At 36.7% G+C, this 144,179-nt stretch overlaps 4 protein-coding genes, 1 non-coding gene and 4 pseudogenes across 10 annotated transcripts; 6 read left to right on the top strand and 3 right to left on the bottom strand.

Annotated features, from left to right (window-relative positions):
* Nucleotides 1-24,490: 24,490 nt before the first annotated feature.
* LOC107639021 (putative hexosyltransferase MUCI70) lies at nt 24,491-30,770 on the bottom strand. Of its 6 annotated transcripts, none has more exons than XM_088485411.1 (9): nt 30,320-30,770; nt 29,283-29,781; nt 27,453-27,596; nt 27,108-27,290; nt 26,288-26,356; nt 25,999-26,198; nt 25,465-25,880; nt 25,178-25,362; nt 24,491-24,958 (listed from the first exon to the last, which is right to left on the bottom strand). In XM_088485411.1, exons 3-9 carry the CDS (start codon nt 27,532-27,534, stop codon nt 24,591-24,593), a joined length of 1,503 nt encoding a protein of 500 aa, XP_088341537.1. In that variant the 5' UTR covers nt 27,535-27,596; nt 29,283-29,781; nt 30,320-30,770; the 3' UTR covers nt 24,491-24,590. The 6 variants fall into 6 exon arrangements, with proteins under 6 accessions (XP_088341537.1, XP_088341538.1, XP_016197917.1 ...); XM_088485412.1 differs by having other exon boundaries at nt 29,283-29,454; nt 30,320-30,757; XM_016342431.3 differs by having other exon boundaries at nt 29,283-29,368; nt 30,320-30,747.
* A 14,924-nt stretch (nt 30,771-45,694) lies between these two features.
* Nucleotides 45,695-45,802, top strand: LOC148566784 (small nucleolar RNA R71). Its single transcript, XR_015881880.1, has one exon. It is a non-coding gene; the product is annotated as a small nucleolar RNA R71 (small nucleolar RNA).
* A 9,067-nt stretch (nt 45,803-54,869) lies between these two features.
* Nucleotides 54,870-56,029, top strand: LOC107637626 (uncharacterized; annotated as a pseudogene).
* A 1,619-nt stretch (nt 56,030-57,648) lies between these two features.
* LOC107637625 (putative polygalacturonase) lies at nt 57,649-60,205 on the bottom strand (annotated as a pseudogene).
* Nucleotides 60,206-89,988: 29,783 nt separating this feature from the next.
* On the top strand, nt 89,989-103,903 carry LOC110271438 (putative polygalacturonase; annotated as a pseudogene).
* A 1,606-nt stretch (nt 103,904-105,509) lies between these two features.
* LOC110271437 (uncharacterized) lies at nt 105,510-106,700 on the bottom strand (annotated as a pseudogene).
* A 16,336-nt stretch (nt 106,701-123,036) lies between these two features.
* On the top strand, nt 123,037-123,990 carry LOC148566783 (uncharacterized). Its single transcript, XM_088483711.1, has 2 exons — nt 123,037-123,138; nt 123,574-123,990. Exons 1-2 carry the CDS (start codon nt 123,037-123,039, stop codon nt 123,988-123,990), a joined length of 519 nt encoding a protein of 172 aa, XP_088339837.1.
* Nucleotides 123,991-126,336: 2,346 nt separating this feature from the next.
* On the top strand, nt 126,337-127,519 carry LOC107639020 (anthocyanidin 3-O-glucosyltransferase 5-like). Its single transcript, XM_016342429.3, has one exon. The coding sequence runs from the start codon at nt 126,661-126,663 to the stop codon at nt 127,414-127,416; it is 756 nt and encodes a 251-aa protein (XP_016197915.1). The 5' UTR covers nt 126,337-126,660; the 3' UTR covers nt 127,417-127,519.
* A 967-nt stretch (nt 127,520-128,486) lies between these two features.
* On the top strand, nt 128,487-132,881 carry LOC107636147 (protein FAR1-RELATED SEQUENCE 5-like). Its single transcript, XM_021120874.2, has 3 exons — nt 128,487-128,715; nt 130,286-130,451; nt 130,571-132,881. Exon 3 carries the CDS (start codon nt 130,829-130,831, stop codon nt 132,794-132,796), a length of 1,968 nt encoding a protein of 655 aa, XP_020976533.1. The 5' UTR covers nt 128,487-128,715; nt 130,286-130,451; nt 130,571-130,828; the 3' UTR covers nt 132,797-132,881.
* Nucleotides 132,882-144,179: the final 11,298 nt, after the last annotated feature.

Genomic DNA, 144,179 nt, shown 5'->3' with positions numbered 1-144,179 from the left:
CAGTTTTCGGTTGAAAGTTCGAACTCATATCCTTTTGTTGCAGTCCAACCATGTATGCCACCAGGCTGTTTTATTCCTTTACTATTTTATGTGTTGATTATATATTGCAGTCCAACCATGTATGCCACCCGGTTGTTTTATTCCTTTACTATTTTATGTGTTAATTATTATATATATTAGAAAAGAGTCCTGCTAGGGAGCCAATGGAATATTTGTACAATGTGTACAATGGGCTATATGAGTTACAAAATGAACATCACCCATAATATCAGAATAACCATCCAGGTACTAGGAATAATAAACATCTCATATCATAAAACTACTCATCCCAAAAGTTCGGATCTAGAACTCTGATACCATGTCATAATACCACTCATCCTAGAAGCTTATGCTGATGGGAAAAGGCAACACTAATGGTTATATCTCTAATACTCCCTAAACCTCCATTGTACACATTGTACAAATATGCCATTGACTCCCTATACTTTCCCATTAGAAAAATATTCAGATGACGATATTTTCATATGAAGATGATATTGTGAATCTTTAGATAGTTAATATTAAATATATTTAATTAAATATATTAATTTATCTAGTAGTCTACAATATTATTTTTATGTGAAGTATTATCATGAGAATATCCATCTCTATATTATAACATATATAATTGACTTATTTTATATTTATTTAATTTAATTTTAGTTTTATATTCATTTTTTTAATTTATAATTTTTTAATATTTATACAATTATTAAAATAAGTATTAAATATTTTAATAGTTACATTTACATATTAAAATGTTAATGAAGATATTTATTTTAAATCTTTTAGAGTATTGAGTTACGTAGTAGGTCTTCGAGAATTTTGACTTAGGACTTATTAATAGGGACATATAAGCATTATCATAAAATTTCATATGATAAATTGATAGAGAGACATAACATGTCCACTGTTTACTATCGTAGAAGACCAAATTGATACTTTATTTTTTCAATGGCTAATTAATTCGAAGTCGAAAACTTCAAAGACCTAATTGTCACTTTACTCAATTTTTTTACTATTTTATATTTTTTATTTACGTAGGACCGATTCTACTGGTACAACCAGTGATTTATCGGTTGAACCAGTAAACCAATAAACTAATAATTTGATCGATTCGTTTACCGGTTCGGTTCTGACAACTATGATGAAAGGAGCAGTGCTATTGTTTGGTTTTATTTTTAATACTTTTTTTGTTTAGAGAAAAAAACACTAATGTATTAAAATTTTATTTTTTTCATTTTGCTCTTTTATAAAATATATTTTCATAAAATACTAAAATTGAAAACAAATATATTCTTATTAGAGTTAGGATTTTCATTTTTCACCATGAAATTTTTTTTCTTCCTTTGAGTTGTTATTAATCAATAACTTAGTATTCAATGCTAAAAATTTTAATCACAAACATAGTAGGTTTTGATTTAATGCTTACCCTTTATTGATTTTAATTTTAATAATATTTTTGGTTTAAAAAATAAATAAATGAAAAGGAACAAATGAATTGGTTTTATTTTAAAATTTAAATTAACCATATATTTAGATCTTGATTGAATTTATATCCTTTCATTTCTCATATAAAAATTATATAGATATATGATTTATGTTCATATCCTGGCCCATAATTTAACTAGATCTAAAATGATTAAAAATTTAATTTATAGAGTAAGAGTTTAGATAACACTCTAGGACCTATCTGATCTCACAAAGGCCGGCCCATGCGGCATTGACTTGGTCCGACTTATTCAAATAAAATAAATCTCAACTAACTCCTACAATCTCTTATATTCATCTAGAAATGAGATCTCAACAACCTCTCTAACAAAAGGGAGTAACAAACCCACCATCAAAGACGGAACTACTCCAAAGGTGGTTATTGACTCTACATTTACACTTATAAATACACTGACACCCTCAAGTATTCTTCAAACCCAATTTACTAAAAACCTGTCTAAATCCCTTTCTCTTAAGCATCAAAGTCCCTTCTAAGTACCACCTCCCACCTTTGCAAAGACGTCGGACGGCGGCATCTCTGCAATGGAAAGACATTGGACAAATCACTCTAAGGCGTTTGGACCTTACGTCCAAGCCCAAAAGCAACCTAGTTTCAGGTAACGCTCAAAACATTGGCGCCATTGCCGGAGATCTAGAGCTTGGTGCACGAATTGTGAATCACACTTTTCACAACGCGTACCACTAACCAGCAAGTGCACTGGGTCGTCCAAGTAATACCTTACGTGAGTAAGGGTCGAATCCCACGGAGATTGTTGGTTTGAAGCAATCTATGGTTATCTTGTAAATCTTAGTCAGGAAGTCAATTATGTTTGTCAATTGAATTGTGAGTAACCAGTAGAGCATAAATTAAAAGTTACTTGTTGTGCAGTAATGGAGAATATGTTGGAGTTTTGGAGATGCTTTGTCTTCTGAATCTCTGCTTTCCTCTGTCTTCTTGTTCACGCACGCACGTCCCCCTATGGCAAGCTGTGTGTTGGTGGATCACCGTTGTCAATGGCTACCTTCCGTCCTCCCAGTGAAAACTACGCTCACGCGCTCTGTCACAGCACGGCTAATCACCGGTTGGTTCTCGATCCGGTTGGACTAGGATTTACTATCCTTTTGCGTCTGTCACTAACGCCCAGCCTTCAAGAGTCTGAAGCTCGTCACAGTCATTCAATCCTTGAATCCTACTCGGAATACCACAGACAAGGTTTAGACTTTCCGGATTCTTATGAATGCTGCCATCAGTTCTAGCTTATACCACGGAGATTCTGATTAAGGAATCTAAGAGATACTCATTCAATCGTATATAGAACGGAGGTGGTTGTCAGGCACACGTTCATGATTTGAGGAAGGTGATGAGTGTCACAGCTCATCACCTCCATCACAGTTAAGCGCGAATGAACATCTTAGATAGGAACAAGCGTGTTTGAATGGAAAACAGAAATACTTGCATTAATTCATCGAGACACAGCAGAGCTCCTCACCCCCAACAATGGGGTTTAGAGACTCATGCCGTCAGAGAATACAAAGTTTAGATCTGAAATATCATGAGATACAAAATAAGTCTCTAAAAGTTGTTTAAATACTAAACTAGTAGCCTAGGTTTACAAAAATTGGATAAACTATGATGGATGATGCAGAGATCCACTTCTGGGGCCCACTTGGTGTGTGCTGGGGCCCACTTGGTGTGTGCTGGGGCTGAGACTTAAGCAATTCACGTGCAGAGGCCATTTGTGGAGTTGAACGCCAGTTTTTATGCCAGTTTGGGCGTTCAACTCCAGCTTTTGATCCTTTTCTGGCGCTGGACGCCAGAATTGGGCAGAGGACTGGCGTTGAACGCCAGTTTACGTCGTCTATTCTTGTGCAAAGTATGGACTATTATATATTGCTGGAAAGCCCTGGATGTCTACTTTCCAACGCAATTAGAAGCACGCCATTTCGAGTTCTGTAGCTCCAGAAAATCCACTTTAAGTGCAGGGAGGTCAGAATCCAACAGCATCAGTAGTCCTTTTTCAGCCTGAATCAGATTTTTGCTCAGCTCCTTCAATTTCAGCCAGAAAAATACCTGAAATTACAGAAAAACACACAACTCATAGTAAAATCCAGAAACATGAATTTTTCCTAGAAACTAATAGAAATAGACTAAAAACTAACTAAAACATACTCAAAACTATATGAAATTATCCCCAAAAAGCGTATAAAATATCCGCTCATCAGAGCTCAACCCTTGAAATGGAAAATCATCAACATCAATATGAACGAACAACGTCCAACTCCGAATAAAAAAATGGAGACCACGACGATCAAACACTACAGTAAAGAGATGGTCAGACAACCACTTAGAATGAACAGGATGCAAGCAAATTAAAATCAGCGGTGCAATTATCCTCTACTAAAACTCTATTCCCAATCATTTTCGGCCCGATTTCTCCGACGACAACCAACCTGACCCTGAACCCATCAATGTTACTATAGGCAACAAAAAACCATAGAAAGAGAGGCTGAAATATAGTTTCTATGGATACCGAAAACCCCATAAAAAGTTCTTCCCATGGGCAAACGATCAAATCTACGGTTAAATTGGATTAAATATACCAAACGGCAGAGATGAGGATGACGAACCCGCAGCAGCTAACACACCATCCCCACCGACATGGTGGATTACACCATGTCCAAGAAAAGAAGAGGGAACGATAAAGTGTCATAACTCGTGAGTTCTCTACCATCTCTGCTATCGTAGACACTATTGATGATCCCAAGCTCCTCTTCCGCCTCTCCCTTCGCGTCGCCATTTCGAGTTCTGTAGCTCCAGAAAATCCACTTTAAGTGCAGGGAGGTCAGAATCCAACAGCATCAGCAGTCCTTTTTCAGCCTGAATCAGATTTTTGCTCAGCTCCTTCAATTTCAGCCAGAAAAATACCTGAAATTACAGAAAAACACACAACTCATAGTAAAATCCAGAAACATGAATTTTTCCTAGAAACTAATAGAAATAGACTAAAAACTAACTAAAACATACTCAAAACTATATGAAATTATCCCCAAAAAGCGTATAAAATATCCACTCATCACAACACCAAACTTAAACTGTTGCTTGTCCTCAAGCAACTAGACAAATAAAATAGAAGACTAATAGGTTGAGAAGCAATAATATCTCAGAGTTTTTGATTGAAGCTCAGATCCTAATTAGATGAGCGGGACTAGTAGCTTTTTGCTTCTGAACAGTTTTGGCATCTCACTTTATCCATTGAAGCTCAGAGTGATTGGCATCTATAGGAACTCAGAATTCAGATAGTGTTATTGATTCTCTTAGTTCAGTGTGATGATTCTTGAACACAGCTTCTTAATGAGTCTTGGCCGTGGCCCTAAGCACTTTGTTTTCCAGTATTACTACCGGATACATAAATGCCACAGACACATAACTGGGTGAACCTTTTCAGATTGTGACTCAGCTTTGCTAAAGTCCCCAGTTAGAGGTGTCCAGAGTTCTTAAGCACACTCTTCGTTTCGCTTGAACCTTGACTTTAACCGCTCAGTCTCAAGTTTTCACTTGACACCTTTACGCCACAAGCACATGGTTAGGGACAGCTTGGTTTAGCCGCTTAGACCAGGATTTTATTCCTTTAGGCCCTCCTATCCACTGATGCTCAAAGCCTTGGGATCCCTTTTATTTGCCCTTGCCTTTTGGTTTTAAGGGTTATTGGCTTTTTCTGCTTGCTTTTTCTTTTTTCTCTTTTTTTTTTTCTGCAAGCTTTGTTCTTTGCTGCTTTTTCTTGCTTCAAGAATCATTTTTATGATTTTTCAGATTATCAATAACATGTCTCATGTTCATCATTCTTTCAAGAGCCAACATATTTAACAGTCTTAAACAACAAATTCAAAAGACATATGCACTGTTCAAGCATTCATTCAGAAGACAGAAAGCGTTGCCACCACATTTAACTAATTAGAATTTCTCTTATTAAACTCGAAATTTTATTGCCTCTTATTCAAAAGATCTACTATTTTATTCATGTTTGCTGATGATGAGAAAAATAGACTATAACTTAATTGGGGATAAAATCAAACTAGACACTAATTACTACTAATGATCATGTAATGAAGACACAGACATAGATAAGCACTTATCATAGAGAAAACGAAAAACAGAGAAAGTAAGAACAAGGAATGAGTCCACCTTAGTGATGATGGCATTTCCTTCTTGAGGCACCAATGATGTTCTTGAGCTCTGTTATGTCTCTTCCTTGCCTTTGTGGCTTGATTCCTAGTAATTTTTGGTATTTCTATCCTCAGTTGCTTCCAATAATTATGTGGAGGGAAGTGCATCCCCTGAGATATCTCTTGATTTGCAGCCACATGTTCTACCACTGAGCTATAGATCCTTTACATAATTTTTTTACCACACCAAACTTAGAATGTTGCTCGCCCTCGAGCAAAAGAAGAGGGAATTGCACACAACTCTGGGCGTTCAGCGCCAGGTTGGTGCCCATTTTGGGCGTTCAACGCCCATTTACTAGCCATTTCTGGCGTTGAACGCCAGAACCATGCTCTGTTCTGGCGTTGAACGCCAGACAGGTGCTTCCTCCAGGGTGTGATTTTTCTTCTGCTGTTTTTGATTCCGTTTTCAATTTTTAATATTTATTTTGTGACTCCACATGATCATGAACCTAATAAAACATGAAAAATCATGAGAATAAATAAAAATTGGGTTGCCTCCCAACAAGCGCTTCTTTACTGTCCTTAGCTGGACTTTGCTGAGCTTTTAATCTAGCTTCAGCCTTGAGCATTCTTGCTCAGTGTTGCCTTCAAGATAATGCTTGATTCTCTGTCCATTGACAATGAACTTCTTATCAGAATCAATATCTTGAAGCTCCACATAACCATATGGTGATACACTTGTAATCACGTATGGTCCCCTCCACCGGGATTTCAGTTTCCCGGGGAATAGCCTGAGTCTAGAGTTAAACAACAGAACCTTCTGTCCTGGTTCAAAGATTCTAGATGACAGCTTTCTGTCATGCCACTTTTTTTATTTTTCTTTATATAGCTTGGCATTTTCGAAAGCTGTGAATCTGAACTCCTCTAGCTCATTTAGCTGGAGCAATCTTTTTTCTCCTGCTAATTTGGCATCAAAGTTTAGGAATCTGGTTGCCCAGTAGGCCTTATGTTACAGTTCCACGGGCAGGTGACATGCCTTACCATACACCAGTTGGTATGGAGAGGTCCCTATAGGGGTCTTGAATGCTGTTCTGTAAGCCCATAGAGCATCATCCAAGCTCCTTGCCCAATCCTTTCTACGGGTATTTACTGTCCGTTCCAGGATTCTCTTTAATTCTCTGTTAGAGACTTCAGCTTGCCCATTGGTTTGTGGATGATATGGTGTGGCCACTTTGTGGCGAATTCCATACCGAACCATGGCAGAGTAAAGCTGTTTATTGCAGAAGTGAGTGCCCCCATCACTGATTAACACTCTAGGGACACCAAACCTGCTAAAGATATGTTTCTGGAGGAACTTCAGCACTGTTTTAGTATCATTGGTGGGTGTGGCAATAGCCTCAACCCATTTTGATACATAGTCAACTGCCACCAGAATATAAGTGTTTGAATATGATGGTGGAAAAGGTCCCATGAAGTCAATTCCCCATACGTCAAACAACTCAATTTCCAAGATTCCTTGTTGAGGCATGGCGTAACCATGAGGCAGATTACCAGCTCTTTGGCAACTGTCACAATTACGTACAAACTCTCGGGAATCTTTATAAAGTGTGGGCCAATAGAATCCACATTGGAGGACCTTGGTGGCTGTTCGCTCACCTCCGAAATGGCCTCCATATTGAGATCCGTGGCAATGCCATAGGATTCTCTGTGCTTCCTCTCTGGGGACACACCTACGGATAATTCCGTCTGCACATCTCTTAAAGAGATAAGGTTCATCCCACAAGTAGTACTTTGCATCAGTGACTAATTTCTTCTTTTGTATCCTGTTGTACTCCTTGGGTATGAACCTTGCAGCTTTATAGTTTGCAATATCGGCAAACCATGGTGCTTCCTGAATGGCGAATAAATGCTCATCAGGAAACGTCTCAGAGATCTCAAAAGAAGGGAGGGACGTCCCTTCCACTGGCTCTATCCGGGACAGATGATCAGCCACTTGGTTCTCTGTCCCTTTTCTGTCTCTTATTTCTATATCAAACTCTTGCAGAAGCAATACCCATCTGATGAGCCTGGGTTTTGAATCCTGCTTTGTGAGTAGATATTTAAGAGCAGCATGATCAGTATACACAATCACTTTTGATCCTACTAAGTATGATCTGAACTTGTCAATGGCGTAGACCACTGCAAGTAATTCTTTTTCTGTGGTTGTGTAATTTTTTTGGGCATCATTTAGAACGCGACTGGCATAATAAATGACATGCAGAAGCTTGTCATGCCTCTGTCCCAATACTGCACCAATGGCATGATCACTGGCATCACACATTAACTCAAATGGTAATGTCCAGTCTGGTGCAGAAATGACTGGTGCTGTGACTAGCTTAGCCTTCAGCGTTTCAAACGCCTGCAGGCACTTCGTGTCAAACACAAATGGCGTGTCAGCAGCTAGCAGATTGCTTAGAGGTTTTGCGATTTTTGAAAAATCCTTTATAAACCTCCTATGGAATCCTGCATGCCCCAGAAAGCTTCTAATTGCCTTAACATTGGCAAGTGGTGGTAATTTTTCAATTACCTCTATTTTTGCTTGATCCACCTCTATTCCCTTGTTTGAGATTTTATGCCCAAGAACAATTCCTTCAGTCACCATGAAGTGACACTTTTCCCAGTTTAAAACTAGGTTGGTTTCTTGGCATCTTTTCAGAACAAGTTTCAGGTGATCAAGACAGGAGCTGAATGAGTCTCCATATACTGAGAAGTCATCCATGAAGACTTCCAGAAATTTTTCCACCATGTCAGAGAAAATAGAGAGCATGCATCTCTGGAAGGTTGCAGGCGCATTACATAGCCCAAATGGCATCCTTCTATAAGCAAACACTCCAGATGGACATGTGAATGCTGTTTTCTCTTGATCCTGGGGATCCACTGCAATCTGGTTATAGCCTGAATAGCCATCCAAAAAGCAGTAATAATCATGACCTGCTAGTCTCTCTAGCATCTGGTCTATGAATGGTAAAGGAAAATGATCCTTTCTGGTGGCTGTATTGAGCCTTCTGTAGTCAATACACATGCGCCACCCTGTAACTGTTCTTGTAGGAACCAGTTCATTTTTTTCATTATGAATCACTATCATGCCTCCCTTTTTGGGACGACTTGAACAGGGCTCACCCAGGGGCTATCAGAAATGGGATAAATAATCCCAGCCTCTAGTAATTTGGTGACCTCTTTCTGCACCACTTCCTTCATGGCTGGATTTAGCCGCCTCTGTGGTTGAACCACTGGTTTGGCATTATCCTCCAATAGGATTTTGTGCATGCATCTAGCTGGGCTTATGCCCTTAAGGTCACCTATGGACCACCCAAGAGCTGTCTTGTGTGTCCTTAGCACTTGAATAAGTGCTTCCTCTTCCTGTGAATTTAAAGCAGAGCTTATGATCACTGGAAAAGTGTCACCTTCTCCCAGAAATGCATATTTCAAGGATGGTGGTAGTGGCTTGAGCTCGGGTTTAGGAGATTTTTCCTCTTTCAGAAGAAAGTTCAGAGGCTCTTTCATGTCCTCTGAATCCTCCAAATCAGGCTGAACATCTTTAAAGATGTCTTCCAACTCTGATTCGAGACTCTCAGCCATGTTGATATCTTCTACCAAAGAGTCAATGAGATCAACTTTCATGCAGTCTGTTGATGTGTCTGGATGCTGCATGGCTTTGACAGCGTTCAACTTAAACTCATCATCATTGACTCTCAGGGTTATTTCCCCCTGTTGGACATCAATGAGGGATCGTCCAGTTGCTAGGAAGGGTCTTCCTAGAATGAGAGTAGCACTCTTGTGCTCCTCCATTTCCAACACAACAAAGTCAGTGGGAAAGGCGAATGGCCCAACTCTGACAATCATGTCCTCAATCACGCCTGATGGGTATTTAGTGGAACCATCAGCAAGTTGGAGACATATCCGGGTTGGTTTAACTTCTTCAGTTAAGCCAAGCTTCCTGATAGTGGATGCAGGTATTAGGTTGATGCTTGCCCCAAGATCGCATAAGGCTGTCTTGGTGCAATCACCTTCCAATATGCATGGTATCAGAAAACTCCCAGGGTCTTTAAGCTTTTCAGGAAAGCTTTTCAGAATGACTGCACTGCATTCTTCAGTGAGGAGAACTCTTTCTGTTTCTCTCCACTCCTTTTTATGACTCAAGATCTTTTTCATGAACTTGGCATAAGAAGGTATTTGCTCAAGTGCCTCTGCAAAAGGAATCTTTATTTCAAGAGTCCTTAGATAATCTGCAAAGCGAGCAAATTACTTATCCTGCTCCTCTTTCCGGAGTTTTTGAGGATAAGGTATCTTGGCTTTATATTCCTCAACCTTAGTGGTTAAAGAAGCCTTTTTAGAGGAGTTGTTATCAGCACTTGTGTGTGTCTGATCCCTCACTGGCAATTGAGTACCAGAGTCAGAAGCTGGAGTGACGTTAGACGCCAACTCACTGTCTGTTCCTGGCGCCTGAACGCCAGAAATGTGCCCATGTTGGGCGTTCAACGCTGGATTATGCCCCCTTTGGGCGTTCAACGCCAGATTCTTGCCCATTTCTGGCGTTGAACGCCAATCCTGCCTTGTTTCTGGCGCTGAACGCCAGTTTTGGGCATGGTCTGGGCGTTCAGCGCCAGCCTTCCACCCATTTTCTGGCGTTTTAGTGCCAGAATTATTTTTCCCTGGGCTCTTACTGTCCTCAGGGGAATCTTTGGTGGGTCGCTCATTTCTTGAATTTTTGATGCCTTGAGGTGGGGTATTTAATGTTTTCCCACTTCTTAATTGAACTGCTTGGCATTCTTCTGCTATTTGCTTTGATAGCTGCTGCTTTGTTTGCTTAAACTGTTCGTCCATATGTATATTAGCTATCCTTGTCTCCTGTAACCTGTCTTTGAATTCAGCTAGCTGTTTTGTTAGAAAATCTAATTGCTGATTGAATTCAGCAGCTTGTTTTACAGTACTGAATTCAGCAGTTACTGTTTTAACCTCTTCATTCATGGAAGGGTTGCTGTTTAGATACAGATGTTGATTCCTGGCAACTTTATCAATGAGCTCTTGAGCTTCTTCAATTGTCTTTCTTATATGGATAGATCCACCAGCTGAGTAATCTAGAGACATCTGAGCTCCTTCTGCAAGCCCATAGTAGAAGATGTCTAACTGAACCCACTCTGAAAACATTTCAGAGGGGCATTTTCGTAGCATCTCTCTGTATCTCTCCCAGGCATCATAAAGAGATTCATTATCTCCTTGTTTAAAGCCTTGGATGTCCAGCCTTAGCTGTGTCATCCTTTTTGGAGGGAAATATTGATTCAGGAATTTTTTTGTCAGCTGTTTCCATGTTCTTATGCTGGCCTTAGGTTGGTTATTTAACCACCTCTTAGCTTGATCTTTTACAGCAAATGGAAACAGTAATAGTCTGTAGACATCCTGATCTATTTCCTTATCATGTACTATGTCAGTAATTTGTAAAAATTGTGCCAGAAACTCTGTAGGTTCTTCCTGTGGAAGACCGGAATACTGGCAACTTTGCTGCACCATGATAATGAGCTGAGGATTCAACTCAAAGCTACTGACTCCAATGGAGGGTATGCAGATGCTACTCCCATATGAAGCAGTAGAGGGGTTATAATATGACCCCAGAGTCCTCCTAGACTGTTCATTTCCACTTATATCCATGATGGATCTATGGATATAACTTGGACTGATTTACCTTTTTATTTATTTTATTTTATAAGAAGTAAATACTTAAATAAAATAAAATAACTAAAAAGAATTTGAATTTTGAAGTTAAATATATATTTTTTTTTCGTAAAAGAAAATAAAAATTAATTAGTTAAAAAAAATTTTTTTTTTTGAAAAAGAGGGAAGATATTTTCGAAAATTAGAGAGAGAGAGAGTTAGTTAGGTAGTTTTGAAAAAGTTAAGAAACAAACAAAAAGTTAGTTGGTTAGTTGAAACAAATTTTGAAAAGATAAGAAGTTAGGAAGTTAGAAGAGATATTTTGAAAAGATATTTTTTTTTTGAATTTAGTGAGGAGAGAGAAAAACAATAAGATAGTACAAGATTTAAAATTTTTAGATCTAATGCTCCTTGTTTTCGAAAAATTTGGAGGGAAAACACCAAGGAACACCAAACTTAAAAATTTTAAGATCAAGACACAAGGAAAACTCAAGAACACTTTGAAGACTCACAAGAACACAAGAACATGAAGAAAGAACACCAAACTTAAAATTTTTAGAAAACCAAACCAAAATTTTCGAAAACCAAAGGAAAATCAACAAGAAAACACCAAACTTTAAGTTTGGCACAAAATTTAATAGAGAAAATATTATTTATGAAAAAGAAGGTTTTGAAAAGAATATAAAAGACTCTAACCCAATTACCAAGAACACAGATTAACGCTCTAGCCAAATGAGTTATGGGACTTTCAAAAATTTTAAGAAAGATTATTTTTGAAAACACCAAACTTAAAGTTTGGCACAGGATTTAATAGAAAAATTACTTTTTGAAAAAGGTTTTTTTAAAAAATATGATAGCCAATTATCATGAACATAAACACCACGTTCTAAATAACTGAGCTATAAATTTAAAGTGTTTTAACAAGGGATAAATAATAAAAGACTCTAAACCAAAAAAAGAAAGATTTTTCCTAATCTAAGCAACAAAATAATCCGTCAGTTGTTCAAACACGAACAATCCCCGGCAACGGCGCCAAAAACTTGGTGCACGAATTGTGAATCACACTTTTCACAACGCGTACCACTAACCAGCAAGTGCACTGGGTCGTCCAAGTAATACCTTACGTGAGTAAGGGTCGAATCCCACGGAGATTGTTGGTTTGAAGCAATCTATGGTTATCTTGTAAATCTTAGTCAGGAAGTCAATTATGTTTGTCAATTGAATTGTGAGTAACCAGTAGAGCATAAATTAAAAGTTACTTGTTGTGTAGTAATGGAGAATATGTTGGAGTTTTGGAGATGCTTTGTCTTCTGAATCTCTGCTTTCCTCTGTCTTCTTGTTCACGCACGCACGTCCCCCTATGGCAAGCTGTGTGTTGGTGGATCACCGTTGTCAATGGCTACCTTCCGTCCTCCCAGTGAAAACTACGCTCACGCGCTCTGTCACAGCACGGCTAATCACCGGTTGGTTCTCGATCCGGTTGGACTAGGATTTACTATCCTTTTGCGTCTGTCACTAACGCCCAGCCTTCAAGAGTCTGAAGCTCGTCACAATCATTCAATCCTTGAATCCTACTCGGAATACCACAGACAAGGTTTAGACTTTCCGGATTCTTATGAATGCTGCCATCAGTTCTAGCTTATACCACGGAGATTCTGATTAAGGAATCTAAGAGATACTCATTCAATCGTATATAGAACGGAGGTGGTTGTCAGGCACACGTTCATGATTTGAGGAAGGTGATGAGTGTCACAGCTCATCACCTCCATCACAGTTAAGCGCGAATGAACATCTTAGATAGGAACAAGCGTGTTTGAATGGAAAACAGAAATACTTGCATTAATTCATCGAGACACAGCAGAGCTCCTCACCCCCAACAATGGGGTTTAGAGACTCATGCCGTCAGAGAATACAAAGTTTAGATCTGAAATGTCATGAGATACAAAATAAGTCTCTAAAAGTTGTTTAAATACTAAACTAGTAGCCTAGGTTTACAAAAATTGGATAAACTATGATGGATGATGCAGAGATCCACTTCTGGGGCCCACTTGGTGTGTGCTGGGGCCCACTTGGTGTGTGCTGGGGCTGAGACTTAAGCAATTCACGTGCAGAGGCCATTTATGGAGTTGAACGCCAGTTTTTATGCCAGTTTGGGCGTTCAACTCCAGCTTTTGATCCTTTTCTGGCGCTGGACGCCAGAATTGGGCAGAGGACTGGCGTTGAACGCCAGTTTACGTCGTCTATTCTTGTGCAAAGTATAGACTATTATATATTGCTGGAAAGCCCTGGATGTCTACTTTTTAACGCAATTAGAAGCACGCCATTTCGAGTTCTGTAGCTCCAGAAAATCCACTTTAAGTGCAGGGAGGTCAGAATCCAACAGCATCAGCAGTCCTTTTTCAGCCTGAATCAGATTTTTGCTAAGCTCCTTCAATTTCAGCCAGAAAAATACCTGAAATTACAGAAAAACACACAACTCATAGTAAAATCCAGAAACATGAATTTTTCCTAGAAACTAATAGAAATAGACTAAAAACTAACTAAAACATACTCAAAACTATATGAAATTATCCCCAAAAAGCGTATAAAATATCCGCTCATCAGAGCTCAACCCTTGAAATGGAAAATCATCAACATCAATATGAACGAACAACGTCCAACTCCGAATAAAAAAATGGAGACCACGACGATCAAACACTACAGTAAAGAGATGGTCAGACAACCACTTAGAATGAACAGGATGCAAGCAAATTAAAATCAGCGGTGCAATTATCCTCTACTAAAACTCAATTCCCGATCATTTTCGGCCCGATTTCTCCGACGACAACCAACCTGACCCTGAACCCATCAATGTTACTATAGGCAACAAAAAACCATAGAAAGAGAGGCTGAAATATAGTTTCTATGGATACCGAAAACCCCATAAAAAGTTCTTCCCATGGGCAAACGATCAAATCTACGGTTAAATTGGATTAAATATACCAAACGGTAGAGATGAGGATGACGAACCCGCAGCAGCTAACACACCATCCCCACCGACATGGTGGATTACACCATGTCCAAGAAAAGAAGAGGGAACGATAAAGTGTCATAACTCGTGAGTTCTCTACCATCTCTGCTATCGTAGACACTATTGATGATCCCAAGCTCCTCTTCCGCCTCTCCCTTCGCGTCGCCATTAACGAGCTCTCCAAGCTCACGAAGCACCCTCAAAGCTTCGTGAATATACAAAGAATGACTCGTGGCTCCAAAACCGATGTGTGTGAAACCGTGTTTGATGATACTCTAGAACGAGTGATAGAGTCACGATGTAGAACTTGGTTTTCTTCTCAAACTCGGAATCCGTCATTACTATGCTGACGTTACAACCTCGGAAAGAATCATGGTACTGAATCTCTACTTACACGATGCAGGCTCCACTTTGAAGATTCCTACTTGCACTATACAGTGTTGATTTACTGACAAGGCAGGAAAGTCAATCGCAGATACCCACTCATGGTAATGGAGCATTTGCATGTCCTAAATACATAGGTTTTATGAAGAAAAATAAATAAATAAATAAAATGTCTCATATTGGTCAGTAACTAAAAGAAGAATGGAAAATATTGTTCGTAAAAACAATGAAACTTTTCTTCCCAACTTATGTTCGTGCCAAAGAATGCAGCATCGGCCAATTTGAATGCAACCCAATCAGAAGATACTCTGGGCACATCAATTTTCGAGAATGAAAAAAAAATGGTCATATAGAATTTGATGCTGTTTGCACTCCACTAAAGGTGGACGCCCTCCAGGAAAATAAATGAGAAGAAAGCACCGTCCCAAGGTCATTGCAGAAAGCAAACCAAAATAAAATCGAAAGCCAATTGACAAAAAGAATGTTCAACTAAAAGATGACTCAATTGGCAAGAGAAAATATATGAGAAGAAAAAGAGTAAACAAGACCTCTACTACTCCAGCAGAAGAAACAACTGGTCTGATTAAAGACTTAATGGCAGAATCTACCAAAAGGTCTTCTAAAAGGACTTCGTTTGATGGATTTGCTGGCACAAAAATTAATATCGCACAACCAAACAAGTACAGTGAAAATTAGAGACAATATAAATGTAAATCTTCCTTATGGTATAGTCACCTCTATGAAGGAGGCATCCAAGTCATTATTAGAAGAGATATAAGTCCGAAGGTAACGAGGAAAACCAAAAGAAGACAAGAACTCTGACCGAACCTGAAGGTAACACTCCTACACTCCATTTTGTATTTCTCTAGTGAGTATATACGAAAAAATATGCCACAAAAAGATACCTCCTCCTTTACCAATCCAAAGCAATAATAAAGAAAGTCGGATAGATTACTATGAGTACCATTAAGTCTATGATCACTTTGCTAATGAATACTATGATTTGAGAAATGTGATTGAAAAATTGGCTAGAGAAGACCGGTTGGACACATACGTTGCTACAAAGACGCTGGACCGCAAAAGAAGATGGGAGTGCGAAGACAGAGAAATATCACCAAAATTCTATAAGCACCCTGGATCGGAGTGTCCACATTATCACAAGACGGACATCCTCACAATCTAAGGATGGATGACTCCAAACGTTGAATATATCAAGTTCAACATCCTTCCTCAAGAGTAAAGGGAGACAAGGAGATTAATGAAAGAAGCCCAGTACTACACCTTAGTTTGTAATATTCTCTATAAAAAGGGATCTCAAAACCTCTATCAAAATGCATCTCAACTTCGAATACAAGAGATTCTAGATAAAACCCACAATGAAATCTGTGGAATTCATCTGGGAACAGGTCACCAGTAAAAAGGTGTTGTGAGCTGGCTTCTACTGACCAACTCTTTAGAGCTCACATAAATGTTATAAGCATATGGAACGACTCAAACTACCATTGAAGAATATCCTTTCGACATGCATATGGCACATAAGCCATGATTCTCATCGACATAAATAAAGAAAAACCAAAAGCAATATTTTACAATAAAGTCGGAGCACAAAAGAAGAATTTGATCTTCTTCCAAAAATCTGAGAGCAAACTCAGATAAGAGAAGAACTTTTGAGAAATTCTACAACGAAGTTGGTAACATTCAAGCTCAAAAAAAAGAATTCGACCTCCTTTAGAAATGCAATAGCAAACTTAGATAAGAAAAAAGGTTTTGAGACAAAGGATGGGTACGAACAAGATTTGCCACAAAAGACCCAATCCTGATAAGAAATAATATAGGGCTACAGAGGTCGGACGAAGGAAAGCTGACAGCAAACTGAAAAGGACTTTACAATATAATTGAAGTTTTAGGAAAGGGTTACTATAAAGTGTCTGACCTCAAGGTGATGAACTGGCCAGGTCACGACACACCTCCAACATAAACAGATACTACAATTTTTTTATGGAAATTGATTTAATATCATCAAATGTGCGAATCGGATCGGACTCAAGCGTAAAAATTGCGGATAGTAAATTTGATCCGATCCGATAATTTTAGTGCGAATCGGATCGAGATTTTGGAAGATTGCTAGACATCATCTACGATGGAGTGACCAATGATAGGCAATAAGGCTTTAAATAATGCGGTCTCTGGAACAATTTATTTGGTGATTATCATTTAATTTAGTTCCTTCAAGGAAATCTTTTGCATTTTTTCTTGTTTAGTTTTCTAAGAGAATTATGTCCCTAATAAATACCATCTCCCATAGAAAAATATAACCGGTCTTTGTTGTGATAAACATGATGATGTGGATGCCCATTAATATTTGAGCAGCTAACTTTTCCAAGTGAAAAGTTCACATTATCAAAGGAAGACTAAAATTAAACTTTAACTTTTGTACACCTATAAATAGAGAGTTTGATATGAAGAATAATACACACAGCAAAAACAATTCTCTTTCTTTCTTTATATTGCAACTATTCTAAATTCTCTTCTCTCACTCTTTATATATAATATTAGTAAATATATTAATTATCTCTATTATATTGAGATAGTAATTGTGGTGAATATTACTATTAGAGTTATCTAATTATACTTCTTTATTTTATATCTATTACCTCTTCCTTATTTATTTATTTATTTTACAACACGTTATCAGTACGAGACTCTGATCAAATTTTAGAAAGACTCAGGTAACAAATTTTCATTATGTCAAAGCTCTCTCATCTTGAATTTAATGCTCTTGATATATCTGAAAACAACTATTTATCATAGATACTAGATGCTGAAATCCATCTTGATTCAATGGAACTTGGAGATACCATTAAGACTGAAAATAATGTATCCCAGAAGGATAAAGCCAAAGCCATGATCTTCCTTCATCGTCATCTTGACGAAGGATTAATAAATAAATATCTCACATTAAAAGATTCTGCAGATCAGTGGAAAGACCTTGAAGAAAGGTATAATCATCAAAAGACGGTGATACTTCCTCAAACCCGATATGAATAGACGCACTTGTGTTTACAGGATTTTAAATCCATAAATGAATATAATTCAACAATGTTTCGAATCACCTCACGAATGAAATTATGTGGAAAAAAGATAACTGATAATGATATGTTAGAGAAAACTTTCTCGACCTTCCATGCCTCAAATGTGCTCCTACAGCAGCAGTATCAAGAAAAAGGATTTAAAAAATATTCTAAGCTAATTTCTTGCCTTCTTATTGCTAAACGTAACAATGAGTTGCTCTTAAAAAATCATGAAGCGTGCCCAGCTAGTATCGCCCCATTTCCTAAAGCAAATACGGAAAATCATTACTCCAGAAGAGGTAAATGGCAAGGTGTTAGTAACAAGAAAAATTATGGAAGGAAGGAGAATTATGTTCACAAGAAAGGATCTCATCAGAAGTGGGATAAAGAAAGAAACAATGGGTAAAATAAATCAACAGAGGATAAATATTTCCGTTGTGGTGAAAAGGGCCATTGGTCGCGTACTTGTCGTACACTAAGGCATCTAGTCGATCTTTATCAAGCATCTTTAAAAAAGGACGATAAAGAAAAGGAAACAAATTTTGTTTCAAATGATGTTGCTGAAAATTCCACCACTCATTATGATGTATCTGATTTCTTTGAGGATCCTGAAGGAAATATTGGTCATTTGATCAATGATAGAATAGTTTAATATGTGAGATTGTTAAGTACTCTTGTAAATAAATATTGCAAGAAACTTTTTGTTAAGTTTTATTTTCTGTGCATCTGAATTTCAAGTATGATGTATATAAATAATATTTAATAAAATATTTATGAATTTTAAAATTACTGAAAGTACCAAGATAATAATAATAAAATTTTTAGTATATGCTATACTTCTTAGAAAATATTTTCAATCAAGAAATAATTTTATTGCGCAAATATTTCTACTCATTTTATTATTATTTGTCTTTGAAGAAAATGGTAAGGACATATAGTGAAGATGTATGCCTTGCGGATAGTGTAAGTTCGCACACCATTCTCAAAAGTAATATATACTTTACCCATTTTCTGCCAAAAGAAGGATATGTTAATACTATTATTGGCTCAGACAATGTGATAGAAGGCTCCAGAAGAGCTATAATTTTGTTTCTCAGAGGAACAAAATTCATAATAAATAATGCACTATTGATACCAAGTCTCTAAGAAACTTGTTGAGTTTTAAAGATATTCGCTGAAATGGATATCATATTGAAACAATGAATGAGGAAAATCATGAGTACTTATGTATCACAACTCATGATTCAAATAAAAAAATTATATTAGAAAAGTTACCCTCACTTTCATCTGGGTTATATTATACCAAAATTAGTGCAATTGAATCACATGCCATTGTAAACCAGAAGTTTACTAGCCCAAATGAATTCATAACTTGACATGATCGATTGGGTCATCCGGGAACAACCATGATGCGGAGAATTATTAAAAACTCCCATAGACATTCACTAAAGAACTAGAAGATTCTTAAATCTAGTGAATTTTGTTGTGCTGCATGTTCTCAGGAAAAGTTAATTTTAAGGCCATCACCAATAAAGATTGGATTTGAGTCCCTGAATTCCTAGAAAGGATTCAAGGCGATATATGTGGACCTATTCATCCAACATGTGGATCTTTTAGATATTTTATGGTTCTAATAGACGCATCTTCGAGATGGTCACATGTGTGCTTATTGTGTTCTCGCAACCTGGAGTTTGCGAGATTACTTACTCAAATTATTTGATTAAAAGCACAGTTTCCAGAAAATCCAATCAAAGCAATTTGTCTTGATAATGTTGGTGAATTTACTTCACAAGCAATATGGTAAATGGAATAAGCGTTGAACATCCAGTAACTCATGTTCACACATAAAATGGGTTAGCAAAATCACTTATTAAACGCCTCCAATTGGTTCATAGACCTTTACTTATGAGAAAAAATTTCCCAACTTCGGTTTGGGGCATGCTATTTTACATGCCGCAGCATTATTCGTTTGAGGCCAACAAGTTACCATCAGTTCTCTCCTATGCAATTAGCTTTTGGCCACCAGCCAAATGTTTCCCATTTAAGAATATTCGGGTGTGCGATATATGTTCCCATTGCACCACCTTCTCGCACAGAAATGGGACCCCAAAGAAAATTGGGGATATATGTTGGATATGATTCTCCCTCTATAGTGAGGTATCTTGAGATACAAACTGGAGATGTATTCAAAGACCGATTTGCGGATTATCATTTTGATGAATCAAAAGTTCCAATATTAGCGGGAGAGAATAAGCTTCTTGAAAAGAAACTTAATTGGAATGCATTTAGATCCTCGATCAGAGCAATGTGAACTAGAAGTTCAAAAGATTATACATTTGCAAAGAATAGCAAATGAATTGCCTGATACATTTTTCGATACAAAGAGGATAACCAAATCTTATATACCAGCGGAAAATGTCCTAATTCAAATTGATGTCCCAGTCGGACAAATTGCCACCGAAGCAAATTCACGTCAAAAGCGTGGTAGGCCTATCGGTTCTAAACACAAAAATATTCGAAAAAAAAAGAGGTAAATACTATTCCTGTTGAAAAAGACATAGTAAAGACACTTGCAATTGTCCAAAATTCTGATATAGTTTTTAACGGCAAAAGACGTTCAGGTACCTAAAAATTGTGAACATGACGAGATCTCGATAAATGATGTCTTTACAGGAGAAAAATGGGACCAAAATAAGATAATTGTCGATGAAATATTTGCATATAATGTGGCATTAAATATCATGCATGAAAGTAAGGATCTTGAGTCAAGAACAGTTGAAGAATGTCGACAAAGGAATGATTGGCCAAAATGGAAAGAAACCATGAAGGCTGAGTTAGACTCACTTGCAAAACATGAAGTCTTTGGACTTGTAGTCCGTACACCAGAAGATGTAAAACCTGTTGGATACAGATGGGTATTTGTGAGAAAACGAAATGAGAAAAATGAAGTTGTATGCTACAAAGCTCGACTTGTGGCATAAGGATTTTCACAAAGGCCCGGTATAAATTATGAAGAAACATATTTCCCTGTAGTGGATGCAATAACATTGCGTTATTTGGTCAGTTTATCCGCATACCATAAACTACATATGCATTTAATGGATGTAGTAACAGCCTATTTATACGGATAATTAGATCGTGATATCTATATGAAAGTCCCTGAAGGACTAAAGATATCTAAACCACCCAATGAATATTCACAAGGGTTATACTCAGTCAAATTGCAAAGATCTTTATATGGTCTAAAGTAATCTGGACGAATGTGGTATAATCGTCTTACTAAGTATCTGGCCAAAAATGGATTCAAGAATGATGATGTTTTCATAAAGAAATCTGCATCTGGATTCATTATAGTTGCTGTGTACGTTGATGATCTAAATATCATTGGAACCCCTGAAAAGATTCCAACAATTATAAAAACTCTAAAAGAAGAGTTTGAGATGAAAGATATTGGAAAGACTAAATTTTGTCTCGGCCTGCAGATCGAGCATACAAAAAATGGGATCTTTATTCATTAAACAACATATACAGAAAAGATCTTGAAGAGATTTTATATGGATAAGTCACATCCATTAAGTACCCCAATGATCGTAAGGTCTTTGGATGTGGAAAAGGATCAATTCCATCCTAAAGAAGAAAATGAAGATATCCTTGGTCCTGAAGTACTATATCTTAGTGCTATTGGAGCGCTAATATATCTTGCTAAAAATACACGACCCGATATATCATTTGCTGTGAATTTACTAGCAAGGTATAGTTCCTCTCCGACCAGAAGACATTGAAATGGAATCAAACAAATCTTTTGATATCTTCATGGAATGGTTGATATGGATTGTTTTATCCCTATGGATCCAAGTCACAACTAGTTGGGTATGCAGATGCAGGATACTTGTCTGATCCACATAAAGGGAGATCTCAAACAGGATACCTGTTCACATATGGTGGTACATGATGCGTGAGCATCTTTTCTATCTTTTCCTAGTGAATTTGCATTTAAATTGTTGAGTTTAATCAAGAATTAATCATCTTCTAGCCACTATGAATGCTACTTTGAGTTGTGTGCAATTCTGTTTATTTCAGGTAGCATTCAGATGGATTTGACGGAATTTTGTAGCAGAAAAGGGAGAAAGTGAATGATGCTGTCAACCCTGACCTTCTTGCACTCCACCAAGAATAACTTGAGCTACAGAGGTCCAATTGGCGCGGTTCCAATGGCATTAGAAAGATAACTTTCAGAACTTTCCAACTATATATAATAATCTACACTTTTCAGATGGAATTACTGCCTTGGTGGTGCCAAACTTAGGAAATCCCAAATTTAGCGCCATGATCATCACAACGCTTTCCTTGCTTGCTGCATTGGTGGTGCCAAACTTGAGAAACTCCAAGTTTGGCGCCAGCTTTGGTGTCTGCAGTGGTCCTCTTCTCGCTAATGAGCCAGCATGTGATTCCTTAATTATTTTGATTAAACTTTATTTTAATTACAAATAGGAAAATATATTATTTAGTTTTAGAAAATATATTTTACATTAATTAGGATTAGATATAAAAGGAAAAAGAATTAGCCATTCGGAAATCTCTTCTCTTCTACCTCATTCCACAATTTACAGTTTTTCTGAATCCTAGTTTTCTCTCTGAATCATGAGTAGCTAAACCTCCACTGTTAAGGTTAAGAGCTCTGTCTATTGTATGGATTGATATTATTAATTTTCTATTTTAATTCATGTACTGATTTCAATTTCAAGAATTGTTTTCGTTCTTTATCTTATGAATTTGGGTGGAATGGAAGTATGACCCTTGTTCTAATTGAGTTCTTGTATAACTTGAAAAAGCTCTATACTTGAACAACAGCTTGAAAATAATTTCTCATAAGTTTCTAATTATTTGGACTTAACGGGATACGTGACATATAATCCTCTTATATTTGGGTAATTAGGATTTCTGTGGCATATAAACTAGAATTAAACTTCACCCTCTGATTGGAATTAAGTGACCAAAGAATTGGCGGTTGATGAAGGTTAGAGGAGACTAAAAAGGTCTAAGGAATTAGGGTTTAGTCACGTATAGTTTGCCATGAATTGAATCTTGCATGATTAAAATAGTTAATAAGAAAAGTCAATCCGGAAAATAGATATCTCTGAAATCTTAACTGTTTTCTCCATATACATTTCACCTCAATTTACTGCTTGTTTTCTGATTCTCTGAATTACTGTTTGATGCATTTGAACTCTCAACACTCTTTTCTGTTTGTCTAACTAAGTGAATCACTTGACTATTGTTGCTTAATCCATCAATTCTCGTGGGATCGACCCTCATTCACTTGAGGTACTACTTGGTACGACCCGGTGCATTTGCCGGTTAGTTTGTGGTTATAAAATCCGCACCAGTACAGCTATATCATGGAGGTCCACAAAACAGACAATTGCAGCAACATCCTCTAATCATGCTAAAATACTAGCGATACATAAAGCAAGTCGCGAGTGTTTTTTGCTCAGGAGTCTGATCCAATATATTCTGTCATCATGTGGACTGATTGATTAGAAGATAGCTCCAACTGTTCTGTTTGAAGACAATACAGCATGCATTGCACAACTTAAAGTTGGATACATCAAATGTGATAGAACAAAACATATTTCTCCAATTCTTCTTCACTCATAATCTTCAAAATTAAGGGACAATTAATGTTCAACAGATCCGCTCAAGCGATAATCTGACAGATTTATTTACAAAGTCACTTCCAAAATCCTCCTTTGAAAAATTGGCACATCAGATCGGAATGCACCGATTTCGAGACATTAAATGATGTCGAAAAGAGAGGGAGATTGTACTATTTTTTCCTTGGTCAGGTTTTTTTTCCATTGGATTTTTTTTGACAAAGTTTTTAATGAGGCAGTCCCCATCAAAGGATATTGTACTCTTTTTCCTTCAGTAAAATTTTTTTTACCCATTGAATTTTTCTTTAGTAAGGTTTTAACGAGGCATAATCCTAAACGGTCATCCAAGAGAGAGTGTTGTGATAAACATGATGATGTGGATATCCATTAATGTTTGGGCGGCTAACTTTTCCAAGTGAAAAGTTCATATTATCAAAGGAAGACTAAAGTTAAACTTTAACTTTTGTACGCCTATAAATAGAGTTTGATATGAAGAATAATACACACAACAAAAACAATTCTCTCTCTTTTTTATGTTGAAACTATTCTAAATTCTCTTCTCTCACTCTTTATATATATTAGTAAATATATTAATTATCTCTATTATATTAATATATAATATTTATAGTAAATATTACTATTAGAATTATCTAATTATATTTCTTTATTTTATATCTATTACATCTTCCTTATTTATTTATTTACTTATTTTACAACAGTCTTGATGATTTTGCAATTTTGGCAATTTTCTAAATCCAAAATATCTTTGTTGATCGTTGTTCCTCTCCCTTTTTTCTGACTCGATTAGAGTACTCAAGTTAAAGGAATGGTAACAAATCATGTGAGTAATTTCTGTATACTGTAAATTTTCAATTGTATTTTTTTAGTCGTCTATTTTCAATCTCAATTAATCAGCTGTAGTTTATGCACAACCGAGGAGAAAATGGGAAAATAAAATTGATTTTAGCGTTCATAAAAGATGGATAATGTTAAACAAAAATATATCTTTTTCTCATTCATTAAGTAAATTAACAATAAATCTCGAGGGAAAAAATACATAAGAGATAGATAATGTTATTAAACAAAAATTCAGCCTGCTTTAGATGTTCTTGTTACATTTGGCAAAACAACATATTTAAGATTCCCTGGATAAGGGGTGAATAAACCTAATCCTCCTCTAGTTTCTCTTAAGTTGCTATTCTTGAGTTCATCCAACCGTTTAACCCATTCAATGGGAGAAGAGTGCTCTCTTGTGTGAGGGTGCAACACAAACAGTGAATTATATTCACAGTTTGGAAACATGAAGAAGTTGAATGACTCCCCTAATCTGTAAGCAACATATCCAAAACTAAGTTGATCTCTTGGTGTGAAGAGATGAACCTCATTGAACCACAAGCAGCTAAACAAGTCGGTCATCGCAGTGTGTTCTCGGAGTATGATTGCTCCCTCTGGCACATCTGAAATATTCAACTTACTGTCAGAAATAACACAATACTAGAATTGATGAGCAGAATTTTGAAACATTCGCCATGCTTTAAAAAAATAGAGGATTTACTATTGTGATTCAAGAGCTAAAACCTGAGGAGGATTGATTTGGAATATCAGAAGTGAGAGTGAGAGTACAAAAATCGTTGTTGAAATCAAACTCTAAAAAAGGGCTCAGTTTCCTCTCTTACCACTGGCAGTCCTTTTCTTTGGATTCCATTCCTTCATTCCCTCATAATAGTAGATTTTCATGTGGAGATCAATGAGGGGTCGTGCATATCGCTTTCGCCTTTTGTTTGCATCTGCCTCTTCGTATATACTGCGGTGATGCTTATGTTGAGCAATGGCAAATGAATGCTTCCCACGCCATAGATATCTGCACGGCAAACACCGTTTTCAAGGTTACACACATCACTATCTTTTAAATATTCATATCATCTTTAAGACCAGGCAAAATTATAATGACGGATATAAGTACCTCTCAAGCATTAGCAATGGATCAACTATCAGCTCCATTTTACCATCTATCCATATGCTATATTGTGCTTCAGGGAACATTCTGTGAGTTAAAATCTTGGGAACCTTCCCATTCCTTCTTGGTTCATCATAAGGTGGATGCTTAAGAAGAATAAGACGCCAAATTCCTACCCATTTTCCACCATCATTGTCTACTTTGACAGTAGCATTTTCCCTAATGAATTTCAGAGATACTTCATCCACCGCCATAAGAAAGCAAAAGAGCTTCTTGGAGCGGTCACTTATATTTGATGGCTGATGAGGTAGATCATAGCCGTCAAAAATGCCAGATGCAACAACAAATTTACATTTCTTGACATATTTGATGTCTACAGGATCCATGTTAGCACCACCGCCTTGGATAAATCCACAGTGCACCTGATCATGGAGCCCACAGGAAAACAAGATTCAGCAATGGCAGATAACACATAAACTTATGAAACTGTGAAGCAGTTGCAATCAGAATTAACTATATCAAACATCACAATAAATTTACCTTCATATTTGATTTTAGTTTGAAACTTTCCTCCCTCTGCTTCCAACTTATATGGCCTCCAAATAGAGGAGATGATTGAGAACCATTATGTGAAATTTCATCTTCCATAACATATGATAACTTTTTAACAATTTTATCAGAAGTTCTTCCATTTGGGATAATAATTTTATCAGGGTTGTTGGCAACAGGAATAGGGCACCCTAATGAATAGAAGAAGTAAATCAACCATCTGTTATTATTTGGTATAGTCTAAGATGAATGGTTGGAGGCCAAACTGCAAAAATCTTACTGTGAGGTTTTGATACAAGTCCCATAGTGTCTAACATGTAGTAAACCTTGCTTTCTTTGTTACACATAACTGCAGGTCAAGTAGAAACCACATAATTTCAGATATTATGATTTATGACACTTCATGGACTATCTTGGTGAAGAAAATTGAAGACAAATTTGGTGAAGCATAAAATTAAAATCAGAATGTCCCCATCATTTTGCAATCATACTCATAGCAAATGTGCATATAAATACACCAATAACAATGTAGACATATGCATTTGCACAGTTATGCTTCAGAAACAAAATGCATATTAATTATTATGCAGTCCTATTTCCCTTCAGCGAAACCTCTGAATCATCAAAGAGTTAAGGGCAAAGTAACTAGAATAACAGGATATAGAGGAGGAATAATTTCTTATACACCAATAAATCATTAAATTCATGTTTCAGTACCAAATCTACTAGTTCAAGCTTTAATAAAAATCCGAGTTACTTCCTGAATCTACAGTGAAGGGAAAAAGAAAAACGGCACCCCCCGGGGGGGACTATTTTTAGGTATAAACAAGAGAGAGACAGAATCTCCAAATTATATTGCTCAAAGACAAATATCTATGGATTTAGGGTTTAGGGAGTTCGCTTTCTAATACTGGGCAACGGAATACAGCCACAAAAACTAAAATCTAACATTGATGTTATCTATTCCTTTCTGCCTAATTCCCAATAGATCAAGTGAAGGATAAAAGTATGATGAAATGCTTATGTGATCATAATCAAGGACAGCTAATGATAATGGATGAACTTGAGAAGGCACACAAGTAGTAGCGGAATGTGCTAACCTGATAAAAAGGAGACAGTAGATTGACAAGACCATATATGGAACAACAATGCAACAAGAATTAATAGCATCCACAGGATCCCCGCAACAAGAACCAATCGAATAAACCCCTTCCTCCAAACAATCTTAACCGGGTAACCATCTTGGGAGGCCCAACCTGAAGAAAGGAAACCTGCTTCTGAATCTGCATTGCCAACCCCAAAAAAAGGTTACAAATTTTGTACATCAGCCAAAGCCAAACTAGTTGTTTACTTTCCCAGCATGCCATTTAGTAAAGAAAAAAGAAAAAGACAAGCTTTTTCAACAAATTAAGAACCAAACATACTTGATGGCATTCCTCCATTACCTTTATCAGATGCGGTTTGATTATTTCGGTCTCCTCTACGATTGGGGCGCAAAGACAAAGACTTCTGAAGATCGCCTTCCATATTTGATTCTTTCTTCAGCTTGTCATTACTGGAATCGCATATGAACAAAGATACACACAGATCTGGGTGTGTGTGGTTCAAGGATTAATTTTTATGCCTAGGAATATCATTACTAGGAATATGATTCCTTGGAATAATATTACCAAGTATATAGTATTCCTATCAAGGTTCAGAAAACCGGACCGGTCATCAAACCGCTCTAGTCACTGGTTTACTGGTCTAACCGGATAAACCGTTTTAGAATAGAATAATAAATAAATTATAAGGTGCTTTATACAAGTAAGCTTATTAGAAATATGCAAAACTCTAAAAACATGAGAAAGTACCAATTGAAAGCTTCCAATTACAATTGTTATTATATATGTCCTTTATGTATAAGGTTAAATTTGAATGGAAAAGCATCTTATGTGCAATACATCATAGAGGTCACATTCAATAATTTTATTGACTTGAAGCTCATTAAAAAAACAAATAAAAATTAAAACTCCTTGATTCTTTGGCAACCAAATGATTGAAAAGATAAGTGAACATAGACCAAATATGCAGGGTTGAGCACTAACATTTCAGAAATTAGCAATACTCAACATCTAAAACAGAGAGAACAATTGTACAAAAATAGATATTAACAGTTTATAATTTGTAGAAGCATTGACATTTGCTTATGCTATTGCTGTGAAACATGATCATTAATAAACTTCAATACATGGAATTCATGTAAGTTGTGTTGTTTATGCTACTGGTTATTAACAGTCTATATATTTTGCATAACTCATGACATTTGCTTATGTTTTTTGTGGGAATTAACTTAATATTCTATAGTTTCTTTCTTCTCCTTTTAGTTTCTTTTTTTCAATGGAAACAAGATCTAACAACAAAAATTCAATAATAAAAATTCCATCATTTATTTTAATCAGTTCAAAACAAGATACAACTTAGCGAAATTTAACTAAAAAATTTAATAAATAAATTCAGTTCAATACAACAGAGAAGACTTAATCATTCAGATAAAAGGTCATGCTTTAGTATCATTTTAACAAAGTGATTACATTGAACAAATAAAAGCTCACACCTCACCATAATTTTAACAAAGATTAGTAACATTTTCACCAGACAGCAGATTGATCAAAATTTTAACATAAATTAACAAAGAATTATCAAAGTTTAAGCATAATTTTTTTCAATACAGCATAAAAAAACAATCAAACAGAGTACAGCCCAGCAGTAGCAGCAGAGTTAATCATTCAACAATAGCATTAACCATGTCCTTAACCTAGAGCAGGAGTCAAACACAATGAAAATTAACAGCATGTTCTTAACCACAACACAAGACCATATCAGCAATTCTGCCTACAGCATTCAGCCATTCAACAATATTGCAAAACAGAGTAAGTTTCCACTTTCCAGCATTAACAACACAGAGGAACAAATTAACAATTACAAAATAACAAATTAAAACAGAGTAACAAATTAACAATTACAAAGCAGCAAAAGTGCAAAACACTAAAACAGCAATAAATTGAACAAAAATCGCGTAACGGGTAAACTAAGAACGTCTTCATGTTTCTGTATCAAACTATCAACTGAGGAAAAAAAACTCCTAGGGTGAAGAACATTGAAGACCGAAGAGGACCGAAGAGGCGAAGAATGAAGAACACAGACCCAAGACCCAAGATGAATTGAAGAATTAATATTATGGAACAAAAATTGAAGAGGAAGTTCAGAGAAGACGAAGACGACGAGTCACTCACCTGGGTTCGAGAGGCCAGCGAAGACGATGGAGGGCTACTGGGCTGGGAATGCTTCAGACTTCAAAGTGCTAGGGTTCACTGTGAGACTGAGATCATAGTTATCAGAACCGAACCGGTAATCAACCCGGTCATATGACCGGGTCACTGGGTTACTGGTTCAACCGGTGGGTCACTGATTCACCCGGTTAACCCGGTCATAATTAAAAAAAATATAAAATTATATAAATAAAATTAAAATAATGTCCTAAAACTTAAAATGCAAGTCTTTACAAACATTAATAATCTAATATCAAGTCTTAAACATAACTAATAATCTAAAAAAAAGATAATAAACTAGTTTTTAGTACAAAATATGTTCTCAATTTAAATCAAGAGCAAGTGAAAGATAACACAATCATTAAATTAAGTCCAAGGGTGAGCTCAAAGTCGGCATCAACTTCTTCATAGGACAAATTTAGAGCTTGATCTACATTTTCCTCATTTTGATTTGCATCCATACCTTCCATAGCATTATTATAAACTCTTTTAGTGGTAAGATCAGGAGTAAGAGTTGCTAATGATCAATGATGCTTGTTCTTGAGTCAGTTTTTAAACAACACAACAACCACCACCATTCCCCCAAAGTTCACTGACTTTGTAATTCAACAAAGTGAACAAACAGCAACTCTAAAAAAATCTAGCAACAAACAACAACAGCTCTAAAAGACACAGCAACTCTACAACACAGCAACTCTAAAACACGGCAACCAGCAACAAACAACAACACCAAAAAACTAAATGCAACATCAACAGCCACCAAATTCAAGTTCAACAATAATTATAACTAAAGTAATAACCACCAGATTCAATAACAACTCTAAAAAATCAAATACAATAGTAATAACCATCAGATTCAATAATAATACTAACTAAAATATGCTCAGCTTCAACAACTCTAAAATTCAATTACAACAGTCAACAACAACCACCAGGTTCAGTATTCAACAATTCTAGATTTCTGGTGAAAGACCAGGGTCAAAAACTTGAAGGGAGCTCACCTGGATAACTGGTTCCCAGACCGCGACCAAGAAGACGACCACCACCACCCGACTGACCCGAGGGAGCAGATGCAGAGATGCTGCTTGATTTCTGTCTTCTGTGAGCTTTCTGCCGCCAACGAAGTGAACGCAGGGCAGGATTACGGGACCGCGACGACGACGACGAGGTGAGAGACTGAAAGAGCGACGAGGTGAGGCCGTGACCGTGAGAGACCGAGAGTGACGAGGTGAGCGGAGAGGCGACGAAGTAACGAGGTGAAGGGAGAGACGTTGGAGTGACGAGGTGAGGGCGAGGGTGAGCGACTGCCGAGTGCCGACAACGAAGGAGCAGAGAGATCGGAGACGAGCGCTGGAGGGTTCCACACTTCCACTGGAATCAGACTGATTTGATTTCTCAGATTAGGGGAAATGGGGAGGGGGGAATAGCCATTGGGGTTCGTCGAAAGGGGAGGGGGGATCTAAAGCCAAATGACGCTGTTTCTATTTTTTTTTTTTAAAAAAAAAAAGGAAAAGCACGACCCGGACCGGGTTGAATTAACCGGCCGGGTCACCGGTTTTAACGTAAATTCGTCGGGTTAAATCGGATTTCACCGGGTTCCATGCATAACCGGTTCGACGAGTGGCTCGATTCGGTCAGGTGACCGAGTGACCGGATTTTCGGTCGAACCGGCCGAATCGAGCCGGGTTTGATAACGTCGGGGGAAGAAAGGGGGGTGTTTCCACGACTGGGTCGGGTCAAGTGATCGGGTTTTATTTTTTAAAACAATTAAAAACGGCGTCGTTTAGAAGAACAGGCCGGTCACTAGTCCGGTCCAACCAGCCGATTTTCGATCGGTTCATCGGTTTTTCAACGGTTCTCTCACAAGCGGTTATTGAAGGAGGACCGGACCACTTGCATCGTTGGTTCGCAGTTAAACTGGTTGAACCGGTCGGTCCGGTCCGGTTTTCAGAACCTTGATTCCTATGTTTGGTTTGTAAAAATAAAATCTATGAAATATTAATAATATGCCTAGGAATGTTTTAGTTTTTGTTTGGTTCATATTTAATATATTTGGGAATTGTAAATACTTTGTCCAAAATATCCTTATAATTTTTAGTTAGAATATTAATGATTAAATTTTGTAAATATATATAATAAAATATAAATATAATAAAATAAAATATTTTTAATTAAATTTTTTAGACTCTAATTTTTTAAATGAATATAAATATAGTAAAATATTATTTTTATTTTATTTTTAAATTCACTAAAATACTCCTAATATCAAATATCTTTAATTAAAATTATTATTGATTCTAATTTTTTTTTTAATTTACTAAAATATCCCTAATAACAAATATCTTTAGTTAAATTATTATTGACTCTAAATTTTGTTAAATTTACTAAAATACTCCTAATATCAAATATCTTTAATTAAAATTATTAATTCTAAATTTTTTAAATTTACTAAAATACCCCTAATATCAAATATCTTTAATTAAAATTATTATTGATTTTAAATTTTTTTAAATTTACTAAAATATCTCTAATCACAAATATCTTTAGTTAAATTATTATTGACTCTAAATTTTTTTAAATTTACTAAAATACCCCTAATATCAAATATCTTTAATTAAAATTATTATTGATTTTAAATTTTTTTTAAATTTACTAAAATATCTCTAATAACAAATATCTTTAGTTAAATTATTATTTACTCTATATTTTTTAAAATTTACTAAAATACCCCTAATAACAAATATCTTTAGTTAAATTATTATTGACTCTAAATTTTTTTAAACTTACTAAAATACCCCTAATATCAAATATCTTTAGTAAATTTAAAAAATTAAATATAAAACTAATCGAAAAGCCAAGAGCAACAAGAATCCAAAAGCCACCATCAATTTTCAACAAACATTTTTTGGAATCAAGCCATCACCAGTTGCTGCACATTATAGTTCAAGAGGAACCTTACCTAGTTTTCCATGGATCTTAAAACCTGATATAATGGCACCAGGAACTAGGGTTTTAGCTGCTTATATTCCTCACAAAACAATTGGCACAAATGTCTTCCTATCAAGTCACTATAATATTCAATAAAAATTCAAAAATAGCAATATTTAAAGCAATTTCTTCAAAAATGGCAAAAGTTCCTCCAGTTGAAGTTGGAACACCATGTCGATCAGACTATTGTCCCTTAGAATGCTAAGACCAGCCTTCATTCTATCATCACCGCTCAAACCAGGAACATCTCTCAACAGTGCCATTAGCTTCATTCTGCGCTCAACTCCTTCTTTCTCATGCTTAAAACAAGAAACCATATCAACTAAAACAGCAGTGTGTTCTTGATAAGCACCTTTCATATCTCTCATTGATTCTACTACTATGTCAATCACCTCCTCATTTTTGTTCCCTCTTTTTCTTTTATTCCTTTCTATATATGAAGCACTAGGAGCAGCAGAAGCACTAGGAGCAGCAGAAGAACTAGGAGCAGAAGCACCGGGAGCAGCAGGAACACCAGGAGTTGGAGGCTCCTAAAAATTGAAAGCAACACCAGCAGGAACACCAGAAGATTATTCAATATTGATAGAAATGAAGAACAAGTAGCCTAATTGATTATACATGCTCTACACTTGTATATACAAGCATTATCTCTGCCTTGGCCAACAAGACTAACAACATTAACTAACTAAACAGAACGTAATAGAATATTAACTACCCTAATTCTAATTCTGTTTGCATAATTACATTCATATCCTTTTTTTCTTTGTTATTATACTCCACAGAAATAAAGATCAGTATTTCTATCTAAATGCTCAACATGATGGGAATAGTTAAGGCTAGTCACAGGCACAGGTTAAAGTAAATGAACTAATGAAGAATCACTCCAAAATCCAAGAAAATACACAGCAGCAGGATCAACAATAAGTGAATTTATGTACATGAATTAGAATCAATTGCTTACGTACTTGAGAATCAGCTTCATATTCCATTTCGGTCTCTTCCAAATTACTTGGGTGTTTTCATTCACTTGCCGATCACTCAAGGTTGCTTCGCACTCTGCCTCTATTGTAGCAACTGCTTGAGTTACATTTTCTGCATTGCCTCCTTGAGCCCTATCTCTACCAAATGCTATTCCCAACTCTTCAAAATGTGAAAATGGTTTATTATAGAGGCCATTAGCATTAGGATGGGACTGAAATTAAAAGAAAATAAATAAGCAATTAATATTAAAAAGCTAAGATAAATAAACTTGTATTAAGAAAGTTATTTAGAATTTATACTCTTCCATTCATTGAAAATTTGTCGCTCCACTACAATCATTTTATCTTTGTCGTTCCAACCAAATCCACTCTCAGCCGTGCCCATCATCTCAACTATTGCAAAATATTATCTTTTTAGCAATTTTACCCTTGATTCAATGTGTGGATTAGCCTAAACATAGCAAAACAATTTAGAATTATTACTACTCTGTATATGACACCACAATTCATCCAAGCATAACTAAATATAGTGAATGTATGGAGCAGTAATAATCATTCAATTTTTGAATAACCAACTTATTATGAATAAGGTAAACTATACAATTATAACACAAATATAGAATTATAAACAAAGAAAACAAGTATTATGTAAAAAAATTGTACCTTAAGATCACATCTAGGGATCTTTTCATGCATCATTTTTTCCAAATGTTTTTCCATAACCGGATTTAAACGTGCCATTGTCACACTTTCAAGAAGTAGTTGCAAGCTCTACCAAACACTCAACTAATTTTGCATCTTCGTGTGGCGTCCATTGACGCTTAGATTGCTTTGAATTAGGTCGAGTATTCTCTTCTATTTTCTATAGAAGCAGAAAATAACACAAGACAATTTTTCATCATCTTGAAGCAAGGAATCACACAAGTATGAAAAGAACAATAATTAAAGGCCAATCACAGAATCACTGCAATCCCATTTTCATCATCTTGAAGCAAGGAATCACATAAGTATGAAAAGAACAGTAATTATAAAATAAAATAAAACAAAGATGTACTAGGTGGTCTTGTTTGTAGTATATAGATTACATTTAAAGTGAAAATTATAATATTCTACAATATCTTATAACAAGCATACAATAAATATGAAATGAATGAAGGGAAAAAGGAGGAGGAGGAGGAGTTATGTTGATAATTAATGATGCAGAGTATTGGCATAGGATGAATATATAAAAGGAGGAAAAGGTGCACTCCATCAATGTGCAAAATGTAAATCAGAAAGAGGCCATTGTCAGCAATCACTCATGTGGGCCTTTTCATCTCCTAAGTTCAGGAAAATTATAATATTAACTTTTAAAAATGATTTTTTTTCTCACTTGTTTTAAAAACAGCAGGAAGGAGATAGGAGCAATGGCTGTTAACAAATTGTGATACTAAAAAGGAGCTAAAATTCTGAAATTGTTTTGTGGAAACCCAGTTATGCAAAAATGTGTACTAAAATAAAGATGCATCAGCAAAAATAAATCAAGCAGAAAAACTATCATCCAAAATTGAAGCATATACAAACAGTGAAAACTTTCCTGAGTATACAATGTCATAATTGAAGTAATTACTCATTAGTGCTTTCCTGTTCCAAATGATGTCCCCAACTCATCATGGTGAAACAGTTTCCGTTATCATTATTGGTTATTGCCATTTGATTAATTAGACACCCCTCCTAATTTCGTTGTGAGTGTTATTACTACTATATTTTCGGGAATAAAGCAAATGTGCAAACTTTCAACCGGAAGAATTCTAGTGCCAAACTTCACAAAGCTTAATCTGTTTAATCCTAGCTTTCCCTTGAAACCAACCGACTAATTGACAGCTGCCGAGACCACTTCTAAACTTTATTTTAGGAATTGGAAACCATTCTTCTTCCTCGTAGGCTACAATTCTTTCTAACCATAGACAAGTGATAAACCACTATTTTATGATTTATCTTGTGCTCAATAGAGTGGTTTTTATTAAGTCTTTGCACACTTATTCATACTAATTGCATGGTTTTACATTTTCCTTCCTAATTCTGTGCTATGATTGAAAACATGCTTCTTTGGCCTTAAATCTGCTATGTTTAATCCCCTCTTATTACCATTCGATGCCTTGATATGTGTGTTAAGTGATTTCAAGGTTTATAGGGCAGGAATGGCTTAGAGGATGGAAAGGAAGCATGCAATAGTGGAAGGAATACAAGAAATTGAAGGAATTGCTAAGCTGTCCAACCTGACCTCTTTGCACTTAACTGACCATAACTTGAGCTACAGAGGTCCAAAAGAGGCGGTTTTCATTGCGTTGGAAAGCTAACATATGGGGCTTTGAAATGATATATAATTTACCATAGTTGCCTTAAAGATAGGTGACGCGCACGCGTGCATCGCATATGCGAAATTTCAGCATTTTTGAATTCGTCCCAAGCAATTTCTGGGCTGTTTTTGGCCCAGTTTTCGGCCTAGAAAATACAGATTAGAGGTTGCAGAGTGAAGGAATGAGGGACAACTTCTCATTATTCACAATTTAGTTTTTAGATGTAGTTTCGAGAGAGAGAGAGGCTCTCTCTCCTCTCTCTAGGTTTTAGGATTCCTAGTTTTATGCTTTTGAGTTGGATATTACAGAGTTACTACCTCCGTGAAGTCTTTATCATTCTAGTTTGTTTTCTTTTTCCCTTACTCTTTCATATCCTTAATCTTTGTTCAGAGTTACAATTGGATTGTTTTTTAGAATTTATTAATGCAAGAAGTATTTTTCTATTTAAATTTTATTATTTGTTTAATTGCTTCCAATTGATTTTAATTACTATGTTCCCTTTTTACTTCTCTTATAAAACAACGAAGATGGTATTCATGTTGACAGAGTAGACTCCCAACTTGACTTGGGAGTTGATTAAAATGAGACCCTTGAGTTGGAATGCTCAAGTGATTAGTTAAATTGGAAGTTGTTGGCTAATTCTCTATTTACTAATGTTAGTCCTTCCCAAGGGAGAGGATTAGGATTTGCAAATAAGAGTTAGCTCAATCACTTGACTTTCCTTTATTTAGTAAGGGTTAACTAAGTGAAAATAACAACCTTTTGATACTACACTTGAGAAAATCCAACAAGGATAGAACTTTCAATTAATCATTCTCCCGGTCAAGGCTTTTTATTCTGAATATATAAATCTCTTTTAATTTACGTTTCTTCAATTTATAATCATTTATTTTTCCACTCTCCAACTCCCAAAATTTCTCAGAAAATCTCATAACCAATAATAAACATACTTCCCTGCAATTCCTTGAGAGACGACCCGAGGTTTAAATACTTCGATTATTACTTTTTAGGGGTTTTGTTACTTGTGACAACCAAACTTTTGTGCGAAAGGATTCTTTGTTGGTTTAGAAACTATACTTACAACGGGAATTTAATTGTGAAATTCTTTACTGACAGAAAATCCGTTCGTCAAAATAGTACCATTGCCGGGGAATTGTAAACGTGTGCCTTATTATTGGTTATTGTAAATATTTGCTTTTTGCTTATTTGCTAGTTTTTGTTAATTTTAGGACTTTGTTGCTTATTTTTATTAGTTCTTGTTTTTATTTTCTTTAGCTACTATGAACTCTCACCCCTTTGGCTATGAGTTTGGTTGCAATTATGTTGCAGGAAGAGGAGATTACAATGAGAATATGCATCAAGGATGGGAGAATCAAAGATGAGAGAAGCCACAAGGATTTGATCAACCCTCTGGGCAACAACCTCCACCAACATACTATGATCAAGAGCCATTCCAAGAAGCATACCAAGATAATGGCTATGGTGAGCACTCTTTTGATTATCAACAACCACCACCATATGCCTATGAACCCCTTCCCCCACATATTTTTGAACCACCATACTCACAAGCACCTTGCCACCAAACACCCCCATATGACCCTAATCCTTACCCCCACCATACCAAGAGCCTTATGAACCATACATAGAACCACCCCAATTCCAACACAATTGCCCCCTTCCTCTTCTACTGATGAGATGTTTCGTTCTGTTGCACAAGGACATCAAGACATGCATAATACACTTAATTCTACCTTAAACGGTCTGACCTCTGCTGTACATGCTCTCGTCGCCCAGATTGGATCACTGAATACCCCCAACAATCAACCCTCAAACTCCAGTGCACTTCCTTTTCAACCACATAATGATCTCCCCATCCCATCACCACCCTCCATGGAAGAGCACCCACATCCATCAATCCAAAAGCAACACGATCCCAATTATGTTACTGACATAGAACAAGAGAGAAGGGATCGTCCTAGGGACGCAATGGATCGATTACACGCGGCTTTATTTCCAGAGGAGCAAGAGGAGGCCCAAAATGTGGAGGTAGGAGAGACCCTTGAAGATAAAGGAGTAGTTGAAGAGAGTTGTCATGGAAAGGAAATCATCAAAGAGGAGTACGATTTTATACTAAAATAACTGGACAAAGCAGCAATTATTGAAGAGGAAGAAGTGGTTGCAGACTTAGGAGATGCTGAACCTCCATGGGAAAGTCCAGTCATAGAGCCCCCTTCCAAGATGTTTGATGTTGATGTTGAGGACGGTGAACAACCTCCAAGGCATATCCTGGTTGAAGACTTTGAGGAGGTTGATCAAGAGATGGATTCAATCATTGATGAATCCTTATCTGCAATTGAATCCTCTCTCATTGGACTTGACATGGAGATTAAAGAAGAAAAAGCACAACTTCCCATGCCCTTGGTGAGCAATGAAGAAGAGATTGAATTGGAAGGAAGCTACCAAGAGGAAGCGGTTGAACTTGAAGAAGCTTGCAAAGAGGTGGAAGTTGTCAAGGAAGAGCACAAGGGAGTGGAGCTTGAAATCACCTTGCCAAAGTTGTTGGAGACCTCTCCCCCTAAGTCACCATCATCCTTCACAACATTCAAGTGGGTAAAATTCATATCTCTTAGCTTTCTCATTCCACTTGAATACGGTTTACTTGAGACAGATGGTCAACTTCGAGCTCTTTGTGGCTTTACGAGTAAGAGGGAGATGGCTAGTGGTAGGAGTTGTCATGCAAGATTCAATATGGTGGAAAGCTCAAAGTTTAAATGCAAAGGTTGGTGTAAAGCTCAATTGAATGGGTCTAGGAAGTTGTTTGGCTGCTTTAGTGAGAATTCAGATTGCTTGCCACCCGGTTGGAACAATAATGATCAACGAGAAGACGGGTGCAAAAGCAAGGTGTGGGATCCCGGAATTCATTCTACCAATCAACACTCCTGGGGCCTTGTCACTTGCTTTAACTTGCTTGAAGGCTTTATGTGCCTAGTTTAGGATCCTGGAGGCTATTGGAATTGCAAAAATTGGTGGGGATTCCTGGATGAGTTCAAGCACAAGCCTCCATGACAAGGAGCTCACCAAATGTCCAACTTAAGGACTTTAACTAAAAGTTCTAGGTGGGAGACAACCCACCATGGTATGATCGTTCTTTTTCAATCTTAATTTTATTTTATTTCGTTTTATTCTTAGTTTTATTTTATTCTATTTTTTTAGTGTTCATTCATAATATTTGCATCCGCATCTGCATTTTGCATTCTGCACTTTGTATTAAAAAAAAGAGGGGAATCGACGCGCAAGCGTCCACGATGCGCGCGCGTCGTTTGTGTATGCGCCAATGAACAGAGAGTTACACGAGAGACGCGTGGGAGGGGTGCGTGGCGCACAAGCCACACCACGCGTATGCGTACCGCATGCGTACGTGTCCCCTGTAGAAAGTTCAACCCACGCGTCAGCGTCAGCGATGCGTACACGTGGGCATGAAAATCGGCGTAAAAGCGTGCTGACCCGAGAGTTGTGTTGCCCTTGCAATGGAACTGTGCTAGAGGCACAAAATTACCCACGCGTACTGGTGCACGAAATTGTGATCATCAACAATGGTGCCAAAGACTTGGAGCTCTCAAACGTGAATTACACTTTGTCATAATTCCGCACAACTAACCAGCAAGTGCACTGGGTCGTCCAAGTAATACCTTACGTGAGTAAGGGTCGATCCCACGGAGACTGTCGGCTTGAAGCAAGCTATGGTCATCTTGTAAATCTCAGTCAGGCGGATTCAAATAGTTATGGAGGATTTATAATTAAAAGATAAATAAAACATAAAGTAAAGATAGAGATACTTATGTAATTCATTGGTAGAAATTTTAGATAAGCATATGAAGATGCTTTGTTCCTCTTGAACCTCTGCTTTCCTATTGCCTTCTTCCAATCATTCATACTCCTTTCCATGGAAAGCTTTATGTTGGGCATCACCGTTGTCAATGGCTACTTTCCGTCCTCTCAGTGAAAATGTTCTACGCACGCTGTCACCGCACGGCTAATCATCTGTCGGTTCTCGATCATGTTGGAATAGGATCCATTGATCCTTTTGCATCTGTCACACGCCCAACAATCGCGAGTTTGAAGCTCGTCACAGTCATCCCTTCCCAGATCCTACTCAGAATACCACAGACAAGGTTTAGACGTTCCGGATCTCAGGAATGGCTGCCAATAATTCTAGCCTATACCACGAAGGTTCCAATCTTAGATTAGAAATCCAAGAGATACACATTCAAGCTTGTTTGCATGTAGAACGGAAGTGGTTGTCACTCACGCGTTCATAGGTGAGAATGGTGATGAGTGTCACATAATCATCACATTCATCTTGTTCTTGGGTGCGAATGAATATCTTGGAGAAGAAATAGACTTGAGTTGAATAAAAAAACAATAGTAATTGTATTAATTCATGAAGAACAACAGAGCTCCACACCTTAATCTATGGTGTGTAGAAACTCCACCGTTGAAAATACATAAGAACAAAAGGTCTAGGCATGGCCGAATGGCCAGCCTCCCAAAGAGGGTTCAATCATCAAAACATGATTCCAAGATGATCAAAAGATTTGAAATACAATAGCAAAAGGTCCTATTTATAGAAAACTAGTAGCCTAGGGTTTACAGAAATAAGTAATTAATGCAGAAATCTTCTTCCGGACCCACTTGGTATGTGCTTGGGCTGAGAATTGAAGCTTTCATGTGTAGAGACTTTTCTTGGAGTTAAACGCCAGCTTTCGTGCCAGTTTGGGCGTTTAACTCCAGCTTTTGTGCCAGTTCTGGCGTTAAACGCCAGAATTCTTGAGCTGACTTGGAACGCCTATTTGGGCCATCAAATCTTAGGCAAAGTATGGACTATTATATATTTCTAGAAATCCCAGGATGTCTACTTTCCAACGCAATTGAGAGCGTGCCAATTGGGCTTCTGTAGCTCCAGAAAATCCACTCCGAGTGCAGGGAGGTCAGAATCCAACAGCATCTACAGTCCTTTTTCAGCCTCTGAATCATATTTTTGCTCAGGTCCCTCAATTTCAACCAGAAAATACCTGAAATCACAGAAAAACACACAAACTTATAGTAAAGTCCAGAAATGTGATTTTTATTTAAAAACTAATAAAAACATAATAAAAACTAACTAAAATATACTAAAAACATTCTAAAAACAATGCCAAAAAGCGTATAAATTATCCGCTCATCACAACACCAAACTTAAATTGTTGCTTGTCCCCAAGCAACTAAAAATCAAATAGGATAAAAAGAAGAGAATATACAATGAATTCCAAAAACATCTATGAAGATCAGTATTAATTAGATGAGCGGGGCTTTTAGCTTTTTGCCTCTGAACAGTTTTGGCATCTCACTTTATCCTTTGGAGTTCAGAATGATTGGCTTCTATAGGAACTCAGAATCCAGATAGTGTTATTGATTCTCCTAGTTAAGTATGTTGATTCTTGAACACAGCTACTTTATGAGTCTTGGCCGTGACCCTAAGCATTTTGTTTTCCAGTATTACCACCAGATACATAAATGCCACAGACACATAACTGGGTGAACCTTTTCAGATTGTGACTCAGCTTTGCTAGAGTCCCCAATTAGAGGTGTCCAGAGCTCTTAAGCACACTCTTTTTACTTTGGACCACGACTTTAACCGCTCAGTTTCAAGTTTTCACTTGACACCTTCACGCCACAAGCACATGGTTAGGGACAGCTTGGTTTAGCCGCTTAGGCAAGGAATTTATTCCTGTGGGCCCTCCTATCCACTGATGCTCAAAGCCTTTGATCCTTTTTATCACCCTTGCCTTTTGGTTTAAAGGGGTATTGGCTTTTTCTGCTTGCTTTTCTTTCTTTTTCTCTTCTCCCCCCTTTTTTTCGCATATATGTATTTTTTTTTCTGCAAGCTTTTCATTGCTTTTTCTTGCTTCAAGAATTAATTTTATGATTTTTCAGATTATCAAATAACATTTTTCCTTTTCCATCATTCTTTCAAGAGCCAACAATTTTAACATTCATGAATCAACAATATCAAAAATATGCACTGTTCAAGCATTCATTCAGAAAAACAATAGTATTGCCACCACATCAAAATAACTAAACTGTTTTAAAATTTGAAATTCATGCACTTCTTTTTCTTTTTCAATTAAAAACATTTTTCATTTAAGAAAGGTGATGGATTCATTTTCATAGCTTTAAGGCATAGACACTTAGACACTAATGATCATGTAATAAAGACACAAATATAAATAAACATAAAGCATAATAATTTGAAAAGCAGAAAATAAAGAACAAGGAAATTAAAGAACGGGTCCACCTTAGTGATGGCGGCTTGTTCTTCCTCTTGAAGATCTAATGGAGTGCTTGAGCTCCTCAATGTCTCTTCCTTGTCTTTGTTGCTCCTCTCTCATGACTCTTTGGTCTTCTCTAATTTCATGGAGGAGGATGGAATGCTCTTGGTGCTCCACCCTTAGTTGTCCCATGTTGGAACTTAATTCTCCTATGGAGGTGTTGATTTGCTCCCAATAGTTTTGTGGAGGAAAATGCATCACTTGAGGCATCTCAGGGATTTCATGATGAGGAAATTCCTCATGCTCTTGGTGAGGTTCTCTTATTTGCTCCATCCTTTTCTTAGTGATAGGCTTGTCCTCATCAATAAAAATGTCTCCCTCTATGTCAATTCCAGCTGAATTGCAGAGGTGACAAATGAGATGAGGGAAGGCTAACCTTGCCAGGGTAGAGGACTTGTCCGCCACCTTGTAGAGTTCTTAGGATATAACCTCATGAACTTCTACTTCCTCTCCAATCATGATGCTATGGATCATGATAGCCCGGTCTATAGTAACTTCAGACCGGTTGCTAGTGGGAATGATTGAGCGTTGGATGAACTCCAAACATCCCCTAGCCACGGGCTTGAGGTCATGCCTTCTTAGTTGAACCGGCTCCCCTCTTGAATCTCTCTTCCATTGAGCGCCCTCTTCACAGATGTCTATGAGGACTTGGTCCAACCTTTGATCAAAGTTGACCCTTCTAGTATAGGGGTGTGCATCTCCTTGCATCATGGGCAAGTTGATTGCGAACCTTATATTCTCCGGACTAAAATCTAAGCATTTCTCCCGAACCATTGTAAGCCAATTATTTGGGTCTGGGTTCACACTTTGATCATGGTTCTTGGTGATCCATGCATTGGCATAGAACTCTTGAACCATTAAGATCCCGACTTGTTGAATGGGGTTGGTGAGAATTTCCCAACCTCTTCTTCGGATCTCATGTCAGATCTCCGGATACTCATTCTTTTTTAGCTTAAAAGGGACCTCGGGGATCACCTTCTTCTTGGCCACAACTTCATAGAAGTGGTCTTGATGCACCCTTGAGATGAATCTCTCCATCTCCCATGACTCGAAGGTGGAAGCTTTTGCCTTCCCTTTCCTCTTTCTAGAGGTTTCTCCGGCCTTTGGTGCCATTGATGGTTATGGAAGAGCAAAAAGGCTTTAGCTTTTACCACAGCAAACTTAAAAGGTTTGCTCATCCTCGAGCAAAAGAAGGAAGAAGAGAGTAGAAGAAGAAGAAATAGAGGAGATGGATGGGGCTTTGTGTTTCGGCCAAGGGGGAGAAGTAGTGTTTAGGTTGTGTGAAAATGAAGGAGTGAAGATGGGTTTATATAGGAGTGAAGAGGGGGGTATGGTTCGGCCATTATGGGTGGGTTTAGGTGGAAAAGTGGTTTGAATTTGAATGGTGAGGTATGTGGGGTTTTATGAAGGATGGATGTGAGTGGTGAAGATAATGGTGGGATTTGATAGGTGAGGGGTTTTTGGGGAAGAGGTATTGAGGTGATTGGTGAATGGGTGAAGAAGAGAGAAAGAGGTGGGATAGGTGGGGATCCTGTGGGGTCCACAGATCCTGAGGTGTCAATGATATCTCATCCCTGCACCAAGTGGCGTGCAAAAATGCCCCTTTTTGCCAATCCTGGCATTAAACGCCAGGCTGCTGCCTATTTCTGGCGTTTAACACCAGCTTTTTGCCCATTCCTGGCGTTAAACGCCAGTTTGGTGCCCATTTCTGGCGTTAAACGCTCAGAATGGTGCCAGACTGGGCGTTTAACGCCCATTCTGCTACCCTTACTGGCGTTTAAATGCCAGTAAGTTTTTCCTCCAGGGTGTTCTGTTTTTAATTCTATTTTTCATTCTGTTTTTGCTTTTTCAATTGTTTTTGTGACTTCACATGATCATCAACCTACAGAAAACATAAAATAACTAAATAAAATAGAAATTTAACATAGATAAGTAAAAATTGGGTTGCCTCCCACAAGCGCTTCTTTAATGTCAATAGCTTGACAGTGGGCTCTCATGGAGCCTCACAGATATTCAGAGCAATGTTGGAACCTCCCAACACCAAACTTAGAATTTGAATGTGGGGGTTCAACACCAAACTTAAAGTTTGGTTGTGGCCTCCCAACACCAAACTTAGAGTTTGACTGTGGGGGCTCTGTTTGACTCTGTATTGAGAGAAGCTCTTCATGCTTCCTCTCCATGGTTACAGTGGGATATCCTTGAGCTTTAAACACAAGGGAGTCTTCATTCACTTGAATGATCAATTCTCCTCTGTCAACATCAATCACAGCTTTTGCTGTGGCTAGGAAGGGTCTGCCAAGGATGATGGATTCATCCATACACTTCCCAGTCTCTAGGATTATAAAGTCAGCAGGGATGTAGTGGCCTTCAACCTTTACCAAGACATCCTCTACAAGTCCATAAGCCTGTTTTTTTGAATTGTCTGCCATTTCTAGTGAGATTCTAGCAGCTTGTACCTCAATGATCCCTAGCTTCTCCATTACAGAGAGAGGCATAAGGTTTATACTTGACCCCAGGTTACACAGAGCCTTCTCAAAGGTCATGGTGCCTATGGTACAAGGGATTGAGAATTTTCCAGGGTCTTGTCTCTTCATAGGTAATTTCTGCCTAGTCAAGTCATCCAGTTCTTTGATGAGCAATGGAGGTTCATCCTCCCAAGTCTCATTACCAAACAACTTGGCATTTAGCTTCATGATTGCTCCAAGGTACTTAGCAACTTGCTCTTCAGTAACATCTTCATCCTCTTCAGAAGAAGAATACTCATCAGAGCTCATGAATGGCAGAAGTAAATTCAATGGAATCTCTATGGTCTCTGTGTGAGCCTCAGATTCCCATGGTTCCTCATCAGGGGACTCCATGGAGGCCAGTGGACGTCCATTGAGGTCTTCCTCAGTGGAGATCACTGCCTCTTCCTCCTCTCCAGGTTCGGCCGTGTGGGTTGTGGTTATGGCCTTGCACTCTCTTTTTGGATTCTCTTCTGTATTGCTTGGGAGAGTACTAGGAGGGAGTTCAGTAATTTTCTTACTCAGCTGACCCATTTGTGCCTCCAAATTTCTAATGGAGGACCTTGTTTCAGTCATGAAACTTTGAGTGGTTTTGATTAGATCAGAGACAATGGTTACTAAGTCAGAGTGGCTCTGCTTAAAATTCTCTGTCTGTTACTGAGAAGATGATGGAAAAGGCTTGCTATTGCTAAACCTGTTTCTTCCACCATTATTGTTGTTGAAACCTTATTGAGGTCTCTGTTGATCCTTCCATGAGAAATTTGGATGATTTCTCCATGAAGGATTATAGGTGTTTCCATAGGATTCTCCCATGTAATTCACCTCTTCCATTGCTAGGTTCTCAGGGTCATAAGCTTCTTCTTCAGAGGAAGCTTCCTTAGTATTGCCTGTTGCTGCTTGCATTCCAGACAGACTCTAAGAAATCATATTGACTTGTTGGGTCAATATTTTATTCTGAGCCAATATGGCATTCAGGGTATCAATCTCAAGAACTCCTTTCTTCTGAGTTGTCCCATTATTCACAGGATTCCTTTCAAAATTGTACATGAATTGGTTATTTGCAACCATTTTAATGAGTTCCTGAGCTTTTGCAGGCGTCTTCTTTAGATGAAGAGATCCTCCAGCAGAGCTGTCCAATGACATTTTGGACAGTTCAGACAGACCATCATAGAAGATACCTATGATGCTCCATTCAGAAAGCATGTCAGAAGGACACCTTCTGATCAATTTCTTGTATCTTTCCCAAGCTTCATAGAGGGATTCACCTTCCTTCTGTCTGAAGGTTTGGACTTCCACTCTAAGCTTACTCAATTTTTGAGGTGGAAAGAACTTTTCCAAGAAGGCATTGACTAGCTTTTCCCAAGAGTTCAGGCTTTCCTTAGGTTGTGAGTCCAACCATGTCCTAGCTCTGTGTCTTACAGCAAAAGGGAAGAGCATAAGTCTGTAGACTTCAGGGTCAACCCCATTGGTCTTGACAGTGTCACAGATTTGCAAGAATTCAGCTAAGAACTGATGAGGATCTTCCAATGGAAGTCCATGAAACTTGTAATTCTGTTGCATTAGAGAAACTAATTGAGGCTTAAGCTCAAAGTTGTTTGCTCCAATGGCAGGGATTGAGATGCTTCTCCCATAAAAGTCGGGAGTAGGTGCAGTAAAGTCACCAAGCACCTTCCTTGCATTGTTGGCATTGTTGTTTTCAGCTGCCATTGTTTCTTCTTCTTTGAAAAGCTCTGTTAGGCCCTTTAGAGAGAATTGTGCTTTAGCTTCTCTTAGATTTCTCTTCAAGGTCCTTTTAGGTTCAGGATCAGCTTGAACAAGTATGCCTTTATCTTTGCTCCTGCTCATATGAAAGAGAAGAGAACAAGAAAGTAGGGAATCCTCTATGTCACAGTATAGAGATTCCTTGAGGTGTCAGAGGAAAAGAAGAATAGAAGGAGGAGGTAGATAGAAGAGAATTCGAACTTATCAAGAGGGATAGAGTTCGAATTGCACCTTAAGGAGGAGTGTTAGTCCCTTAAATAGAAGGATGTGAGAAGAGGGGAAAAATTTCGAAATTAAAGTAAAAGATTTTGAAATAATTAAAAGAAATTTTGAAAATTTGGTAAAGGATTTTCGAAAATTAAGATTGGGAAAGAAATTAAGTGATTTTTGAAAAAGATTTTGAAATTAGAAATAAAAAAGATATGATTGAAAATTAATTTTGAAAAAGATGTGATTGAAAAGATATGATTGAGAAGATATGATTGAAAATCAATTTTTAAAAAGAAGGTTTTAAAATTAAAGTTGATTACTTGACTAACAAGAAATTAGAAGATATGATTCTAGAATTTAAAATTTGATCCTTCCTTAATAGGCAAGTAACAACTTGAAAATTTTGAATTAAATTACTAATTGTAGCAAGGATTTTCGAAAATAGTAAAAAAAAAATAGAAAGAAATTGATTTTGAAGAGATATGATTGAAAAGATATGATTTGAAAAAGATTTGATTTTGAAAAATTATGAAGATTTGAAAAAAAAATTTGGATTAAAAACAAAATCTTCCCTCTAGTGTCCTCCTGGCGTTAAACGCCCAGAATGGTATCCATTCTGGCGTTTAACGCCCAAAATGCTACCTTTTTGGGTGTTAAATGCCCAGCCAGGTACCCTGACTGGCGTTTAAACGCCAGTTTTCCTTCTTCACTGGGCGTTTTGAACGCCCAGCTTTTTCTGTTTGATTCCTCTGCTGAATGTTCTGTCTCTTCAATTCTCTATATTATTGACTTAAAAAGACATAGTTTTGAAAATTTTTTTGAATTTTTCAATGATGAGAAACAATAAAAAATGCAACTAAGATCAAATAAACAATGCATGCAAGACACCAAACTTAAAAATTGACACTAAGATACATAAAATATTTTTTATTTTTATGATTTTATAAATTTTTTTGTGATTTTTCGAAAATCATATGGAAAAGAGAATAAAGAGATTCAAAACTTTTAATAAGAATTCCAGGAATCATGCAATGTTAGTCTAAAGCTTCAGTCTAAAAAGATTAGACATGGTTAGCCAAGCTTCAGCAGGACATTACATTCAGCAGCTAAATTGATGAGAATCAATCAGCTTTTGTGATGATAAGAATATCACCTTGAAACTCTAGAATTCATTCTTAAAAATTCTAAAAAAATAAAAAGAAAAGTACCTAATCTAAGCAACAAGATGAACCGTCAGTTGTCCAAACTCGAACAATCCCCGGCAACGGCGCCAAAAACTTGGTGCACGAAATTGTGATCATCAACAATGGCGCCAAAGACTTGGAGCTCTCAAACGTGAATCACACTTTGTCACAATTCCGCACAACTAACCAACAAGTGCACTGGGTCGTCCAAGTAATACCTTACGTGAGTAAGGGTCGATCCCATGGAGACTGTCGGCTTAAAGCAAGCTATGGTCATCTTGTAAATCTCAGTCAGGCGGATTCAAATGGTTATGGAGGATTTATAATTAAAAGATAAATAAAACATAAAGTAAAGATAGAGATACTTATGTAATTCATTGGTAGGAATTTCAGATAAGCGTATGAAGATGCTTTGTTCCTCTTGAACCTCTGCTTTCCTATTGCCTTCTTCCAATCATTCATACTCCTTTCCATGGCAAGCTTTATGTTGGGCATCACCGTTGTCAATGGCTACTTCACGTCCTCTCAGTGAAAATGTTCTACGCATGCTGTCACCGCACGGCTAATCATCTGTCGGTTCTCGATCATGTTGGAATAGGATCCATTGATCCTTTTGCGTCTGTCACACGCCCAACAATCGCGAATTTGAAGCTCGTCACAGTCATCCCTTCCCAGATCCTACTCAGAATACCACAGACAAGGTTTAGACATTCCGGATCTCAGGAATGGCCGCCAATAATTCTAGCCTATACCACGAAGGTTCCAATCTTAGATTAGAAACCTAAGAGATACACATTCAAGCTTGTTTGCATGTAGAACGGAAGTGATTGTCAGTCACGCGTTCATAGGTGAGAATGGTTATGAGTGTCACATAATCATCACATTCATCATGTTCTTAGGTGCGAATGAATATCTTGGAGAAGAAATAGACTTGAGTTGAATAGAAAAACAATAGTAATTGTATTAATTCATGAAGAACAGCAGAGCTCCACACCTTAATCTATGGTGTGTAGAAACTCCACCGTTGAAAATACATAAGAACAAAAGGTCTAGGCATGGCCGAATGGCCAGCCTCCCAAAGAGGGTTCAATCATCAAAACATGATTCCAAGATGATCAAAAGATTTGAAATACAATAGCAAAAGGTCCTATTTATAGAAAACTAGTAGCCTAGGGTTTACAGAAATAAGTAATTAATGCAGAAATCTTCTTCCGGACCCACTTGGTATGTGCTTGGGCTGAGAATTGAAGCTTTCATGTGTAGAGACTTTTCTTGGAGTTAAACGGCAGCTTTCGTGCCAGTTTGGGCGTTTAACTCCAGCTTTTGTGCCAGTTCTGGCGTTAAACGCCAGAATTCTTGAGCTGACTTGGAACGCCTGTTTGGGCCATCAAATCTCGGAAAAAATATGAACTATTATATATTGCTAGAAAGCCCAGGATGTCTACTTTCCAACGCAATTGAGATCGTGCCAATTGAGCTTCTGTAGCTCCAGAAAATCCACTCCGAGTGCAGGGAGGTCAGAATCCAACAGTATCTGCAGTCCTTTTTCAGCCTCTGAATCAGATTTTTGCTCAGATCCCTCAATTTCAGCCAGAAAATACCTGAAATCACAGAAAAATACACAAACTCATAGTAAAGTCTAGAAATGTGATTTTTATTTAAAAACTAATAAAAACATAATAAAAACTAACTAAAATATACTAAAAACATACTAAAAACAATGTCAAAAAGCGTATAAATTATCCGCTCATCACGTACGGGTCCCTGATGCGTGCGCGTCATTTCGCTTTCAGACCTCCCACGCGTACGCGTGGGCGACGCTTACGCGTCGAACGGCCAACTCAGTTTTCACGCGTACGCGTGCATCTAAATTCTTACATCTTTCTTCTCTCCTTTCTACTTCTTTCTTCCTTCTTTCTTACTTTCTTCTTCTTCATTCATTTAACCTCTCATCCTTATTCTCTTTCATTCTAGTTTTACTTAACTTATTTGCATACTTTCTTTCATTGCATTTTAATCTTATGCATGTTTTTTTTTCTTTTCTAGGTTTATTATTTTACCATTGATGTTACTTGTTCCTATTCAACTGTTGTATCTTTTCTGGTATTATTTTGGTGCTTAGTGACTTGTTTTACACTGTTGGGTGATATTTTTTATCTGTCACTACCAATCTTTTATGATACCTGTATTCCTTTTGCATTGACATAAATTTATATTGTCTTTTATTACCTACTATCTCTTCCCCATTGTTGCAATTTTTGCACTATTGATATGCCATTTGCTTCTACTATTTTCTCACTTGCACGTTGTAGCTACCTTGTAATTGAGACCCTCATTATTTGGCATTAACCCAACTATATTTTATTTGTTTTCTATCTTTATTTTTGGGTTACTTTTCTTCCCTTTTCCTCTTCTTTCAGGATGGTCACCAAGAAGGGAGAGGAAAAGCTTCTTAATGGGGAGACAAACAAGTCCATCTGCACAATCCTTGGAAAAAAGCGTCAGTTGTAGCCACCCGCCCACTTGAACATCTTAGCATGTACCGAGGACGGTGCAATCTTTAAGTGTGGGGAGGTTGATACCGATCTCCATGGGTTAGTTACTCTCTTATCTCTACACCAATGGTTTATTTTCCTTGTTAGTTGTTGTATTTGCATGTTTGATCCTTATGTTTCCTTAATTTTGTGCATATTTTACCACTGCTTGTTTGAAGTAATATTTTATTTTTTAAGACCCTTTTTATAGTATTTCACTAATTTAAATTGAAAATTTGTGTTAAACTTGTTTGAAGACTATAAATTGGAACATGAATTGTAGCTAAGAACACACAACCCGTGAGATTTGAGCTTAATTACATGGTTACACTATTTAACCATAACATTTTATTATTGTGTGTTTTCTTCTCTATGATTGTAATCTATATTTTGTTCCATTCTATATGTCCATTGTTTAGTGTATTTACATGCTTGCATATGATTGAAGCCATCATTTGTTATTAGCTCATTTATCCCAAATAGCCTACCATTCCATTTACCTTTGTTAGCCACTTTGAGCCTTTTAATCCCCATTTGTTCTATATTTTGCCACATCACTAGCCTTAAGCAGAAAAACAAATTAATTACCCCCAAATTGAATCTTTAGTTAGCTTAAGATAGAGATTATGTATCAACTAAGTGTGGGAAAACTGTGAGAACATGAGTTAATAGGGAATGTGTTATGTTTCTACTTTGATAAAATATTAGAAATTTGGGTACCTACTCATATGAGACCAGAAAAAATTAAAAATCCATATGCATTGATATGTTATGTTTACTTTTATATTTTTAATTAAAAAAAAACCCCAAAAATATTTAATTAAATAAATAAATAAATAAGGAGACAAAATTACCCCAATGTTAAGTTAAGATCAATGCATATGTGATACAAATTAAAAGAAAAGTTGATACATGAGTATGAGATGAAAAAGTGGGAATTTTGGGTAGCTAGGCATAATTTTAGAAGTTACATAGAGTGTGTGTGTGTATAGGTGAGAGCTTAGGTTAGTCAAGGATTCAATTTATAGCTCACTTAGCCATACATATATCCTCACCTTTGCTTTAGCCCCATTACAACCTTGAAAAGACCTCATGATGTTTGCATTGGTATACTAAATATTTGTTGATTGGTTAGATGAAGAATAAAGTTTTAGAAAGCATGACTAGAGAAGAATAGAGTGATTAACCCTAGACACTTGAGCAATTAGAGTGCATAGACACTTCCTGTGAGGGTTCAATGCTTGATTCTATGTTCCCTGCTTTCATGAGCTATCTTCTTACAAGTTTACTTGTCTTTTATTATGTGATTTGAATTAGTGGAATCTGATTTATGTTTGTCTTTGAGAATTTGTTTACTTTTAACCAAGTAGGTAGAAGTATTTTTGCATTAGTTGCATTCATATAGATAGGTTGCATTTCATAAGTTTTACCATTCCTCTTCACTCCTTTATAGCTTCTCTTGAGCTTAGCATGAGGACATGCTAATGTTTAAGTGTGAGAGATTGATAAACCACTATTTTATGGTTTATCTTGTACTCAATAGAGTGGTTTTTATTAAGTCTTTGCACACTTATTCATACTAATTGCATGGTTTTACATTTTCCTTCCTAATTCTGTGCTATGATTGAAAACATGCTTCTTTGGCTTTAAATCTGCTATGTTTAATCCCCTCTTATTACCATTCGATGCCTTGATATATGTGTTAAGTGATTTCAAGGTTTATAGGGCAGGAATGGCTTAGAGGATGGAAAGGAAGCATGCAAAAGTGAAAGGAATACAAGAAATTGAAGGAATTGCTAAGCTGTCCAACCTGACCTCTTTGCACTTAACTGACCATAACTTGAGCTACAGAGGTCCAAAAGAGGCGGTTTCCATTGCGTTGGAAAGCTAACATCTGGGGCTTCGAAATAATATATAATTTACCATAGTTTCCCTAAAGATAGGTGACGCACACGCAATTTACCATAGTCTACTCTTTTAATTTACGTTGCTTCAATTTATAATCATTTACTTTTCCACTCTCCAACTCCCAAAATTTCTCAGAAAATCTCATAACCAATAATAAACACACTTCCCTGCAATTCCTTGAGAGACGACCCGAGGTTTAAATACTTCGGTTATTACTTTTTAGGGGTTTTATTATTTGTGACAACCAAACTTTTGTATGAAAGGATTCTTTGTTGGTTTAGAAACTATACTTACAACGGAAATTTAATTGTGAAATTCTTTACTGACAGAAAATCCGTTCGTCAACAGGCTCATGACCTAAAGATTTGACTTTTCAAAAGTGGCTTATTTAGTTTTTCCAAAATTGTAACAGCTATATTTGGTAAATAAAAATGATAGTGACTTTCAATAAGCATAAGCTACAAAAATTGTGTTTGGAAAAATTGTTGTTAATATTTAAAATGAATTTAGTAGGTATAAATGTAACAAAGATAAAAATTAAATGTTCAATAATTTATAAGGCTATATTAGATATTTTAACTTTGAAAAACACAAGCTATTTTTGAAAAGTATATTTTTATAGGTGCTTTCAAAAACATTCCTAGCTTTTCAATGCTAAACAAATATGCACATAATGTAGCAACTGTTGTCTGAGACCAGAATAATGCTTCAATTTATCACTTGGTGACCAATGTATTTAGAATACTAGAACTAATATCTAATGTTCGGCTACCGAGGTAAATTCGAATTGCAGTTTTCTACCAGATGATGGGGAAAAAGAAAGAAACAAGCTATGAATAAAGCAGAAGGCAAGCTCACATTTCATGGCCATAAAGAAAAACAAGAACCTACTTTACCATACACTCAAGTCAAATAGCATATGGAAGGTTCAGATTGTCCAACCTTTTCGATTTCCTCTAAAATGTGTGTGTTCTCCTTCAAGTACTGTATTGCTTTCTCCCTTCCCTGTCCCAATCTGTTCCAAGACAAATTGAAAATAGAATCAATCCATGAGAATTTCTTATATTAAGACAGCCCATAATTGAAGGAAGAAAGAGAACTGGAAAGAATGTTTTATTGTTTGTAGAGTTAATTTCCTTCACTGCGGAACCATACAGAATTTGTGTTAGTAGGTACAGGACTAAAGAGAAGCCAAAGTTCACATTGTAGGTTTATGCCATTTTAATGAAAATCATGCCTTATGCAATAAAATTTAGGTCATATCAGATGTTCTAGGATTGTAGATAATATGCATGCGATTACATCTGTTAGAATCAAAACTGGCTTTCTGGAGTTAGCTATCTTCTATTAGGAGAATTTTAGAATCTGTGATAGATATGCTGCAACTTGGACAAATAACAAATATTAACAAATAGTTATGCCAATTATAAAAGCTTCCAGCAAAACTAAACAATACCACAACCAATAACCTTTTACACCATGGAAACCCAATTTTCAATATGAAACTAATGGCAATGCCATGGCTAATCAAATGTTCTTGAAACATCAAAGTAACAAAGATATTAGGCATCAGAACAAGACAAAGAAAGAAACATTAACAAATTCGAAAGATCAAAATTCAGCAATTATTATATAATATAAGATTCAAAGAAAAACGACAACAAACAGAAAGTGATCTTCAAGTTTTGATCAAGAGCTGAAACTATATGCACCACAACAATTTACAGATTAATATATGCTATAACACTATATGCACCACAACAATTAAAAAACCCTCAATTTATTTGAGAAATAAAATAAACATAGGTCAAATCAGAGTTTCGGCAAAAAATAATAAACAGAGTTCAATCCACAGAGTTCAGCAATTTATTTGAGAAATAAAATAAACATAGTTCAAATCATAGAGATAAACAAATATTACCATTGAAAAAATAAATCAGCATCTATATATCATGAAAAAGGAATTAGGATGTATCAATTAAAACAACAATTCAAAGATGTAAATAAACTCATTTTGAATGAACTAGAAGAAACCAAAAACCTCAAAAAATGTTGTAGCAATCGAGTTCAGACGAAGGAGAGAGACCAAACACGAGCACGCGACGCGGAGGTTCCGGCTAGAGGCGCGGCAGCCACGATAGCAAGCATACAGTGGCGGTGAACCGACGCGAGCTGCGATGATGGAACACGAACGCACACGAATGATTGAAGTGAATTTCCTTCTAGAATAATGTGAGGGGTGGTCGTGCAAACTCAAATCGGCGGCGAGACGGTGCTGACGCCGGTGGAGCCTCCATGAATTTGGGAAAGAAGCTCGGCTAGGTTTTAGTTTCGATGGGAGAGGGGCTCTGCTAGGGTTTGGGTTTCTGGTCAAATGAGGAGTAAAAATCTGAAAACAAGGGTTGGAGTGAAATTAACAAGGATATTTTGGTCTTTTCACTTTATTATACACATTCCATTCCCATTGGAATTAAAGATAACCAGGGGGGAGATAGGAATGAAATGGGTTGGATTTTGATTCCAGGGAATAAAACATACCCAGAAATAATTTTTTAAATCTTGAACGAAACATGGGAATAAGATATTCCCATCTCAAAATTCATGGGAATATACTTGTATAATTCAATTCAATTTAATCCAATCTACACTTCCATGGTTCCAGCTGAATTGCAGGTACATAACACATAATTGATTATAAACATGTCAATGCAATTATGTCTTTCATTCACACTACTAACCTATCATGAAATAATGCAGATGCTACAGAAACCTCGAGTAACAGAGGTACATGTTCGAATGGACTGTCAAGGATGCGTGCAGAAGATCAAGAAAGCACTCTCCGGCATCAATGGTAAGAACACTTGCATGCATGCCAGATGTATGATTTATTTCCCCAACCAACAAAACTATTGTATATGATAAAGCAACAATGCTACTATTATTAACCATTCATTTAATCCGATCACAGCAGGTTGGCAATCCAACAGGGCCAATCCTATCCGTCCAACCGGCACTCTTAATATATAATATGCATGGTCATAAAAATATATATTTACATATGATGAACGAGTGGAGATTTAAATCCAAATTCTTCTCTTTTGATAAGAACACAGATTGAGGGGTTTAAACTCATGGTAGAATTACAGTGGAGCTTAAATCTTACCCTACCTTACCCTATCCCACCCCTAATTTGATAGATAAAGCTTTCATGTTCATGCAGGTATATATGATCTATATATTGATTACCCCCAACAGAAGATAACAATCATAGGTTGAGCAGATCCAGAAAAGATTCTCAAGGCAATCAAGAAGACAAGGAAAATTGCCACCATTTCCAATATAGATCTTCCAACCGATGAGCCGCAACCACCACCACAAGAAGAAGCAGAACCAACACAATAACCAGAACCTGAAGCAAATTCACCTGAACCAGCACAAGAAGAAGCATCACACCACTACCAGAGGAACCCCTGAAAGGCGAACCACCAACCAAGATAACATCACCAAGACCTCCAGAGAATAATAATAAATGTCATTGCCAGAATCCACCACCTAGCACCCCAGAAACTAGAGATGTTGGAGAGGTTCATGTGATGCACCAACATCACCCATATAACTATGTGAACAGATATGATTTTGGCCATAACTATGTAGGATATTTGGATAGATTTCAATACCAGAATAGGAATATGCCAATGTTTCTAGGAGAGCCACCCCAACATGTTCATGTGACACATAGCTACAATGCTTATAGGCCATCACCTTATGTCACTGAATATGAGTATGTTAGGTTACCACCAAGGTACACACATTATAATAAGATGGAATACTACACGACTAGAGACTACAATCACTCCTACTACAATGGCAATGGAAATGGAAACATCACATCCATGTTCAGTGATGAGAACCCAAATTCATGTAGGATAGTGTAGGAGAAGAACATTAAGGTTGTTCTTGGTAAGTGTTTCAACTTTCAAGACAAAAATAATATTGACTTGAGACGATGCCATCAAGTTTTTCATGGCAATTCGATAAAACAACAAAATTTGAGCTCAGAAAAACAAAAATATGGGATAAAGTATGTTTTTTTTGTCTCATATTTGTATTTTTTTTCCAGAAAGACCTATAACATTTAATTTCATTCAATTTTGTCTCTAACATTTTTAATGTATCAAAATTGTCCCTGAATATTAACTTCATCTAAAATATTAGGGATAAAATTGAAAACATCCAGGAATAGTTTTGACACAAATAAAAAACGTTAGGGACCAAGTTGAATGATCTGAAAACCTTAGGAACAAAATTGAATGAAATTAAATGTCAGAGATAATTTTAAAGAAAATCATAAACGTTAAGGACAAAAAGTATACTTTACCAAAAAATAATGTATTTTTGGTTTTGCAAGTGAGGGATGAAAACAAGAATCAGATTCTCATCTTTTGGGTGTGCCAGAAGAACTGATTCTAGATTCCTTTCCCCAGAGAAAATAATGCATGCTACCTTATTTTTCATAAAACAAAACGTAAGCATATAATCACAAAGATATTATTGATGACTTGCAGTACTATTTCCATAGTCCCATGGTTTTCCTTATTTGAAAACTTTATCTTTGCAAATTCTAGAAATGAGAACATGCTCAACAAGTAGAATACTAGATTCCTAGTGAATTCTAAGTCTAGAATGATGATGATTGCTATCCCTACTGAATCCATTCAGTTAATATATTGCATCATTCTGGTTCTATGGGTAAGCATAATCATGCTTGTGATGCCGTAAAATGCATCAAATAGAAAAGGACCGTACTAAAATCTCCAGATAAAAATGATTATAGTTCAATGAAATAAATTTCTGCACTGTTTCTTACCCTTTAATTTCTGCATGCACTTATTATAATATTTATTCTGTGTATATTTTACTTTTTATATCTGATTCTATGTATGCAAGCTACAATTCACATCCATAAGATGTTCAAAACACTTGAGAAACCACAGAATGGAACCTGTGTGAAACAATTAAGTGCAAAAATTAAACCTTTGAGCTTGTGATCTTTTAGTAGAAGACAAATTGATTGCGCCACACAAATTAACATAAATTTCAATGTGAAAAAAAAATAACAAAGAAAGAAATAATCAAAGAACATTTTTAAAAAGGAAATTGTGATTAAAAATTAGGAGAATAGCATCTTTTGATCAAGCTATTAGAACACAGAATTATGGCTCAAAATATATTTTCTTTAATCGAAGTATCATCCAAATCCACCTCATGCTTTACACGAAAAAACAAAACTATTAGATTTTAAGTTCTCCTGTGATGACATTACCAAAATTTTCTTACACATGAATGAACAAATGAAACTGTACAAATAATGTGTTTTCGCACAACATGCAAGAATGTAAATCTAAAGGATGAACAAATGAATGATTGGACTGTCTTATTTTCAAAGAATATTGAACCAAAATCTTAGAAGGTGGATGACCGTACACTTTTTTCATCGACATCAATCAAACAAGATACCCAAGAAGATTGAATCTTCTGGTGAAGTAAAAGAGAATCACAATGCTGAGGCTTTTCTTCCACTGGTACTCAGTAAGTAGAAACACGACAAGGAAGAGTTTGTAGGGTTCCGAAGTTCTGGACCAGGTTCAGGATTGACAAAATTCGAAGATCCTAAGACATTTGAACATTCCCAGGCACTTGAAATAGAGTTTATAGACAAGGTTATGTTGGAAAGGCATATGTTGGTGAAAGGGGATTCTTCTATTCCAGCAAAGCTTCCGGCAACAGTGATGTTTCTGCCAATAACACCCTTCAAGGTGATAAAATCCAAATGTGGAAGAGCGTTTGGATCAAACTTGTCATTAGGATGAGAACTACAATGACCTGTGGCCGCAATAGCAACATAGACATTGTCCATTTGTATGTCAGATATAACAATTTCTTTCATGTAACCACCTCTACCTCTGGTTGTTCTGAACTGGACGCCTTTATCCGAGTCGAGAACATGAGAATGTTCCATGAAAACATTCGAAAGACCACCAGACATTTCACTACCAAATGCAAGAGTAGAGCCAGAAAATGCACTCAAAGTCACCCTTCTAATGTGTACATTCTCTGTTGGTCTACCATAGGCAACACCATACTCATCCCAACCACTTTTAAGAGAAATTGCATCATGTCCCATAGCAACAATGCAATCTTCTATACAAACATTATTAGAAGAATCTGAAGAATGAAGTACACAAACATTACCCAAGTGATATTATAGGCCAAAGTGAAGTCCATAATATGTTACATTACATACCAGGAACTATACCAACAGTAAAAGGTGATTCTGCAAGAGCAGAAATTGATACATTTTGAATATGTACATAGCTGCATCAAATTAAACATAACTAAATCAGTTAAGAGCTCTATTTAATTAGAAAACTGAGCATTGTTTCAATAAAAGCACATACCTGCAATAAACATGGTATATTGCGTATGCCGGGGGTTCAAGATTGTGAGATTTGAAACTACCACATAATCAGATTCGACAAGTTCAATCAGATGAGGACGGATATGATTTAGTGTATGCAAGGTAAACCACTCCCACCAAACAGATCCCATGCCGTTGATGGTTCCATTGTTACCTGAAGAAGCACATCAAAATATATAACATCAGAGTTCATTGTAGAAACAAAACAATGACAAAAAAGAATGAAACTTGGGACCAAAAAACTAGAAACCTGTTATGACCACATCATGTAACTAGTATCCATTGATCAAGCTCTGGTATCATCCCCCGGGAACTTCGAGCCCTTGGCCATAAGAAGGTAAGGGCTTTACAACATCCCAATGAGTTGGATCCTGAACAAAAAATCAAGAACATGCTAAAAACACCAAAGCCTAAGTAAAAGTGTGAAACACACTTGAATCTTGATTAATTAACCATTGTACTAGAACATGTGATCCATCAATACCTGAGATCCAATAATAGTAGCACCTTTTTCCAAAAAAAAGGTAAGGTGGCTAGTGAGGTTGAAGCTTCCTGTGAGCCATTTTCTGGGCGGCACATAGAGCTGAGTGCCGCCCTTATCAGCGAATTACTTGAGATAGAAGACAACATTTTGGAAAGGGATTGTGTTGAGTGTTTTGCCATCTCCAACAGCACCAAACTCAAGAATTGAGACACTATGTAGTCTAGGATCAAGTGTTGGATTCAAACTACATTGTCCACCATATCCATCAACAATTATCACGGCATTGCTCCATGCCAGAAGCAAGAGCAATGCCACCTGAAAAAGATAATAGTAAAAAGATGGAAAATACAACCCACTGATTCTCACAAGATTTCCTGCAAATGCCAATGATTAATCCAAAGTTAAGGTACAATGCTCAAATATAGTAGAAACAATAAAGCACAATGCTCATCTGAATTCCGAATGCATGATGCTAACACTACACACTAATGAATTGCTAACAGTTTATACAGTTTATACTTGATAATGACACAAAAAAAAGCTAGTTTATCATATCAGAAAGGAATGGGAGTTGATTTGATTTGATTTGATTGAAGCAATACAATTGGTGGCAATTACCATTGCCATGTGCCTATGAAAGGGAATAATACAAAGACCAAACCAAAACAGAGTCACATACATAATAAGAACATAGACACCCTTTGGCTTAAACATCAAAAAAATCAAACAAAATTGTAACTTGAGAAGGCCTTGTGAGTTATAATCAAGACCCAGAATCCAAAATTTAATTACGGGCAGAAATAAGAAGGGAGAGGAATGAAGAATCAAAAGAAACATACTTACAAGCATCTTCTATGAGTCAAAGGTGTGGCAAAAGGGTTAGAGACCAAAGGGGAGACAGGAACCGGTACGCACTAGTGTCAAAGCAACTACTAGTGACTAAACAACTTACACAAAAGAAAAACGCAAAAGAGGCAGAGAAAGAGAAAGAAAAAGTAAAAAGAGGAGGAAGAAGAATGAAAGTGTTAGATATGTTACAAGAAGAGTGTGGATTGAGTGCCATGGTGTTCCGTTACACGTATGGACGGAGGATACGTTTCGTGCAATTGGTGCGCAATGGGGTGAGGTGGTAGTATGTGATAATGGCATTGCCGTGGGCACGTCTTTCAGGGTAGGTCGCATGCTGATTGATACATGGCGGTTTAGAACTATTTCGGAAAGTCTCCGATTATCTGTGGGTTCGGCTGGGTATGAGATATTTGTTAAGGAGGTGGGCAGTGGTGCAAGTGGTTCTTCGGATGGTGTGGTAACTGAGGCTGAGAAAGGTCATGATGGAAAGTCTGTCAGTAACGCCGAGCGGCATGAAAGAGCCATGAAGCTGGGAGGGTGTGATACGGCGGAGGCGGAGGTGGCCCTGCTGAATAGGCCGACAGAAGTGGAGGAGGGTAGAATTGTAACTGATCATGAGATTTTTGATGAATGGAGTAACAGTTTTTTAAATTCAAACACAGTAACGGAAAGAGAAACGGTTTTTGCTCTCAGAGGGGAAAGGGCAGATTTAGCAGAGGACATGTCAGAGAGGACCCAATCCTGGGCTTATGGGAGGGATCAGGTGGTTGCTGTAGGCGAGATTACAAGTAAGGTGCGGGTGAATTGGGCCAACCACCCATAACCCATAAGGAGTTCAGCAAGCCATATGGGGACGGATTGGACCCCAACATGCGAGGCCCACATGATGTGCCTCACTATGGGTCAGAAGCGGATCTCCTTCTCGGACCTAGTAGCGGGCGGGTCGGAGGTCACACGGATGGGGCTCTGATGTCGGGTAGGGCTGGGAAGTGCAGTTCTCCAAGGCAGTACAACGCAGCACTCATAGAGGATCAGGGCGGCGCGGACACGCTGAGTGCAAAGAGGGGGAGGGAGACCGACGGGAAAGGCGAAGTGGAGGCTGTGAGCGCCGCAGCGCCGACGGCTGGTGTGCGTGGCTGTTGGGCGCAGTCTTCCACGGAGATGGTTGATGCTGGAGCGATGGCCGCTAATGGCGAAGGGGGCCTGAACTGGTCTGCGACCTGCGATGGGGGTAGTGGTTCGAGTCTGCAAGCGCTGGTTTTGGGACTGGGTGCACCGGGCAGGTCCTATGCGCGGAAGAGAGAAGGAAGTAAGCCGCCGGGGGGAGAGGAGCGGGGACCCAGGGCGGGGGAATCTGAGAGGGGAAAACCGCCGTCGGTGGAGTGTGAGTTGGTAGTAAACCAACTTGACGGGGATCCCGGACCTGTAGGGGCTGGTGCGGGCAGGCTAGCTAGTGTGTTGTGCTGCCGGTGGGAAGGTAATGAATTAAGTGAGGGAGGCCAAATTGAGTCGCAGACAGGGAAGAGGCATGGGTCAGACGAGCCATGGGTCATGATGGAGTGTTGTGAGGGTTCTACAGGGTGCGGGGATAGACGTGACTCTCAGGGGATCATAGATGTAGCAGCAGAGGCAGGGACTGGGGGTAAGGGGGGAGACTCTGAGCGCTTGCATAATGATTGTTCTGCTGAAGAAAGCGAAGCCGAGACGGAATCACTCGAGAAAAGAAGGACGGCTGAAATGGAAGAAAATGGGGAAGCATGGAAGCTGGCAGTGGAATCTGGAGCGGTGCAGTATGATGAGGAAGATGACATTATGGCAATACTTCAGGCACAGAATGAGGCAATAGCTCAGAAGAAAAAGCTGGCGAAGAAGAAGGAAAAGGCAAGAAGGAGCCGACCGAAAAATCGAAAAAAGGTGTGTATAAGTTCTTTGCAATGATTTTTAGTTCCTGGAATATTAGGGGGTTGGCAGGAGTTGGTAAACTGAGCATGGTAAATACTTTTCGGAAGAAGTTTAAAGTGCATATGCTAGGTTTGATAGAGACGAAGAAAGAAATTGTGACTAAGTTTGATATCATGCAACTGTGGGGTGATGGGGCTGTTAAATGGGAGTTTGTTGAGTCGGTTGGGGCTTCAGGTGGACTCCTTTTGTTGTGGGATGAAACTATGTTTCAGATGACCAATTGCTATAAAGGAGCTCGATGGTTATGTATGGAGGGTGTGCTACTGAAAAATAATTTTTCCTGTGCTTTTTGCCTAGTCTATGGTCCGCATGATAGGGCGGAAAAGCTGATCACATGGGAAGAGCTAAGTTTCTTATCTGGGTTCTGTCAAGTTCCGTTTTGTTACATGGGGGATTTTAATGAGATAACTCATCTGAAAGAAAGGAAGGGCGCTACCTCGGTGCCGGTGTCGACAACAGAGTTTAAAGATTGGATACAGGATATGGAGTTAGTGGATCTAGCAATCACTGATCGCTCGTTCACCTGGTTCAGAGGGCAATCATGTAGCCGCATTGATAGGAGTCTGGTGAGTTTGGCATGGTTAGAAGAGTTCCCGGGAATAAGACTGAGAGGGGGGCCGAGAGGGTTATCTGATCATTGCCCAATTATTATGGACGGAACTTGGTATAGAGGTGGGCCAAGACCTTTTCGGAGCTTGGACTCATGGTTTACGCATGATGGGTTCTTGCGGATGGTAAAGGAGGAGTGGAGGAGCTTGGGAGAGGAAAATTTTCTGGACAAGTTAAAGGCTCTGTCAACTCCGCTGACCAGGTGGCATAGAGATAATTTTGGGGACATGGACCGAAGGATTGCGCAGTTTGAGGATGAAATCAAAAAAGCAGATGACATAGTTAGTACTGGAATGGCTGATGGGACTATTGAAGCAAGGAGGAAAGCGCTAGCGACTTTCTGTAGGAAATGGTACATCAGAAAGGAGTTGCATTGGAAGCAGATGTCAAGATCTCGTCATGCAAAAGACATGGATAAAAACACCCGATACTTTCACAATTTAGCCTCTGCGCGTCGTAGATCCAATCGGATTGATGCGCTAATGGTCAATGGAAGGATGGTCAGGAACCAAGCAAGAATTAAGGTTGCTATTCGGGATTTCTACAAGCAGCTGTACCACCAGGAGACTTCTCCGGTTATTGGATTCCGGGAAGGGCTTGTTCAGCAAGTCAATGAGGTAGAGGCAACAGAGCTAGAGGTTATGCCAACACCTGATGAGGTAAAGGCGGCTGTGTGGGATTGTGAGTCAACAAAGGCACCAGGTAGTGATGGGTACAACATGAACTTTATCAAGAAGTGCTGGGATGATTTAGGGAAGGAGTTCACTGATGCGGTGGTGGGTTTTTTCCAGTCATTTAAGCTTCCTAGCGATGCGAATGTAACTTGGGTGACGTTGGCACCGAAGTTTACTGGAGCCAGAGAAATTAAGGACCTCCGGCCAATTAGTATGGTGAGCTGTGTTTATAAGGTAATTTCTAAAGTATTGGTTCGGAGGATGCGGAATGTGATGCCGGGGTTGGTTGGTGAGACTCAGAGTGCCTTTGTAAAGGGGAGAAAAATACATGATGGGGCGTTGATTGCTTGCGAAACGGTGCACTGGCTGAAATCCCGGAAAAAGAGCGCCGCGATAATAAAGCTGGATTTTCAAAAGGCGTATGATAGAGTTAAGTGGAGCTTTCTGGATATTGTTCTGCAGAAGATGGGTTTCGGTCAGAAATGGCGAGGGTGGATCAGGGAGTGTGTCAGCTCTGCATCTATGTCGGTTCTTGTTAATGGGTCACCTACGAAGCCGTTCAAAATGGAAAGGGGCTTGCGACAAGGAGATCCGCTGTCCCCATTTCTGTTTGTCTTAGTTGTGGATGTCCTCCATAGAATGATTGGCAATGCAGTAAGGAATGATCGTATATCTCCACTACTACTTGGGAGGGATCACATCGAGTTATCTCACTTGCAGTTTGCGGATGGTGATTCTTTTCTGTCCTCCTGAGGAGAAGACCATAAGGAATTATCAGCGATTACTCCGATGCTTCGAACTGATGTCTGGGTTGAACATTAATTTTGAAAAATCCAACTTTATTCCAGTCAATTGTGATCGGATGTGGGTCCGTAGGATGTGTTGGTTGCTGGGGTGCAAGGAGGCATCACTGCCAGTCAGATATCTGGGTATCCCCCTCGGAGCAAATCCGAGGCTGGTAAAGACATGGAAACCGGTGATTGACAAGGTTGAAGATAAGCTCAGCCTGTGGAAAGCAAAGACTGTTAACAAAGCGGGTAAGCTGGTCCTAATTAAGTCAGTTCTTAATAGCTTGCCTATTTATTACCTCAGCCTATATAAGATGCCGAAGACAGTGGCAGAAAAGTTGATTTCCCTACAGTGACGATTCTTGTGGAGTACGGAGGATGGGAGGCACGGGGTACCGCTTGTGAAGTGGGAGATAGTTATGGCTCCAAAGCAGGCAGGTGGGTTGGGAGTTGGGGATGCGGTGGTTCGAAATACAGCTTTACTGTTCAAGTGGTGGTGGAGGTTCTCAAAAGAAGAATGTCCTTTATGGAAGCAAGTTGTTTGCTCTTGCAACAACATGAATCCTACTGTGATGCTGCACGGCCAACCAGTTCATATAAGAGGGGGTCCTTGGCGGGATATCTGCCAGTTACAACTTAGTGAGTCGCAGCTGAGAGAAAAGATGATCAGCGGGTTGTCTATGGAGCTCGGTAATGGCAGAACAATCCGTTTCTGGGAGGATCGCTGGTTGCCGCCTGGGGTGTTGAAAGATATATTTCCTAGACTCTTCTCGGTTTCCACCCTTCAAGGATCAGTTATAGGGGATTTTGGGTTTTGGGATGGGATAGAGTGGATTTGGAGTTTTCAGTGGAGGAGAGAGTTATTCCAATGGGAGTTGGATTTAGTACATCAGCTTCACGAGCTGTTACAGTCGGTCAAGCCCACCACTAAAAAAGAGGATGGCGTGGTATGGAAATTTGATAAAACAGGAGTTTACTCAACGGCTTCCTTTGGGCAGGTTTTGCATGCGGAAGTCCTACCGGAGGAAATCACAAGCTATAGCTTCACCCGGGCTGTTTGGAAAGGATTTGTCCCTCCGAGGGTTGAGCTGCTTACTTGGTTTGTCTTGGTTGGAAGGGTGAATACTAAGGATCGCCTTTGTAGATTCCGGGTAATTCCTCAGCAGGACAATAGGTGTGTGCTATGCAATAAGGATGAGGAAACTGCTTCTCATTTGTTCCTCGAGTGCGAGACCACATGGCAGGTGTGGTGTGCTTGGTTGCTGGCCTTGGGACGACAGTGGAGCCTTCCAGGTATACTAAAGGATCACTTTGAAAGCTGGACGAATTTATCTGCAAGGAAGGTAGACAGAAAGAGGTGGTTCATTGGGTTCTTCGCAGTTATTTGGACAACCTGGCTAGAAAGAAATGGTAGGCTCTTCAGAGATAATACTTCCAGCGTGGAGGACATCATACACAGGTCGTTTAGATACTCGGAGGAATGGAGTGGTGATAACCCATTTGGGTGTTGATGGCCATGCCGAAGATGACTAGGGGTTGGTTTATTGAATATTGTTAGATCTTGTAGCTCTTTTATTTGCTCCACTATGTGTGTTGAGCTCCCTTTGATTCAAAAAAAAAGGAGGAAGAAGAATGACCAGCCGCAGGAAAATGATGCAACTTTGTGCAGTTTTATGAGAATTTTATAAAGCATTAATAACAAACAATCATGTAAAATGTAAATAATTAATGGTCCTTTCACACATGGGTGCATATATGTAATGTATATTTGGTTTAAAAAAAAAAACCTTGATGGGTATTGGTTGGGAGCATAGCTGAATTATTTTACAATCTTGCTATGCGTATATTATTTATAATGGGTTATGTTAACTATACATAAAAAATTAACTATACTTTAAAATATAAAATATATATTAAAAATAAATTAATAAAATAAATATATGAGGACTATTTTTAACATATATGATATTTTTAATTTATAATAAATATTATTTTTAATATTAATATTGTTTATAATTAATACATATTTTTTATTTTGTTAATTAATAAAATTAACTATATAATTAATTATTCATAATAAGTATATTTTTATATAAATATAAAATATTTAGTATAAATATTATAAATGATAATAAAAAATAATATTATAAATTATGTTATAATAAAAATAATAAACTTTAATTTTTTATACTCATTATTTGAATTTGAATAAGTATTTTAAAAATATATATAATTACATGATAAAATAAAATTTATATGAGATTAATTGCATCTTTGTGGTTAGTCTCATAAATATTTAAATTGAATTTAGAATTTATATTTGATAGTTTGATTTTTCTTTCTAAGAATATTCTAAAATAATTTTTTTTTTCAAAATTTGAATTAAATTCTATTTTTAAAATAAATTATATGCCAATTTTTAATTGATAAAATTATATTACCAATATATGCTAATTATCTTAATTTTTGTATACTTTTTCTTGGTCAAAATTAAAGTCTAGCCATACCACATACGAAAAATGAAGTATCTTTTATGCCTATGTTTATATAATCTAACCATATCATACTATATGTATATTAAAAATTAGTCATCAATTAATTATTGCGTACAAATATATAATTAACATCTTAAAAGATTTTTATTATCTTTCTATAAACAAATTTAATTATTCTACTATTATGCATGTTATATTTTAATTTTTCTACTAGATTTGGATGGATAAAGATACTTAATTATAAATCAAGCATTATACATTATATATATATATATTCTAATTAAATAATTAATTATTAGAATAATCAAATTTATAATAATAAAATAATCAAACATATATAGTTGTAAGAAAATAATATAGTAAAAATTTTGAATAAATGGAATAATTGGTAACAATAAAGATTGTGCTATTAACTAAAAATTATTAATAACTAATAAGGACTATGATCGAACAACAGTGTGTTTAAAACGGCCATCTTTATGGCTGGAGACTAGAGTGCACAAATAGTGTGAGTCTTTGAATAAGATTGACAATATATATTTTATTGGTGGATATTTAATCTTTCTCAATTCATCGGATAGGATTGTTTATCTAATTCGCTATAGGTAAGATGGGGTGTAAGTAGGATTTACTTGCAGGTAAGGTTAAGTGTGAGTTTATGATGTACTCTATCCTATCTTATTTGCACTATAAATATATTATATAATATATATAAAAATTATATGTACAGTAAAAGAAGTGAGTTTATGATCATAATATTTGTAATTTTATGTTGTATTTTTTTAAGATTTATTGTTTTTAATTAATTTAAATTTATTTAAAAAATTTTGATTTTCCTGCAAATAGGGTGGTAAGGTTAAAAAATTTTAGGGCGTAGATAGAATTAGGATTGAGAGATTCTCAATTCGCAGGTAAGGTATGGTTAAATTTTAAGAAAGTTTTCAACCCGTGTATAGGGTTAGAGTAGAGTCCAAACCTACCCTACCCTATCCATTGCCGCCGTCAACTATGTTTGGTTCTTAATTTGTTGAAAACTTGTCTTTTATTTTTCTTTACTAAATGGCATGCTGAGAAAATAAACAATTAGTTTGATTTTGGCTTATGTATAAAATTTGCAACTTTTTTTTGGGGTTGGCAAAGCAGATTCAGAAGCGGGTTTCCTTTTTTAGAGAGGATTTTCCAAGATAGTTATCCCGTTAAGATTGTTTGGAGAAAGGGGTTTATTCAATAGGTTCTTATTGTGAGAATTTTGTGGATGCTATTAGTTTTTGTTACATTATTATTCCTTATATGGTCTTGTCAATCTAGTGTTTCTTTTTTATCAGGTTAGCACATTCGGCTACTACTTGTGTGCCTTCTCAAGTTCATCTATTATCATTAGTTGTTGTGTCGTGTCGTGTCGTGTCGTGTCATATTAAACATGTCCGTAACAAAATGTTCAAATAATATTATTGAGGGAAAAAAGTTGGTTCATTTTTTCGAAGAGCAGCGATTACTATTAGGATTGAAGGGAGAACAAAAGCAGTAGAGATCTGATTCAGTTCGAAGCTTTACTCTCCTCAGCTTCACTTTTTTAACTCTCTTTCCATCTAGCAACTCAATTTGCAACCCAATATAAAAGAAATTAGCATTGTGCAGATTACATGTTATACGTTTTTTAGAGATTTGCTCCTTCTTCCTTCTTTCCGGCCATTTAAATACACCAGGTATCAGTCTTCTTCTTCTTTTTCTTTCATTCACAATTATATTCCTGATAGTGATGCATCATCGACTCATTATCTTATTGCTTCGGTGGTTATATGCATCTCCATCTTTCTTACACCGACATTACTCTCCCCATTCTCACTATAGTTGAATACCTTATTCTCTATTTGGGTTTTACCCTCGTCTCTTTTTACCTCTTTTACTATCTTAAAGTCATGGTTTTGATTGAGACCTTATCAAGCCATTTTTTATTGTATCCATCACTTTCTTATTTTGTTGGCTTTATCAATTTTTTCTGTTAATGTAATGTCTTATCATAACTCTCTGTGTGTGTATGTTTGTTCATATGTGATTCCAGTAATGACGAGTTGAAGAAAGGATCAAATATCGATGGTAAACTTCAAAAGTCTCTGTCTTTGTGCCCCAATCGTAGAGGAGACCAAAATAATCAAACCCCATTTGATAAAGGCAATGGATGAACGCTGTCTAAAGTTGGCAACATGTACCCTACCCGCGGAGATCCAATCCGTCTCAACTCGGCTGGATAGGGTTTCTTACCCGATCCGCTACGGTAGGGTAGGATGCGAGTAAGATTTGCTTGCAGGTAGGATTGGGTGCAGATTTATGGTGAACCCTACCCTATTTTACCGTACCCTAACCGCACCCCTATATAGTGAAAGAAGTGAGTTTATGAATATGATATTTGTAATTTTATGTTGGATTTTTTTAAGATTTTATTGTTTTTAATTTTAGTTTGAACTTAATTTTTTATTTTTTATTTTACTAATATATATGAAATATAGAATGGTTGAATTTTATATTTGTTTGAAAAAATTTGATTTTTCTGCGGGTAAGGTAGGATTGAGAGCTTTAGGGTGTAGGTGGGGTTAATAAATTCTCAACCTAGGGGTAAGGTAGAGTTGAATTTTAAAAAAGTTTTCAACTCGCAGGTAGAGTTAAGGTAGAGTCCAAACCGTACCCTACTTTACCCATTGTCAGCCCTAACACCGTCAACTATGTTTGATTCTTAATTTATTAAGAAAGCTTGTTTTTTTTTCTTTACTAAATGGCATGCTGGAAAAGTAAACAACTAGTTTGGCTTTGGCCGATGTACAAAATTTATAACATTTTTTTGGAGTTGGTAATGCAAATTCAGAAGCAGGTTTCTTTTTTTTCAGGGAGGGTCTCCCAAGATGGTTATCCCGTTAAGATTGTTTGGAAGAAGGAGTTTATTCGATAGGTTCTTGTTACGAGAATCCTGTGGATGCTATTAATTCTTGTTGCATTGTTATTTCATATATGGTCTTGTTAATCTACTGTCTCTTTTTTATTAGGTTAGTATATTCGGCTAGTACTTTTGTGCCTTCTCAAGTTCATCCATTATCATTAGCTGTTGTGTCGTGCCGTGTCGTGTCGTGTCGTATTAAATATGTCCACAATAAAATGTTCAAATAATATTATTGAGGAAAAAAATTTGGTTCCTTTTTTTGATGGGCAGTTATTACTGTTAGAATTGAAGGAAGAACAAGAGCAGCAAAGATCTGATTCAGTTTAGAGTTTTAACTCTCTTCAGCTTTACTTTTTTTATTTCTCTTTCCTTCTAGGAACTCAATTTGCAACCCAATACAAAAGAACTTAGCATTGCTTAGATTACACGTTACACGTTTTCTAAAGATCAGCTTCTTCTTCCTTCTTCCTCGTCATTCAAATTCATCAGGTACATACCGATCTTCTTATTCTTTTTCTATCATTTGCAATTATATTTCTGATAGTGATGCATCATCGTCTTGCTGCTTCGGTGATTATATGCATCTCCATCCTTCTAACATCGACACTTGATAGCGAGAGTTATCGTCCGTCTAGATTTTCTTCTTATAGAAAAGAATTATTTTGTTGTAAGCATAGCTCCAAACCAACAAACAACTCTCACATCAATTTTAAATTGGTTTTGTCACGAGTACAAACCCCAATAAAAATTAACCGAAATATTTAAACCTCGGGTCGTCTCACAAGGAATTGCAATGAAGTGCTCAATGATTGGCTATGAAGATGCAAGGGATTTGATTTTGTAATTGGCGAGGAAATAAATGGCAACAAAAGTAAATTAGACTAGCAATTAAAGGGGTTGATTGATAAAGGTGCAAGAAAGTAAAGAGGTAAGAAAAGTAAATCAAGCAAGCAATTAAAGAAAGTAAGTAATAAAGAGAGACATTCATGGCAATGATTGAGAGTATAAGCTTTCTATCCTAGTCATACAATGATTAATTCATCTTATTTAGTCAACTCCAACAAATGGAAGAAGGTATCATGTCATCTTCACATAGGGAGAACGTCAAACAAGACTAGTTAATCATATCACAATAATACACAAGAATTTATCTTATTACGTCATCCCCGACGATGGAAGAAGGTATCATGTTATCCTCATACTCGAAGAAAGTCTAATAAGACTAGCTAATCTCAATCCAAAAGTCCTAATCAACTCACTAATTGAATTAGCAAGAGATTAGAGTCAATGGAAATCATATTAACTAACAAATAACCATCTCGCTACCTTGACTATATGCATCTCCATCCTTTTCACACCGACACTACTCTCCCCACTCTCACTATAGTCAACTACCTTATTCTCGATCTGGGTTTTATCCTCTTCTCTTTTTACCCCCTTTATTATCTCCAAGTCTTGGTTTTGATTGAGACCCTGTCAGGCCATTTCTTCTTGTATCCATCACTTTCTTGTTTTGTTGGCTTTATTAATTTTTTCTATTAATGTAATGTCTTTACCATAACTCTCTGTATCCATCTCTGGGAATATACTTGTATTCCCTCCAACCACACACACCCAGAGAGTTATGGTACACATATACTTGTATTCAATAGGCTAACGGATGGTTATTTCTATTGGTACCCAGATAGTAATTTGTAATAATCCTGTTGTAGTATGTATGATTACTTAGTAGTTTAGGCTGGATGTTCGATGCAATAGGATAACGGATGGTTATTTTTATTAGTACCCGAATAGTTATTTGTAATAGTTTAGGTGTGGTGTGTATAATTAGTTACAAGTAGTTATTGTGAGATGTTCGATTCAATAAGCTAGCAGATAGTTATTTTTATTAGTACCCAAATGATTATTTGTAATAGTCTTGCAATTGTGTATATAATTGGTTACAAGTAGTATAGGTTGGATGTTCGATTCAATAGGCTAACGGATGGTTATTTCTATTGGTAGCCAGATGGTTATTTGTAATAATCCTGGTGTAGTATGTATGATTACTTATAAGTAGTTTAGGCTCAATGTTCAATTTAATAGGATAACGGATGATTGTTTCTATTAGTACCCGAATAGTTATTTGTAATAATCTTGATAATTTGTAATAGTATCGGCTTAGTGTGTCTGATTAGTTACAAGCAAGGATGGTTATTTGTAATAGTTTAGGTGTGGTGTGTATAATTAGTTACAAGTAGTTATTGCGGGACGTTCGATTTAATAGGCTAACGGATGATTATTTGTTTTAGTATCCGAATGGTTATTTGTAATAGTCTTGCTATCGTGTGTATAATTAATTACAAGTAATATAGGTTGGATGTTCGATTCAATAGGCTTACAGATGGTTATGTCTATTAGTACCCATATGGTTATTTGTAATAATCATGTTGTAGTATGTATGATTACTTACAAGTAGTTTAGGCTGGATGTTCGATTCAATAGGATAACTGAGGGTACTAATAAATATAACCCTCAGTTATCCTATTGAATCGAACATCCAGCTTAAACTACTTGTAAGAAGTACATAAGGACTAACCGGGAAGAACATTCCAAAGACTGCTGGCAGCTTTGAAGAAGGATTTGGGGGGGAGGATGTCCACCGTTTGTCTTATCTTTTTCTGTTCAATAAGGTCTAGAATATTCACCATCATCATTTTAGCAATCTCACACACATAATCATCTTCGTTACTGTGGTGATTCATCTAAAACAAACACAGGATTTAGGGTCATGTACCAAATGAAAAAATAATAAATCCATTTTCAAACAGATGGGATGGCTGGAAAAAAATTGAAGTCTCTGAAGTTACCTTTCTCTTCTTAGGATAGTTACTTTCTGAAGTCTCTGAAAAAACTGAAGTTGAAGGAGAAGTGGAAGGAGAAGAATATAAACCCATTTTAAAACAAATGGGATGGCTGGAAAAAAATGATTATGAGCCTGCTAGCTAGCCTCGGAAACTTACGAAAATTAGAAAGATGAGAGACAGAAAATTAAAGAGAAGGAAGATACTTTACTGACTTACTGAGTGTAGTTGGAGTAGGTGGTGCAACCTTTGTAGTAGATTGTGCCCAATTAATGTCCCTGGACTGGCAGGCCTTGGACAACAAAGAAAACACAAGTTATATTTCAATTAAGAAAAATTGACTTTTAAGACAAAAATGATGAGTATATATATAATTTATATGTTTAGAATAAATATAATTAAAAAATAATATATTGAAAAATAATTAATCAGACACATTAATAATTAATCAAACATACTAAAGGTTATACCAAATAAAATTAAAAAAATTAATACCTATAAAAATAATATATTGAAAAATAATTAATCAAACACATATTAATAATTAATCAAACATACTAAAGGTTATACCAAATAAAATTAAAAAATTAATACCTATAAAAATTATTACATTATTTATATTTTCTTTTTACGTTTATTTTATCCTATAATAAATTATTTTATTTTTTATTTTATTAATTTTTTCTTTAATATCCGCTACCGGTGGATTTTTCTTTATTTTTTACCTTTAATATCCGCTGGGAACCATTTTTTTTCATATTATCCGCTTGTGTCACATTTCCACGAGTAACAGCCAAATTCCACGCCCTCCAACCCATCCCAAACAAAGGCGACCTAACCATTAATTTAGATGTATAATAGGTATATCTTTCACTCTATATTTTCTTATGTTAGTGATGGTATTTGATAACTGCAGAATATGATTTTCTGAAATTGTTAATTTTCATTGTTGTTTGGTGCACTGCTTATATTGCTATTGCAGTTCTTGATTCCTTTCGTGCTATTAATAAAAAATAACCATCCGGGTACTAATAAATAATCATCCGTTATCCTATTGAATCGAACATCCAGCCTAAACTACTTATAAGTAATCATACATACTATACCAGGATTATTACAAATAACCATCTGGATACCAATAGAAATAACCATCCATTAACCTATTGAATCGAACATCTAACCTATACTATTTGTAACTAATCAGACACACTACACCAATACTATAACAAATAACCATCTGTGTACCAATAGAAATAACTATCCATTAGCCTATTAAATCGAACATCCAACCTAAACTACTTATAACTAATTATACACACGATAGTAAGACTATTACAAATAACCATTCGGATACTAAAACAAATAATCATCCGTTAGCCTATTGAATCGAACATCCCGCAGTAACAACTTGTAACTAATTATACACACCACACCTAAACTATTACAAATAACCATCCTTGCTTGTAACTAATCAGACACACTACGCCGATACTATTACAAATTACCAAGATTATTACAAATAACCATCCGGGTACTAATAAAAACAATCATCCATTATCCTATTGAATCAAACATCGAGCCTAAAATACTTATAAGTAATCAAATATACTACACCAGGATTATTACAAATAACTATCTGGCTACTAATAGAAATAACCATCCGTTAGCCTATTGAATCGAACATCCAACCTATACTACTTGTAACTAATTATACACACGATTGCAAGACTATTACAAATAAACATTTGGGTACTAATAAAAATAACCATCTGCTAGCTTATTAAATCGAACGTCTCACAATAACTACTTGTAAGTATATATATATAGTTTCTGTATGCGACGTTTTCACTTTAACGTTTCGTGTCAAAAAATGGCTAACGATTTTGTTTATTTTTTTTCTTCACAGGATTTTGTTATGTTATTATCCTTTAAGTATTATGTATGTAGCTGTCTTTAAGTGTCGTAGTACTTCACTACCTTTAATTCATGATTATAGCATAAAATTTTGTATGGTAAGATATTACATTGCCATTTTTCTTATTGTGTGAAAAGACAATAAAGACAGGACAGAACAGGTTACTATGTTTGTGAACTAGTTGAAAAATTGTAGTTAAAAAATTTAGGTAAATTAAAAAATTCAATGTATTGAAGAGCGTTGCAATGAATGAAATAGTATTTGCAAACTGTTAATGTATTTGGAGTTAAAAGAGTTTTCATTTAAAAAAAATGATTCTGCATAAGTTTCTTCAAAATATTGTAGTTTTCTTTTAAACCAAATAAACAAAAACAACTCATAAGCACTTGTAATTTTAACGGTACAACTTCATTAACAAAATGCATAATAAAAAAGGTCTTAGCCATAAAATAGATTAAGTAGGTCTTAGTAACATAACAAAAAAAGATCTTAGCCTTAAACACATATTAGGCAACTAACCAAGTCATACTCTAAATGGCACTGTAATATGCAAATATCATTACAAACCAAATTTTATAACTAAATTAACCAAAGACCCAAAAAAATACATTCACAAGATAAATAAATTATGTGAGATTCTTTCAAGCCCTTGGTAGTGTTTTGGCCATGAACTTCAGCAATCTCTTCAATGGGCTTTGGTGAGTAAGGTTGGAGCTTTGGCCTTTTGGTTGAGTGGAGGTGGTATTAGTCCCCTTTGTTGTGGTCTGAGATTGTTGGGTAGATAGCATATTTGGACTGTATTTGTTTCTGATAATAGGATAAGATAAGACACTCAAAATAAAACACAAAAGATAGAAACATAAAACTTAGTGTTCTTCTATTTTGTTTGATGATAAATTAGAACAAATTATAAAAGTCAAATTTATTCTCATCTTTTTCAAAAAATATAATAATAAAAGTATAATTATAAAAAAATTAATAAGAATAATGAAAGAAAAAATGAAAAGTAATTTGTATCCCTTATTAGTGTTTCTGTGTCCTTCATGTCAGGATAGATACAAAATACACTAATTCAGTGTTGATAAACCTCAATTTTGTGATTTATCTTGTGCTTATTTTGGGGGATTTTATCACCTTTTCTCACATTTATTCAATGAAATAGCATGATTTTGTAATTCTCCCTTTATTTGTGCTTAAATGTGAAAATATGCTTATTAGACCCTTAAATTGGTCATTTTTATTCACCTTTGAAGAGAAAAGCATGCAAAGTGGAGAACTCATGGAAAAACAAGGATTGGGAGTGCATTCATGGACGTGCACGCGTGACGGACGCGCACGCTTGGATACGAGGTTGCATGGCGACGCGTATGTGTGACAGACGCGCACGCGTGGATAGAAAAATGCCAAGTGACGCGTACGCATGACCCACGCGTACACGTCGATACTCGCACGTGACCTCATTAAAGTGAAAATGATGGAGGGCAATTTCTGAGCTGCCCAGGCCTAAATCCAACTCGTTTCTGAGAGTATTTCATGCAGAATTCAAGCTTGGGCAAGGGGGAGCAATTGTTTGTAGTTTTGCATCATGTAGCTTAGTTTCTAGAGAGAGAAACTCCCTCTTCTCTCTAGAATTAGGGTTTTAGGTTATTTTCATCTTAGATCTAAGGTTCAATTGTTGTTTTCATCTTGTTTCCTTTATAATTTCTTGTTCTAATGCTTCAATCCTTCTTGGTTCTCTTGTTAATTTTACTCTCATGTCTCTTTTATGTTTATGAATGCTCATGTTGGATTTGAATCTCTTTTAATGCAATTTAATGTTTGATGTTCTTTTATTGTTGATTTGAGATGTGAATTTAACTTTCCTTGTAATTGGTAGTTGGTAGGTTTACTGTTTCTTATCATTTACCATGTGTTCTTTTTATGCCTTCCAAGTGTTTGACAAAATGCTTGGTTGGATGTTAGAGTAGATTTTGAGCATTCTTGGTTTGGAAAGAGTAATTAGGTAATCTTGAATCATTAAAACCCAACTCATGTTGGTGATCTAGAATTGTTAGCTAATATTGTTTCCATTGACGCTAATCTTTTGCTAATTCAATTAGTAAGTGATTAGGACTTTTGGATTGAGATTAGATAGTCTTATTAGACTTTCTTCAAGTATGAGGATAACATGATACCTTCCTCCATCGTCGGGGATGACGTAATAAGATAAATTCTTGTTTATTATTATGATGTGATTAACTAGTCTTGTTTGACGTTCTCCCTATGTGAAGTTGACATGATAGAAAGCCTATACTCTCAATCCTTGCCATGAATATTTCTCTTTATTACTTGCTTTCTTTAATTGCTTGCTTGATTTACTTTTCTTGCCTCTTTACTTTCTTGCACCTTTATCAATCAACCCCTTTAATTGCTAGTCTAATTTACTTTTGTTGCAATTTATTTCCTCGCCAATTACAAAATCAAACCCCTTGCATCTTCATAGCCAATCATTGAGCACTTCATTGCAATTTCTTGTGAGACGACCCGAGGTTTAAATACTTCGGTTAATTCTTATTGGGGTTTGTACTCGTGACAAAACCAATTTAAATTTGATGTGAGAGTTGTTTGTTGGTTTGGAGCTATGCTTACAACGAAGTAATTCTTTTCTATAAGAAGAAAATCTAGATCGACGATAACTCTCGCTATCAAATTTATGGCGCCGTTGCCGGGGAATTGCAATGGTGCTATGTTATTGGCTATTGTATATATTGTGAATAGCTTGATTTTTGGTTTGTTTGTTAGTTTTTGCTAGTTGTAGGATTTTGCTCTCTTTGTTTCTTATTAATATTTGTTTTTATTCTCTCTTGTCACTATGAATTCTCATTCTTTTGGCTATGAGTGTGGTTCAAACTATGTTGTAGGAGATGGAAATTACAATGATAACATGCATTAAGGAAGGAACAACCAAAGGTAGAAGGAGCCTCAAGCATTTGATCAACCTTCATGGCAACAACCTCCACCAATGTACTATGAGCAAGAACCACTCCAAGATGCATACCAATCTAATGTGTGTGATGACCTTCATTGTGGTTGTCAACCACAATCATCATATGCAATGACCTCCCTCCTCAATATAGCCCTCCACCATACTCACAAGCCTCATACCGCCATTCACCTCCATATGATCCTAACCCATATCCACCATACCAACCACCATGTGAACCACACCTAGAGCCACCACCATTCCAACACCAATACCCCCAAGAACCATAAATTCCATACACACCACCTCAAGACGCTCACCAATATGAACCACCTTCCAACTACAATACCCTTCCCTCAAACAATGAACCCTCTCTTCCATCACCCCCCAATAGACGAAGGTCTCCATGTGCTCATGATAAAACAAGGAGATCTTAGATCTTATATCCTAAGACAACAAGAGGAGACAAAAAAGGAGTTTAAGGAGATAGGAGCCAAGATTGCTATCGTGATGGAAACCATTAGCAACATATTCTCATCCCACCTAAGCTTGCGCAATCAAGGCACTCCCATTGTTGAATGTGGAGGAGCAACCAAAGAACTTAGTGAGAGAGTGAATTTAGAGCTTCAAGGTGGAGAAGAGGAGTTGGAACAAGAAGTGCAACAAGAGGAGGAGGTAGAGATTATTGAACAAGAGGAAGTAGTGGTTGGAGATTTAGGATATGTTGAGTACATAGAGCAATCACAAGTTGAAGAGCCTTCTTTCATGAAGTGCGAAGTTGATGTTGAGGAAGAGAGTGCACAACCTCCAAGACACAATGTGATTGGAGAATCGAAAGAAGTGTTCCAAGCAACAGGCCCTCCTATTTATGATGATTCCGCATCAACATATGATCTTTTTGAGCTTGATGAATCCTTCCCCACTATGCTCGGAATTGATGATGAGGTAGATTTCACTCAACCTCCTATTTATGATTTGAGTGATGGGGAAGAGCTTAAAGAAATTGGTGAAGAAGAATGTGAACTTGAGAAAGCTTGGCAGGAGGTAGAGCTTGAAGAACCTTGCCAAGTGGTGGAAGTCTCTAGAAGAGGATAGACGGGAGTAGAACACGCTTTATCAAGACCGTTGGGAACTCCTCCACCTAAGTTGACATATAATCCTTCATTTGAGTGGGTAAAACTTCTAACTCATAGCTTTATTATCCCACTTAAATTTGGTTTTCTTGAAACGGATGGCGAACTTAGGGCGCTTTGTGGAATTAAGTGTAAGAGGAGGACATTTAGTGGTTGACGTTGTAAGTCTAGGCTCATCATGGTTGAAGCTTCAAGGAGTGGATGCAAAGGTTGGACTAGTTCTCAATTGAATGGGTCTAGGAGGGTAGTTTGGTGGCCTCATGAGAATTCGACTTTTCCACCACTCGGAAGGAATCAATGTGATCAACTTGAAGACGGGTGCGAAAACAAAGTATGGGATCCCGGATTACGAGAGGAGGATCAACTTTGGGAGCCCATGGTTTATGAAGAACTCCATCAAAGCTTGGAGTTATTAACTTTGAATGATGAAGCACAATGGAAGTCCAAGCATTGGTGGATGTTCAAGGATAGATTCAAGCACAAGCCACCTTGATGGAGAGCTCCCCATAAGTCCAACTTAAAGATAATAAACAAAAGTGCTAGGTGGGACCACCATGGTAACACCTTTCCTTTTTCCTTTTTGTAAATATTGGTGAAAATTAGTTTAATTTCATGTTTTGTTTAGTTATTTGAGTTTAATTGGGAGTCTAGGATGTTAAATAAGGTTTTATGATGTTTTGGTAGTTGTTTGGAGGTTTGGAATGCTTGGTTTGGTGCAAAAATATAGAAAAAATTTGAAAAACAGAGCACCAACCCACGCGTATGTGTTACCCACGCGTACGCGTGGATCCAGAAGTTTCACCCCCTCTATACATGAAACCGAGAGTTATGCCTACTTCATGCCAACTTTGTGCCTGAGGCACAACTCTACCCACGCATACGCGTCACCCACGCGTACGCGTCACCGCTCCAAATAACTCATCACGCATACACGTGCCCCATGCGTACGTGTTGCTACCAATTCATCAATCCACGCTTACGCGTGACATACACGCACGCGTGGATTGCCCTGTTTCACCCACCTTCTTTTCTTCTCCTCTTTCCATTTCTTTCCTTCTTCTCTTCTCTTTCCACCTTTCAATCATCATCCAACACTACCAAACACCATCCATAACCATTTCTTTTAGTTAGTTGGTTAGTTGTTTAATTAGTTTATTTTTTCATTTAATTTTCTATTTTTCATTATAAGTGTTGGATTACTAATTTTGTTGCTAATTCTTGCTGCCTATTATTAACTGAATGCTATTTTAGCATAACTGTTTTTATTTTTCATTATTGGACTTCCTTGTTGAGGTTACAATTTGTTACTTGGTTTTGAGTTTTCATGTTTAACATTCGTGAATACCAAGTACATGTTACATTGCCTTTATGCTTCTTAACTCTTTTGAATTGCATGTTTTAGCCACCATGCATTCCTCATCCATTGCTAGGCAATTGTATATTATCATTGCATTTTTTTAGGTGATACTTGTTGGTGATTTACCCTTATTCACATCACTTATTTCATGCATTGAGATTGTAGAATTGTGAAATTGGATCAAAGGCTTGCCTAGTGACATATTTTTTAGCTTTTAAAGCTTTGTGGACCATGCTTGCTATGTGATTGATTTCCACTTCTATCTTATTTTTCTTAAGTTCCATAGCATCCATGTGTTTCACCTCTATGTCACTTAGGTGTTGCAACAACTTCAATATGCGTCATTGATTGTTGTGTAAGTTCACATACCATTTTGTTCACGAAGTTTACTTATACATCAATCAATACCCATCCATTTTCCATTTCACAAATTGCTTGGTTTTTGCTTGAGTGCTTTCGTGCTTCTTCACTACTTGTTTTGTTGACTTACCCTACAAATCTTTTGAAGTACTTCAAGCACACTAGAATGAGTGAAGTGCATCCTTCCTTTGTGTAATTATGACATAGCATTCTATGATAATGTGTGTGTTCTAAACGGCGCCTAATTTAGAATTCACATACTTGTTTCATTAATGTCACGCTAATTCACTCACTCAATCCTAGTGATTTACCTCATTCCAACAATCCATGCTTCCTTGCTTGTGCATTTACTTGTCTTATTATCTCCTGTTTTCTATTTTCAGGATAAGTCATCATAAGCAAAAATGGAAGCAAAAAGAAGGACATGCAGCATCGGTTGACCTATCAGCTGAAGGTAGCAACTCGGAGAGTCGCCGTACCTCCTTATTCATCTTTGAATGCACCGAGGACGGTGCAAACTTTTAAGTGTGAGGAGGTCATCCGACCACTCGGTATTTTTTGGGTGACAAATTTCTAATCCCAACACTTTTGCATCTCATTTTTAGGTCTTTTAGGATTTTTGGTTGCATTGCATATGTTTATATTAAGCTTAGTCAAAATCATGATATTTTCCAAGAAATTTACCTATAGAGCACCCCAATTGATTGAAAAAAATTTTTTTTTAGAACTTGCTTGAATTATACAATTGTGGATCATGTTTTTGAGCTAAGAACACAAGCATGTGAGATTTGAGCCTAATTGTGTGGTTACATCATATAACCACTTATTTTCATTCTTGTGTGCATTATTCTCTTTCTATGATTGTGATCTTTGATTTGTTTGATTCTATATGTCCATTATTTTGTGTATACATGCACTTATATGATTGAGGCCATCATTTCAAATAGCTCACTTACCCAATAGCCTACCTTTTATTTTCCATTGTTAACCAACTTTGAGCCTATGCTAAACCCACTTGTTCTTAATTTTAGCATATTACAAGCCTAAAGCGAAAAATAATAAATGTCCCTTGTTTGGATCTTTGATTAGCTTAGGCTAGTAAGAGTGCTTATCATTCGAGTTTGTAAGAGTTGGGAACATTGGTTGGGATGAAAGTGTATTTTTGTATTTTTGTCAAAATTTTGGGAATTGGGTACATATCCATGCATTGAATGTAAAACCATATGCATTGATACTTTTGTATATACTTTATTGCAAAAAGAAAAAATAAATATATACAAAATAAAAAATACATATATCAAAAAAAAAAAAGAAAAAGAAAGTAATAAAAAGGGGACAAAATTCCCCAAGGTGAAGTTCAATAAAATCCATGCATATGTGTGGTGACCAAAAAGAAAATGCATGAGTATGTGAAAAAGTGAAGAATGGGTAGTTAGGTTAGCTTTAGAATTGTAATAGGATGTTATATAGGTTAGGTAGGAAGTTTAAGCTTATCAAATATTCAAATTTTGAGTCCACTTAACCATATATAACTCTACCTTGACCCTAGCCCCATTACAACCTATGGGAAAGACCTCATGATATTTGTATGCATGAATGAAATAATTGTTGATTGTTAGATGAAAAACAAATCTTGGAAAGTATGATTAGGGGAGAATTGAGTGAATCAACCCTATACACTTGAGTGACTAGAGCGGATACACATCCGGTGAGGGTTCGATCGCTCAATTATATGTTGCCACCCATGATCATTTTTCTTGCAAGTTTGTAAAATCTTTTAATAACTCAATTCAATTGTGGGTTGATTTGATTGTTATTTCTTTAGCCCTTGTATTTATATACGTATTCTTGGGAGTGATTTATTTTGACCAAGTAATTGTATTCATATAGATAGATTGCATGTAGATAGGTTGCATATAGTTAGTTTGCATTGAATAAATGTTGATACCCTTTGCTTCTTTCTTGATTTTAGCATGAGGACATGCTTAGTTTAAGTGTGGGGAGGTTTGATAAACCCCAGTTTTGTGGTTTATCTTGTGCTTATTTTGGGGGATTTTATCACCTTTTCTCACATTTATTCAATGAAATAGCATAGTTTTGTAATTCTCTCTTTATTTGTGCTTAAATGTGAAAACATGCTTTTTAGGCCCTTAAATTGGTAATTTTTATTCACCTTTGAAGAGAAAAGCATGAAAAGTGGAGAACTCATGGAAAAACAAGGATTGGAAGTGCATTCATGGACGCGCACGCATGACAGACGCGCACGCGTGGATAGAAAAATGCCAAGCAACGCGTACGCATGACCCACGCGTACGCGTCGATACTCGCACGTGACCTCATTAAAGTGAAAACACTGGGGGTGATTTCTGAGCTGCCCAGGCCCAAACCAACTCGTTTCTGAGAGTATTTCATGCAGAATTCAAGCTTGGGCAAGGGGGGAGCAATTGTTTGTAGTTTTGCATCATGTAGCTTAGATTCTAGAGAGAGAAGCTCCATCTTCTCTCTAGAATTAGGGTTTTAGGTTAATTTCATCTTAGATCTAAGGTTCAATTGTTGCTTTCATCTTGTTTCCTTTATAATTTCTTGTTCTAATGCTTCAATCCTTCTTGGTTCTCTTGTTAATTTTACTTTTATGCCTCTTTTATGTTCATGCACTCATGTTGGATTTGGATCTCTTTTAATGAAATTTAATGTTTGATATTCTTTTATTGTTGATTTTAGTTGTGAATTTAACTTTCCTTGCAATTGGTAGTTGGTAGGTTTACTGTTTTTTATCAATTACCATGTGTTCTTTTTATGCCTTCCAAGTGTTTGACAAAATGCTTGGTTGGATGTTAGAGTAGATTTTGAGCATTCTTGGCTTGGAAAGAGTAATTAGATAATCTTGAGTCATGAATACCCAACTTATGTTAGTGATCTAGAATTGTTAGTTAATACGATTTCCATTGACTCTAATCTCTTGCTAATTCAATTAGTGAGTTGATTAGGACTTTTGGATTGAGATTAGCTAGTCTTATTAGACTTTCTTCGAGTATGAGGATAACATGATACCCTCCTCCATCGTCGGGGATGATGTAATAAGATAAATTCTTGTGTATTATTGTGATATGATTAACTAGTCTTGTTTGACGTTCTCCCAATGTGAAGAAGACATGATACCTTCTTCCATTTGTTGGAGTTGACTAAATAAGATGAATTAATCATTGTATGACTAGGATAGAAAGCCTATACTCTCAATCCTTGCCATGAATGTCTCTCTTTATTACTTGCTTTCTTTAATTGCTTGCTTGATTTACTTTTCTTGCCTCTTTACTTCTTGCACCTTTATCAATTAACCCCTTTAATTGCTAGTCTAATTTACTTTTGTTTCCATTTATTTCCTCGCCAATTACAAAATCAAATCCCTTGCATCTTCATAGCCAATCATTGAGCACTTCATTGCAATTTCTTGTGAGACGACCCGAGGTTTAAATACTTCGGTTAATTCTTATCGGGGTTTGTACTCGTGACAAAACCTATTTAAATTTGATGTGAGAGTTGTTTGTTGGTTTGGAGCTATGCTTACAACAAAGTAATTCTTTTCTATAAGATGAAAATCTAGACAGACGATAACTTTCGCTATCAAGTGTCGATGTGAGAAGGATGGATATGCATATAATCACCGAAGCAGCAAGACGATGATGCATCACTATCAGGAATATAATTGCAAATGATAGAAAAAGAGCAAGAAGATCGGTATGTACCTGATGAATTTGAATGACGGGGAAGAAGGAAGAAGGAGCAGATCTTTAGAAAACGTGTAACGTGTAATCTAGGCAATGCTAAGTTCTTTTGTATTGGGTTGCAAATTGAGTTCATTGAAGGAAAGAGAAATATAAAAGTAAAGCTGAAGAGAGTTAAAACTCTAAACTGAATCAGATCTTTGTTGCTTTTGTTCTTCCTTCAATTCTAACAGTAATAACTGCCCATCAAAAAAAGGAACCACCTTTTTTCCTCAATAATATTATTTGAACATTTTATTGTGGACATATTTAATACGACACGACAGCTAATGATAATGGATGAACTTGAGAAGGCACAAAAGTACTAGCCGAATGTACTAACCTAATAAAAAAGAGACAGTAGATTAACAAGACCATATATGAAACAACAATGCAACAAGAATTAATAGCATCCACAGGATTCTCGTAACAAGAACTTATCGAATAAACTCCTTCTTTCAAACAATCTTAACGGGATAACCATCTTGGGAGACCCTCCCTGAAAAAAAGAAACCTGCTTCTGAATTTGCATTACCAACCCCAAAAAAATATTATAAATTGTGTACATCGGCCAAAGCCAAACTAGCTGTTTACTTTTCCAGCTGCCATTTAGTAAAGAAAAAAAACAAGCTTTTTTAACAAATTAAGAATCAAACATAGTTGACGGTGTTAGGGCTGACAATGGGTAAAGTAGGGTACGGTTTGGACTCTACCTTAACTCTACCCGTGAGTTGAAAACTTTTTTAAAATTCAACTCTACCTTACCCCTAGGTTGAGAATTTATCAACCCCACCTACACCCTAAAGCTCTCAATCCTACCTTACCCGCAGAAAAATCAAATTTTTTCAAACAAATATAAAATTCAATCATTCTATATTTCATATATATTAGTAAAATAAAAAAAATTAAGTTCAAACTAAAATTAAAAACAATAAAATCTTAAAAAAAAATCCAACATAAAATTATAAATATCATATTCATAAACTCACTTCTTTCACTATATAGGGGTGCGGTTAGGGTACGGTAGGATAGGGTAGGGTACACCATAAATCTGCACCCAATCCTACCCGCAAGCAAATCCTACTCGCACCCTACCCTACCGTAGCGGATCGGGTAAGAAGCCCTATCCAGCCGAGTTGAGACGGATTGGATCTCCACAGGTAGGGTACATGCTGCCAACTTTAGACAGTGTTCATCCATTACCTTTATCAAATGGGGTTTGATTATTTTGGTCTCCTCTATGATTGGGGCACAAAGACAGAGACTTTTGAAGTTTACCATCGAGATTTGATCCTTTTTTCAACTCGTCATTACTGGAATCGCATATGAACAAACATACACACAGAGAGAGTTATGATAAGACATTACATTAACAGAAAAAATTGATAAATCCAACAAAATAAGAAAGTGATAGATACAATAAAAAATGGCTTGATAAGGTCTCAATCAAAACCAAGACTTTAAGATAATAAAAGAGGTAAAAAGAGACGAGGGTAAAACCCAAATAGAGAATAAGGTATTCAACTATAGTTAGAATGGGGAGAGTAATGTCGGTGTAAGAAAGATGGAGATACATATAACCACCGAAGCAATAAGATAATGAGTCGATGATGCATCACTATCAGGAATATAATTGCGAATGAGAGAAAAAGAAGAAGACCGATACCTGGTGTACTTAAATGACCGCAAAGAAGGAAGAATGAGCAAATCTCTAAAAAACGTATAACATGTAATCTGCACAATGCTAACTTCTTTTATATTGGGTTGAAAATTGAGTTGCTAAATGGAAAGAGAGTTAAAAAAGTGAAGCTAAAGAGAGTAAAACTTCGAACTGAATCAGATCTCTATTGCTTTTGTTCTCTCTTCAATCCTAATAGTAATCGCTGCCCTTCGAAAAAACGAACCAACTTTTTTCCCTCAATAATATTATTTGAACATTTTATTACGGACATGTTTAATATGACACGACATGACACGACACGACACAACAACTAATGATAATATATGAACTTGAGAAGGCACACAAGTAGTAGTCGAATGTGCTAACCTGATAAAAAAGAGACAGTAGATTGACAAGACCATATAAGGAATAACAATGTAACAAAAATTAATAGCATCCATAGAATTCTCACAACAAGAACCTATTGAATAAACTCCTTTCTCCAAACAATCTTAACGGGATAACCATCTTGGGAAATCCTCTCTAAAAAAGGAAACCCGCTTCTGAATCTGCATTGCCAACCCCAAAAAAAGTTGCAAATTTTATACATCAGCCAAAATCAAACTAATTGTTTATTTTCTCAGCATGCCATTTAGTAAAGAAAAAGAAAAAGACAAGTTTTTTCAACAAATTAAGAACCAAACATAGTTGACGACGGCAATGGGTAGGGTAGGGTAGGTTTGGACTCTACTCTAACCCTATACACGGGTTGAAAACTTTCTTAAAATTCAACCATACCTTACCTGTGAATTGAGAATCTCTCAATCCTAATTCTATCCACACCCTAAAATTTTTAACCTTACCACCTGATGAGCGGATAATTTGTACCCTTTTTGGCATTGTTTTTAGTATGTTTAGTTACTTTTTATTATATTTTTATTAGTTTTTATGAAAAAATCATATTTATGGACTTTACTATGAGTTTGTGTATTTTTCTGTAATTTCAGGTATTTTCTGGCTGAAATTGAGGGACTTGAGCAAAAATCTAATTCAGAGGCTGAGAAAGGACTGCAAATGCTGTTGGATTATGACCCTCCTGCACTCGAAGTGGATTTTCTGGAGCTACAGAAGCCCAATTGGCGCGCTCTCAATTGCGTTGGAAAGTAGACATCTTGGGCTTTCCAGAAATATATAATAATTTATACTTTGTCTGAGATTTGATGGCCTAAACTGGTGTTAAACACCAGCCAGGGACCCTTTTCTAGAGTAAAACGCCAGAACTGGCACCAAAACTGGAGTTAAACACCCAAACTGGCACCCAAGCTGGCATTTAACTCCAAGAACAGCCTATGCACGTGAAAGCTTCAATGCTCAGCCTAAGCACACACCAAGTGGCCCCCGAAAGTGGATTTCTGCACTATCTGCACTTAGTTACTCATTTTCTGTAAACCTAAGTTACTAGTTAGTATAAAAACTACTTTTAGAGATTCATTTTTGGAACTTATGACATTTTTATATTTCATATTGTATCTTCTACAGCATGAGTCTCTAAACCCAATAGGTGGGGGTGAGGAGCTCTGCTGTGTTTCAATGGATTAATGCAATTACTACTATTTTCTATTCAATCACGCTTGATTCTATTCTAAGATACTCACTCGTACTTCAATATAGAGAATATGATGATCCGTGACACTCATCATTATTCTCAAATCTATGAACGCGTGCCTGACAACCACTCCCTTTCTATCTGAGCTCAACGTAGTCATTGGGCGACAGCTTGAGTGCGTATCTCTTGGGTCTCTGATCCTCGGACCGAGTCTGTGAGATTAGAACCTTTGTCTGGGATTTGGAAAGTCTAAACCTTGTCTGTGGTATTCTGAGTAGGATCTGGGAGGGGATGACTGTGACGAGCTTCAAACTCATGAATGTTGGGCGCAGTGACAGTGTGCAAAAGGATAGAGAGATCTTATTCCGACACTAATGAGAACCAACAGATGATTAGCCGTGCGGTAGCTGTACCTGGTATTTTTCATTAGAGACGAGAGATCCGACAGTTGATTAGCCGTGCAGAAACCGTACCTAGTATTTTTCATCAGAGAGGACGGATGGTAGCCATTGACAACGGTGATCTACCAACATACAGCTTGCCATTGAAGGGAGCCATGCGTGTTTGGAGAAGAAGACAGTAGGAAAGTAGAGATTCAGACAACAGAGCATCTCCGGAACCTCAACCTGTTCCTCATTACTGAATCACAAGTAACATTCAATTCATGCTATTTACTTTTCATAAACAAAATCAATTATATATCATTTGAATCTCATGACTAAGAATTACAAGATAACCATAGCTTGCTTCAAGCCGACAATCTCCGTGGGATCAACCCTTACTCACGTAAGGTATTACTTGGACGACCCAGTGCACTTGCTGGTTAGTTGTGCGGAGTTGTGAAAAGTGTGATCACAATTTCGTGCACCATCACCCTATTTGCAGGAAAATCAAAATATTTTAAATAAATTTAAATTAATTAAAAACAATAAAATCTTAAAAAAATACAACATAAAATTACAAATATTATGATCATAAACTCACTTCTTTCACTGTACATATAATTTTTATATATATTATATAATATATTTAGAGTGCAAATAAGATAGGATAGAGTACATCATAAACTCACACTTAACCTTACCTATAAGTAAATCCTACTTACACCCCCATCTTACCCATAACGAATTAGATAAACAATCCTATCCGATCAATTGAGACAGATTAAATATCCACCAATAAAATATATATTGTCAATCCTATTCAAAGACTCACACTATTTATGCACTCCAGTCTCCAGCCACAAAAATGGCCGTTTTAAACACACTGTTGTTCGGTCATAATCCTTATTAGTTATTAATAATTTTTAGTTAACAGCACAATCTTTATTGTTACCAATATTCCATTTATTCAAAATTTTTATTATATTATTTTCTTACAACTATATATGTTAAAATGTGCAAAATAATATATATATATATATATATATATATATATGTTTGATTATTTTATTATAATAAATTTGATTATTCTAATAATTAATTATTTATATATATATATATATATATATATATAATGTATAATTCTTGATTTATAATTAAGTATCTTTATCCATCCAAATCTAGTAGAAAAATTAAAATATGACATGCATAATAGTAGAATAATTAAATTTGTTTATAGAAAGATAATAAAAATCTTTTAAGATGTTAATTATATATTTGTACGCAATAATTAATTGATGACTAATTTTTAATATACATATAGTATGATATGGTTAGATTATATAAACATAGGCATAAAAGATACTTTATTTTTCGTATGTGGTATGGCTAGGCTTTAATTTTGACCAAGAAAAAGTATACAAAAATTAAGATAATTAGCATATATTAGTAATATAATTTTACCAATTAAAAATTGACATATAATTTATTTTACAAATAGAATTTAATTCAAATTTTGAAAAAAAAATTAGTTTAGAATATTCTTAGAAAGAAAAATCAAACTATCAAATGTAAATTCTAAATTCAATTTAAATATTTATCAGAGTAACCACAAAGATGCAATTAATCTCATAAATTTTATTTTATCATGTAATTATATATATTTTTAAAATACTTATTCAAATTCAAATAATGAGTATAAAAATTTAAAGTTTATTATTTTTATTATAACATAATTTATAATATTATTTTTTATTATCATTTATAATATTTATACTAAATATTTTTTATATTTATATAAAAATATACTTATTATGAATAATTAATTATATAGTTAATTTTATTAATTAACAAAATAAAAAATATGTATTAATTATAAACAATATTAATATTAAAATAATATTTATTATAAATTAAAATATTATATATGTTAAAAATAGTCCTCATATATTTATTTTATTAATTTATTTTAAATATATATTTTATATTTTAAAGTATAGTTAATTTTTTATGTATAGTTAACATAACCCATTATAAATAATATACGCATAGCAAGATTGTAAAATAATTTAGCTATGCTCCCAACCAATACCCATCAAGGTTTTCTTTTAAACCAAATATACATTACATATATGCACCCATGTGTGAAAGGACCATTAATCATTTACATTTTACACGATTGTGTTGTTATTAATGCTTTATAAAATTCTCATAAAACTGCACAAAGCTGCATCCTTTTCCTACGGCTAGTCATTCTTCTTCCTCCTCTTTTTACTTTCTCTTTCTCTCTCTCTCTGCCTCTTTTGCGTTTTTTCTTTTGTGTAAGTTGTTTAGTCACTAGTAGTTGCCTTGGCACTAGTGCGTACCGGTTCCTGTCTCCCCTTTGGTCTCTAACCCTTTTGCCACACCTTAGACTCATAGAAGATGCTTGTAAGTACGTTTCTTTTGGTTCTTCATTCCCCTCTCTTCTTATTTCTGCCCGTAATGAAATTTTGGATTCTGGGTCTTGATTATAACTCACAAGGCCTTCTTAAGTTACAATTTTGTTTGGTTTTTTTTATGTTTAAGTCAAAGGGTGTCTATGTTCTTATTATGTATGTGACTCTGTTTTGGTTTGGTCTTTGTATTATTCCCTTTCATAGGCACATGGCAATGGTAATTACCACCAATTGTATTGCTTTAATCAAATCAAATCAAATCAACTCTCATTCCTTTCTGATCTGATAAACTAGCCTTTTTTTGGTGTCATTATCAAGTATAAAGTGTATAAACTGTTAGCAATTCATTAGTGTGTAGTGTTAGCATCATGCATTCGGAATTCAGATGAGTATTGTGCTTTTATTGTTTCTACTATATTTGAGCATTGTGCCTTAACCTTGGATTAATCATTGGCATTTGCAGGAAATCTTGTGAGAATCAGTGGGTTGCATTTTCCATCTTTTTACTATTATCTTTTTCAGGTGGCATTGCTCTTGCTTCTGGCATGGAGCAATGCCGTGATAATTGTTGATGGATATGGTGGACAATGTAGTTTGAATCCAACACTTGATCCTAGACCACATAGTGTCTCAATTCTTGAGTTTGGTGTTGTTGGAGATGGCAAAACACTCAACACAATCCTTTCCAAAATGCTGTCTTCTATCTCAAGTCATTCGCTGATAAGGGCAGCGCTCAGCTCTATGTGCCGCCCGGAAAATGGCTCATAGGAAGCTTCAACCTCACTAGCCACCTTACCCTTTTTTTTTTGGAAAAAGGTGCTATTATTGGATCTCAGGTATTGATGGATCACATGTTCTAGTACAATGGTTAATTAATCAAGATTCAAGTGTGTTTCACACTTTTACTTAGGCTTTGGTGTTTTTAGCATGTTCTTGATTTTTTGTTCAGGATCCAACTCATTGGGATGTTGTAAAGCCCTTACCTTCTTATGGCCGAGGGCTCGAAGTTCCCGGGGGACGATACCAGAGCTTGATCAATGGATACCAGTTACATGATGTGGTCATAACAGGTTTCTAGTTTTCTGGTCCCAAGTTTCATTCTTTTTTGTCATTGTTTTGTTTCTACAATGAACTCTGATGTTATATATTTTGATGTGCTTCTTCAGGTAACAATGGAACCATCAACGGCATAGGATCTGTTTGGTGGGAGTGGTTTACCTTACATACACTGAATCATATCCGTCCTCATCTGATTGAACTCGTCGAATCTGATTATGTGGTAGTTTCAAATCTCACAATCTTGAATGCCCCGGCATACGCAATATACCATATTTATTGCAGGTATGTGCTTTTATTGAAACAATGCTCAGTTTTCTAATTAAATAGAGCTCTTAACTGATTTAGTTATGTTTAATTTGATGCAGTTATGTACATATTCAAAATGTATCAATTTCTGCTCCTGCAGAATCACCTTTTACTGTTGGTATAGTTCCTGGTATGTAATGTAACATATTATAGACTTCACTTTGGCCTATAATATCACTTGGCTAATGTTTGTGTACTTCATTCTTCAGATTCTTCTAATAATGTTTGTATAGAAGATTGCATTGTTGCTATGGGACATGATGCAATTTCTCTTAAAAGTGGTTGGAATGAGTATGGTGTTGCCTATGGTAGACCAACAGAGAATGTACACATTAGAAGGGTGACTTTGAGTGCATTTTCTGGCTCTACTCTTGCATTTGGTAGTGAAATGTGTGGTGGTCTTTCGAATGTTTTCGTGGAACATTCTCAAGTTCTCGACTCAGATAAAGGCGTCCAGTTTAGAACAACCAGAGGTAGAGGTGATTTCTCTTCAATATCCAAAAGCAAAAGTAATAAACTAATAAACTATGAATGTAAAGAAAAACTAGAGGAAGTAATTTCTCTCTAGATTTAGATCTAAAACCTAAAAACTATCCTAATGAGAATGTGTGAATGTGTGTTGAGTCTCTGCATGTTCCCTGGCTTTATTCTGTGTTTCTGGGCCAAAAACTGGGTCAAAACGCGGCCCGAAATCGCCTCCAGCATTTTCTGTTATTTCTGCAGATCGTGCAGGTCACGCGTACGCGTCAGTCACGCGTGCGCGTCATTTGGCGAATTTTCTTGTCACGTGTACACGTCAGGCACGCGCACGCATCGCTGCAATTTTCTCCATGTTGCGCGCACGCATGAGCCATGCGTGCGCGTCGATGCTCGCTGGTCATCCCCTTAGTTTCTTGTGTTCCTTCCATTTTTTCAAGCTTTCTCTCCATTCTCTAAGCCATTCCTGCCCTATAAAGCCTGAAACACTTAACAAACGGATCATGGTATCGAATGGTATAAAGGAGAATTAAAATACACAAATTAACGATCTCTAGGAAGCAAGTTTTTAAGCATAAAATAAAACTAGGAAGGGAAATGTAAAACCATGCAATTAGTATGAATAAGTTCTTCAAGACAAAAATAACTCAAATTCCACTAATTCAAACTATACAGTAAAAACAAGTAAACTTGTAAGAAGATAGCTCATGAAAGCAGGGAATCATAGAGTCAAGCACTGAACCCTCACTGATAGTATATGTGCACTCTAATCACTCAAGTGTATAGGGTAATCACTCTACTCTTCTCTAATCATGCTTTCTAAATTTTGTTCTTCACCTAACCAATCAACAAGTATTTAATGTTCCAATGCAAACATCATGAGGTCTTTTCAAGGGGTTGTAATGGGGCTAAGGTAAAAGTGAGGGTATATATATGGCTAAGTGAGCTATAAATTGAATCTTTGACTAACCTAAGCTCTTACCTATACATACATTCTATATACTTTTTAAATTCATGCCTAGCTACCCAAAATTTTGACGTTTACATATTTCACATACTCATGCATCAGCTTTTCTCTTAAACTTTGTATCACATATGCATTGATTTTTCATTAAACTTAACATTGGGGTAATTTTGTCCCCTTATTCATTATTTAATTACTTAATTACTTGAATATTTTTGGATTTTTTTAAGGTAAACGTAAAAATAACATTATCAATGCACATGTCTTTTTAATCTTTTTGTTTTCACATGAGTATGTACCCAAATTCCCAATATTTCATCAATGTAAAAACATAATACATTCCCTTGTTAACCCATGTTCCCACAACTTTCCCACACTTAATTGACACACAAATTCTATCTTAAGCTAACCAAAGATTCAATTTGGGGTATTACTCATTTTTCCGCTTAAGGTTAGTGATGTGGTAAAATATAGAACAAATGAGATTAAAAAGCTCAAAGTGGCTAACAAAGGTGAACGGAAGGGTAGGCTATTTGGGATAAGTGAGTTAATAATCAAATAATGGCCTCAATCATATTCATGCATATAACACATTAAATATTGGACATATAGGATGGAACAAAATATAGATTACAATCTTAGAGAAGCAAACACACAAGAATAAATTTTTTATGGTTAAATAGTGTAACCATGTAATTAAGCTCAATTCTCACTGGGTTGTGTGTTCTTAGCTTTAAACTATGTTCTAATTTACAATCTTCAGACAAGTTCTAACACAAAGGTTTTCATTTAAATTAGTTAAATTTTCCAAAAATAGGGTCTTAAAAAGAAACTTATTATTTTTTTTCAACCAATTAGAACATGCATGCAAATACCTATTACTATGCAATTTATCATATCCTAAACAAAAGGAAAATAACTAATTTATTGGTGCTAAGAAAGAGAAATTACCTCCGGAAGTCAGGTACTGACCGACCTCCCCACACTTAAAGCTTGGCACCGTCCTCGGTGCCATCAGTCAAGAACAAAGGGGGCTGGTAGCAGCATCTCCACAATCGGGGCCGTCATGGCTCCCTGTGCTGGTAAATGAAGTGGATTCCGGGGTGTCTGGGTTTTCTTCAGGTGGGTGGTTACCAACAAGCAGCTCCTTGAGGTATGTAAATCGGCGCTTGTTACGGCGCTCTCTTCGCTTTCCTTGCCGGTCAAGCCGGTCTAACCTCTCAAGTATCTGATGGAGCATTTGGTTTGTTGAAGGTGCTTGTGATGCGGAAGGAGAATGAATATCTTCGGCCGGTTCTGCAGGCCGACTAGTAGTGGCTGCTGGAAGTCTGATATACTTCCCGTTAGAGACGATTTGATCATCCCGTGGAATCATGGCCTTGGTGTCCCCAGCTCTGTAGGAGACTCTGGCTGCTGAGACTAGATCTGAAACCAAGGCGGAAAAAGGTAGGTTGCCCGTAATCTGTACGTGTCCCATAGCATGCTGAATGTGTCTTGGTAAATTGAGGTGCTAGTCTGTAAGGATACACCAGAGTAGAACAGCCATGTCTGCGATGAAAGAGGACTCGTGAGTGCTCGGAAAGACGTAATGGGACATAATCTGTGCCCATACTCGAGCCTCCAAGGTGAGTGCTAAAGCCAATATGTTCTTAGGTCGGGATCGATTGTATCCATAGATCTATCTGCTGTCAGGTTGTGCTATAACTCTGAGAACAGCGTCCCAGTCAAATTGGTATGTCTGGCGTTTGAATGAGGCTTCTTGGAATGCGTCTAATCCGTCTGGAGCAGGGGGAAGATCTAAAGCTTGCTGAATGGCCTCTTCAGTTATGGGGACTTGCTTCTGACGGACATAGACAGACTTCATGGTTGGCATGTGAAAATTGGAGTAGAATTCAACTACCCATGAAAGGTTAACCTGTCGTGGCTGTCTCTGTAGGAATCCCCATTGTCTTCGCTCAATGCGGGGCTCAACAATTTCAATAATGTGGGTTGGGAGGATGAGAAGGTACTCATTGTTATAGTTCCTTTCAGCCAGGATGAGGAACATCTGCTCACAGTAGCGGTTAGTGAACTGCGCAGTGTCCTTTGCTGGAAAGGCTTTCTCTTTATCATCGACCTTGATGATCTTCTTGATTCGCTTTGTTGAGGGCTTTACTGCTGTTGAAGATGGCTCTACCACTAGTGCTCTTTTTGTACCTTTCCTTGCCGGTGGTTTAGGAGTAGCTTTCTCTTTACCCTTCTTGGTGGCCATCCTGAAAAGGAAGAAGAAAGTAACTTTTAAAGCTAAGGATTTGAGCAAGGAAGAGGATGGTACAAGTGATAATCAATGCACGGTAAAGAAGGATGTCGTTAACACATGGTCGCGACTACATGTGAAAAGTTCATCAATGGAAATATAGCAAGTGCAAGTTATGGCAAGTAGATACGAGATGTTTATTGGCATGCCGACAAAGGCATGAGTAGCATAGATAAAGCACTAAATGCCCAATTTAATTATCAAGTCTTTCAAACGAACAATCTGTTTGTATTGACAATTATATTCAATGAATTATATATAAAAATGGGTTTTGTGAAAAACATGCATTAGAGTAGTAGGATAGAATTATTTAAAAATAATTCACAATGCCATACGGGCTTTTCACAAACACTTATCATGCATGGTAAATATGTTGTTGAAAGTATTAAATTTGAACATGCAAGCAACCCTTTAGAGGTAATATTAATTGTCAAACAACTCCTCAGTATACTCACAAGCAAAATATAGAAGATAACAATCACCCAATTAAATTTCTAACACCAATTAAAAGAATAAAAAGGAAAAGAAAGAAAAAAGAAACATAGATAATGAAAGTAAAAAGAAAAAGAAGAAGAAAACATTAATAAAAATAATAAAAAGTAAAGAGGGAAGAAGAAAAGAAAATAACCTTGATGATGAATGTGAAAAAGAAGGAGGGAGAAAGTAAAAAGTAAGAAGGGATAAAGAAGAAAGAAGGAAGAAGAAAAAAATAAAAAGGGAGAAGAAAAAATTAGGATTGGGGAAGAAAAGATAAGAATTCTGGCGCAGATCTAGTCAAGTTGTGCGTCGCATGCAACGCGGACGCATGGGGCACGCGTTCGCGTGGTTTGTGATAATTTCAGGTGACACGTTCGCGTGGGTGACACGCACACGTGGCCTGATTTGTGCTATTGGTGCGAGTGCATCCTCGCGCACGCGCAACTCTCTGTTTTATACACATATTGCCAAAATTTTGGGTGACGCGCACACGTGATGGAGTTTGTACTTCCAGCACCATTCCAGCCCCACTCCATCATAACTCTCTGCCATATACCTCTTTACGTCGATTTTGCAGGGTCACGCATGCGCATGAGTAACGCGCACGCGTGGGAGGCTGATTTTTTTTCAAATGATGCGGATGCGTCAAGGACGGGTTCGTGTGGGCATGTTTGTGCCTAAGGCACGCCTCCAGCCACGGTCCCGCGTGACTCTCTGCTTCTTTTCTTCCTTGTTTCGAATGCACATATGACGCGGACGTGTCAGCGACTCTTGCGCGTCACGTGCATTTTTTTATATGCAGTATGCAATTACAAATGCAGACTATATGCAGAGATTATGAGAAGATTCACTAAGAAAATTAAAAGAGAATAAAATAAAACAAAACTAAGATTGAAATGGAACGATCATACCATGGTGGGTTGTCTCCCACCTAGCACTTTGCTTTTGCGTCCTTAAGTTGGACAGTCTTCGGGTTCATTCTGCTTTTGTTGGTGGGTCTTCCAAGAGGAAAACCTCTAGTTCTTTGTGATCCTTCATCTTTTCTCCATGATAAAGCTTTAGGCGATGTCCATTGACCTTCATGAATTTGGAGCTGGAAGGATCACGCAGGTGAAAAATTCCGTATGGCTCTGCCTTCTCTACTCTGTAGGGACCTTCCCATCTTGATCTCAGTTTACCTGGCATGAACCTCAGTCTGGAGTTATAAAGAAGAACTAACACCCCTGGTCTGAATTCTCTCCTTTTTATGTGCTTGTCATGGACAGCCTTCATCTTCTCTTTGTATCGCCTGGAGTTGTCATATGCTTCTAGGCGAAGGTTCTCCAATTCTGCTAGTTGCAGCTTTCTTTCAGCACTAGCTTCTTCAAAATTCATATTGCACTCCCTCACAGCCCAGAAAGCCTTGTGTTCCACCTCTACTGGGAGGTGGCAAGCCTTTCCGTACACTAGGCGGAAGGGGCTCATCCCAATGGGTGTCTTGTATGCTGTTCTATATGCTCAGAGTGCATCTTGTAGCCTGGCACTCCAATCTTTCCTATGAGGCTTTACTATCTTCTCCAGAATACGTTTAATTTCTCTGTTAGACACTTCTGCTTGTCCATTGGTCTGGGGATGATAAGCTGTTGCTACTTTGTGAACAATCCCATGCTTCTTCAGTAATCCTGTTAGTCTCCTGTTACAAAAGTGAGTGCCTTGATCACTCACGATTGCTCGTGGTAATCCAAAGCGACAAATAATATGGTTTCTAACAAAGGAAACAATAGTGTTAGCATCATCAGTACGGGTAGGAATTTCTTCCACCCATTTAGAAACATAATCTACAGCTAACATTATATAAAGGTAACCATTAGAGTTTGGAAATGGACCCATGAAGTCAATGCCCCAAACATAAAAAATTTCACAGAAAAGCTTAATCTGTTGAGGCATCTCATCCCTCTTGGATATATTACCAAATCTTTGGCATGGAGAACAAGATTAACAAAATTCAGCAGCATCTTTAAAAAGAGTAGGCCACTAGAATCCACAGTCTAAAATTTTTCTAGCTGTTCTTTGAGGGCCAAAATGTCCTCCACTCTCAGAAGAGTGGCAGGCCTCTAAAATAGACTGAAATTCTGTTTGAGGCACACACTTTCTAATTATCTGGTCAGCACCACACCTCCATAAATATGGATCATCCTATATATAATATTTAGACTCGCTTTTCAGTTTGTCCCTTTGATGCTTAGTAAAATTGGGAGGGAAAGTATGGCTAACTAGATAATTAGCTACAGGTGCATACCAAGGAATTACTTCAGATACTGCATGCAAGCTATCAAATGGAAAAGCATCATTGATAGAAGCGGAGTTATCCTTAATGTGCTCAAGGCGACTCAAGTGGTCTGCCATTAAATTCTGGTTACCACTCCTATCCTTAATTTCTAAGTCAAATTCTTGCAACAGCAGTATCCAACGTATCAACCTTGGTTTTGACTCTTTTTTAGCTAATAAATATTTTAGAGTTGTATGGTCCGAGTACACTACTACCTTAGTACCAAGTAAATAGGCTCGGAAATTATCCAAAGTAAAAATAATAGCAAGAAGCTCTTTTTCAGTAGTAGTGTAATTAGATTGAGCAGCATCCAAGGTCTTAGATGCATAAGCAATTACGAAAGGATCCTTACCTTCGCGTTGAGCCAGCGCCGCTCCTACTGCATGGTTGGAGGCATCGTACATAATCTCAAATGGCTGGCTCCAGTCTGGTCCTCTCAAAATTAGAGCTTGAGTCAAGGCAATCTTCAGCTTATCAAATGCTTGCATGCAATCCTCACTGAACTCGAACTCAATATCTTTCTGTAGCAGTCTGGATAAAGGTAATGCTACCTTGCTAAAGTCCTTAATGAATCTCCTGTAGAAACCTGCATGGCCTAGGAACGAACGGACTTCCCTCACGGAGGAGGGGTAAGGTAAACTAGAAATGATATCTACCTTTGCTGGATCTACAGAAATACTAGTTTCGGAGATAACATGTCCTAGAACAATCCCTTGTTTTACCATAAAATGACACTTTTCAAAATTCAATACAAGGTTTGAACTAACACACCTGTCTAATACTCTAGCTAAACTATCCAAGCAGAGGCTAAATGAATTGTCATAAATGCTAAAATCATCCATAAATACTTCCATATAGTTCTCAATAAGATCTGAAAAGATACTCATCATGCATCTTTGGAAAGTAGCCGGTGCATTACATAGGCTAAAAGGCATCCTTTTGTATGCATACGTTCCAAAGGGACATGTAAAAGTAGTCTTCTCCTGGTCTTCAGGAGCTATATGAATTTGAAAGTAGCCTGTATAACCATCTAAAATGCAGTAATAGGATTTACCTGACATGCGATCAAGCATTTGATCAATAAATGGCAAGGGGTAATGATCCTTGTGAGTAGCTTGGTTAAGATGCCTATAGTCAATGCAAACTCTCCATGAATTTTGCACTCTAGTTGTCAGGAGCTCTCCATGCTCATTCTTCACTGTTGTGACTCCAGACTTCTTGGGCACCACTTGTACTGGACTGACCCATTCGCTGTCTGAGATGGGGTAAATGATATCTGCTTCAAGTAGCCTGGTCACTTCTTTCTTGACAACTTCTAAGATGGTGGGATTCAATCTTCTTTGGGGTTGATGGACGGGCTTTGATTCCTCTTCTAAATATATTATGTGCTCACAAACTTGAGGGTTGATGCCTACTATATCCGCCAAGCTCAACCCAATTGGTTTCTTATATTTTTGCAGCACACTAAGCAGTTGCTCCTCTTGTTGGGAAGTAAGTTCCCTTGCAATGATAACCGGGAACTTCTGATTATCCTCAAGGTAAGCATACTTGAGGTGTGGAGGAAGGGGCTTCAATTCCAATTTCTGCTCATGGCTAGGCTCTGAATCATCCGGGGCTAATGATAATGGAAAAGTGTCCTCATTGTGTTCAGAGGGTGTCCCCACACTTGGACCTTGCTCCATGTGCTTCTCTTCTACTTCTTCTTGGTGAACTTCAGCTACATTTTCATCAATGATGTCGCACTGAAAGATAGAATGATCTTCCAGAGGGTGCTTCATAGCTTCATTTAAACTGAAACTCACTGTTCTGCCATCTATCTCAAAGGAGTAAGTTCCTGAGAATGCATCCAGTTTGAACTTCAAAGTCTTCAGGAATGGTCTTCCAAGCAGGATTGATGATGGTCTTCCTAAGTCATTAGGGGGCATTTCCAGGATATAGAAGTCAATGGGAAATGTGAGCCCCTTAATGTTCACTAATACATCTTCAGCAATTCCAACTACTGTAATAATGCTTTTATCTGCTAACACAAAACGAGCTGCCGACCTTTTTAAGGGAGGCAGCCTTAAAGCATCATATATAGACAATGGCATTATACTAACACATGCTCCTAAATCGCACATGCAATCAGAAAATATTACACCTCCAATGGTACAGTTAGCCATACATGGACTTGGATCACTACATTTTTCAGGTATACCTCCCATTAAAGCAGATATAGAACTACCTAAAGGAATAGTTTCTAGTTCATTAATTTTGTCTTTATGTATGCAAAAATCCTTCAGAAACTTTGCATATTTAGGTACTTGCTGAATAACATCAAAAAGGGAAACAGTTACCTCAACATTTTTGAAAATTTCTACTATTTTGGGATCAAGTTCCATCTGCTTTCTGGACTTCCTTGCAAGGTGTGGAAATGGGATAGGAATGGCACCACTTGTAGCCTCTGCATCCTTTGGTGCTCCATTCCTTTGCTGAGCTACATCTTCTTCAACCTTGTTTTGTACTTCTTCTTCCTCTTCAGCATCTTCTACTTCTATCATATCCTCAGCTGTGGCGTGTATCTGTGAGCTTGGCTCCTCTTGGTTCCTTTCTTGCAGTGTGGTTCCAGACCTCAAAGTGATGGCATTGATGCCACCCTTGGGGTTAGGTAAGGGTTGAGAAGGAATTCCACTGGAGCTCAAAGGTTGGTTGGTGGAAGTAAGTAATGAATCTATCCGGGCGGCGAGAGCTTGTAAAGTGGCATTCAGACCATTTAGAGTAGAGTTCAATGTAGTCTGCATGTCTTGTTGTCCTTGTGCAAGAGAACAAAGCATCTCGTCATTTGATGAGGAAGTAGGATAAGTGATTTGTGGGACTTGTTGTTGGTTATGATAGGGTCCTTGTGACTGTCTTAGGTGAGGAGCTCTGTAAGGCTGGTTCTGATTCTGCTGTCTGTTGTTGTTATTCTACCTCTGATTTCCTTGGTTGTCTCTGCCTCCTCTATTATAGTTATCCCTCCAGCCATGGTTGGAATTATCCCTCCAACCTTGGTTGGGGTTGTCCTACCACCCTTGATTATAGTTCCCACCTTGGTTGTAGTTGCCGCCTTGTTGATTGTATCCTTGATTATAGTTCCCACCTTGGTTGTAGCTGCCACAGTGTTGTCTTCTTGTTGGAGTTGCGAGCATTCATCAGTATAATGACTATAATTAGCACATATTCTGCATACTCTTTGGGGAACTAACTGTTGGCTTTACTGAGGTAGGGAAGGCTGAGCTTGTTATTGTTGATTCAACTGCATTTGCTTCAGTAGGTTGGTCATTTCACATATACTCTGTGTAAGAGCAGAAGTCTCAGTGCTAGAGGAAACTTCTGCAACAGCTTTTGAGTGGCTGCTCCTGTGCCTGTGATTCCTGATGGACTCAGCTAAGTCGCTGATCAGTTGCAATGCTTCATCTGTGGTCTTGTACTTCTTTAGAGAACCATTACTAGCACCATCCAGTGTAGTTTTATCCCGAGGCTTCATGCCTTGAGTGAAATAGCTGATCAATACTAGCCTGTCAATCATGTGATGGGGGTCTTAAAGCGCTCCCAGTACTCATAGAGAGTTTCTGATTCACCTTGAACAATACAGGAGATCTCTTTCCTCAGTCTGTCTGTAACTTCAGCTGGAAAGTATTTTTCTAAGAATTCTCTCCTGAGCGTATCCCAGTTGGTAACAGTTGCTTCAGGTTGGAAGTAGTACCACTCCCTTGCCTTTCCCTCAAGAGAAAACGGGAAGGTGGTTAACAGAATAGAAGTTTCATTTGCACCATGACACCTAACAGTAGAACAGGCTGTCTGAAAATCTCTGAAGTGCTTGATGGGCTCCTGAGCGGGTAAGCCATGAAACTTGGGCATCAAGTTGATTAGTGCAGTCTTCAGTTCAAAATCTACAGCTAGAGTTGGATGATGCACTTGATACGGCTGCAGTGTAAAATCTGGGGATCCAGCTTCCTGGAGAGTGATCCTCCTAAGTGCTGCCATGTTATCTGCACGTGAATTAACTGAATCAGTAGTAAAGGAGCTTGTTTCACTCTCAGATGGCGGTTCAGATTCGCCCTCAGATGAGACTGGTGAATTGATAACAATCACTTCACCACCCTCAGAGGCTAACCTGCGTCGAGCTTGCCTAATACGTGAAATAGTTCTTTCAATTTCAGGTCAAATGCGGCTAAGCTCGGATAAGAAAATGAACGCATCATTCAATGAGAGAAACATATAGCTCATAGTAACAAAATAAAATAAAATATGCAAATAAAAATAAAATATGTACACTAATTAATAATTTAGTACACAATTGCAACGCCCCGGCAACGGTGCCAAAAATTGCTGCGAGGCAGAAATTAGACCAATTAAGAGATTGTAAGATAAGAACAGCGTTGCGAGTATAGCTCTTAACCAGCTGAAATCTGCCGCATCAATTTAGAAAGGTGTCACAAAAATTAGAATAAAAATACTGGGAGTATGAGTCCCAGGTCGTCTCCCAACGAGTTGCTAGAAAGGGTGCTAAGTTATTAATCAGGAGTTTTCCGAGAACTTTGAGAGTTGAATAACAGAAAATAAACAATTGTAGTTTAGTGCAATGAAAATTAAAAGAAATTTATATTATTCAAAATAAAAAACCTTGACTGGGGGAATGATTAATTGGAAGTTCTGTCCTTGTTGGAATTCTCTCAAGTGTATTGTAAAGAGGTTGTTATTTTTACTTAGTTAACCCTTACTAAATAAAGGAAAGTCAAGTGATTGAGCTAACTCTTATTCGCAAATCCTAGTCCTCTCCCTTGGAAAGGTCTAGCGTTAGTAAATACAGAATTAACCAACAACTTCCAATTTAACTAACCACTTGAGCATTCCAACTCAAGTGTCTCCTTTTAATCAACCCCCATGTCAAGTAGGGAATCTACTCTATTGACATGGATACCATCTTCGTTATTGAGAGTTTGGAATAGAAAAGAGACATAATAATTTAAATAAAATAGAGATTCAAAATAATTAAAAGTAAAAGTAATCATTTGCATTAACAATCCATGAAAATAATCCAATTACCACTCTAAACAAGAATTAAGAATATGGAATAAATAAATAAAAGAGTAAGGAAACAAACTAGAATAGTATCTTCAATGGAGGTGATGACTCTTCAATATCCAAAAGCAAAAGCAATAAACTAATAAACTATGAATGTAAAGAAAACCTAGAGGAAGGGTAATTTCTTTCTAGATTCAGATCTAAAACCTAAAAACTCTCCTAATGAAAATGTGTGAATGTGTGTTGAGTCTCTGCATGTTCCCTGGCTTTATTCTGTGTTTCTGGGCCGAAAACTGGGTCAAGACGCGGCCCGAAATTGCCCCCAGCATTTTCTGTTATTTCTACAGATCCCGCAGGTCACGCGTACGCGTCAGTCACGCGTTCGCGTCATTTGGCAAATTCCCTTGTCACGCGTATGCGTTGTCCACGCGTGCGCATCTTTTGTGCAGACTCCAATCCACGCATACGCGTCAGGCACGCGCACGCGTCGCTGCAATTTTCTCCATGTCGCACGCACGCGTGAGCCATGCGTGTGCGTCGATGCTCGCTGGTCATCCCCTTAGTTTCTTGTGTTCCTTCCATTTTTGCAAGCTTCCTCTCCATTCTCTAAGTCATTCCTACTCTATAAAGCCTGAAACACTTAACACGCAGATCACGGCATCGAATGGTATAAAGGAGAATTAAAATACACAAATTAAAGATCTCTAGGAAGCAAGTTTTCAACCATAGAATAAAACTAGGAAGGGAAATCTAAAACCATGCAATTAGTATGAATAAGTGGGTGAAGACTTGATGAAACCACTCAATTAAACACAAGATGAACCATAAAATAGTGGTTTATCATTGCTATTGCGGCCACAGGTCATTGTGGTTCTCATCCTGATGACAAGTTTGATCCAAACGCTCTTCCACATTTGGATTTTATCACCTTGAAGGGTGTTATTGGCAGAAACATCACTGTTGCCGGAAGCTTTGCTAGAATAGAAGAATCCCCTTTCAGCAACATATGCCTTTCCAACATAACCTTGTCTATAAACTCTATTTCAAGGGCCTGGGAATGTTCAAATGTCTTAGGATCTTCGGATTTTGTCAATCCTGAACCTTGTCCAGAACTTTGGAACCCTACAAACTCTTCCTTGTCGTGTTTCTACTTACTGAGTACAAGTGGAAGAAAAGCCTCGGCACTGTGATTCTCTTTTACTTCACCAGAAGATTCAATCTTCTTGGGTATCTTGTTTGATTGATGTCGATGAAAAAAGTGTATGGTCATCCACCTTCTAAGATTTTGGTTCAATATTCTTTGAAAATAAGACAGTCCAATAATTCATTTGTTCATCCCTTAGATTTACATTCTTGCATGTTGTGCGAAAACACATTATTTGTACAGTTTCATTTCTTCATTCATGTGTAAGGAAATTTTGGTAGTGTCATCACAGGAGAACTCAAAATCTAATAGTTTTGTTTTTTCGTGTAAAGCATGAGGTGGATTTGGATGATACTTCGATTAAAGAAAATATATTTTGAGCCATAATTCTGCGTTCTAATAGCTTGATCAAGCGATGCTATTCTCCTAATTTTTAATCACAATTTTCTTTTTAAAAATGTTCTTTGCTTATTTTTTTCTTTGTTATTTTTTTCACATTGAAATTTATGTTAATTTGTGTGGCGCAATCAATTTGTCTTGTACTAAAAGATCACAAGCTCAAAGGTTTAATTTCCGCACTTAATTGTTTCACACAGGTTCCATTCTGTGGTTTCTCAAGTGTTTTGAACATCTTATGGATGTGAATTGTAGCTTGCATACATAGAATCAGATATGAAAAGTAAAATATACACAGAATAAATATTATAATAAGTGCATGCAGAAATTAAAGGGTGAGAAACAGTGCAGAAATTTATTTCATTGAACTATAATCATTTTTATCTGGAGATTTTAGTATGGTCATTTTCTATTTGATGCATTTTACGGCATCACAAGCATGATTATGCTTACCCATAGAATCAGAATGATGCAATATATTAACTGAATGGATTCAGTAGAGATAGCAATCATCATCATTCTAGACTTAAAATTCACTAGGAATCTAGTATTCTACTTGTTGAGCATGTTCTCATTTCTAGGATTTGCAAAGATAAAGTTTTCAAATAAGGAAAAACATGGGACTATGGGAATAGTACTGCAAGTCATCAATAATATCTTTGTGACTATATGATTATGTTTTGTTTTATGAAAAATAAGGTAGCATGCATTGTTTTCTCTAGGGAAAGGAATCTAGAATCAGTTCTTCTGGCACATCCAAAAGATGAGAATCCGATTCTTGTTTTCATCCCTCACTTGCAAAACCAAAAATACATTATTTTTTGGTAAAGTATACTTTTTGTCCTTAACGTTTATGATTTTCTTTAAAATTATCTCTGATATTTAATTTCATTCAATTTTGTTCCTAACGTTTTCAGATCATTCAACTTAGTCCCTAACGTTTTTTATTTGTGTCAACACTATTCCTGGATGTTTTCAATTTTATCCCTAACATTTTAGATGAAGTTAATATTTAGGGACAATTTTGACACATTAAAAACGTTAGAGACATGAAATTAAACGTTATAGGTCTTTTTGGAAAAAAATGCAAATATGAGACAAAAAACATACTTTATCCCATATTTTTGTTTTTCTGAGCTCAAATTTTGTTGTTTTACCGAATTGCCATGAAAAACTTGATGGCATCGTCTCAAGTTAATATTATTTTTGTCTTGAAAGTTGAAACACTTACCAAGAACAACCTTAATGTTCTTCTCCTACACTATCCTACATGAATTTGGGTTCTCATCACTAAACATGGATGTGATGTTTCCATTTTTATTGCCATTGTAGTAGGAGTGATTGTAGTCTCTAGTAGTGTAGTATTCCATCCTATTATAATGTATGTACCTTGGCGATGACCTAACATACTCATATTCAGTGACATAAGGTGATGGCCTATAAGCATTGTAGCTATGTGTCACATGAACATGTTGGGGTGGCTCTCCTAGAAACATTGGCATATTCCTATTCTGGTATTGAAATCTATCCGAATATCCTACATAGTTATGGCCAAAATCATATCTGTTCACATAGTTATATGGGTGATGTTGGTGCATCACATGAACCTCTCCAACATCTCTAGTTTCTGGGGTGCTAGGTGGTGGATTCTGGCAATGACATTCATTATTATTCTCTGGAGGTCTTGGTGATGTTACCTTGGTTGGTGGTTCGCCTTTCAGAGGTTCCTCTGGTAGTGGTGATGCTTCTTCTTGTGCTGGTTCAGGTGCCTTTTTTGAATTTGCTTCAGGTTCTGGTTGTTGTGTTGGTTCTACTTCTTCTTGTGGTGGTGGTTGCGGCTCATCGGTTAGAAGATCTATATTGGAAATGGTGGCGATTTTCCTTGTCTTCTTGATCACCTTGAGAATCTTTTCTAGATCTGCCCAACCTATGATTGTTATCTTCTGTTGCGGGTAATCAATATATAGATCATATATACCTTCATGAACATGAAAGCTTTATCTATCAAATTAGGGGTGGGATAGGGTAAGGTAGGGTAAGATTTAAGCTCCACTGTAATTCTACCATGAGTTTAAACCCCTCAATCTGTGTTCTTATCAAAAGAGAAGAATTTGGATTTAAATCTCCACTCGTTCATCATATGTAAATATATATTTTTATGACCATGCATATTATATATTAAGAGTGCCGGTTGGACAGATAGGATTGGCCCTATTGGATTGCCAACCCACTGTGATCGGATTAAATGAATGGTTAATGATAGTAGCATTGTTGCTTTATCATATACAATAGTTTTGTTGGTTAGGGAAATTAATCATACATCTGGCATGCATGCAAGTGTTCTTACCATTGATGCCGGAGAGTGCTTTCTTGATCTTCTGCACGCATCCTTGACAGTCCATTCGAACATGTACCTATGTTACTCGAGGTTTCTGCAGCATCTGCATTATTTCATGATGGGTTAGTAGTGTGAATGAAAGACATAATTGCATTGACATGTTTATAATCAATTATATGTTATGTACCTACAATTCAGCTGGAACCATGGAAGTGTAGATTGGATTGAATTGAATTGAATTATACAAGTATATTCTCAGGAATTTTGATATGGGAATATCTTATTCCCATGTTTGGTTCAAGATTTAAAAAATTATTCTTGGATATGTTTTATTCCCTGGAATCAAAATCCAACCCATTTCATTCCCATTTCTCCCCTAATTATCTTTAATTCCAATGGGAATGGAATATGTATAATAAAGTGAAAAGACCAAAATACCCTTGTTAATTTCACTCCAACCCTTGTTTTCAGATTTTTACTCCTCGGTTGACCAGAAACCCAGACCCTAGCAGAGCCCCTCTCCCATCGAAACTAAAACCTAGCCGAGCTTCTTCCCCAAATATATGGAAGCTCCACCAGCGTCAGACCGTCTCGCCGCCGATTTGAGTTTGCACGACCACCCCTTACCTTATTCTAGAAGGAAATTCACTTCAATAGTTCGTTTGCGTTCGTGTTCTGATGAGCGGATATTTTATACGCTTTTTGGGGTTAATTTCATATAGTTTTGAGTATGTTTTAGTTAGTTTTTAGTTTATTTCCATTAGTTTTTAGGAAAAATTCATATTTCTGGACTTTACTATGAGTTGTGTGTTTTTCTGTAATTTCAGGTATTTTTCTGGCTGAAATTGAAGGAGCTGAGCAAAAATCCGATTCAGGCTGAAAAAGGACTGCTGATGCTGTTGGATTCTGACCTCCCTGCACTCAAAGTGGATTTTCTGGAGCTACAGAACTCGAAATGGCATGCTTCCAATTGCATTGGAAAGTAGACATCCAGGGCTTTCCAGCAATATATAATAGTCCATACTTTGCACAAGGATAGACGACGTAAACTGGCGTTTAACGCCAGTTCTCTGCCCAATTCTGGCGTCCAGCGCCAGAAAAGGATCAAAAGCTGGAGTTGAACGCCCAAACTGGCATAAAAACTGGCGTTCAACTCCACAAATGGCCTCTGCACGTGAATTACTTAAGTCTCAGCCCAGCACACACCAAGTGGGCCCCAGAAGTGGATCTCTGCATCATCCATCATAGTCTACTCATATTTTGTAAACCTAGGCTACTAGTTTAGTATTTAAACAACTTTTAGAGACTTATTTTGGATCTCATGACATTTTAGATCAAAACTTTGTATTCTCTGACGGCATGAGTCTCTAAACCCCATTGTTGGGGGTGAGGAGCTCTGCTGTGTCTCGATGAATTAATGCAAGTATTTCTATTTTCCATTTAAACACGCTTGTTCCTATCTAAGATGTTCATTCGCGCTTAACTGTGATGGAGGTGATGATCTGTGACACTCATCACCTTCCTCAATTCATGAACGTGTGTCTGACAACCACCTCCGTTCTATATACGATTGAATGAGTATCTCTTAGATTCCTTAATCAGAATCTCCGTGGTATAAGCTAGAATTGATGGCGGCATTCATGAGAATCTGAAAAGTCTAAACCTTGTCTGTGGTATTCCGAGTAGGATTCAAGGATTGAATGACTGTGACGAGCTTCAAACTCCTGAAGGCTGGGCGTTAGTGACAGACGCAAAAGGATAGTAAATCCTATTCCAACCGGATCGAGAACCAACCGGTGATTAGCCGTGCTGTGACAGAGCGCGTGAGCGTAGTGTTCACTGGAAGGATGGAAGGTAGCCATTGACAACGGTGATCCACCAACACACAGCTTGCCATAGGAGGACGTGCGTGCGTGAATAAAAAGACAGAGGAAAGCAGAGATTCAGAAGACAAAGCATCTCCAAAACTCCAACATATTCTCCATTACTGCATAACAAGTAACCTTTAATCCATGCTCTATTGTCTATTTGCAATTCAACTGATAAACATAATTGCCTTCCTGACTAAGATTTGCAAGATAACCATAGATTGCTTCAAACCAACAATCTCCGTGGGATTCGACCCTTACTCACGTGAGGTATTACTTGGACGACCCAGTGTACTTGCTGGTTAGTGGTATGCGTTGTGAAAAGTGTGATTCACAATTCGTGCACCAAGTTTTTGGCGCCGTTGCCGGGGATTGTTCGTGTTTGAACAACTGACGGATTATTTTGTTGCTTAGATTAGGAAAAATCTTTCTTTTTTTTGTTTAGAGTCTTTTATTATTTATCCCTTGTTAAAACACTTTAAATTTATAACTCAGTTAGTTAGAACGTGGTGTTTATGTTCATGGTAACTGGCTATCATATTTTTTAAACCTTTTTCAAAAATAATTTTTCTATTAAATCCTGTGCCAAACTTTAAGTTTGGTGTTTTCAAAAATAATCTTTCTTAAAATTTTCGAAAATTTCCATAACTCATTTGGCTAGAGCGTTAATCTGTGTCCTTGGTAATTGGGTTAGAGTCTTTTATATTCTTTTCAAAACCTTCTTTTTCATAAATAATATTTTCTCTATTAAATTGTGTGCCAAACTTTAAGTTTGGTGTTTTTCAAAGTGTTCTTAAGTTTTCCTTCTGTCTTGATCTTAAAATTTTTAAGTTTGGTGTTCCTTGGTGTCCCCCCCCCCCCAAAATTTTTGAAAACAAGGAACCTCAGATCTAAAAATTTTAAATCCTGTGTTATCTTATTGTTTTTCTCTCTCCTTTAAAAAAAATTCAGATTTTTATTTCAAAATTTAAAACCTTTTTCAAAAATCATCATATCTTTTTCAAAATCTCCTAACCACTTTCTCTCTCCTCACTTTTTCGAAAATCATAATTTTTGTTATTTTTATTTTTGGTTAAGTTGTCCTCTTTCTATAAAATAAAATAAATAAAAAGGTAAATCAATCCAAGTTATATCCCTTTATCCATCATGGACATAAGTGGAAATGAACAGTCCAGGAGGACTCTGGGGTCATATTCTAACCCCTCTACTGCTTCATATGGGAGTAGCATCTGCATACCCTCCATTGGAGTTAGTAGCTTTGAGTTGAATCCTCAGCTCATTATCATGGTGCAGCAAAGTTGCTAGTATTCCGGTCTTCCACAGGAAGAACCTACAGAGTTTCTGGCACAATTTTTACAAATTGCTGACACAGTACATGATAAGAAAATAGATCAGGATGTCTACAGACTATTACTGTTTCCATTTGCTGTAAAAGATCAAGCTAAAAGGTGGTTAAATAACCAACCTAAGGCCAGCATAAGAACATGGAAACAGCTGACAGAAAAATTCCTGAATCAGTATTTTCCTCCAAAAAGGATGACACAGCTAAGGCTGGACATCCAGGGCTTTAAACAAGGAGATAATGAATCTCTTTATGATGCCTGGGAGAGATACAGAGAGATGCTACGAAAATGCCCCTCTGAAATGTTTTCAGAGTGGGTTCAGTTAGACATCTTCTACTATGGGCTTGCAGAAGGAACTCAGATTTCTCTAGATTACTCAGCTGGTGGTTCTATCCACATGAGAAAGACAATTGAAGAGGCTCAAGAGCTCATTGATACAGTTGCCAGGAATCAGCATCTGTACCTAAGCAGCAACCCTTCCATGAATGAAGAGGTTAAAACAGTAACTGCTGAATTCAGTACTGTAAAACAAGCTGCTGAATTCAATCAGCAATTGGATTTTCTAACAAAGCAGCTAGCTGAATTCAAGGACAGGCTACAAGAGACAAGGATAGCTAATATACATATGGACGAACAGTTTAAGCAAACAAAGCAGCAGCTATCAAGGCAAATAGCAGAAGAATGCCAAGCAGTTCAATTAAGAAGTGGGAAAACATTAAATACCCCACCTCAAGGCATCAAAAATTCAAGAAATGAGCAACCCACCAAAAATTCACCTGAGGACAGTAAGAGCCCAGGGAAAAATAATTCTGGCACTAAAACGCCAGAAAATGGGTGGAAGGCTGGCGCTGAACGCCCAGACCATGCCCAAAACTGGCGTTCAGCGCCAGAAACAAGGTAGGATTGGCGTTCAACGCCAGAAATGGGCAAGAATCTGGCGTTGAACGCCCAAATGGGGCAGAATCCAGCGTTGAACGCCCAAAATGGGCACATTTCTGGCGTTCAGGCGCCAGGAACAGACAGTGAGCTGGCATCTAACGTCACTCCAGCTTCTGACTCAGGCACTCAATTGCCAGTGAGGGATCAGACACACACAAGTGCTGATAACAACCCCTCTAAAAAGGCTTCTTTAACCACTAAGGTTGAGGAATATAAAGCCAAGATACCTTATCCTCAAAAACTCCGGAAAGAAGAGCAGGATAAGCAATTTGCTCGCTTTGCAGATTATCTAAGGACTCTTGAAATAAAGATTCCATTTGCAGAGGCACTTGAGCAAATACCTTCTTATGCCAAGTTCATGAAAGAGATCTTGAGTCATAAAAAGGAGTGGAGAGAAACAGAAAGAGTTCTCCTCACTGAAGAATGTAGTGCAGTCATCCTGAAAAGCTTTCCTGAAAAGCTTAAAGACCCTGGGAGTTTTCTGATACCATGCATATTAGAAGGTGATTGCACCAAGACAGCTTTATGCGATCTTGGGGCAAGCATCAACCTAATACCTGCATCCACTATCAGGAAGCTTGGCTTAACTGAAGAAGTTAAACCAACCCGGATATGTCTCCAACTTGCTGATGGTTCCACTAAATACCCATCAGGCATGATTGAAGACATGATTGTCAGAGTTGGGCCATTCGCCTTTCCCACTGACTTTGTTGTGCTGGAAATGGAGGAGCACAAGAGTGCTACTCTCATTCTAGGAAGACCCTTCCTAGCAACTGGACGATCCCTCATTGACGTCCAACAGGGGGAAATAACCCTGAGAGTCAATGATGATGAGTTTAAGTTGAACGCTGTCAAAGCCATGCAGCATCCAGACACATCAACAGACTGCATGAAAGTTGATCTCATTGACTCTTTGGTAGAAGAGATCAACATGGCTGAGAGTCTCGAATCAGAGTTGGAAGACATCTTTAAAGATGTTCAGCCTGATTTGGAGGATTCAGAGGACATGAAAGAGCCTCTGAACTTTCTTCTGAAAGAGGAAAAACCTCCTAAACCCGAGCTCAAGCCACTACCACCATCCTTGAAATATGCATTTCTGGGAGAAGGTGACACTTTTCCAGTGATCATAAGCTCTGCTTTAAATTCACAGGAAGAGGAAGCACTTATTCAAGTGCTAAGGACACACAAGACAGCTCTTGGGTGGTCCATAGGTGACCTTAAGGGCATAAGCCCAGCTAGATGTATGCACAAAATCCTATTGGAAGATAATGCCAAACCAGTGGTTCAACCACATAGGCGGCTAAATCCAGCCATGAAGGAAGTGGTGCAGAAAGAGGTCACCAAATTACTAGAGGCTGGGATTATTTATCCCATTTCTGATAGCCCCTGGGTGAGCCCTGTTCAAGTCGTCCCAAAAAAGGGAGGCATGACAGTGATTCATAATGAAAAAAATGAACTGGTTCCTACAAGAACAGTTACAGGGTGGCGCATGTGTATTGACTACAGAAGGCTCAATACAGCCACCAGAAAGGATCATTTTCCTTTACCATTCATAGACCAGATGCTAGAGAGACTAGCAGGTCATGATTATTACTGCTTTTTGGATGGCTATTCAGGCTATAACCAGATTGCAGTGGATCCCAAGGATCAAGAGAAAACAGCATTCACATGTCCATCTGGAGTGTTTGCTTATAGAAGGATGCCCTTTGGGCTATGTAATGCACCTGCAACCTTCCAGAGATGCATGCTCTCTATTTTCTCTGACATGGTGGAAAAATTTCTGGAAGTCTTCATGGATGACTTCTCAGTATATGGAGACTCATTCAGCTCCTGTCTTGATCACCTGAAACTTGTTCTGAAAAGATGCCAAGAAACCAACCTAGTTTTAAACTGGGAAAAGTGTCACTTCATGGTGACTGAAGGAATTGTTCTTGGGCATAAAATCTCAAACAAGGGAATAGAGGTGGATCAAGCAAAGATAGAGGTAATTGAAAAATTACCACCACCTGCCAATGTTAAGGCAATCAGAAGCTTTCTAGGGCATGCAGGATTCTATAGGAGGTTTATAAAGGATTTTTCAAAAATCGCAAAACCTCTAAGCAATCTGCTAGCTGCTGACACGCCATTTGTGTTTGACACAGAGTGCCTGCAGGCGTTTGAAACGCTGAAAGCTAAGCTGGTCACAGCACCAGTCATTTCTGCACCAGACTGGACATTACCATTTGAGCTAATGTGTGATGCCAGTGATCATGCCATTGGTGCAGTATTGGGACAGAGGCATGACAAGCTTCTGCATGTCATTTATTATGCCAGTCGCATTCTAAATGATGCCCAGAAAAATTACACAACCACAGAAAAAGAACTACTTGCAGTGGTTTACGCCATTGACAAGTTCAGGTCATACTTAGTAGGATCAAAAGTGATTGTGTATACTGACCATGCTGCTCTTAAATATCTACTCACAAAGCAGGATTCAAAACCTAGGCTCATCAGATGGGTGTTGCTTCTGCAAGAGTTTGATATAGAAATAAGAGACAGAAAAGGAACAGAGAACCAAGTAGCTGATCATCTATCCCGGATAGAGCCAGTGGAAGGGACGTCCCTCCCTTCTCTTGAGATCTCTGAGACGTTTCCTGATGAGCATCTATTCGCCATTCAGGAAGCACCATGGTTTGCCGATATCGCAAACTATAAAGCTGCAAGGTTCATACCCAAGGAGTACAACAGAATACAAAAGAAGAAATTAATTACTGATGCAAAGTACTACTTGTGGGATGAACCTTATCTCTTTAAGAGATGTGCAGACGGAATTATCCGTAGGTGTGTGCCTAGAGAAGAAGCACAGAGGATCCTGTGGCATTGCCACGGATCTCAATATGGAGGCCATTTCGGAGGTGAGCGAACAGCCACCAAGGTCCTCCAATGTGGCTTCTATTGGCCCACACTCTATAAAGATTCCCGAGAGTTTGTACGTAATTGTGACAGTTACCAAAGAGCTGGTAATCTGCCTCATGGTTACGCCATGCCTCAACAAGGAATCTTGGAAATTGAGCTGTTTGACGTATGGGGAATTGACTTCATGGGACCTTTTCCACCATCATATTCAAACACTTATATTCTGGTGGCAGTTGACTATGTATCAAAATGGGTTGAGGCTATTGCCACACCCACCAATGATACTAAAACAGTGCTGAAGTTCCTCCAGAAACATATCTTTAGCAGGTTTGGTGTCCCTAGAGTGTTAATCAGTGATGGGGGCACTCACTTCTGCAATAAACAGCTTTACTCTGCCATGGTTCGGTATGGAATTCGCCACAAGGTGGCCACTCCATATCATCCACAAACCAATGGGCAAGCTGAAGTCTCTAACAGAGAATTAAAGAGAATCCTGGAACGGACAGTAAATACCCGTAGAAAGGATTGGGCACGGAGCTTGGATGATGCTCTGTGGGCTTACAGAACAGCATTCAAGACCCCTATAGGGACCTCTCCATACCAACTCGTGTATGGTAAGGCATGCCACTTGCCCGTGGAACTGGAACATAAGGCCTACTGGGCAACCAGATTCCTAAACTTTGATGCCAAATTAGCAGGAGAAAAACGATTGCTTCAGCTAAATGAGCTAGAGGAATTCAGATTCACAGCTTTCGAAAATGCCAAGCTTTATAAAGAAAAATAAAAAAAATGGCATGACAGAAAGCTGTCATCTAGAATCTTTGAACCAGGACAGAAGGTCCTGTTGTTTAACTCTAGACTCAGGCTATTCCCCGGGAAACTGAAATCCCGGTGGAGGGGACCATACGTGATTACAAGTGTGTCACCATATGGTTATGTGGAGCTTCAAGATATTGATTCTGATAAGAAGTTCATTATCAATGGACAGAGAATCAAGCATTATCTTGAAGGCAACATTGAGCAAGAATGCTCAAGGCTGAAGCTAGATTAAAAGCTCAGCAAGGTCCAGCTAAAGACAATAAAGAAGCGCTTGCTGGGAGGCAACCCAGCCATGGGGCAACAATCCTCTAAGCATTTTGCCCTATTTCTAATTTTATTTTTTTATATAGAGTTCATTGACAACAGGGTAAATAATCATTTACAGAAGACCTCGGCACACAAAACAGAGAAAAAGATCTCACTGGCAAGAAAACGCCAGTAATGATAGCAGTTGGGCGCTCAACGCCAGAAAGGGGCACCCACTGGGCGTTGAACGCTAGTAATGGCAGCAGCTGGGCGTTGAACGCCCAGGAGAGCAGCAATTGGGCACTGAACGCCCAAAACAGGCAGTGTTTGGGCGTTCAAACGCCAGGAATGCAGGGAGGAGCCAAATTCATCTTTTCCACACGTATTTCCATTTTAATTTCAAATTTCATGCTTCAATGCATGATTTTTTTTTTTTACATAAACATGTCAAGAACCCTGATTTCTAAATTCCATAATTTCTAAAAACCCTACCACAAAAAAAATTTTTTTTTAAATGTATTTTAATCCATAAGCACCAGGCATCTTTGCAAATTCAATCTAACTCTTTTCAAATCTTTTCTGAAAACAAATCCATCTTTCCAAATCAAATCCATATCTTTTTCAAACCTCCATATTATCTTTTTCAAAATTCAGATTTATCTTTTTCAAAAATCTATCATATCTTTTCAAAATTAAATTATATCTTCTATCTTATCTTCTTCAACTCAATCTTTTTATCTTATCTTTTCCAATTTTTCGAAAACCCACCCTCCCATCCCTTTAAATTTGGGTTCGGCCACCCCCTCCTCCATCAACAATTGCACTTAGCTCTCCTTCTATCCCTCTCCTTTCTTTTCTTTTGCTTGAGGACAAGCAAACCTCTAAGTTTGGTGTGTTTATCCGAGATCACTAAGATCATGGCTCCCAAAGGAAAACAACCCACTCCAAGAGGAAAGAAAGAGAGCGTTCCAAAACCACTTTGGAATCAAGGGAAGTTCTTATCTAAAGAACATTCAGACCATTATCTTAAAGTAATGGGTCTGAGATCAGTGATCCCGGAAGTTAGATTCGATCTGAAAGAAGATGAATATCCGGAGATCCAGAAGCAAATTCGAATCAGGAACTGGGAAGTCCTAGCTAATCCTGAAACGAAAGTAGGAAGGAACATGGTCCAGGAGTTCTATGCTAATATGTGGCAGACTGACAAGCAAAAACTATCTGGAACTGCCTTCTATGAATTTCGGACCATGGTCAGAGGGAAGATTGTTCATACCACCCCTGACAAGATCAGAGAGATCTTAAAGCTACCTCAACTAAAGGATGATCCAGACTCCTTCAACAGGAGGATGATGAGAGCAGACATTGACCTGGATAAGATTCTAGAGGACATATGTATCCCTGGAGCCAGGTGGACCACCAACACAAAGGGTGTCCCAAATCAACTCAAGAGAGAGGATCTCAAACCAGCCGCCAGAGGATGGCTGGACTTCATTGAGCGTTCTCTGTTGCCCACTAGCAACCGATCTGAAGTCACAGTTAAAAGAGCAGTGATGATTCATTGCATCATGATGGGGAAGGAAGTGGAGGTTCATCAGCTGATTTCCACTGAACTCTACAAGATTGCTAACAAAAATTCAAAAGAGGCCAGGTTAGCTTATCCAAGCGTGATTTCTCTGCTCTGCAAGTACGCTGGAGTAAGGATGGGAATAACTGAATATATCCTAATTGAAAAGTCAATCACGAAAGCATCAATGGAGAGACAACAAGCACAGGAGGATCCCATCAAGAAGAGAGCACAGGAATTCCTCCCAGAGATCCCTCAAGCTGAATACTGGGAATATCTTGAGACGTCCGTCACCAAGATACGGGAAGCTATGGAGCAAATAATAAAAGAACAGAAGGAACACAGTCAAATGCTGACCTATATGTTTAAAGAACAAGAGGAGCAGGGGCGTGACTTAAGGGAACTGAAGCGCCAAAAGTCTTCTCTTGTAGGACCAAGCACCCCAAGGATCAGAGGAACCCCCGTGCCCCCAGAATAAAGGTTGTTAATTTCCAATTTATGCCTTAACTCTGTGACAGTGTCCTTATAAAAGTTTACCTTAGAAGTCATATAATAGTAATTAGTATCTATTTGATTTTATCTCCAATTAAGCTATAGTTTATTTTTCTCATCATCATTAAACATGAATAAAATAGTAGATCTTTTGAATAAGAAGCAATAAAATTTCGAGTTTTAATAAGAGAAATTCTAATTAGTTAAATGTGGTGGCAATGCTTCCTATCTTCTGAATGAATGCTTGAACAGTGCATATGTCTTTTGAATTTGTTGTTTAAGACTGTTAAATATGTTGGCTCTTGAAAGAATGATGAACATGAGACATGTTATTGATAATCTGAAAAATCATAAAAATGATTCTTGAAGCAAGAAAAAGCATGCAAAAAAAAAAAAAAAGCAGAAAAAGCCAAAAGCTCTTAAAACCAAAAGGCAAGGGCAAATAAAAAGGATCCCAAGACTTTGAGCATCAGTGGATAGGAGGGCCTAAAGGAATAAAATCCTGGTCTAAGCGGCTAAACCAAGCTGTCCCTAACCATGTGCTTGTGGCGTGAAGGTGTCAAGTGAAAACTTGAGACTGAACGGTTAAAGTCAAGGTCCAAAGCAAAAAGAAGAGTGTGCTTAAGAACTCTGGACACCTCTAATTGGGGACTTTAGCAAAGCTGAGTCACAATCTAAAAGGTTCACCCAATTATGTGTCTGTGGCATTTATGTATCCGGTGGTAACACTGGAAAACAAAGTGCTTAGGGCCACGGCCAAGACTCATAAAATAGCTGTGTTCAAGAATCATTATACTGAAATAGGATACTCAATAACACTATCTAAATTCTAAGTTCCTATAGATGCCAATCACTCTGAGCTTCAATGGATAAAGTGAGATGCCAAAACTGTTCAGAAGCAAAAAGCTACTAGTCCCGCTCATCTAATTAGAATATGAGCTTCACTCAAAAACTCTGAGATATTATTGCTTCTCAACTTATTAGTCTTCTATTTTATTTGTCTAAGTTGCTTGAGGACAAGCAACAGTTTAAGTTTGATGTTGTGATGAGCGGATATTTTATACGCTTTTTGGGGTTAATTTCATATAGTTTTGAGTATGTTTTAGTTAGTTTTTAGTTTATTTCCATTAGTTTTTAGGAAAAATTCATATTTCTGGACTTTACTATGAGTTGTGTATTTTTCTATAATTTCAGGTATTTTTCTGGCTGAAATTGAAGGAGCTGAGCAAAAATCTGATTCAGGCTGAAAAAGGACTGCTGATGCTGTTGGATTCTGACCTTCCTGCACTCAAAGTGAATTTTCTGGAGCTACAGAACTCGAAATGGCATGCTTCCAATTGCATTGGAAAGTAGACATCCAAGGCTTTCCAGAAATATATAATAGTCCATACTTTGCACAAGGATAGACGACGTAAACTGGCGTTCAACGCCAGTTCTCTGCCCAATTCTGGCGTCCAGCGCCAGAAAAGGATCAAAAGCTAGAGTTGAACGCCCAAACTGGCATAAAAACTGGCGTTCAACTCCACAAATAGCCTCTGCACGTGAATTACTTAAGTCTCAGCCCAGTACACACCAAGTGGGCCCCAGAAGTGGATCTCTGCATCATCCATCATAGTCTACTCATATTTTGTAAACCTAGGCTACTAGTTTAGTATTTAAACAACTTTTAGAGACTTATTTTGGATCTCATGACATTTTAGATCAAAACTTTGTATTCTCTGACGGCATGAGTCTCTAAACCCCATTGTTGGGGGTGAGGAGCTCTGCTGTGTCTCGATGAATTAATGCAAGTATTTCTGTTTTCCATTTAAACACGCTTGTTCCTATCTAAGATGTTCATTCGCGCTTAACTGTGATGGAGGTGATGATCTGTGACACTCATCACCTTCCTCAATTCATGAACATGTGTCTGACAACCACCTCCGTTCTATATACGATTGAATGAGTATCTCTTAGATTCCTTAATCAGAATCTCCGTGGTATAAGCTAGAATTGATGGCGGCATTCATGAGAATCCGGAAAGTCTAAACCTTGTCTGTGGTATTCCGAGTAGGATTCAAGGATTGAATGACTGTGACGAGCTTCAAACTCCTGAAGGCTGGGCGTTAGTGACAGACGCAAAAGGATAGTAAATCCTATTCCAACCGGATCGAGAACCAACCGGTGATTAGCCGTGCTGTGACAGAGCGCGTGAGCGTAGTGTTCACTGGAATGATGGAAGGTAGCCATTGACAACGGTGATCCACCAACACACAGCTTGCCATAGGAGGACGTGCATGCGTGAATAAGAAGACAGAGGAAAGCAGAGATTCAGAAGACAAAGCATCTCCAAAACTCCAACATATTCTCCATTACTGCATAACAAGTAACCTTTAATCCATGCTCTATTGTCTATTTGCAATTCAACTGATAAACATAATTGCCTTCCTGACTAAGATTTGCAAGATAACCATAGATTGCTTCAAACCAACAATCTCCGTGGGATTCGACCCTTACTCACGTGAGGTATTACTTGGACGACCCAGTGCACTTGCTGGTTAGTGGTACGCGTTGTGAAAAGTGTGATTCACAATTCGTGCACCATGTTCCATCATCGCAGCTCACGTCGGTTCACCGCCACTGTATGCTTGCCGTCATCGCTGCCGCGCCTCTAGCCGGATCCTCCGCGTTGCGTGCTCGTGTTTGGTCTCCCTCCTCCGTCTGAGCTCGATTGCTACAACATTTTCTGAGGTTTTCGGTTTCTACTAGTTCATTCAAAATGAATTTATTTACGTCTTTGAATTGTTGTTTTAATTGATACATCCTAATTCCTTTTTCATGATATATAGATGCTGATTTGTTTTTTCAGTGGTAATATTTGTTTATCTTTGTAATTTGAACTATGTTTATTTTATTTCTCAAATAAATTGCTAAACTCTATGGATTGAACTCTATTTATTTTTTTCTGAAACTCTTATTTGAACTATGTTTATTTTATTTCTCAAATAAATTGAGGGTTTTTTAATTGTTGTGGTGCATATAGTGTTATAGCATATATTAATCTGTAAATTGTTGTGGTGCATATAGTTTCAGCTCTTGATCAAAACTTGAAGATCACTTTCTGTTTGTTGTCGTTTTTCTTTGAATCTTATATTATATAATAATTGCTGAATTTTGATCTTTTGAATTTGTTAATGTTTCTTTCTTTGTCTTGTTCTGATGCCTAATATCGTTGTTACTTTGATGTTTCAAGAACATTTGATTAGCCATGACATTGCCATTAGTTTCATATTGAAAATTGGGTTTCCATGGTGTAAAAGGTTATTGGTTGTGGTATTGTTTAGTTTTGATGGAAGCTTTTATAATTGGCATAACTATTTGTTAATATTTGTTATTTGTCTAAGTTGCAGCATATCTGTCACAAATTCTAAAATTCTCCTAATAGAAGATAGCCAACTCCAGAAAGCCAGTTTTGATTCTAACAGATGCAATCGCATGCATATTGTCTACAATCCTAGAACATCCGATATTACCTAAATTTTATTGCATAAGGCATGATTTTCATTAAAATGGCATAAACCTACAATGTGAACTTTGGCTTCTCTTTAGTCCTGTACCTACTAACACAAATTCTGTATAGTTCGGCAGTGAAGGAAATTAACTCTACAAACAATAAAACATTCTTTCCAGTTCTCTTTCTTCCTTCAATTATGGGCTGTCTTAATATGAGAAATTCTCATGGATTGATTCTATTTTCAATTTGTCTTGGAACATATTGGGAGAGGGAAGGGAGAAAGCAATACAGTACTTAAAGGAGAACACACACATTTTAGAGGAAATCGAAAAGGTTGGACAGTCTGAACCTTCCATATGCTATTTGACTTAAGTGTATGGTAAACTAGGTTCTTGTTTTTCTTTATGGCCATGAAATGTGAGCTTGCCTTCTGATTTATTCATAGCTTGTCTCTTTCTTTTTCCCCACCATCTGATAGAAAATTGCAATTTGAATTTACCTCGGTAGCCGAAAATTAGATATTAGTTATAGTATTCTAAATACATTGGTCACCAAGTGATAAATTGAAGCATTATTCTGGTCTCAGACAACAGTTGCTACATTATGTGCATATTTGTTTAGCATTGAAAAGCTAGGAATGTTTTTGAAAGCACCTATAAAGATATACTTTTCAAAAATAGCTTGTGTTTTTCAAAGTTAAAATATCTAATATAGCCTTATAAATTATTGAACATTTAATTTTTGTCTTTGTTACATTTATACCTACTAAATTCATTTTAAATATTAACAACAATTTTCCCAAACACAATTTTTGTAGCTTATGCTTATTGAAAGTCACTATCATTTTTATTTACCAAATATAGCTATTACAATTTTGGGAAAACTAAATAAGCCACTTTTGAAAAGCCAAATCTTTAGGTCATGAGCTTGTCTATGGTTAGAAAGAATTGTAGCCTATGAGGAAGAAGAATGGTTTTCAATTCCTAAAATAAAATTTAGAAGTGGTCTCGGCAGCTGTCAATTAGTCGGTTGGTTTTAAGGGAAAGCTAGGGTTAAACAAATTAAGCTTTGTGAAGTTTGGCACTAGAATTCTTCCAGATGAAAGTTTGCACATTTGCTTTATTCCCTAAAATATAGCAGTAATAACACTCACAACGAAATTAGGAGGGGTGTCTAATTAATCAAATGGCAATAACCAATAATGATAACGGAAACTGTTTCACCATGATGAGTTGGGGACATCATTTGGAACAGGAAAGCACTAATGAGTAATTACTTCAATTATGACATTGTATACTCAGGAAAGTTTTCACTGTTTGTATATGCTTCAGTTTTGGATGATAGTTTTTCTGCTTGATTTATTTTTGCTGATGCATCTTTATTTTAGTACACATTTTTGCATAACTGGGTTTCCACAAACAATTTCAGAATTTTAGCTCCTTTTGAGTATCACAATTTGTTAGCAGCCATTGCTCGTATCTCCTTCCTACTGTTTTTAAAACAAGTGAGAAAAAAAATCATTTTTAAAAGTTAATATTATAATTTTCCTGATCTTAGGAGATGAAAAGGCCCACATGAGGGATTGCTGACAATGGCCTCTTTCTGATTTACATTTTGCACATTCATGGAGTGCACCTTTACCTCCTTTTGTACATTCATCCTATGCCAATACTCTGCATCATTAATTATCAACATAACTCCTCCTCCTCCTTTTCCCCTTCATTCATTTCATATTTATTGTATGCTTGTTATAAGATACTGTAGAATATTATAATTTTCACTTTAAATGTAATATATATACTACAAACAAGACCACCTAGTACATCTTTGTTTTATTTTATTTTATAATTACTGTTCTTTTCATACTTGTGTGATTCCTTGCTTCAAGATGATGAAAATGGGATTGCAGTGATTCTGTGATTGGCCTTTAATTACTGTTCTTTTCATGCTTGTGTGATTCCTTGCTTCAAGATGATGAAAAATTGTCTTGTGTTATTTTCTGCTTCTATAGAAAATGAAAGAGAATACTCGACCTAATTCAAAGCAAACTAAGCGTCAATGGACGCCACACGAAGATGCAAAATTAGTTGAGTGTTTGGTAGAGCTTGCAACTACTTCTTGGAAGTGTGACAATGGCACATTTAAATCCGGTTATGAAAAACATTTGAAAAAAATGCTGCATGAAAAGATCCCTGGATGTGATCTTAAGGTACAGTTTTTTTACATAATACTTGTTTTCTTTGTTTATAATTCTATATTTGTGTTATAATTGTATAGTTTACCTTATTTATAATAAGTTGGTTATTCAAAAACTGAATGATTATTATTGCTCCATACATTCACTATATTTAGTTATGCTTGGATGAATTGTGGTGTCATATACAGAGTAGTAATAATTCTAAATTGTTTTGCTATGTTTAGGCTAATCCACACATTGAATCAAGGGTGAAATTACTAAAAAGACAATATTTTGCAATAGTTGAGATGATGGGCACGGCTGGGAGTGGATTTGGTTGAAATGACAAAGATAAAATGATTGTAGTGGAGCGACAAATTTTCAATGAATGGAAGAGTGTAAATTCTAAATAACTTTTTTAATACAAGTTTATTTATCTTAGCTTTTTAATATTAATTGCTTATTTATTTTCTTTTAGTTTTAGTCCCATCCTAATGCTAATGGCCTCTATAATAAACCATTTCCACATTTTGAAGAGTTGGGAATATCATTTGGTAGAGATAGGGCTCAAGGAGGCAATGCAGAAAATGCAACTCAAGCAGTTGCTACAATGGAGGCTGAGCGCAAAGCAACCTTGAGTGATCGGCAAGTGAATGAAAACACCCAAGTAAATTTGGAAGAGACCGAAATGGAATATGAAGCTGATTCTCAAGTACGTAAGCATTTAACTCTAATTCATGTACATAAATTCACTTATTGTTGATCCTGCTACTATGTATTTTCTTGGATTTTGGAGTGATTCTTCATTATTTCATTTACTTTAACCTGTGCCTGTGACTAGCCTTAACTATTCCCATCATGTTGAGCATTTAGATAGAAATACTGATCTTCATTTCTGTGGAGTATAATAACAAAGAAAAAAAGGATATGAATGTAATTATGCAAACAAAATTAGAATCAGGGTAGTTAATATTCTATTAGGTTCTGTTTAGTTAGTTAATATTGTTAGTCTTGCTGGCCAAGGCAGAGATAATGCTTGTATATACAAGTGTAGAGCATGTACAATCAGTTAGGCTACTTGTTCTTCATTTCTATTAATATTGAATAATCTTCTGGTGTTCCTGCTGGTGTTGCTTTCAATTTTTAGGAGCCTTCAACTCCTGGTGTTCCTGCTGCTCCCAGTGCTTCTGCTCCTAGTTCTTCTGCTGCTCTTAGTGCTTCTGTTGCTCCTAGTGCTTCATATATAGAAAGGAATAAAAGAAAAAGAGGGAGCAAAAGTGAGGAAGTGATTGACATAGTAGTAGAATCAATGAGAGATATGAAAGGTGCTTATCAAGAACACACAGCTGTTTTAGTTGATATGGTTTCTTATTTTAAGCATGAGAAAGAAGGAGCTGATGAGCGCAGAATGAAGCTAATGACACTGTTGAGAGATATTCCTGGTTTGAGTGGTGATGATAGAATGAAGGCTGACCTTAGCATTCTAAGGGACAATAGTCTGATCGACATGGTGTTCCAACTTCAACTGGAGGAACTTTTGCCATTTTTGAAGAAATTGCTTTAAATATTGCTATTTTTGAATTTTTATTGAATATTATAGTGACTTGATAGGAAGACATTTGTGCCAATTGTTGCTGTTGTTTTGTGAGGAATATAAGCAGCTAAAACCCTAGTTCCTGGTGCCATTATATCAGGTTTTAAGATCCATGGAAAACTAGGTAAGGTTCCTCTTGAACTATAATGTGCAGCAACTGGTGATGGCTTGATTGATCTAAAAAATGTTTGTTGAAAATTGATGGTGGCTTTTGGATTCTTGTTGCTCTTGGCTTTTCGATTAGTTTTATATTTAATTTTTTTAAATTTACTAAAGATATTTGATATTAGGGGTATTTTGATAAGTTTAAAAAAATTTAGAGTCAATAATAATTTAACTAAAGATATTTGTTATTAGGAGTATTTTAGTAAATTTTAAAAAATTTAGAGTCAATAATAATTTAACTAAAGATATTTGTTATTAGGGATATTTTAGTAAATTTAAAAAAATTTAGAATCATAATAATCTTAATTAAAGATATTTGATATTAGGGGTATTTTAGTAAATTTAAAAAAATTTAGAGTCAACAATAATTTAACTAAAGATATTTGTTATTAGAGATATTTTAGTAAATTTAAAAAAAATTTAAAATCAATAATAATTTTAATTAAAGATATTTGATATTAGAGGTATTTTAGTAAATTTAAAAAAATTTAGAATTAATAATAATTTTAATTAAAGATATTTGATATTAGGAGTATTTTAGTAAATTTAAAAAAATTTAGAGTCAATAATAATTTAACTAAAGATATTTGTTATTAGGGATATTTTAGTAAATTTAAAAAAATTTAGAATCAATAATAATTTTAATTAAAGATATTTGATATTATGAATATTTTAGTAAATTTAAAAATAAAATAAAAATAATATTTTATTATATTTATATTTATTTAAAAAATTAGAGTCTAAAAAATTTAATTAAAAATATTTTATTTTATTATATTTATATTTTATTATATATATTTACTAAATTTAATCATTAATATTCTAATTAAAAATTATAAAGGTATTTTAGACAAAATATTCACAATTCCCAAATATATTAAATATGAACCAAACCAAAACTAAAATATTTCTAAGCATATTATTAATATTTCATAAATTTTATTTTTACAAATCAAACATAGAAATACTATATACTTGATAATATTATTCCAAGAAATTATATTCCTAATAATGATATTTTTAGGTATAAAAATTAATCCTCGAACCCACACACGTAAGAGAAACCAATTGAGATTTGAGTTTGAATTATGGTACTTGAGAATATTGTGAGTACCATTTATTTGTATGGGGAAGGGAATAAGTAAAAGGCAAAAATATATGTAAGAGTATGCAAAGAATTAGGAATTTTTTTTTTTTTTTTTTTGTGGCATGGAGAGGGAAGAAAACAAAAGATAAATTGTATTGCTTCATTGGTCCAACAAAGTCATTGTCTAAAGTCAAAGGCTATAAGAATATTTAAAATTTTAAATACAATACCTCTTTAGATTTGAATGTTTAATACAATTTGGAAATAATTAATCTAAATTCTAAAGGAAACAAGTAGTCGAAAAACTAAGACTCTTCAATTAACCAATAACTTTTGTAGAAAAGTGAAAAATTTTCTCACCTCTTTCTTGTTTTTTTTCCTGTCTTTTACTTTTGACTTTTTGACAAGGGCTATTAGTGGTTTGATTACTTCTAAATATATACATAGCATTGTTCTAGTCTAAATACATATTAAAAAATAATAATAATAATAATAATAATAATAATAATAATTTATTTTAAATTTTAAATTTTAAATTTTAAATTCTAATCTTAAATATTATTTTTTTAAAAATAAAAGTTAAAAAATAATTTTACAATAAAAGTAAGCTAATTTAGAGCATTTTGTATAACAAGGGAAGCAAAGGGATTTCACTTTTATTATGGATGGCATATTGGTACTAATCTTGACATGATTTATGAGTAAAGTTGGATGGATATCCAATGCCCACTTAATTTTGAAAGGATCCAACATTGGCAAACACTTGCTAGTTGCTACACACATCAGTCACAATTTTTTTCATTTTCAGGCAAACTAATGCTGTTGTTTGTGTCTTAAGCAATAAATGTGGTGAGTTATAACATGCACCTATCAAAATGAGGTGAATAATACACCTTGTCCTTTTTGTTTTGTTGTCCCTTTCAAATAAATGACACGTGTAAAAATCTTTTATCATGTGACAAAGTACAAGTTGCTTTATTATCGTTTATCGGGTGTGCAAGTTTTATATGAAAATTTTATTTTTAGTCCAGTAGTGTCTATTTTGTAAATAATAAAAAAATTATAATACAAAGTTCGAAAATAGAAAATACATGTTTTTTGGTATCGTATGAAATACATATTTATTAAAACATTTCTTCCAGCATCGTTTGGGTCCTTGTTGTTCAAATATTGGCTTCCTGTTTTTTGAAGCCCAAATCAACCCATTGATCCGCACTCTTCTTATCCTTCTCCTTGTTCTTCCGTGACAGCGCTGATAATAACAAAGCCTCCGGCGAGTTTCTCCGATCCAACTCCCCGGCGGTTGCAAACCTCTCATCATCAGAACTGCTGATCTCCCCCTCAAGTACAATCTCGATGATGAATGGTACCGTTATCACATCAACAGGATGTCCAAGGTTTCTGGAATCTTGCTCAACACTTTCGAGGAGCTCGAATCGGAACCACTTCGAGCCATCGGAGAAAATAGTTTCTACAAAGAGATAGATACGCCACCGACTTTTCCGATCGGACCATTGGTAAAAGAAATCGAACCGGTTTCCAGAAGTAGAGAAGAATGTATTATGAATTGGCTTGATAAGCAGCCTTCGGGTTCTGTAGTGCTTGTGGCGTTTGGAAGCTTCGGGAGGTTATGTGCAGAGCAGATCAGTGAGCTAGCGTGGGGACTGGAGCTGAGTCAGCAGCGGTTTCTATGGGTGGCGCGTGCAGAAGAAGAGAAGGATCTTCCAGAAGGGTTTGCTGAGAGGACACGTGGGACGGGGATGGTGGTGGATTCATGGGTCCCGCAGGTGAGGGTGTTAGGGCACGTGTCAACGGGTGCGTTCTTGTCGCACTGCGGGTGGAACTCGGTGATGGAGAGTGTGTGCAACGGGGTGCCATTGATTGCATGGCCACTTCACGCTGACCAGATGATGAATGCCACCATGATAGCGGAGGAGATTGGGGTGGCTGTGAAGGTGAAGGTGTTTGGGAGGGAGGAGATAGGGAGAGTGGTGAGGGGTGTAATGGAGGGTGAAGAAGGGAAGGCGGTGAAAGAGAGAGTCAAAGAGGTCAAAGAGAGTGTGTTGAAATTGTTGGCCAAAGGTGAGTCAAGTTACGAGGCACTTGATTCTCTTATGCTTCAACACCGGAAGCTAATCACATGACAAATTTAATATTATGCATCTATTGATTACGGGAGTGTTTGGTTTAGCATTTTGAAAACACAGCAAGTATGTTTAATTTTTTTTTTAACGTCGGAACTTTTTATATGGTTATTTTTTCTTTTTCTGAACGCAAATATTATGCATCTATCGATTAAATCATCCCAGCAAAGTTTGCGACTATGTTACTCTATCTACAAACAACAATAATCAGCAGATATAATTAGACAATTGAATTAACTTTGAGTTATTAAGACAGCAGTATTTTTGTTCCCAAATTTTATATTATTTGGCTGCATAATCAGCATTCAGCAAGTCCATTATAATGTCTAATTAAAAAGTATATAAGTTATTATTGTGAACAAATAAATGTTACCAAATCATTTATCACATATAAAAGAAAATATTTATCACATATATTTATTTTTTGTTATGCTAAGTGTACATTAAATAAATTACCAAAATTTTATCTATATTTTGTTGGATCATATGAATGTACTAATAGTTACCCAAAAAAAAATATGAATGTTATTCATTATCAAAAAAATGAAGGAACACTCAAATATGACACTGTTTTTTGGGTTTGATAGCTGGGTATGACTAAACAAAAATGTTTTAGTTTGTGTTTTTGTTCCTCTAAGCAAACAGTCCAACTGTTCAAAATGGGGTATTTATGCAAATATTAATTTTTTAAAATGTCACTATATAATATATAATAACTACAGAAGTCTTTGTTTAAATAATAAAAAAAACCTGACAACAAGGCACAAACAGATGTCAGAAATTATTGGTGTATCATTCACCTCATCTTGTCAGGTGACAGGTGTAGGTTATAACTCACCCAATAAATGTACGGAAAATTATCACCTGTTCCACGGTATCTGACTGGAACATCAATGTTTCCAGTACGGACAGGTCAACCGGTTAAATTTGTCGTTTAGGAAAATAAGAAATTACTATTTGGTCTTTTAAATGTGTAATGGAAAAGTCTTATTTGGTCAGCTGGTAACATTGTTTAGTGATAAATAAGTTAATTGGCTCGGCGAGGCTTCTCTAACAAATAAACATATTTAATAAAAAATGAAATTCCCTTGTGAGCGCGCTGTACTCGGTTTTAGAGTGGTGTCAGAGTGAGTTTATTGAAAAAGATAGATGATGATTTTAAGGATACTCGTGTTTGGCCATGAATCGGAAGGTGAAGAATGCTATTAGGAGAAAATATTACCGCTCCGGCAATGTTACCTGAAGAGTGGGATATTATTGAAACCAGAAAAAATTTAGTATGATGCTTGGCGATTTGAGGTTAGTAAGGCAAATAAATGGTCATGAAAAATGATGAATGTAGTTAATTTTTCTGTTAATGTTTGGGTATTTTTTCAGAAATTTAGTTGTTGTATGAGCGGTGTTTTGGGGGTTAGGTTTTTCCTGTAAAAGAGTTGTTTAATGGGAATAAGGCGTGAATGTGAAAAAGTTCATTTTCAGATATACTGTTTGGATTTGAATGATTAAGTTTGGTGTTTGCATTGAGCAATTGGTTTTATGGCCATAGGCTGAATTGATAATAGGGCAATGTGTGAGTCATGTTTTAGCCGATACTGTACTAGTTTTGTGGCCATTGGGGTTGTTTTAGATGTAGTTTGATTTGCTTAGTTTTGTATTTTTTAGTAGTTTGGGGTATTTGAATAGTGTATTGCAGTCATGTAGGTATTTTTTAGCAGTGAATTGCATAAATAGAACAGTTATGAAGTGGTATAAAGATCTGATTTGTTTATTTCATATATTAGCTCTGGAATTAGATCTGTGATTTTTATTTTAATACCAGTGAAGACAGCGTGCATAGGTTGATTTAGAAATAATGATATTTATGAAAATATTAGAAATGTTGATATTCAGAGAATTTGTAATGCTTTAGTTTGAGTTTATTTTGCATCGTATAAAGTGTTACATAACTATTTGTGAGACTATTTATCATAAAAGTTGAGAGAGAAACTAAATTTGAGATTTGTTACTGTAATGCTTGTCTTAGTTGAATTTAAATTAAAAATATTTATAGTTATTTTAAATAATTTGAATTAATCAATAGCTGCTAAATCTTCATTGTGAGAAAATCCTGAATATTGTGTGCTGTATTAATTCAATTGTAGTTTGGATCGATGAATTAGAAATTTTAACAGCTTTAGTTTAAAATGTATTAGTTGGTGTACTCATATTTTCGACTATTGAATTAAATGGGGGTAGATAAAGAAAATGGAGGTGATTCTGAATTTTGATTATTTGAGAAAATATAACTTGTAAATTGGATGGGACTTGAAATTGAGAAAGAAAATGAGTATTATAATTTTGTCTCATTGGATTAAAAAAATTTTAATTGAAAAATTTTAATTTAATGGATATGAGGAATAAAAATTTTGTGAATTTATTTTGGGAGGAAAATTTTAAATTTTGTAAATAGTTAAGATAAGAATTTGAGTTAAATAGATTTGGATCTATTTTTTTTTTACCAAATGTATATGAAGATGATAAAAAAATAGAATAATAAATTATTAGAATACAGCTGAGTACATGTAATATATTTAAATATATTTTGATTGAGTCTTCGTTATAACAACTTTAGAATAATAATGTTTTGAAGTTCACTTAACGAGTTTAATGGAAATTGCAGCATTTGAAAGATCTATCATCAAAGTGATAGGGTCTCTTATTACTTATACAAGTATGATTTCGAAAATATATGAAATGTAAACATAAATTTTAAATTATTTTGATCATTAAGGAATTCAAAAGTGATACTGACAATGTTGGAGTTGCATTTATGATGGAAATGATAATTATGCATAAACAATTAACGTCTCAACATATTGTGAATTTACAGGTATATTAAAAGGGAAAACTGAAGGCACCTAGATCATATCGTTGGACGTTTGTGGAGGCAGGGGAAGGCACTGAAGAAAATGGAAGATGGTCCGACAACTATAGTTGACAATCTTGCGGGCATTTCAGATGCATTTGATACGGTTGATAGTGGTGGCTACTCAGAGGTGCATGTCATAATTATTTATAAATCGAATGTTATCTGATTAAATGTGTGACATTGTATTTGGCTTTAGAATAATTAACTCCTAATGAGTTTTTTTTGGTTTAATTCGTATATGTGCAGGACGTGACATCAGAAGCATTGAAGCAGACGCAGGAAAATGGCAGTATGTCTGTTGAAGGAATTTCTTTAACTGCCGATGATATTATACAGATGGAGTTTAGTGATCCTAAGCAGGCAGCACGTTTGTATGAGGAGTACAGCCATGTGAGAGGTTTTGGTATCTGACAAGGGAAGAAAATAAGAAACAAGAAAGGTGAATTTTTGCGATTCACTTATCTGTGCAACCGCGAAGGCTTTAGAGATAAGAAATGGCTTCAGATGCATCATCGTAAAAGGGAGCATAAGGTTGTTACTAGGTGTGGGTGTCCAGCTGAGATGCGGATAAAACCAAGAGATAGCACCGGAAAATGGTACGTGTCACGTTTTGTGGACAATCACAACCATGATCTTCTACCTGCCAAGTTTGTTGAGTACTTGCCTTCACACCGTAAAATTTCAGATGTTGACATAGTCCATTTGGATAGCATGAGACAAGTTGGGATATCAATTCCAAAAATATATGAGTCGATAGCTGCACAAGCTGGTGGTTTTAATCGAGTTTCATTTACTAAGCGAGACATGTACAATGAAGTTAGGCGGCAGCGAGCCCTTCAAAATGGCGATGTGAATGCTGCCTTGAGGGCGTTAGCCAATGCATCAAGGATTGATGATAGAATGTTTTGGCGGTATGAAGTTGGGGTTGGGAATCACATGTGTGATTTGTTTTGGAGCGATGGACGTAGTCAAGAAGACTACAAATTATTTGGAGATGTTCTTGCTTTTGATGCAACATATGGACGGAATAAATACAATCTTCCGGTGATTGTTTTTTCCGGGGTGAATCATCACATGCAAACTTGTGTTTTTGGCACTGCAATGGTTTCCTGTGAATCACAATCTTCATACGTGTGGGTCTTGACGAAGTTCCTCGAGTGCATGGGTGGAAAACCACCTACGGCGGTTATCACTGACGGGGATAGATCTATGCATATAGCAATCCAGCAAGTGTTTCCCGAAGCTCACCATCGGCTCTGTGCCTGGCATTTGATAAGGAATGCGACAACCAATGTTTGTAATCCAAGATTCACATCTTTGTTCAGACATTGCATGCTTGCAGACTTTGAGGTTGAAGAGTTTGAAATGCACTGGCAAGCAATGGTCGAAGAATGTGGGACAAGTGACCATGAGTGGGTTAAGGATTTGTACACGAAGAAGTCTAGCTGGGCAACGGCATACATTCGTGGTTCTTTCTTTGCAGGGATAAGGACAACCTCCCGGTGTGAGTCATTGCATGCAAAGCTTGGTCGCTTTGTTGAGAAGAGATATGGAGTCCTAGATTTTGTCACAAACTTCCAGCGATGTGTTGATTTTCTCAGAGACAATGAGGACGAGCTAGAGTTTCGTTCATCTTATGGCACCCCAGTCATTCAGACTCAGTTTCCAGAGTTAGAAAAGTCAGATGCGTTGTGTTATACAAGGGAAATTTTTGTTAGATATCGTGAGTCTCTAAAACGGTTGGTTCGTGTTACGATTGTGGAGTGCATCGAAGCAGATGATATTTGCGTTTACATCACACAGAAATATCGTCGGCCGGATAGGACATGGAATGTCACGCAGAATTCATCACAGGACACATTTCATTGTACTTGTCTCAGAATGGAGTCCTTTGGCCTCCCTTGTGTACATATCATTGCTGTTCTTGTTCGGTTAGACATTACTTCGCTTCCCAATAGTCTGGTTCTGCCGCGGTGGTCCAAGATAGCGAGAATGGATTTGTGCCGGGATAGGGTATGTAACCCACACATTGATCCAGAAGCAACTTATCGGGCAAGGATTAGAGCCCTACTTCAACACTGTAAGCAGCGTTTTGCAAAGGTTGCTTGTATGAGGGAGGAAGACTATAAAACATATTGTCAAAAGGTTGTGCATGAGACAAATATGTTGGAAATAAAGAATGGATTGCAATGTCAAGCTACAAGCACGCATTCTGTACCCTGGGAAGGGGGAGTAAAGGACCCAATAGGCGTTAGGACGAAGGGAACCGGCAGAGGCAACGAACCTGCAGGGTCTAGAGGCATTAAGCGAAGGAGATGCAGCACCTGCGGCGTTCTCGGGCATCGTAGGACGCGATGTCCAAATGGGCCCACACCATCGCGGCAATGTGCTCAGGAGCCGGATATACATCCTTCAACAGAGACATTTGAAACAGCAAGTCTAAACCCATTCAGAAATGATACTACATTCTAAGTTTCCTGAGGTTTACGTATTGGAATTGGATACATATTTATAAACTTCGCACTGAGTGGTAGATTTTAAGGACAAGGTAATGTGAATCGCGTATCTTGTGGCCATGTAATGGCTATTACACTTTTTCAAAACATTCTCAATTTTAAAATGCAGCTATTATTCTGCTATCTTGTTGTTAATTGTTTTCAAAATGATTTTAAATTTATAACTCTCTTGCTACTAATCGATTGATTTTTTCTTTTGGTGATCACTAAGATAAAGACGTCTATTTCATCTTTTGCTAAAGGTGTTTTCATGTTGTGTTTTAATTGGTTTCTGTATAGTTTATTCGGTGTTTCTCATCACATATCATTAAATTCCTCAAAAAATTCTTTCCAAAAAAATTACAAAACATTTAATTTGAACTAAAACAAAAAATGTTATAGATTAACTATTAGATTTTTTTAAAAAATTATTTATATACAAAAATATATCACATTCATAAATATATATATATATATAAAACAAGCTCTTAAAATTTTTATAAATAAAAAAATAATTAATTTATATTCGTACAATATATAAAACAATTACTATATTAATATTACATTATAGATTAAAATTTAGTAATTTAAATTTTGTTTTTATTTTTAATATAAGCATTAAAAATAAATAATTTTTTTATAACAAGATTTAGTGTAACAAAATATATATAATATTAATTAGTTTTTAAAAAATTCTAAAAAAATGGTATTTTCTAGTAAAGTGTTATTAGAAAATTAACATTATAAAGGCTAACGTCAACTAATATGATATAATAGGTTATTAAATAAGTTTAATACAAAACACATTGAATATAAACTTTTTTTTGAGTTTAAATTTTAAATAATTTTGAATTGAATTTCGAATATTTTTATTTTAAAGAGTTATAATATTTTAACATCATTTTTTTGTATCTTTTTAATTTAGTCTTTGATTTTTTAAATTATAAACCTTATTTATAATTAATAGTAATATTTTAACACCACCAATTAGTAACACATATAATAATATAAGAATAATTCTATTGTCATAATTATAATCTAACTTTATAAGCAATACAATATAATGAGGTAATATATAATTAATATAACTAAATTTTATCATCATCTATAGTCGCATTTCATGAATAATATAATTAAATTATATTATGTTTATAATTAAAATATCATTAAAAATACAAAAAATTATCATGATGGTTACTTTTTTCGTTCATAGGTTTTTAATTATTTTTGTTGTGAAAAGTCTATTTATTTTAATAATTAATTTTTTTCAAAAAATATAATCGAATAACACAAAAAATTCTAATGAAGAGTAATTTATTTATATATGATTAAAAAATAATTGAGTAATTATATGCGGTAAAAAATTAATATTATAAAAAAATTAAATTAAAATTTATTTTAAAATTAAAAATATTTTTTTTAAATTAAAATTAAAAATCCTGTTTTAATTTTTCAAAATTTATCTACAAGTAATTCTATAAATATTTTAGGATGAATAAAAATATTAAACTCGTAATAAAATTTATTCTAATAACATTTATTTTTATTGAAAAGAATTTTGTTTCCACCATTAGAGAAGAATGTCAAAGTTCCATACTTTTTGCCGTTCAACTTAATGCAGTTAAAATTTTGAATACTTTAAACTAAATCTTCCTCAATTCAATCTGGTTCTAATTTTCTTTAAATGGTTTATTTAATATTTCTAATTCCAATTTGTTTTGTATTTTGTATTGTTCAATTCATTTGACTTGTTACATATTTTAACTATATATCATGTATATGTTGTCGATTTGATTAAGATATTCGTACTCTAAATTTGTTTGACGGAGTACACTTTCACCCACTAGCAATTCATAGGTGGCAATTGATGATGAGATTTTGCATAGGACCACAACTTCTTATGGGCAACTAATTTATAACTAGTTTCTTAAATCATTAATTTTTTAGGATAATGTTAAAGGTTTAAAGTAAATCATAAAATATGTAACTTAAAGAAATTTAGTAGACAAAAATCAGCATTCAATTTTCATTGAACATGTTTACATAAATTTATATTATTTTTTCAGAAACATTCAATATAACTAATTGCCTTTTCATGAATTAAGATAAAAAGATAATCCAAGAATATATTATATGGAGCCACAAATTATAACCGATTTTTCTTAATGTATTGTAATCATATCTTACGCTAATAGTAGATAACAAAATAACCTAGGCTGTGAGTAAGAGGCTGTTCTATGTATAAAAAAAACCTTGATTTTTTTCTAATTAATAACAACCAGAAAATGACGTTACTTTACTTTTATAATTTTTTTTACCATATTCATGCTTTTGTTTTTTTAAATATATGTATATAAATATATATATATTCGACATCACTTCTATAAAAGCAGTGGTTACATGATACTGATATTTTAAAATCAATATAAGGTGATTTTCCAACAAAGTCACATTCATACTAAGTCTTGTTCAACACAAGAAACAAGTTTTACAATAAATCTTTTTCAACACAGTAAAAAAGTATACAAATTCACGTGGCAAGTTTTGAACTGGCCTTTTCTCAAAACAAAGAGAATAATTTTGTTTAAGAAAAAAACCTTTTGAGAATGTTAAATATGTTTCGATAACCTTGTTGGAGTAACTTTGTATTTGCTTCCACGATACTCACACATTCCATATAAAGTCAGTTATACTCATATAAATAAACAAACTGCACACCATCAAAATGCGCAGATGCTACAAAACCATGCACACTACCAAGATGTGGTAAGACTAAAGACTGAGAAAGCTGCCTCTAAGCAAAATAACTCCGTCAACTCTAAATCACATGGCCACTACCATGGCCATAACTATTCCAACTTACGTTAAACACGTAAAACCGCTCAGTGAGAGCCAAAAGAAAGAGACACGATTATTTCATTAAGCATAACAGCAAATTTTGAAAGAACTAGTCTTCCAAACCGTCTCGGTAGTTGTGAAAACTTATTTGTTTGGACCAGCAAGGTCACGCCAAGCCAGCCCTGCCTTCACCATAACATAACCTCTATGATGGTTGCCGTCCGACTGGATTATCTTGATTGCTGTCTTCATCCTAATGGTGTTAGTGTTCACCTAGTTTTGTTCGACGAATGTCCCCGAATGGTACGTTAATAATATGAAACATTCAAAGACAAAGATGGATCTAGCAGTATGACAAAACCTCCACAACAGAGTTATCTTACCTTTTGAGTTACTTTGTAGGTGTTGAAGGCTCCTTCATGTTGTAGCCAAGACAAACACCAGATGCCAGTATCCTTGCTACAGTTCGAAACATTTGTTTTATAAAAAATCTGTTTAACAATTCAATTTGGTTAACAATTAAAGTTTGACATACCTGCTTAGATTATTTGGGAGACCATCCGGGTAATGGAAGTTGCCCCAGGTTGTTGGGTCTGGGTTGGCATGCCTGAAGTTGCCGATGTTGCGGCTAATCATGAAGATCCTTCCCAAAGCTTGACACTGTAACCACATAATTTATCATAATCATTTTTTGGGTAAATTCAACAGATGTGAAAATAATTTTTAGCATGATATACTTAAGTATGAATTAATTTTTTAGTTACTCACGATGCGCCTCATATTAGCCTCTCTCCTAACCATAGTCTCCTAACCATAGTCTCAGTAGTTCTGCAGACGTCCAGTACATGTACTTTCTTATCCTTTACATCTATAATCATCAGATACCAGTCATCAGCAGCCTCGCAAATCGGCACCAAGACCTGCAAACGATACGTACTTAGAAAGATGCAAACATGATGTTGGAACTCATTATATAGATGTCTTCAACTTACATGGTGTAGATCGTTTGTCTCGTGCATCCACATCTTCTGGTAACTATTTTGAAGCTGCTCAGTCGATTTCTCACACAAGGCATCTCGGGCAAACACAGAGGGAAGGTACCATGTCTGAGGCGCCGTGTATTTAAGTGCTGCAATTGACCCCATCATGCATGTGGTGTTTAGAATCTGTGAAAACGAGTGATGTTACTACCAACCAGAGTGGAGTGCGTGTGATCATATTCGAGCTACGGTAGAAAATAGGAGTATCAGTTCGACGGATCAGATATAACGGCTTACTGACATCGGGGTGTACCGCGTGCTCTGGGCACATGAAAACTCCTCTGGCCATCTCAAACTCGTTGTACTTGAAAAGCACCTCCCTAAATTTACATAGGTAAAGGTATCATACATGGCTACTTTAATTTTGCTATGTGACAACAATATTAGAAATAGATGGGGACGTGAGATACAAAAGGGCAATACTTCGTACCCTAACTGATGTTCTCCTCCGAAAATATATGCAGCCACCTTATTTTGAACCATGGTGAGACACATTTCATTTGTAGGCCTAAAGCGCATCTCATAACTCTGGAAAAAGTTGACCATTTAAGAACATGGATAAACATAACCAGGTAGTTAAATTCATGTAACGTACAAAATGATAGATTTGGTCAAGGAAGGCTACCACCGGGATGGTTGGAAGTGCACAGATTAGGAGTACTCTTGCGTTGACGAAACCCTGTTGTTTACCTAACTACAGGAAGCATCTCCATTGGTTTCGCTTTGGACGCCGCCATGATCTCACGCAGCGCAGAAGATGGAGTCCATTCATTACGTGTGACAAAAACGCTTTCCAATTTGGGTGACTTTCGTGGCCTAACTGCACCTGGTGTAGACGAGTAAAGTCCAGCAACCTCTGACGTCGGCTCGAATTCACGCCATAGTGGCAGATAATAAGACAAATGAAATTAATTTCAATAGACACTTAGAAATTGCACAAACCTTGTCTTCTAAAGATCTCTGCTTCGGTGAATTTCCATCAGTAGGTGAATTGAACATCTTCGGGATACCCCCGGCCTGTAAGGGTTCATGTAAGTTGGTTGAGCTACATCGGTTGAGCTGGTGATAATCCTTGGCGTGGACCTCAGCTCGTCGATGAGAAGATCATCATCTCCGTCGGGTGAATCACGGGCAATCATATCCAAAATTTGACCTTCTGGTGTAGCGAGCATCTGGCCTTTACCTTTATCCCGTGAAGAAAGAGTATGTGTGTAAGCCCTCCGTTTATGTGATGCTCCTTTCGTGTGGCTTGCATCAATAATAGCTACATTTGTGGCAGCGTTTGTTAGGTGTATCCCTTTCAAAGTCATGTCTGACTGGGCGGTAGGCATTTTAGATTGTGGATTTGGAATCATGACAATACTGTCATGGCGCTCGATATGAGTCCGGAGAAGTGCCACTACTTGCAACAATTGACCCTCCGTAGTCGTGCTACGCTTGTCCAGGATGTCATGATATTGCTAATGTCTTCAGTCTTGGTGTCCAGTGTCTGTGGGTAAAAGACAATCAAAGTTAAACCGTGTGGTGTTCCTGCTACACCATGCAATTATAGTTAAAAAAATGAAATGCTTCACGTTGACTAACTTTGTAACCATCTTTTGAAAATGTTGTCATCGCCTTAATTAGTTTGTCAGAGTACATGGTTCGGAAGGGAAAAAAGCATTCTAAGACAATTATTGTAAGATCCAAGACGAAATGAAAACAACGAAAGCCTTTTTTTGCAGGCAACAAATAGTTGTACCATGACAGTCATAAAAAAACACCTCATACAAGGGAAGAAAAATGTGAGTACTCAAATTTTAATTTATATGGTATAGCCATTGTGACACACTAAATCGTTTCATATACTTCCATGGGTGAAGTGATTCAGGAAAACCTTATTGGTTGCTTGTTTTTTCTACGAGACGACATAGTTTAACCTACCTTGATGGCCATCATAACTCGGTTTAGTAACTCCGTTGTAGCTGGATCTTGCTCTGTATGCATTGGGTTCTGCGTAAGTTGTTCTGGTAGTGGCTGAAAAAAGTAACATCATTAACTCGGTGAATATGTTGAAGGTGGTGGCGTAGGACGCACAGTATACAAACAAGAAGAAACTTTGGTAATGACATTAAGACCCCTAACAATGATAAATTACATGAGCTGCTTGGTTATGGTGATGACAAAACTGACTTACAACATCAATAGTGAGTTCAAGGTTCATTGAAGAGGTCGCATCTTGAGTTGGCTGAGGCTGATTACGAGTAACATTCTCATCGGGGGAAACTACATCAACCGACACTTGAGGCTGTGGCTTTCGTGTATGATGAGAGGGGTTGGAGTTGGAGTTGGGTTTTATAGGCATCAGACGATGGGTGACAGAATAAGATATGATCAATGCCCCATCCCCCTAACTACAAAGGAAAACCACTTAATTTTTTTACGTTCAACCTAGGTTTAGGTTATTTCCCGCCAATCGTAGTGTACAAGCCTCCTCAGTTACCAGATTGAGGCTTCTCCAATGGTAGAGAATGGTAATCATTTCATCAAGTTTCCCTCGACTGATAAGTTGCATTAAATGCAAGCTATCATACGGTTTTACTTTCAAGGCACGTGTAGTTAGTGAAGAGTCATGCGTAATATATGAAGAGAAGATGTTGGATTCGCACTGATATACTTTCAAATTCAATTACGATTATATAATAATTAAATTCAGTTTTATATAATAGTGAAAAAATTTGGATATAACATCACCTTAGTTCTATTTTCGCCGAATCCTTAGACGGGATACGATGAACGTTAAAGTTAGATGCATAAATTGAATCGTGCATAACCATAACCTAATGGCAGTGTCATTAGAACCCACGCATGGCACTTGTTATGAAATTTGCATGGAAGTTCATCCTGGATGCATATTTTGGAAGAGTGGATCTTTACCGTATCGAAATGTCCTTGAGAAATCAAAGCCAGCTGAAACATGTTACAGCCACAACAAAAAAAACACTATGGAACCAAGCACAACATAAAGCAACCTAGGTAACTCATTATATTTTTTGGAAATCTGAAAAAATAAGGTACTGTGGAAATAGATCTTGATCTTAAAATTTAATTTTTATTTAGGAGTCATTTTTTTAATATAAAAATTGATTTACTTTTTCAGAAAAATGATTTCTTATGTATATTATACAAAAATCATTACGACCAAAAATTTATTTTGTAACATTTTAAAGGATTAATCTTATTTTCAGTAATATAAATCTCTCCAAATTATACAGACGAATTATCTTTGCAATTATTTTCATTATAGTAAAAAAAATATTACAAAAAAATAAAATGTTGAATTTAAAAAAAAAAATATCAAAATTTACTAATGTAAAGGGTGTTGATCATACATTTATTAGAATATTTTAATTAGTAAAAAAACATGAAAATATCAAAGAGAATAAACAAAAAATTAATGTAATTTATTATAATGTTATTTTTTAATTAGCGTACTCATTAGCGTACTATTGGTCAATACATTGGTAAGCACCTTGTAATTAAAGGAAAAAAATGAGACATTTTTTACTTATTATTCTTTTCTTTACTAACTCCTTTGTACTAACATAACATAAGTAACATTTACCTTGTAATGTTGAGATGATTTAAAATAAATGTTAATTTTTTATGAATAACTGATGTCACCGCCGTTATACTATAATTATCATTATTGTAAAAATAAAATAAAGCATTAAAATTTATGAGATACGAAATATAATTCCATGTAATATCGATCTATATATATTAATGCAAGAAAAAAACTTTTATAGAATAATAAACTTAGGTGATGAACCTAAGTATATTAATTGGAATTATATCATTTTAACCAGTTGAGCTCATTTGTTTTGTTTAAAATGGAAATACTTATAAAAGTTTTGTGGGGCAGTGGCCCTATTGTCCCAACAAAGCTTCACCAATGGTTCAACGTCGAACAGAAAAAAATATGGAGCTATGTTGGATATAAAATTTTCAAATGAATGGATTATTTTACTAATTTAAAATATATTTTTTGTTTTTAAAATTAAAAATAACATATTTAAATTATAATACATAATCAAACAAATGCATAAAATCTTTCGTCTAATGTTATATCTGCATTAAATTAAAAAATATACAACAAATTTAATTATTTTAATAAAATAAAGAAAAAATTGTAAATTATGCTTCTATTTTCTTATGAAGACATACTTTTTATACACAAATTTTTTTTTATCATTTATATAGAATACATTCATATTATAAATTTTGGAGTATTATTAGTTGCTATACTGTGTTAATTGATTCATCTCATGGTTTTTATTTATACATTCAAATTTAAATTTAAGGTTCCAACTCTAACTCCACACCATCTAGGGTGAGCATATTGAAAATTTGTATTGTGACGTTTGAGATGATCATGGCAGTTGGAAACTCTCCCAAGAAGAAAAAAGATTTCACAAATCCTTTGCAATCTTTAAAATAGTACCCTATGACAATAGGCTCTACTTAATGATTCGGTTAACGTGAAGATCTTTTTGGCACGCAAAATCAGCACATACACCAAGAAAGCTCCGAAAATATAAAAGGGTGTGTAGTTAAATACTCGTGACTTGCTAAACTATACATTGGTTAACTCCATATTAACGGCCCAAGGTTGACGATTGTCTATGGTTAATATTCTTTTTTTTAATGGAGTTCTACTTGTCATGTAAATCACTTTAACTGAGAAAATTTGTATTAATCGTGACAAAATCGATGCAAGTTGAATTTTTTAGAAAGACAAATTTAACTTTTTAAGTCAAGTGAGTTGCACTTAAAAAAAATAATATCACCTGTAAAAAAAAAATTAATTTCTCCAATAATTATCCATTGTTTAGTAATGTATTTAGTTTTTATCCTAAATTTGTAACTTAAAATTATAACAGTTAATTTCTAAAATTTTACAAAAGAAAAAAAAATTTTAAGTTGGTATTATGTTTTAAAAACGAAGCTTTAACAAAATCTCAAATAATGTATCATTTGGAGAAATACAGATTGACATATTCCATTTGCAATAAGATTAAGAATTATTATAAATATTAGTAATAGTAGGAGAGTTACTTAGTGTTACGGATCCGGCCCACGGATCCCGCGCACCCGGTCATCCGGGAACAACCCGTTTCAACCCGAAGGCCCAGAACCGGCCCTTCAAAGCTCCTAACCAACTTTCGAATTCAAATATCTCTCTTATCTTAATCAAGCAAGATAAGATAAGATAATGGCCATCGCCTATAAAAAGAGGACCCAAGTCCCTCCAGGTATTATTCATTCCTCACACCTTCTACCTCTTAGATCCATTCTGACTTGAGCGTCGGAGTGTCTTTGCAGGTACCACCCTCCATCACTCCAAGTCAAGCGATCCGGCTCCAGCCTGGCCCGTAGGTTCCCGATCCACCCTTCAAACCCGTACCGGAGACATCTCGTACATTGGCGCCGTCTGTGGGGACCTGCGCCAGCTGGGCCCGATGGGGGACGTCCTGGAGGAAACTCCCTCAAGCCAGGATGACTCTCAACCGATTAACCCAACCCCCGAGCACCGGGAGGTCACAAACCAAGCAAGAATAGCGAGTACTGTCCAACACGCGAACGACCATGACGTCACGGACCGACGACATCCCGAGAAAGCTAGGGACAAAGCAGCACAGATCATCCAGGATCTCTGCCTCCGAGTCCAGGAACTCGAAGGCAAATTAACCAGCAGAGAAAAACATAACAACGAACGCGGAAGCCACGCAACTTCCAGATCAAAGTCTCACCGCGGCAGATCGCCAACCCGACTACACGACAGTAGAAACGATCGCAGTGCCTCACGCGACCACAGACACGAGAAATCGCCAGAACGGCGATACAACAAGAAACACGACCGCAGCGCTTCCCGAGAACCGAGTCACCAACACTACTCGAATGAAGATCGGAGGTACCGAAACACCAAGCGCACGAGAAACGACCATATAATAATGGGAGCTACACCCTTCACAGAGAGAATCTTAAGAGCAAAACTCCCCAAAGGTTTCGACAAACCTACTGACATGAAATACGATGGAACCAAAGATCCCCAGGAACATCTAACGGCCTTTGAGGCCAGAATGAACCTGGAAGGAGCGGCCGATGCGGTCCGATGTAGAGCATTCCCGGTAACCCTGGCAGGATCGGCGATCAAATGGTTCAACGCCCTCCCAAACGGATCCATAGCCAATTTTCACGATGTAACGCGAAAATTCATGGCCCAATTCACAACCAGAATCACCAAAGCCAAATACCCCATCAGCTTACTAGGGATCACGCAAAAACAAGACGAATCCACAAGGAAATACCTCGATCGCTTCAACGACGAATGCCTGACGGTCGACGGACTCACGGACTCCGTCGCAAGCCTTTGCCTAACCAACGGACTCATGAATGAAGATTTCTGCAAACACCTCACCACTAAACCAGTATGGACCATGCACGAGATCCAGAACGTCGCAAGAGATTACATCAATGACGAAGAAGTCAGCCAGGTCGTCGCCGCCAACAAACGGCAACACGGCAACACCCAACACGGCAACTCGGTTTCTCGCCAAAACCCACCACCCAGGGAAAACCAAAGAGACCACCCCAGACCGACAAATACCAGCCGACCACCAAGAATCGGCAAATTCTCTAACTACACGCCCCTAACAGCACCAATTACCAAGATATATCACCAAATAGCAGACCGAGGTATAATTCCGAAAGCCCGACAACTCAGGGAAAGGATAGGAGGCAACAAAACCCTCTACTGCGACTACCACCGGGGTTACGGTCACAAAACACAAGACTGTTTCGACCTTAAAGACGCCCTCGAGCAAGCCATACGAGACGGCAAACTCCCAGAATTTGCCAAAATCATCAGAGAACCAAGACGCGCGGAAAGAGAAAGGTCGACGGAAAGAGAAGGGCGTAACCCAAGAACCCAAAAGCAACCCCCCAGGGAAAGCCCGGAGGAAGATCCAACCATCATAGTAAACGTCATCACAGGCAAGGACGTATCAAGTAAGTCAAAACTAACAATGAAAAAAGACCTCAAAGTAATGGCCGTCAGAAACCACACCCCACCTGCTGCGGCCGACAACATGATAACTTTCTTACCCGAGGATTGCCAGCACGGCACCTCGGCCGAGGATGCCCCCTTCGTCATCTCGGCAAGAATCGGAACAGGACTAGTGCGAAGAATACTAGTAGACACCGGGGCAGACTCGAACATCCTTTTCCGAAGAGCCTTCGATAAACTTGGGCTCCACAACGGCAACCTCCAAACACACCACAACGGCGTCACGGGACTCGGAGACAACTTTCTCAAACCAGATGGCTCAATCACACTTCCCATCACCATAGGAACGAGCAACCAGAAAAAGACAATCCTATCTGAATTCGTAGTCCTAAAAGACTCCACAGCCTATAACGTGATTCTCGGAAGAAAAACAA

Source organism: Arachis ipaensis, chromosome B4, assembly GCF_059453495.1.
Source record: "Arachis ipaensis isolate K30076 ecotype BB chromosome B4, ASM5945349v1, whole genome shotgun sequence".
NCBI lineage: Eukaryota > Viridiplantae > Streptophyta > Magnoliopsida > Fabales > Fabaceae > Arachis > Arachis ipaensis.
This window is presented reverse-complemented; position numbering and strand designations above follow the sequence as displayed.

What these genes read in the sequence shown, in the direction of transcription:
- LOC107639020 (XM_016342429.3), top strand. Translation starts at nt 126,661, where the DNA reads ATGTCCAAGGTTTCTGGAATCTTGCTCAACACTTTCGAGGAGCTCGAA.
- LOC107639021 (XM_088485411.1), bottom strand. Translation starts at nt 27,534, where the DNA reads ATGGAAGGCGATCTTCAGAAGTCTTTGTCTTTGCGCCCCAATCGTAGA. An exon ending in TACTGTCTCCTTTTTATCAG is followed by an intron (nt 26,357 to 27,107) that starts GTTAGCACATTC and finishes CTTGACCTGCAG; the next exon opens with TTATGTGTAACAAAGAAAGC. An exon ending in AAAGAAAAGGACTGCCAGTG is followed by an intron (nt 24,959 to 25,177) that starts GTAAGAGAGGAA and finishes TGAATATTTCAG; the next exon opens with ATGTGCCAGAGGGAGCAATC.
- LOC107636147 (XM_021120874.2), top strand. Translation starts at nt 130,829, where the DNA reads ATGCATCATCGTAAAAGGGAGCATAAGGTTGTTACTAGGTGTGGGTGT.
- LOC148566783 (XM_088483711.1), top strand. Translation starts at nt 123,037, where the DNA reads ATGGAGGCTGAGCGCAAAGCAACCTTGAGTGATCGGCAAGTGAATGAA. An exon ending in AATATGAAGCTGATTCTCAA is followed by an intron (nt 123,139 to 123,573) that starts GTACGTAAGCAT and finishes TTCAATTTTTAG; the next exon opens with GAGCCTTCAACTCCTGGTGT.